The sequence below is a fragment of the Glossina fuscipes genome, unplaced genomic scaffold (genome assembly GCF_014805625.2).
Source record: "Glossina fuscipes isolate IAEA_lab_2018 unplaced genomic scaffold, Yale_Gfus_2 27, whole genome shotgun sequence".
Taxonomy (NCBI): domain Eukaryota; kingdom Metazoa; phylum Arthropoda; class Insecta; order Diptera; family Glossinidae; genus Glossina; species Glossina fuscipes.
In genome coordinates, this window is record NW_023998422.1 from 10,166,953 (window position 1) to 10,311,131 (window position 144,179).

Here is a 144,179-nt window from a genome sequence, read left to right on the forward strand (position 1 = left end):
TTTTTTGGTTAATTTCGTTTAATTTCTTGATTGAAATCAGTGCTTTCTCCGCTTGCCAAATTTGTTGTTTTGTGCGCACAGAAAGCCGTTAGATTGTTTTTTCCTTTGCGCTGTTCATAACAAAATTTCAATCTATGAAGAATGGAGAGAGCACAGAGTTGCGTTCAATAAATAAGAAAAATAGTGAAGAAAAAGGCTCAGCAATTTTTGCATGAATTTTGATTGGATTAGGTTCCACAGATGGATTAATTTCCAGATACGTTGCAAATTAAGTTCTACAACTGGATTAATTATCACACTTTGCATGAATTATTTTTGGGATAGTTTCTAGAGCTGGGTTAATTACCACACTTTGCATGAATTATGATTGGATGCAAAATTTCAATAAAAGCCGGCATTTTTAAATTGAAAATAAGAATATAAATTGATAATGAGCATGAAAATATCTTTTTGTATTATATTGATTAAAATATGCCTCTGAAATTAGGCAGATTATACATGTTTTTTGATTTTTTCTTGTTTTTTTTTTGTTTATAGTAAAGAAAATCAACATTTTATCGCATAATAATTTTTCATTTAAAACAATAATATAATAATATTTAATAAAATTTATATATAATAATTTATCATAATGATACCGACGAAGAAATCAATCAATGAAAATGAGATTGAAGATATTTTCACAAGTGATAAAAATAGAGTAGAAGATTCGGAAGTTAAAGAAATGGATATCATCGATTATAGCATATTCGCTGTAATTCACCCCGGTTAGCACCTTAACCATCTTGCGGTATAGTAGTGTAGGGCAGGGTTTTACTTGTGACAGGCGGACCAAAAATTATGTACGTAGCATCACAACGTGGCCCGTGACCAATATTACAAACGGCTTGGAATTTGTTCAGGATTGTGTTTTATACGTTTGTTATATAAATCCAAACTAAGCGTTTAAAGAAGACGATTAAAAGATTATGTGAATTCGAAGCGTAAACTATTTCTTATTTACTCCAAGTGGGCTAGATCGCTAGGAAAAAGGATTCTTTGAAATTTCCGCATGTTCGAATATAACAGGCTTAAAGCTTGACACTGATGTCGTATTGAAAATCGAAAAGGACGAACAGGAAGGATATGACAGTATAATTGGCTTTTGCTTTTGCTGTTTCATTAGCGGCTTTTATCGGTGTAATTTCGCCATCACGACGAAAACTAACACGATTCACGTTTACAGCCGTCTCGATTCCATAATAGGTTTTTGCCGGTCCTTTTAGTCGCCGTTTGCAGTTTCAGCAGCAGTATAAATAATTCAAATTTTTTATAAAATTAACTTACAATTACTTATTTTTTGTTTTCTATTTCAGAATAGGACATGTCCGTTAACAATGCCAACAGAGAGAGAATCGTATATTAAATCGTTAAGTGAAGGTAAATATATTACTTATATATTCATATTTATATATTACTTATTTATTCTTCTATTTTAGATAAAAAACAATGAAGTCCAACTCTCCACTGATGAAGATCCGCTATATGCCAAAGGTAAGCTCGTATTTAGCCTCTCTTATTACTATGTATAAATTATTCATTTCTTTTATTTCATTTTAGATTAAAAAAAAAAAAAAAACACACGCCTGCAATATCGCTTCCGTGGAATGCGACACTTCCATAGGTCAATGGTAAGTTTGTGATCATCTTTGTATATAAAATGTATTAATCATAATATCTTTCTTTTGCAGATATCAACACACCGGCCCACAGCAGCGTCCCCAATTTATTTAGGTTATAATTAATTATGTTTTTATGTATTATGTATGTACATTATGTATTAACGGGGCTTGGATTTATTTATTATTATTATTATAGATATTAAGTAGATATTATATAGTTTTAAATTAACTTTGTAGTGGTGTAGGCCTACAGGGGAGCAAGCCTTTTAAAACAATTAGCAAAGCGCCTATCACGCCACCTTATGGGTGCTGTGGAAAACCGCGATAAGAATTCTAATCTATCAATTTTCAGATGTAAGAATACTAAGAGTGGCAGATTTTGAAGTGTTGAAGACTGTTTATGAAGGTTTTTTTTTTTTTTTTAATTTTTGTAAATTTTGAAATGGTTTGGAAGGGTATTACAAGGCGAATCGTATCCCACTCTGCTTTGCTGTTATACCCAAGACTACGAGTGGTGTTAAGTTTGTACAGATGTATGCAACATCTAGAAGGACTTGCGATAGACTTTCTTTTTATTCTTAGGTCTTTCCACCTATACATCCTGTTCTCGTCAACATAAAGGTCGCAATTTTTGAGATATTTCTATTAAGTTTGTACTTCGATATGTTTTGGTTCAGGGACGAATGCTATTGAAAATAGTCCGTGGCGCATCACTTTGTATTACCTTATTTTGAAAAGTCGTTCTATGAGCAACTTTATTGAACTAAGTAACGGTGGGTAACTTAATGGTAGCTCAAGCCCCATGATAGGACCTTTTTTTGTTATTAGCTTATTTTTTTTTTTTTTTTTTATATTGGCCAACCAGCAAATCAAATTTCTTAAAAAAATTGGTCGTTTTCATTTTTGTCTACTAATTTAACTAATGGCAACCGCTAGCAAGCAATAGGTCTCGGTGAAGTAATAAAAATAAAAAAATGCATGAATAAAATTATTTTTGAACACTTTTTGAAATATAAATTAATTGAGAAAAAACATAATTCTCTCCTCTGAAATCGATTACAGTTAAGAAAACGGAGAGCTTAAAATTGTTGATTTTAGTTACGAAAACATTTAGACAAAACCTTTTTCAAATATTAAAGATGTTTAGAAAAATGATTTTATATCATTCGCTAATCAGTCCTAAAAGTATTGAGCTTGTCGCTTGCAGGCTAGCTAGCCTTAGTCTAACAAATGACAATCTATGTAAGTCGTGTCAAATCGAACTTCAATTGACAGTCAATGGTTGACAATCTAACAGCAAATTAAAAGGTTTTGGTTTTTTTTAAAAGCCGACATAAGAAACGGCTCTACGGAATTTTATGTCGAAAGAGGCAAAAGGCTAGATTAGCTCTGATAATATGTAATTAAAACCAGTCGATGAAGATGTGATAAACCGCTTCCGGTTTCGTTTTGAAATTAATATGTTTTCACTCAAAAAAATCAATCGAAGAAGTTCTCATCCACGCCACGTGACAAATGAGCCAAAAAATCAATCAATTAAATTCTCGCCAAGCAATCTGTTGCGGATTCCAATGTTCTGAAGTTTATTTCCCTTTCGTAAATATGATCTATCACCCGGTCATCAACAGAGCCGGAAGTCTCTCCAACAACCGTCGAATGCGCAATTCCTAAATGGGTTATCATGTTTTATTGTACCGATACTCTCTACACAGCACTAAATACTGCCTCCATATCTTCTTGATTGAAGTTTTTCAAAAATAACCCTTTCAAAAGTGGTTTTGTCAGGTATCTCGAAAATTTTACAAAGGAAATTACAGTCCTTTTGGAAATTGAGGGGGAACCGGCACATATTGGCACAAGTGGCATTCCATATAAGGCTTGGTTGATAGTATGACATTTTCCAAAGTTTAGTATTTTTAAAAAACTTTTATTTATAGTGTGTATGAGAGAACTAGCGGTACGAAAGAAGTAACTTACCATGTACTCTCACATTCCACCTGACTATGCCCATAAAAATTTTATAGATCTTACTTTTTCAAAATATTTTATTTTGCAAATTGAAAGGAGAAATTTTAATACTCTTCATCAACAATTGTTTCAATCTTCGAAAAGATTTACAAATAACTTTTTTTGTTTCGATATCCCTCGTTACCCACGAGGAAGATTGTTGATCGCATTTAGAAGCTCAGAACGATTAACCAGTTTATAAGTGTCTAGAAAATTATTCGAAGACAAAGGTTGAGCCTTATTTAATTCCCCTGGCATGGTATCCGCACGATGAGCTAAGGAAATTTAAACAACATGTGTATAACTATCATACTGTTACAGTGCAATATTACTCGCAGACGAAGTTTTATCCATATTTATATGCTCTGCTGTAGCATCGACAGCCTGATAGCAAAGGCACACAATAATCCAAAGAAATAGGACATTTTTCAATAATTTATTGAACATATTTCTCTTGAACAATACAAATAACTGATGATAAAGAAAGAAATGCTTTCACTGAAAAGACTCGAAGGAAACTGATAATTCCGAGGAGAAATTTCCATATTATATATAGGATTGTTTTGATAATTAATGGATATTAAAAGATTTCCATCTAATCTATTTGACAGATAACAAGTAAGAAAGTTGTATTCGGCCAAGGTCGAATCTGTTATACCCCACCACCGTTCATTTTATTATACCTGCGTTAGCTTTATCCGTATCCGTATCCGCTCTTACCTTAAGTTAGAATCAAATTGATTATATTATTATTAGGTCAGTAGTAAAGAGCTTTACAAAGGGTTTCCATGAATTCCTTTAAATACAATATACATTTGTTCACACTGGCCGTGGTGGTTTGGTTTTTTTTTGGGATAGGAAATTTGTGCAATAGTATTACGACTCTAGTGAATAGAAAAAGTATAGAGTCTCTGGGGAAGAACGTCTTGCGAAATACCTTGCAATGGAGGACATGATTTCGAATTGACGTAAAGAACGGATTCGTAACTCCTAAAGTTTTTCGGAGGTTTTATCGTACCTGCACTCTACACACTGCACTGCATACTATCCACTCTATCTCCCTCTACTTAGCTTGTCTGAAGCTCCAGAATAACTCTTCCAAAAGGTTTTCATGTAGTGCGGGCGAAACTTTCGTTAACAGCACGAAATATCTAAGAGCTTAATATATTGTCGGCATTTTTAATTAGCAATGGCATAGAGATTTGTCATCGCTAGCAACAATAGTTTAATTTATATAAAACAACAAAACATATATGTCATGTGTTTGAATTATGAACTTAGGGCCGATGCGTTGTGGCCCAAGGGCGGGCACTATTAAAAATTGGAATTATTCGAGTTGGATTATTTTTCGATCATTTCCTTAAGACCTTACTTTGAAAATTCGTTATATGCATAACTGTAGGGTGGTCTGGAGCATAGCCTTTTAACATGTTTTTGATTAAATGAATTATCTGAAAAGTTCATTTAACTGTACTCAGCATCATTTCATAAGAAAGGAAAGATAAAAGACCCAAATATGTTATATAAACATAGAACAATATACTTAAGTAAAACAATTAAGAAAATTAGTAGGGGATTCTAACAATAAACTTTTAATTCCCATTTATATGATATTTGGTCGCAATATAAGGGGAAGGTCATTCAACTTGAAATATCTCATACATAAATCGTATAACATTTTAAACTTAAACTTAAAAAGTGCTTTTGTGACACTATCCGTTCCACTAGCTGATTGAGATGCGAGATTAAGGTTCACTTTCTGGATCGATAGAAGCTTGTCTACTCGTCCATCGATCTGTGCATCCGCACATGTATATATATATATATATGCACATATATATATGTGCGTTGGAATATTTCTCGAAAGAATAAATTTCAATAGCGATTATTACGCAAATTATTATTAATTATAACCCTTACAAGTTCTGCAAAGGAACCCAGCCTTAATTATAGCAATTAATTGTTGTTTAACCCTCTCTGATGAACTTTAAAAACTCGTTCAACACTTCTAATCTTTTTACTCTTATATCTCTTCTTTTTTTTTTTTTCTCTTCCCTAATTTTTTGAACATAACAAAGAAAGTTTGAGGGAAAGTATTTTATATTTGTTATTATCTATGTAACAGTCATAACTAGACTTCAGAAAGATTTTAGCAGATATTCTTTCGTAATGCAAAGCGTTGGTTGATCTCACTTGCGTCGATCATTTTGTTTGGAGATAGGGAAAAAAAAAATAAAAAAATATTTCACTGGAAGTGTTGCCCAACATTCGTTATACATTTCGCCCACCAATATATGAATGTGACGCCAAAGAAAAGTTGATCATTTGAGGTAAACCAGTCATGGAGCCATTTTCATCCATTGTCGTAAGAAATGAACCGCTGCTCAGTAAGTGCTAATAAAAAAAATAATAATATTCAAAATGTAAGCATTTTACGTGGCAAGCTCGCTTCTCTGTTCCAACAAGTTCGCCTCTCTGTTCCAACAAGTTCGCCTTTCTGTTCCAACAAGAAAAAATTAAAGGTCGCAAACGCTCAACGCTTAATGCACCGCCCCATGTCAAGCAGCATACCGCCATATATTTATTTATTTATCTTATCTTATGTATGTCTATATTATAAGCATTTATATTACATATATATATATATATATATTTTATTAATAAGCGGGGCTATATTTATTATTGCAAATATTATTATAGTTTTAAATTATGTTCATAATGGTGTAGGCCTACAGGAGAGTCAGCCATTTAAAAAAAATTTTGCAACGCTGCTATCACAGTAGTACCTCCAGTAGTACCTCAAGGATGCTGTGGAAATCCGTGATAAGAATTCTAATCTATCAATTTCCCTTTTTAGATATAAGAATACTAAGAGTAGCACATTTTGAAGTGTTTAAGATTGTTTAGGAAGGTGTGTATATTTTTTTTTTTTTAACTCTCATCAATTTTGAAGTCTTTAAAAGTGTATTGCAAAGCGAATCATGTCCCACTGTAGCATTTTTCCTTGTTATACCCAATACTACGAGTGGTGCTAAGTTTGTGCGGACGTAAGTAATACCTAGGAGGGCTTAAGATGGACCGCCCAATTGTTCAGCTGACACGCCAAGCTCTCCAGTCCACATTGAACGAAATGAATAGGAGCCACACGAACATCTTATTTTTACTATCAAATATTTAGCCAATTTTCACTGATTGCATGAAAGTGTAATTCCCTTGTTATCTTTTGAAATCATTTAATCTGAAAATAAAAGAGATTATACGGAAGGGCTCATCTTTTCAATATCGGCTTGATAAATTAGCAAATTTAAATTTAAAACATTAATAATTTAAAATTAATGAATCATGAGAAACTGAAAGTAAGATTAAAGCAAATTTGAAATATGGTTTTCAAGTTTTTTCCCTTTTTCTAATGTTGATGTGGCATCGTTCAGACGATTACGTATCTTCTGCAAAAGGTCTTCGTGCTTTTTACTCCAATATTGTATCTCTGTGTGGAATTTATGAAAGCCTTCCTCCTCGCGGCGTAATTGTTTCAAGTCCTCGTCCCACTCCATGGCTAAACGATTATTTTGAGCACGAAGTTGCTTCAAGTTTTATCTCAGGTGAGTTGGAACTGGGCTGCAGGTTGGAGCGCACTGTTTTCCACTGTTTACTCACATTAAGCAAAATCTCTAGAAGTGAACAACGCGACAAAGTCTTAAAATTGTGCAGTTGGACATTTGAACATTTGGTGTGATGCCAATTGGAAGGGGTAACAGGGTATTTTACCATGGAACACGAATCCCATCACTTGCATAGCAAAATAAGATGCGGTCAATAAATTGCACGATAAATGTAATATATATTCTTTTTCATATAAACTCTGATTAAGAAAAACGTCATCTTTAGATTAGCAAGTGATTTATGCTAAAAAATACAAAAGTTGAAAATTCTTTAAATCGAATATTCATTATCGCCAACCAAGCAGGAGTGGTGCCCGGAATATATCAGAAAAAAACGATTATAACGTCGACAGCAATTAAAAGCAGAAAGTAACTTACGTCGTTGTTGCAAGCTATGAATGCAAACTTTATTGTCAACAGTTATTGATAGAACAGCAGTGTCGCTAGATACTGGCGGTACCTTCTTCGTTTGTAACAGGTAAAGACTGCAGTCCCGTCATAAACATAGAATGAGCATTGTCGACATGCAGTACGCGCTGTTAAACAAGAAATGGAAGAGAATTATGTTGTGCTTGTAGTTCGAATATTTTAACAAGCAATCTGCGGCAGCTTTTTTAAAAAGTTGATGTAAGAGAAGCACATCTCAGCATTTCCGGCACTACTCACAAGGCTTTTGTCTTACCCGAGATGTAAGTCTACGAATTTTGACTGCAAATAATTTTATCCTCAATAGCTTACCTATAAACTAAAATCGATATACATGGAAACACTGGCAGAAAACATTGTACCAATTGCAGCGAAGCGACCATTATCACGAAGGCTGCTTCCACACAACCGCAAAGTACAAGAATGTGCAGAGCCTGATTTTCACGGTTTTCCGCACCACCTTTGGCGTACCGTGATAGGCGCGTTGCCAATTGTTTTAAATGACTGGCTTCCCAATAGTCATACACCATTATATACACAATTAGAAATTACAATATTATTTACAATAATAATAATAATACATAATAATATATAGTAATACATAGTAATACGTAAAAATATGAAATAAATAAAAAGCCCCGCTAATACATACATACATAATGATACATAATATACATATAAAACAAATAAAAAAAAAAAATGTAAACGCGTAAGACCGCTGTGTGCTGACATCTGCGAAAGAAAAATATTGGGATTAATAAATTTTATATACAAAGATGATCACAAACTTACCATTGGCCTAAGGAAGTATCCCATTCTGCTGAAACGATGAGTGGAGGTGCATGGAAGGAAGCATGCTCTTTAATTTAAAATAAAATAAAAAGATATGAATAAATTATACATAATAATAAGTAAGGATAAATGCAAACTTACCTTTAGCATGCAGCGAATTTTCATCGATCTTTTCCCTCCGTACTGCTTCCGCGGATGTTGTTGGTCCATCGTCGTTTCTATTCCTTAAATTATACCTACGCTTATTGGGGCTTTTTTCAGATAATGATTGATCTCTCTGAATGTCCGTCTGTACGTCCATACGTTCTTTAGTCTGTTCGTTCTTAGTTTCAGAAAAACCCAACCCAATTGTATTTTAAAATATTCTCAATATCTGGCTCAATCAATCAATGATTGAGTCCTCTATTTCAACGCGGCTTTCCCCGTAAGCTAATATATCGTTTGAGATCCTATTGGCAGCATGCTGCAATCCTAATTTGATCGCGTACCAGAAATACGCGCCCAGTCTCGTACATCGCGTTCCCTTTCGATTTTTGTTAAGGCGATTGAGACTTCTTCTTCTTCTTGTTTGCCATTTTGAACAGACATCTCCTACAATTACGATCATGTTCGTTTTATCCGTCCGTTCGTCGGCTAACTCCTTCCCACATTTTTGCCAATTTATATATTTGTTGTCTAGACCCCACGACTCCGGATATTTTTTTAAAGCTTCGCTAAAGAGGACATTAGAGATTAACACCATTTTGATATAAATAATATTATGATATAATATAAATATATATAATATAATATTTTAATATAATACAAATAATTGATGTAATATGAAAGTTTATATATCCTGAAGAGAAGAAAAGAAAAAAAATGAAATAACATTGACTGGACTGTATCTTTAGCAGAGTTGAATGTGTTTGTAGCAATTTTATATGCGCCCAAATTTTTCCTCTGAGACAATGAGGAGAAATAAATTCACCGAAATTATTCGGGTAATTCGGTTCGATAAGAAAGATGCAAGAAGCCAAAGATTGCAAACAGATAAATTTGCATTAGTTTCAGAGGTGTTGAATAAATTCAGCAAGAGTCAAATGTGTTATAAACCAGGTGCTACCATTACAGTTGATGAGCAATTATTCCCGATCAAGGTCAGATGTAGTTTTACGCAGTACATGCCAAAAAAGCCAAATAAGTTTCGCATAAAATTCTGGTTGTCGTCGGATGTAAAAAGTAAATATGTTGTAAATGCATTTACCTACCTAGGAAAAGATCAAATGAGATTATCCGTATCTTTAGGTGAATTTGTTGTCCTAAAACTAATAGATCCATACATTAGTTGCGGGAGAACAGTTACAACAGATAATTTCTTTACAAGTTTGTTATTAGCAACAAAACTAATAAAGAAAAAAACTTCCTTAGTCGGCACAATTAAATAAAATAAGAGAGAGAACTACCTAAACATGCAAAATCAAAAATGGGAAGCATGTTTCGTTTCTCGACAGTACTTTATAAAACGGAAAAATTGTACTTTGACCATATACAAGAGTAAATCCAATAAAAACATAAATCAGTGGAAATTGAAGAGGATTGCAAACGTTTACCTGAAACGGTTACATTTCATAACAATACCAAATTTGGCGTAGATGTCACGGATCAAATGGCACGGAAATATGCTGTGAAAGCTGGATTCCGAAGGTGGCCATTACAAGTGCTTTACAATATCCTAGATCTTGCCGGTATAAATGCCTGGATATTATATAAGGAAACAACAGGAGAGAATATCTCACGGATATACATTTCATTCCAATTATCCGAAGAACTTGCAATGGACTACAAAGAAATAACCAGTCGATCTACAGTTCAAGCAGATGGAACATCATCATCGTCGAAATCGTCGCAGAACCAGACACATATTTCGTTGAAATGTAAATGGTGTCAAACAATATTTGTGGTATAGGCCATAAACGAGTCCCTGGTAAATGTTCTGCTAAAATAACTGTAACTTGCAAAAAATAAAATTGATTTTATAAATTCTTGTTGCTATTCTATTATTATTATTATTATTATTTAGACTATATTCAATTTTTGTCCATGAAAATAGAAAATATATAAAACCTAAAAATTGCTGTCTTTTCTTAAATGTCTTGGTAATTTAAGAAGCACGTCATTTTGACGGCTCTGGTAGAAGTAGGTATACCTTAATCGCCGGTAGTTCTAGGGTTAAAAGCCCTTTGAGTATGCTATCTTAACACAATTAATCAAATAAAGTCCTAATTTTGAACCACTTTTTTATGGCATTTGTCTATCTTTTAACTTTCCATTCACCTCGGATGAATTCCCCGTTACGTCTGGCGTACCTCAAGGAAGTCACTTAGGTCCCATTTTATTTAGTTTATACATTAACGATCTCCCATCGGTGGTTAATTCCAGCCAGATCTTAATGTATGCTGATGATGTGAAACTGTTTTCTTCCTTCTCTGTTGAATCGCAATCACATCAGCTTCAAGGTGATTTGGATAATTTTGTTGCATAGTGCTCTTTGAATCTGCTGAAACTAAATCTTCCTTCTCAAGAAGAAAGTCATTCATTACTCAGTATTTCATAGATTCGCATAAGTTGGAGGATGTCGATTCGATCACAGATTTAGGCGTTCTATTTGACCATAGGTTACGTTTTAACTTGCATATTGAGCTCTCGATTAGTAAAGCTAGGTCAGCGCTTGGTTTTATAAAAAGAGCTTGATGATCCTTACATTACGGAAAGGCTGTACATGTGTTTGGTTAGACCCATACTCGAGTATGCCTCAGTTGTGTCGTCCCCTTCATAGACGTGCTACGTAGATTCAATCGAATCTGTTCAAAAGCAATTCTTGCTGTTTGCCCTTAGAAATTTGGGTTGGGATCCGGTTGCCTCTCTTCCTCCATATGAAAATAGGTTGCTTCTGCTTTCCCTACCGTCTCTTGAGAAACCTAGATTTGTTCTTGGCGGTTCCTTTCTAATTAAAGTAATAAATGGTGCCATTGACTCGCCTTCATTACTTGATGAAATAAGCTTTAATGTCCCTAATCGCTTCTCTAGGCACTTTATCTTGGTTAAGCTTAGTCAGTGTAAATTTAATTATGAGCAGTTCAATCCGCTCAGAGTCGTTTGCAAGAACCTAAATGACGTCTACCACTTATTCTCGTTATCGGACTCTTTAAAGTCCATTAAAGCAACATTGCCTAATACGCGCGATTTACCTATGTCGTATTTAAATTAGCTTTTATCCTAAAAAATCGTTACGTTTCGAAAATGAATTATTGTCAATTTATTATCGGTTGCCAGGCTTATGCATGTTTGCGATGGTGTAGGGGTTCATTTGCAATTTGATCCTGTACCGGTTGTAAGTGTGTCCCTATGCTGATAGTATACATGCTTTTTTCTTTTTCTTTTTTTTTCTTCTTATTTGTTTTATTATACTTATACTAATTTTTTTTATTAATTAATATAAGTTTTGCATTAAGAGCCAATTGAACTCGACTGTTATTTGTTTAGTTGAGCTTCTAGTATAAGTAGAATATATGAATAAATAAATAAGAGGGAGAAACTCTTAAAATTCTTATTAATGACTTCTTTGATATGCTGAAAAATGAAAAAACGACCTTACTTTTTTAAATTCAATTTATTAAATTTATATTTTTTACATCTTTTCACAATAATTTCAAATTATAACCAATAATTTTAAATTATAACTAAATTAAATATAAATTTTAAATTAATATTAATTATAAACTAAATGATATTGGCTGCGTCTTTTGTTTTTTTTTGCTTTTTTTTTTTTATTTATTTTTTAAACACATTTAGACTTTAATTTTAAATCAAGATTTATTTTCTGTTTACTTTTTTCCAAACTATAACGTTAACGTTTTTAAGAACCACATGCTCATTGCTATTGTTTCGATATTTTCAATAATACTTGACAAAGTGGCATGTGCCCAAAATTCACGCAATGAGTAGTGGTAGAAGAAGTTGATAGAAAACACAAGTTCATAATTAACAAATAAGCAAACAACATTCGGTTGTGACCTAAAAAAGGCGGAAAAGAAAAAAAAAGTCTTGAATTTTCATACTCCATAAAATTGGAAAGAAAAGATGTTTCTAGTTCTTGCCGCAATAGGCGTGTTGAGCATTGTAGTTGTGTTCTTCTTGGGCTGTAAGCCATATCCACATCACTGTTCCTATTTAGGAGAAGACGAGGCTCGAAATGTATCAACCTCTCTTAGGGAATTTGTCGTAATGAAACTTCTTGAACTGTATACCATGACGGGGAGAACTGTAACAACTGATAATTTTTTTACAAGTGTTCCTTTTAGCGTTAAAATTAAGATCTAAAAATACTTCGGTGGTTGGAACAATACGCGCAAACAAGAGGGAGCTGCCGAAAATTTGCAAACTGAATAAAGATACAATGGCGCGTTTCTCCACGTTGTTGTACCAATCCAACGGATCCACACTTACAGTTTCTAAGAGCAAACCAAATAAAAAAGTATTTATACAAAGTATAAAACATAAACAAATCCGACCATAGATCCGCTGAATTGTGGTAAAAAGAGAAAAACCTGAGAAAGTGTGCAAAAGTGTCCCCATAAGATTACTTTGATATTTGAAATTCAATCTTTAATGCGAAACGATTTTAAAAGGCAAAACCAAAATCAAGAAGAACACGATACGTACACGACATAGTGCAGGAATCAACGATCGCTAGGTTGTGTGGCCATAAAAACTGAAGAATGAATCCGCAGTTTATTAACGCAAATGAAAAGGGGAAAACTTAAAAAAAAAAAAAAGGTGTAAATTGATTTAACTAAATCGTCGTATTAATGTTAAACAAGGAAACAATAAAGGAATTTTCCAATTTTTTATAAACAAATTTCTTCGTACACTATTAAGAACTGTATCATATAAAAAGGAGAGAAAATCTCAAAGCTAAAAAAAAAAAAATTAGCAAGTGATTGTAAAAGAAGAAGAAGTGAAAAACACGAAAAGATCAATAAAACGTTCACTTCACACCGTATTACTTAACTTGGCTTTGTGCGTGGTATGCCTAAGACGTCGAATCAATAATTGACATTTCTTTTGTGTTATTTTTCCTTAACATTAAATAATTTTTTTTTTATTTTAAAATCTATAATTTATTAAAAATTCTTTTAGCTGCGGCGATGCGCATCGACGTGGTTGCTAGTTTTGGTAAGTTTTTTTTTTTTTTATAAATTTGTTTAATAACCATTGTTAATTTTAAAAATTTGTTTTTGTTTTGTAATATTGAAATAATGCATTATAACACTTTCTATGGAAAAATAAAAAAAAAAAAGAAATAAATGTATTATTATTAAATGTTAAAATACTGGTAAGACTTCCTGGGAGTGACGGAGGGGCGAGGGAAAAGTAGTATGATTAGGGCATAGATTTATATTAGTCGAAAATTTCAAAATTTTTAATAAGCAAGTTTTCATTTAAAATAGTGAAATATTGTGGCGAAAGAAGAACCTATCATGCATCTGAATACATTTTATTTGGACCGATCCCATTCGACGTGCCAGGCCGGAAAACATGCGAATAAAAAAGAAGAGAAAAAAAAATAAATAATTCCATCCGTTACATATTTATTAGTTTTGGCGCCCAACGTGGGGCCCACAAATTAATTCCATCCGTAATATCTCATACCATCGAGATGTACATAGTGGGTTCCGAAATATTCTGGATAAAAATTTGTTCTATTTCATTGTATTAAATTACTTGTAAGCATTACTAAAATATAAATAACGAGTTTGTTGTTACACCATATTTTACATTAATAGAAATTTTGATAAGCAAATTCAGGAATGGAAATTACTCTTACAAGAGTTGCTATTAGAAACCACCTGAATTAACTTATCTTGTTATTTTTAATTTTAATTTTTATTTTTATTTTTTTTTTGTTGTTTTACTCAGAGTACTGCTCAAACTGAGAAATTCAGATTAACATATTTATTCTGCACTCATTGGGATAGTACTCTGAAATTTGATGTTTTCTATTGGAATCTTTTGGATTGATTTGCGATTCATGCCACAAAAATAAAAAAAAATAAAAAATTTAGATGTCTATCATGTATTGTTTTGATTCTGTTGGAAGTCGAACCAGTAACAATATTTTACGTAATATTTAATTTTTGTCGATTTTTGTTAATAATCAGTTGTGGTTTTCCCTTTTTGATTTACATCCTTAATGGTGAAATTTTAATTTAAAAAAAAAAAATGCCACTCAATTATATCGAACAATCCGGTATAATTCATACATCTTCTCCTAATTGCAATTTATGCAATAACAATGTGAATACAAAGTCTTGTCATATTAAGACCGGTTGTGAGCACTTCTTTCATAAGAATTGTTTTAATCAATATATTGAAAACAATTAAAATTGTCCTCAATGTGGTGTCGCATTGACATCACACATTCCACAAAGAATAATCCAAACAGTCAAAGACAAATGATTACTAGACAACGAACGCGTAATCAAAATTTAGAAACCGAAGCATTACAATCAGAACAAATAATAAATGTTGGGGTAACTGATGATGAAAAAAAGTAGAATTAATAAATTAGTTTCAGTTGCCGTGATTGCACAGCAAACACAGTTGTTTAGCGAGCTTAAGTAGCAAATCACTACTTTGGTTCAATCTACACAGAATGCCTAGCTTTGAAACAAGACACAATATTACTCAATTACCATCTGTACAAGGAAGTGAGCAAACTCTAAATCAATTATTAGGAATAAATAATTTAAATACTAATGAATGAAATTCACATCACGGATTTAGCAATCAATCAACGAATACCGTAACTCTTGCATCGGGCAAAATAGGCCATATAATCTACAATTGGAAAATACGATTTTCAGGTGAATTATCGGGCTTATCGGTCGAAGCATTTGGGCTTTAACTTATTGTGCAGACATGCCAGCATACTTTTTGATGGTAAGGCAGCGGATTGATATTGGCGTTACCGTCGTTCAGTATCGGAAATTAGAAAGGAATGAACTGAGCGTTGCATTGAAGGCTCAATATACGGGCACGCGAACTGGCATGGATTATCGTGAATTAATCTGGGATAGGAAGCAGAAAAACAGAGGGAGAGCTTTGACTCATTCTATGAATCCATTCTGCAGTTGGTAGATTGCTTAGACAGACCAACCAATTCCGGAAGTTACGTTAGTGGAAATCCTTCGAAGGAACCTTTTACCGGAAATACAGCTTCTGTCTATTCGGTTGCACATTTGCGGGAAATTTGTAGAAAACGCGAATTATTAGATAGTGCTCAAGATGTTGACAAGTGTTGTGGAAAACTAAACGAGCTTGGACTAGTTTGCTGGAATTGTCAAAAGACTGGACATCGTTATCATGATTGTTGTACAAAACGAAATATTTTCTGTTATGGTTGCGGTACACCCAATGTTTATAAACTTAATTGTCAAAAATGCAACTTATCAAAAACGAAGTCACTGTCAAAGATGCTTATCCTTTGCCTCATATAGACGGCATACTTAGCAGATTACCTAAAGCTTCTTTTATTACTGCACTTGATCTCAAAGACGCCTTTTGACAAATACCTCTACATACCTGTTCTAGAGACAAAACAGCGTTTACTGTTTCAGGAAGACCATTGTATCAATTCACTGTTATGCCATTGTTGGTATACAATGGGATCAATTTTTGCAAACATTTTTCCACAAATACACGTATGTTTCTTCGCGGCTTGTTTTTGGCGTCATGCGGTAAAGGAGAAAAGATCGTCATGCTGCCCAATTATAAATAATAGTTCACCAGTCATCCTTAGGGACGCGATAAGTCTCATTATCACTTCGTATGGTTTGAACAACATCTGCATAGTATGGTATAATATAATAAGAGTCATCTGCGAGTCGTAATTTGTAAATCAACCAAAATAATATCAACTAATTGGCCAATAACGAAACAGCCCAATATGCTGACTTTTAACAAACCTTTGCCAAATGTAATTTTGAAGATGAAAATCGAGTCAAATTGAACGCAAATGTGGTCTTGCACGCTGTTGATTTCATTGTTCGTTCAGTTAAATAGCTTTTCCCATTATTGCGAGAAAAGCAAACAGAAAAGACTTAAGCAAAAAACTGATCAGATAATGATTTTTATCAAATCTAAAAAAACATTAGTTTAAGAATTTTCTCGAAGCTAAGCGTTGGAAATATGCTGCCGTTAGCTGTTTTTTTTTTCTAAGTGTCAGACAGATATATATCACGAGTTTTCGTCAAGTAAGCGAAAGAAGTAAAGAACAAGAAGAAGAAGGAAAGTATTCTTCACACGGAAATCACACGTTGAGCACAATCAATGCCGATTTACAATCAAGCTGTTACAAAAAATTCACTAACACTTTCAATAAAGATCATCATGCTACTAAGGATTCCAGCATAGACACGCCCATATCTTGTATTATTACACTTGTATATACAATTGATATATATCGCCAATAACGATTGTATGCAAAAGCAATCAAAGGCAATGGCTAATATAACAACAACAAGTACATACAACTATATGTATATGGCGGCGTAGATATTTGTTATTATATGCCGCTAATTTTTTGTGACTTATGTTACGGATCATCTAGAAATGTCTACAATCCATTGCTCTAGAATTGAAAACTAGCGTTCAAAATCGAAATAATATGAAATAAACTAATAATTAGATGAAATGATCACCAGCTATAAAGATTTTTCTTTTTTTCTTTTGGTTTTATTGCAATCATGTTTATTACATAATGATCTGGGAAAATTACCGGAAGTATTACACCGTAAAGAAATTCACTAGGAATTCACTAGGCTTGCCACAGACGATATAAAGAGAGACCGACTGACCAAGGGCATGTTTTTTACATTTTTTTTTTTTTTTTTCATTTATTATTTATTTACAACTATGGACTAAGATAAATTGATAAATAATTATTATTATTTTCTTTTGCATTTTACCATTACAAAGACAGGTTTCATACTTTATGCAGGAACGTATTTTGGCAACACATTCCTGTTTTTTTGCCCATGTTATATACCATTAAAGAAATAGAACCAAATATGAAATGATTTATTACTTGTAAGCACATTATTTTTTTTTTATATAAGATGATATATGATTTTGAAAATTAAATAGAATAATAATCCAAAATATTCAAAATATATGTGACGGCTAAATGAAAGAAACTATAGCTCACATATCAAATGAAATTGATGAAAATAATGAGAAACGCACTCACCAGTCATTCATTTTTATTTTTGATAAATTTATTTGGCAAAAACACATTTAAAATAAAAAATTTAAGAAAATATGATTTCATAATGAATCTAAATAACTAATTTTTTTGCTTTTTTTTACTACTTTCATTTACAACTGTTGCGATATGTGGGTAATATAAGCACAGCAACAAGTGTTGCTGTTGTTCTTGTTGTATATACTTATACATATGTACAATGCTGGAAACGAGCGTCATTTTAAATAAAAATAACAATGACTGAAGAGTAAGTTTTACAATTTTTTTATTAATTTTGATTTAATAATAAAATGGTTTTTTTTTTTGTAGGCAAACGCGAAACCAGGGACGAGTGGCGCAATGACCGCCGCAATGTCGACGGAATTCGGAGTGTAATCCACCCAACCAAAGATGATGAGCTGTCGAAACGAGATGACGGCGCCGAAAATCGGGAACAATCGCCGCCTACGTGAACAATATTACTTGAAAATTTGATAGAAATATCTTTTCTTCTTGGAGTGAGATCTTATTGTTTATAGGAAAGCAACTCTGTGCTCTTTTCATATATGCTCTTCTGCAGAAATTTGTAAAAATGCCAACCAAGTGAGAATAAGCGTATATGTTTGTTTACACTTTTCAATAATTGAACATGTATTTGTATAATCATAGCATCAATTACCGTAATGATGTGTATGATCGGGCAAACGCTACCAATATCGGTTCCACATCCTCAAATACCACCACTGCAAGTAGCGGTGGCAATAATTACGATATACCCAGATCAATACGCTCAGCTCTGGGTTTCAGACGCAATTTTCAATTGGATTTACACGCAGGTAATCAAAAAAAAAATTATTAAAATTTCTAAACTGAAATCCTATTTGCTTGCAGCAAATCCTCGGTTTAATGCTTTACGTTGTAATGGTATATCCTGAATGGGAATACTGAACGCCTACGGTAGTTCTTGTCAACGTCAGCACACGAATCTCAAAATTATTGGAATTTAAACAACTATCCTGCACCGACTATGAGAGATACGAGAATATTTATGAGCAAATACGCGACGAGCCAGTTTATCGCAACACCAGCAGCACAGGCTCCTCTACGTTATCTAACGGCGGTTCTGCCTTGACTGCTTCCAACTCGAAAGACACCGGCAACGTAAGGAATAGTGCGTCGTCCTTTTAACAGTGGGGTGGGATCAGCACGGTATAGTGTATTACGAGCCGCTAAAATGAATGAAAGTTTTACTGCTGACATCTACCAATGTCAATTGAACAAATTGAACGAAATTTTGTTGCCAAATAAGAAGCAACAGTGGTTAACGGAGACAAAGTTGCACGATAGGTTCAGGTATCAGTCAAGTATTTAGGAAAAATTTGTCTCAGGATGATTTGGCGGAGGATGAAGGTTGCTTTTACTGCTTTACAGAAGGGATATTGCTTTCATCGTTTGTAGTTTATAGACTTTTTCTTTTAGGTTATATTTTTCTCACAATATATATATTTATTTATAAATCTCTTTATATTTTCTTTAGATACTTTAATTTACAAATTATTTGAATAACTATTAAAAAATATAATTTTTCTCGTGTGTACAAATAATTTCATGTATATACAAATACAAGTTCGTTAACGTGTATATGAGAGTGTATATGTAAATCGAATCATACAACTGTTTAAATTGTTTATAAACAAACAAACCACTAAACACCAACATTATTTCCAAGGTCCTTTCGTCAACAGCATTAACAACACAATATTTGGCCAAATTCTTTTCTTTTTTGTTTTTTAAATTATTTTGTCGTTTTCTTGATAATTTGGAATTTTTAAGGTTTACAATTAAAGGGCTTCTTCGATTTCTTATGTTTCTTTTTCTGGGTGCGTTGTAGTGCCGATGATTTGGCGTGATTTGGAACATTCAAATCGAACGATTCTCGCACCAATTTCAAGCTTTGTTCATGTTTGTCAGCAATTTGAGCTAATTGACTGCCTCGGCTACTTGTCGGATTGGAATTAAATTCAAAGGATGAGGCCCCCTCTGGTTCCATGTAGGCCTGTGACTGATAGTAATCAAAGTTAAGAACTGAAGCCAAGTCGCCAGCGTTCGGCATTACGCCCGGTACATCATTATCCTCTATAGGTTCATAAATGCTTTGATTAAGATACTGAGCAAATTGGCCAGCGGTCGTAACCGATGATAGATCAAGATTTTTATTGGAAAAATTCAGTAAATTGTTATTATTGTTGTTATTTTGAGTGGTTGTTGTGTTGATGCTATTGCTATTATTAAAGGCGTATGCAGCCAATGAACTTAAAGCTGTAGCATGATTAAGTTGGGTTGTGGCGGTGAGACGTTGCAGCACAAAAGTATCCACCAGAGCAGAAGCAGAACTTTGCCCTGGTCAGAATTTCAAATCCTTAATAGCTTGAGGTAAATCTGGCAGTTTAATATCTTTAATTTGCTGTGGAATGTTCATGCTTTTCACGGCACTCACGGCTCGAGCCGGTGCTGCCGATATGCCAGCTTCTTGTTTAACCAACTTATTTTGCTCCTCAATCCTTGCCATTATATCGCTCATATTTGTTTGCAAAACCATCCCACCCATTACCAATTCGGAAAGTATATGATGCACGGCATCAGCGTGAAAAATCAAATCCAATTCACAAACATTTTCAAAGCATTTATCCAAAGTCTCAACAAATACTTGAATCAAATCCAAAATACCTAATTCGCTCTCTGACGAGTCAACACAGAAGACAAAATATAAAGTTGCGTAGTGGCGATAAATAAGCTTGTAATCGGAACCTCCGATTAGGCTAAAAAACAAAGAGATTTATAAATCTTTTTATAAAACATGAGCATAAATAATAGCGATTTTTGTTTTTCTCACCTGCCCCCCTCTAAAAAGTTACAAACGTTATCGTCACGTTTCGATACCAATTGGAAAGTTTCTTTAATGATTTGCTGTTGCATGTCTTCGTTCTACGTAGCAAAGACAACAAACCCGATATTAATAAGATGTTTTTTGTTTAGAAAGACAGAAAATCAATACAAAATAATAAAATTTCAACACTTACAAAATATTGATAGAACTTGGAAAGGCGTGGTTTTCCATGGTTATTAAACACTAAAATCGCTTTAATCATTATGATATTAAAGGATCGAAAATAAAAGAAATTAATTTTAATACATTTGCAAGTAAATTTCTACTGTTGATGCGTTGAAATTACTTTTTGTTAAGAAAAAGTAATTCTTTATGTTTCTTGTTCTTATGAAGCAACACATATGTTGCCATATCGTAACAAAACAAGTGTAGTAAAAAACAGCTGATTCACGCAAATAAGTGTACACTTTGATTTCCTCATTAAGGTTTTATTCGTATCTTTTGTCGAATTACGCCTTGGCCATGTGTTTTCATCATGCTTTATCTCATTCATTTCCTTCATCTTTTTTCAATTTGCTGTTGTTTTTGTTGCTCTACGGTTTAAAGAAGTTTTGTCATCTGTTACTTGTTTTTTTATATTAAGACAAATTTTCCATATTTACCCGTTATCCAAACGAAAATTAAAACAGATTATTAAAGTCTTCACATCTTTTATTAAGCTGAGTATATAAGCTACACAAAGGAAAAAATCTCCGCATTTGCACCACTTCTTAGTTAAATTTTTAAATAAAAATTCGCAATAACATTTGATGGAGATCTTTGGAAAAAACGGAACATCTGGTCAACTAGTCCAACAGCCAATAGGTTACCGAGAAAAAATTAAAATAAATTTATTAGCTACCGAAAAATTTAAATGCAGGTAAGAAACAAAATAAAATTTTTACATGTACGCGCTAAAAGTTATTATCTCTCCCAGGGTTAGTACTGTTTTAAATAAGAACGTTAAGCAATACGGTAAACAATTCTTATACGATCATTTAGAAGATACATCTTGGAGTTCTAGTGAGGTACAAATCTATAATCAATCAATTAATAGACTAAGAAAATTTTGAAAATATTTAATAGGAAAATGTGTTCTACAGGGCTTACCACAATGGATAAACATCGAATTTGATGAACCGCAAACGGTTGGTGGATTCTCTTTTCAATTTCAAGGTGGCTTTGCAGCTAAGGAAGCTAAAGTTGAATTATATCCTTCAAAAGATTCGAGCCCCTACGAAGAGCCATTTTATGCTGAAGATATTAATGCAGTGCAAATGTTTAAACTAAAACATGCTCAATTTAACGTAGAACGTGTTAAATTTATTATTAATAGTAGTACGGACTTTTTCGGACGAATTATTGTTTACAAATTAGAATTATTTAAATAACACAAGGATTACCAAATTTATATTATTTTTTGTTTATTTTGGGTATTCTTGCGAACAGAGTTAACTTCACGTATTTATTAAATGAAAGTAATAGCGTATTTCGGTTTTCATTCGAAATACATGCAAGACCATTTACAACCTTCTATAATCTTCAACCCTACACATGGAGGTTATTAAATTGAAAATGAACTAAAATGCCAACAATTTTATTCGAATTTTAAGTTAATATATAAAGAAAGTGGATATTTTTAATAAAATATAATAATCTAACAGAACAGCTGCAGGAATTTTCAACTGGACGGTGCCTTCGACATGGCAATACCTTAATTCATTAAAGGCAAATGACAGCACTTTACAATCGTGAAACTCTCCAATGTCAATTAGGTTTGACGACCGGAAGTTACCGCACGAAATATAAAAATTTGCCTTTCCTTTCTCTCTTTCTTGCTAAAACGTGGAGAACAACTTATTGTTGTCAGAAATAATTAAAAGTAAAAAATTTTAAAGTTCTATGAAATGTGTTAATGTATTTTAAGAGGAATTTATTTTCTATTTTAGATGCCGCGTGAAATTAAAGAAGTAAAAGATTTCCTGAACAAAGCTCGCCGCCAAGATGCCCGTGCTGTAAAAATCAAAAAGAACCCCAATAACACAAAATTCAAGATTCGTTGCTCGCGCTTTTTGTACACATTGGTGGTCCATGATAAGGAGAAGGCAGAAAAAATTAAACAATCTCTACCGCCCGGTTTGCAAGTTAAAGAAGTTAAGTGAGGAGTGGAAGTAAATTACTCTTTCATTCAAGCAAAATATGTTAAAGTGAAATGGGTCGACGTTTTTTTTGAGGAGAATCGGCAATGAAATAAAAAAGGAAATACAAAGTGACATGGTTATGTGATTTTCTTTGTTTGTAGGCAATGAGGACATTTTAAAATCATCGCGGTACTTTATCTGACGTTGCTCATTGCGAAGTTATAAGATATAACCTATTTTGTGGAAGTGTATAGACTGCACAAGAAATCAAAAACCGAGGAATTTCTCTTGTTGTATTCTGAGTTTGAATGGGCTAGGGCAATGAAAAATGTGGTTATTATGTTTAGAAGCAAATAGTTGATTTTTCATTTCAAGTTGGTTGTGCAAAAGTTTTTTCTTCTTCATTAAAACATGACAAGACGATCTTCAATCAACTTTGTGCTCCTATCAGTTCCTATTTATTCACTTTCACTTAATTTTCGCTCCCAAAGCTTGCAAGATCAGCATTCCGGCGTACCTCGTTGTCCCCATTTGAATATTTTAAGGACGGTACAAATGAAATAAATGCCGCCTTGTATTAGTACCAACACGGCACAACTGTGCCTAATTTTGAACCGCTTTGATGATGAGAAGACCATAGGAATCTTATCACAATATGTTACTTAAGCGAAAAATATAAATACTTCATAAGTTTCTTCAGTAGATAAACGTCCGAAACTTGCTTGAAGCATTTAAGTGAATCCTTCGGCGTCTTGGTCTACTTTTGGACTTGGCAACTATTCAAGATCCGCTCCGAAACAAAATTAATTGTCTTACCTTTCATTAATTCTTACTGAAGCTTACGCATAATAGCAAATTATCATACGTATCTAATCGGATGAAGAACAACGTACGCATGTCTTCCTTCCTTAATCGCACCAATAAAAACATACGTTTATTAAAATTGACTTTAGTAAGCAGATATTAAATATTATGAATTCTTCATTTTTAAGGCAAGTTCGTCATCTTCCTCGCCCACGTCAAGCATGGCCTGCATGATTTTACGTTTCAACTTTTTGCGTGAGGTATCAGAGTATAAGTTTCGCAATTCAGTGGCAATAACATTGCCAAATGCGTCCCATTGGTCGTGCGTATTAGGGCGGCTCTCTAAAATCGCTGCTGACTGTTGAGACGATAGAGTGACAAACGATCCTGTCGTAGGATAGGAATCGCTGACACTAGGGCTTAATTGCTTGTTTGGAGCAGAAAGTGTTTTGCAATTACCGTTAACAATTTCTATAACTGTGTTTGTAATTACGGGTTTCTTTATCTTCGAGCTGTTAGTGGTCGTAGTGGGTGTCTGATATTTTTGATCATGATTTTCGGTTCTCTCAGAGTTTTCGAATTTGTTAATATCATCGTCAGGACGTTGAAAGTTCTCATCAGCATCCACCAAAGGATTCTCTTCTTCATCTATTTTTGCGTCGTCGCTAAAAAACTGATTTAATTCCTCCGGTATTGTAGAGGGATTACTATCATCGTTATCATTACCGGTGACGAATTCTTCTTGTGGAGTTCTATTGTACGTTTGTCTCAAACGCATCGTTTCTCTCTGCAAGATAATACGTTGATATTATGATAATCTTTTTTGCAAATAATTTTGATGAAAATACCTTCACTTTAGGTAATAGTAAGCTTGTCTGCATACTACCAGGTCTTGGTTCAATGACATCTTTTAAAAACATTAACGATTCAAAATGATTCCATTTACAACGCATAGATGAATTATTTACATCCGTATTAGCTCCGGCTTCTTCCATTCGTAAACTCAATTTTTTCATTTCCGAATTGAATTGATTGCGCAAATTATGTATTTTCTTGCCAAAATCGTATTTAGTAATTCGGAGTTTAGTGCATATTTCTTCAATGGCCCTATTACGCACTTCTTTAACTTTATAGGTGTCCAGATTATGATTCCATAAGCATTCATGTTTCTTATACATCTCAATTAACTGCGCTATTTTTTCTTTCGTCCAAGTGCAACTTTTTAGAGTTTCATATTTCATTTTGTGTATTTTTTTTTTTTTGTATATACCTTCGTAAAATTATTTCATATCAAAATCCGTGATACTTATTTTCTGCTTTTTAGCGCCCGTAAAATATTTTCAGTGGCTTGCTACAGAAAACACCTGTTTTCCTTGCATCAAGATATATTTTATTTCATACTTTTTCTTTTCTACATATAGTATAGCGTGAGAGAAGTTTTTTTATGGCGTTGGTAACTCTTCTTTTTTTCTTTCGCGAAAAATATGTAATTGCTTCGTAGAAAAGGATACGTTTGGTATCTAGATTGTAGGAATCTTTGCTGTTTCTGGATCTGTCTTCATAATTTCTCCTGAAGCATAACATTTTATTTTCAAATATTCATATATCAGAAGAGGGCTTTATGTGAAGTGTATTGTATTTGAATATTTTCATTTTCATGCTACAAAATGGTAACTCCGCATAAATTTTGTTGTTTTATGTCAAGCATATGTTTTTTGCTTAGGAAAAAATAAAATCTAATGAAAACAACAATTCAACATAAATTTCTATCGATATGTGTGATATATGCTGAACGGAGAAGAATATTTTTTAGAATGTTCTTTTTTTCCAAAAGTAAACTGGTTTTAGGATTGTTTTATTTAAATGTTTTTCTTTTTCAAACATGATGCTAAGCAAAAACTGATATAAGTGGTACATGTACACGCTATCTCTGCTTTTATTTTCTTTTATAATCAACAATCAGATATAAATTGATAATACTCAGAAAAAAACTCTCATGGCATTTTTTATCTCCGCTATTAGTAACAATACGTTTTAGGGTCGCTATGTATGTAATATTTTTTTTGCTTCTTTGTATTCTGGTCGTTACTTATTTGCAAGAATATGTGTGCAAGAATTTTCAATTTGAGAATAATGTCAAAAGCCATTTTTTTTAAAAAATGGCTGGGATACAGTACAAACTAAAACGCTGGTATTATATATTGTTTTTTTTTGGTAATTATACATGTTCTTTATTACAAAATTTTCAGATTGTAAAAAAGAAATGTATATCACTTGTCGTTTATTAGTAAAATTTAAACTTTAACAGGCGAGATTGGAAATAAAAGATCTGAGAGTGAATTTGTTTTCAAAGGCAACGTTTTCAATAGTTAGTTTTAATTGTAATACACAGATGGATAAGCAGACAAACGTGATTATCAAATCGAGCTTCGAAAACTTTGTTCCTTAAAATTTGTGCATCGATTCGCGCAGCTCTTAAGCGGTCTGGAAACATGATTTTTTTTTTCTTTATATTAGTATGCAAGTGGTGTGGGCAACTTGTACGAGAATATAATTTTCAATATCGTACACTAATGTAATGGAAATGGACTTTTCTTCAATTCTGAAATGATCTGCCGCCTATCACAACAACTACTCGTGCTATTTTTATGCAACTTTACATCATTTTATCGCTCCGCTCTTTTAATCAAATTACAAATTCATACTCTACATACACTCTTTGCCACGATTACGGAACAATGAATGAAAGTCTAGTTGCTTATAAGAAGAAATTTTGCATAAAATGAAACGATTGGTTTTCTGCTTTTAAAAGGAAACCATTGCTTCCTCCAAGTAACAACACATGGAAACTTGAGACGAATCGCCTATTTTTGGTTGAGTATCCGACGATCCATTTTCGTTTGAGCTATTATTTGTGGTTACTATTTTAGATTCTTTGAAAACTTGGTCAGTTTCCATTATAAAGTGGCTCTTGAAAAAGTTACTTCAGCTGTCGCGTCTACCAATGACTTCTAATTAAATGCAGTGTATAAATTTGTTATTATTATTATTATTATAATTTTAGACTAATGAAATAAATTCTTAGACAAAAAAAAAGACATTGAGCACTAGCAGCAAGGGCTATCGGCTCTATGTATAAATTTAAAATTTTTTAATTACTCTCTTCGAGCCGAAATTTGTTTACAATTACAAAAGCAACGAGTGCTAATTCTGGCTCGATCAATTGTAAACAAATTTCAGCTCGTATGAGAGTAACTGGCTCGTTCATTTAATTACTGTGAAATTTCGGCTCGTATGAGAGTAACTGGTTCGCTCATTTAATTACCGAAATTTGTGCTTTTCTGCGTCGAATGCTCTCTCTCTCTCTCTTTGATTCTGCAAGTGTTTTTTCTTTCAAATCTTAAAATTTGCAAAAGGAACAAATGCCGACCGAATTGCAAGGAGTTGCTTGCTTCAAAGTTACTACTCAAAACGATCAGAAAGATTTGTGGTATACCTTGCATCTGATTTATTATCTATTGTCTATTGTGCCGGTAGTAAATTTATTATTAAAATATAACCTTATAGCACATACACGGGCTATTTATTCACAAATCACAGTAAATAATTATATGAACCAATTATGTGCGTATATTATATACACCAAACTCTTTTTTTACTAGGTCTTTTTTTCATACGCTTTTGAAATAGCACGGTTCACCAATGAGAGCAAACATACATTTTTTTGTTCTAGCGCGAATTAAAAAAAAAAAAAGGTTTAGGCCCAAAAGTGTGTTAGTGACTTGCTGTACCGCTGCTTGGCCGTTACTAGCGAGAGCAATTCTTCACTTGACAGTTGCGTTAGATGATAGCATTTTTGATCCACTTCCTAATAAACGTGCACCACTGTTATCAAATAGTGATGGATGGTTGGAAAATTGATTTTTATTCCTAATTTCAATTTGAATTTTCATATGTGGTATGTACTTATGGACTGAAGTTTGACCGTACATTCATTTCAATTTGTTGTTTTTAATAATAGTGAATGATGTTTAATTTATAAATTCATAATTTAAGGATTACATTATACCTTTTTGCACGGTTTCTTTAAAAAAATACATCGAATTTTTCCATTTTATACGAATTTTTAAAAATTGTGTAACATATCACCATATTTGCCTTACGTCGCATGTATTTTCTTGCACAATTTTTTTTTTTGAGCGCTTTTCTAAGGAACCCATATACAGTGCAAAAAATGAATTGGGTATATGTTTCATAATGATGACTTCCCTTATTGCGATTTGATGGTGGATTCTAAAAAATTTTGAACACAAACTTTTCTTCTCTTTTCTCGAATATTCTTTGATAACAAAAGTTGTTATCATATGCATTTTCGCCTCTTGCGACATTTTGCCATGAAAGGGAAACTTTACTTGTCTCAAACATTGCATTGTGCTCCGAAAAGAGAGTACCACGTAAGTGCTTTTTGTTGTCCTGTTCTATGGCTTACATGCTGCTGCTATGCTATTATCACATTACTCCATTCCATGCGCTTCCCTCGTGCGTTCTCAAAAGCTGCGCAAATGAACTGCATCGGATTATTGCATTCATTTTCAATCGTTCCCTTGTAAGGGGCGCGTTTTCGATCAGTTTTTTCCAGCATGACTTCAATGTATGTGGCTTCGGTTCTTCCAATGATTCTTTTACGTTTACGATGCATTTTGCTATATCGAATTTCTTGCTGCATTCTATAACATTCATATCAGGATTACATTGCATACTATCCAATATGATTTTGAAGGCTCGTTTAATATAATAAAGCTTAAAGGCCTGGATTAATCTGCGAATAAAGAAATTTATAGCCGCGAATATAGGAATTGGATCGCATTTTTTTTAATCCGTGCATAGTGAAAACGCGAATGAAGGAAACGCGAATGAAGAGCTTTTACTGTATTGAAAATTTGACATTTTTGCCCTATGCAAAAAATTGCTCCATTCGATCCTACTTATCACGGCGGAACTAAGATCGAAATGCATTGATTTAGACGCGGAACTGCTGTTAACTGGGAGTCTTAACTTAATTGCAGTGAATTCAAATTTCCTCCCTCTCGGCGTCATCTAGCGTACAAGACCTACTTACATGACAAGAATGATTACAATTGGAAGACCTATTGTGAGCAAAGAAATAATGTCAAGCATGTAATTAGGAAATGAACAAATGCTCACTTGCTAAGTTTCAGAGATTCAAACAATATACAGATGGGGCGCAAATTACGCCAGTTTGGGTTCAAGGATGCTGAAGATTTAAGTGTAGATGCTGCTGAGGTGGATGCTATCAATCACCATTTTCTCAGCAATCCCTTAAACACCGCTAAAAATTGGTCAGCCTTAAATAACTACTACGGGCAATCCTCCTTTCGTGGGCTAAACAAATTTGAACTTTTTGCGGCATTGGATAAAATTAATTATAATACGCCAGGAGTGGATTGCTTATCTCTTAGGTTCTTGAAAATAATTTGACCTTGGATTGATGCTCGTGCATTTTTCATAGTATATTATTAATTTTATTTTTATTGAGTTTAAGATTCTCTAGCGTGGAAATGTGCGCGTATTATTCCTATCAGGAAAGGTGGCTAGTCGTTTGATTCATCGAATCTCAAGTCGATTTCAATCTTGTCTATTCTCTCCAAGGTCTTTGAACATATAATTAAAGAGCTAATTATGAGCCATTAACCACTAACGCTTACTCTCCACTAACTCCTTACTCTCCGTGTCTCAGCATGATTTTAGAAAAGATTTTAGCACCATCTCTTTGTTATTGATTTTTACGGATTGAATGGGAGCTATTGCAAGTGACAAGCATATCCTGGTGTTATTATCGTTGGATCTAACTAAAGCTTTTGAAAGAGTGTCGCATGTACTATTGATTTATAAACTCGTTGCGGTATTTTGACTTTTTGCAGTCAAACGTTGTTCTGTTCCTTTACAACTTCTGTCTGTGAGTGCTGGCAAATCTGAGTCGTTAAATGAATCGTCGCAGTGGTGTTCCTCAGGGCTTGGTCATTGGCCCTTTGCTCTTAACCCTATATATGAATGATTTCTTTAACAGGTTTCACCCAGCTTCGTGTAAGGCGTATGCGTTTACTGATAATTTATAGATTTTATTTGCGGAAAATGGTGATAATTTGGAAGGGTATCAAACTAACATTGACTACCGTTTGGACTGCATCTTTCGTTGGGTGCCTGCGAATGAACTTTAGGTGAAATGGGCTAAACGATAGGCTATGCGATAATGTCTCAGCTCCTGAATGTAGATCTAACGTCTTGCTCGAATGGTAGATGGTGACGACGATGGTGAAATTGTAACCAGCTTGAAATGCCTCGAGATGATTATCGAAAATAAGCTATGCTTTGATGCAGACATAAATGCTCCATGCTTTCCTACTTAGAAAATTTTATTTCATGAATGCCCATTCAAATTAAAATTAGATCGACCAGAGCTTTAATTAGGGCACTTATATTTTATGCTCTAGAAGTTTATAGTTCTACGAATATCGCAAACCTGAGTAAATTAAGACTGTATTCTCGTTGAGGCGGCATAACCATATCTCCGGTTATGTTCTTTGTTTTCTAGGTTTGTTCCTTTGTTAATTTTATTAGAGTCAATCTTCTCCTGAACCTTTACAATGTTATGCTACGGCAGGAGCTGAAGGGGCTTTTTAATCTTCTTTCTTGTAGTTGGTCAACTCGTAATAAGTATTTGTTGATTCCTCGAATGACGTGCTCTTTGGCCAAATCCTTTCAGATGAGAGTTATAAGGGCTTATAATTGTCTGTCTACGGAGTCGCTCTTATCTCACTTGCAAACGTAAACCTTTGATCTTCGCCGCTAACTAATTAACTAATTGCTTAATATCGAGGCGAAAGTATCGGCGTGATATGTGTCTTGCTACGTTAGTTGCCTTCATGTTCCCTTTTTATTTTTAGTTTTTATTATACCCACCAATGAAGGATGGGGGTGTAATCCTTTCTGAAGCATAATAATTCAGAGTTAATTTCGTCTTAGCGCTACTGCGTCGTTTAAATTCCCAAAGCTTGATATGTCGAAGATGCACTTTTTCTCTCCCCATTTCAGAGGTTAAGAGAAACAGTTGAATGTAAGATGCACCACATAAAATAGTTGACTGAACACTAACTGACTCCTCAGTTATATAGTGAAAACAAAAACTCGTTTGATTCGGTGACCTACAGTGGGTAAATGCGAACAATAGATTCTACCTAACTGCATCGGAAGTTACTTAAGACTCTACTTTATATATTATCTGTCTAAAAATGGGTTAATTCTAAATTGAATACGAAAGACAAGGTGATTATTTTTATCTTAATAATACCAGCGATATGGCTATCAAATAAATGCACTTGTAAAGCAGAATGCAAGAAGTTAAGTGTCTTCATTCTAAATTAATGATAGATGTTAGTGATAGATGTCACGATAAGGTGGATAAATGTTTTCTTAAGAATATTTTCGATCTAGGTATCGAATGCAAGGAGTTGGAGACTAGAATGCACGAAATGGTATTAGTTACAAATTAATTATGGTGGACGTTTAATATATAAAGGCTTGGAGCAAGCGTCTATGTGATGAGTATGTGAGATTCGGATTCCCGAATATAACTTTCTTACTTGCTTTTTTCTCGTTAACTTCAATTTTCTTTTTTTCTCCTTTGGATTGTTTAAGAAGATTTTGTATTATTGTAATTTATTATTGTACCTATGATAGACATTGTAATGGCCTTAATGGTTTCGAAGTTCCATAAATGAATGAATCAATGAAGCAAATAAAATATAAGGTGGAAAGAAGGTGGACGATGTACATACAACTTTGAGGTGTAGTCAAATTGTATAAAAATATGATTTGAAGACGCTCGCTTTAAGCTAGGCGACTTGCCTATAGCATACCATACTACGAACTGTAGTGATTGGATTTTTGAGGTATTTAAAAAATTTTTTTTTCTAAATGAATGCTGCCGATAAAGTTGGTGAAGGCACACACATCCATTAGGTTACAACCAAAAATTTATCTATCTGCTTTTCTTTCCGACCGTCATCGTGTTCGACGAATAAGGCACCATCCCTTGAGTGAGTTACTAATGCTGAATTTAAACTTGGAAAGAATTATTAAAAAAAAAAAACAATTCCCAGAGATATTTAATGTAATCTATTTATTTATTACTTATAGTGATGGGTCTTTTGGCCACTGCAAGTGGGCTGTGATAGAGTACTTCAAACCTAGTAGTAGACAAACTTTTTTATTAAATAATTCGTTCCAGTACATAAATCGGTTTTTCGCAAATCAATTCGAGAAAGAAACCCGCCGTTTAACTACAGAGTATCCCTGAGAGAACCATTCGTCTCCTAAATCTTGTTGTATGCGTTGTTTGGATATGCGGTGTTGCGCATTCGTCGGTAGTGTATTGGTATCTTCACCATGTCTCAAGTAATGTATCACAGTGAGCTACATATATGCGTTAAGAAAGAAAAAAATGATCGGAATTTCGACAGTAAATTTCTTGAAATTTTTGTTTTTCTTGTGCAGAAAAAGAGAAATTTTTTATTACTAAGATATTGTTATCTAAAAAAATATATTTGTATATAATTCATTTTTATTTAAGTAAATTCGTTACCTAAGGCTAAATTTAGAAAATAAAACATGTTCTTTACGTTACGTTTTTTTCTTTTTTCTTTTTTTTTGTTTTTTTTTTTTGTTTTAACTAATAATAATAAAAAATATTAATTTTTCCTTTCGTATATTTCTTTTTTAGTAAATTACAAGTGTGTTAGTAAGGACTATATTCTAAGTCTATATATATATATATCTACACATACATATATATATATATATATATATATTTACACATACATATATATATATATATATATATATTTACACATACATATATATATATATATATATAAACTGCATTTATATATACACATATATATATATATATATATATAAAACTGAGGTAGTATTTAATTGATTTGATCTTATTTAATGTATTCCCCTTAAGAAACAACAGTGCGTTTCATAACTTTTGTTTAAAATATAAGATTTTTTAAAAATAACATTAAAGGATATTTTATTTATCAGATATATATATATATGCATTTATATATATTTTATATATATATGAACAAAAGACGCAAGAATACTGTTATTGGCACTCGATATGTTTATGGTATGCTGTTGCGAAATTTTGGTTTTACTACAAAACCTCTTTTAAGGAATGTGTGCACAAGATTCGCGGGAAAAATTAAAAATTTATTAAAAAAAAAAAAAAAAAAAATTCCTTTAAATGAGCACAGCTCCGCTAAAACTTGTAAATATGAAAATAAACTTGACTTTATAACGAATAAACGAAAGATGAGAACAAATTAAATTAAGGTACTTTCGCCTGATAGGTCGAATTCTGTTTATATATATATAACGCAAAATTGTTTAAAAAGTTTATTTTACTCCAAATTTGTTTTAACTAAGTGATTTTCTATTTCTTTCTTTTTTTTTTTTTTTGGAAAAATAACTGAACATTTTTTCACTCATCACCATAAAAATTGTGTGTATTTTAATACACTTTAACTGTTCATGCGTTTACTGGCGTATTCTTGTAGTTTTTGTAGAGCGAGAGTTTTATTGATCTCAACTAGATCACGACTGTACTTGGCCGTCTGCAGTTGAACCTCGAGTATGCGCATGCGCATGATGTGTTCCTTGCTTTGCATTTCCATAAAAGCTCTAAGCTCCGGTGAGGTGTCGTCAGTGTTTGAGATTTTTGTATGATTGCTTAACGAACTCGCGAAATTCGTAAGACCGTGATTAACTTCGAGATTTTCGCTGTCTGCTGTTACGGTGGCCGCAGGTGTTGCGTTGCTGCAGCTAGAGGTACGTGGTCGTTTCATCGGCAATAATTGTTCGTCGCCTGAAGTTTGCGATTGTTGTTGCAGGTGAGTTTGTAATTGCTGTTGCTGTTGTTGTTGATGTTGTTGATGCTGATGTTGAGCGGCGGCTGCAAAATTGTTTTGTAAGGCTGCCGCAGCTGCTGCTGCTGAAGGAAATTGACCATTGCGTAGAGCATTTAAGGCTTCTAAAGTAGCGGATATACTATTCATGCTGAAACTTGGCTGAAAACCGCTTAAATCGTTAACACCCGCTCCCATAAAGCTACTGCTTGATGGCTGTTGATCACCGCACGCTGATAGATTCGCAGGACTTTGCACGCTCGCACGCTCTAAATCATTTTGCAGGCGATTTGTGGGCGTGCAGTTACTTAATCTATCGCCTCCGCCAGCACCATTAGTTAACGAGTCATGGCAGGTATCATTTAGGGTTTCATTTGTTTCATCTTTAATATCAACATCACCCAATTCCTGAGGTGGTGTACGGCTGCTACTTAATAATTTGAAGTAAAAAATGTTATGAAAATGTTAAGAATTTATAAGTTTTATATACCGCATTAATTGACTTACTCGTCGATGTCGTGCTCCTCTTCATTGTTATGCTCATCTTCACGGTACTCGAAATCCTCTTCCAAAGCCAACGGTATCTTTGAATAATCGATGCCGTCTAGAGCTTCTGATTTACAAGCTTTCTTAGCTTCTTGCATGAATTCCCAAACTTCAAATGTGAAAGGTGAGGGTTTTTTACGATCAGCAACCTCCGGACCGTAGCGTGCTAATCGGTTATTATAGTCTAAAATTTCGTTACGTGTACAAGCTAAATACAATTGAAAAAATTTTTTTAAGGTTAGGTTTAAGAATTAAGAAAATTATGGTTATATTTAAAGAGTTTACCTTTCATTCGACGCCATTGTTCTTTTAAACGATTACAGGTACGATCCGTACCGAATTGATTGGAAAATTTTTGATGTATAATTTTCCAAGCTTTATTTTTAACTGCCGTTAAGCCCGCATCAAGCCGCTTGTTCTCTATAATTCTCATATCTTTTCGACATAAATCCAATAAAAATTTTTTCTCTTGATGATTCCAATTTTGTGTGCGTTCACGTTTTTTGTACATATTCATGGCGGGACTGTTCAAATATTGTTGCATTTCTAAAGAAAAACAAAAAAGGAAGAGGAAGAAGAAAAGTCCAAATATAAGTGATTGCCTTTTACTTTACTTTGGAGACGTATGATTTTTAAAAAAAGAAAAGGCAATACATGGAATCCATTTTATGCCCACGAATGGAAGGATTGTTTTTTTTTTTTTTTTTTGGAAAAATACGAAGGGAATGAAGTGACCTTTCCTTGGATATCACATGATTATAAAGCGACCTAGCTTCGCGCATCTGTCCCTCCCCATCTGCCGGTAAATATTTTTTTAATCGTAGCAATGATTCCGATTCACATATACATTCCAATTTTCGCTTTTTAGTGGTGGCGGTAGAGCAAGCTATATATTAGTAAAGAATGCTAAAGACCTGGAGAAGTTTCGAAAAACATATAGCGACCTAAAAGTCTCTTTAGAAAGAGCTATGAAGAGCATGAAGAAAGGACTCGGAATCCACACACACATACACACGATTTAGTCAGGACTAATTTGCCTAATTAAACTTGTGGCAGTCAGTTGGTATTAAAACGTAACAAATTCAAATCATTTGCCTGTTGTCTGATAACGGAAAATCGACATTATTTGTCAATAGAAATTATGGGCGCAGAAAGTCGGGGACACAAAGCTGGCAACAGTTCGAGAAAGTTATGCAATGCATTTAGATTTTTGCTTATATTTGTGAAAAGATATCGTGCGCAATATTATGTAAGGTATTGTCTCCATTGGCAGCAAGGTACACTTCAATCTTTACCGCTCACACGTAGGGTGTCAATACGTATTGATTGGAAAGAAACATCGGATGTTGAAAATGTTGACGTTTACAGTCCCCTTTTCCAAATTTTGAAAGTGCCTAGCTGGGCGGTCGAAATCCAGCCCGATTACCACAAGTGCCGGGGTATGTCGAATTATTACTATTGGTGTGTACAGACCTTCACCACGGTTATTAAATGAGATTTATTCTTCGAAAACCCCAATAGACTTAAAGCAGCGGTGTAATCGAGAATGGTTTAATAATATATGGAATAATTTCGCCATTGACTTCAAAGGCTGAAGAATTTTGTTTTGGTAAAGATTTTTTATTGTACCCATTAACGGGGTACAGGGGCTCATTTTGTCAAAACGCAACGCCCAGAAGTATACCTCAGATCCCCCGCAAGGTACATATATTTTCTTGATCAGCATCAAATTTTGAATCGATCTAAGTATGTCCTTCTGTCCGTTTTTATAATGTCTGAAATGAAGCTATCGACTTCAAATTTGGCAGAAACATTGGAAATTCTTACACGTAGATTGGTATTGAAAATGGAATGAATTGGCCTACACTACCACGCAAACTGAAGACACCTCTGTTCGTCAAAAAGAATAAAAAGTTGGTTTTTTGCTCAATACTCATAAACTACGGCGTATAAGTCAAAAATTTGAACGTATATTGTATGGACGACGCTGTAGTATCTTAATCTGATAGTCTGTCATAATTTTTTTTTTTTTTTTCAAAACCTTTACAATGCGCAGAAGCAGGTTTCAAGTTGGAACACACCTAAACATGTGTGTCTGTTCGTCTGTCGATCTGTCCGTGTACATAATATCTATATACCGTTAGCGGAAATGAAGATATTGACTAGGCTGTTGCGAAGGTGCTTGAAAGTGACCCAAAGGAGATGTCTACAACACCTACACAGCTATACGGCAAAAACTTTTATTTTGAAGGTAGAAAAAGTCAGCCGCGCTCACTCTATGCTAAAGAGGATGAAAGCTTAATTTTATTACTTTTTTTATCATTTTTAGGATAATGATGGTAGGCGCATAAAAGATTCGGTCACACCCGTATATGATTTTCTTACTTGTTATTGTTATTATTATTATTAATGTCATCATAATTTAGTTGGAACAAAGAAATAAGCTAAACAAGGACCCAAATAGTATAAACAGTAGCAACTAAGGCTATCGGGTCAATTTTTTAAAAAGATGGATGAGATGGTTACTCTAGTCATTTCAACAATATTAAGTATGTTATTGGTACTAATTTCTCCAGGTACTTTCAAGATGTTGATCGAAGAAGACGCCTTGAAATTTTTAAAGAAATAGTTTGTAGTTAAAGTCTAGTAAGTCCGCTTCGAAACGGCTTCTTGAGCATAGGACTTTATAAGGAGATTTTCTATGCGATTTTTTGTTGGACGAAAACAAGTCACATATGTTTAGATAGCGGACAGTCAGGTAGACAGCATAGGCATGCTTATATTGTCAGAAAATAAAACTAAAATAATGGACACAGAACCAGTGGGTCTATCTCAAATTCTCTTTGGGCATTATATGCAAATTCAAACTATCATAAATAATATGAAGGAGCTTGTATGTGAAAAACATAATGGGAGTTATGAAAGCTTACCGCATTTTATATCCATGCCTTCCAAAATACTATGATTAGTATTTTGCCAATTGGCGGCTAATTTCATGAAGGTCTCCAAATCGGTGGCTGAATATTGTTTATTAACCTGAAATGAAATAAAATGTAAAAAAAAAGTAAATGTTTATTGCTTTTTAATAGAAATAATATCAACTGCATATATGATATCGACTATGATATCATTTATAAACAATTTTCCTCTACACTGGTCGTATTAGAAAATACATCTAAAGAGTAAATAAAGAAAAGGTAGACAAACGACATTTGAAATCTGAGTAGGCAAGCATGCACATCACTTGGTTGGTATTGTATCCGATTTATATGATTTTGTGTTTATACCTTGTGCCCAGTATACTAAGAAATGTCCCTTACAAAACACATTAAATTACAATTCTAGCATAACAATGTACAAATGTTCGTCGTTAAGTGACTGTCGATCGGTACGCGAACCGCTTTGACAGGAAGACCATATTCTGTATTTGGTCTGACCAGAAGAGTTTGGTGTGCTATGAGCTGCTAAGGCATCGTGGAACGGCCAATATCAAACGCTACCAACAATTTTATAATAGTTTTTTACAGGACATCCGTCTATCCGCGCCTATAGCAAAACCGTCGGCATCTGTAAATAGTCGGGTCGATGAAAAAATGATGCACTTAGCGATGGACAATAATAATTCGAGATTTACGAAAATTCCGATTTTGCATTGACGACATATCTGTTAATAAGAGGGAAGAATTAATTTTATATTGCATCTACGAACAGCTGAAGCAATAGAGCAAAAGAGCTACAGCAACTTTCACCTCACGTTTGTCGATTGGACTGCTTTTCAGCTGATAGTTGCAATGATCCCGCAATAAGTGTTGAAACGGTTTTAAGTGAATATGTTCTACGTTCTATGTTGTTCTATGTTGTACGCCTTGCGCCTTGAAAACACAAACATCTGGCATAATGGGGACAATTATTACCGGCAGGTTACTGCAAACATCGCCTTATAACAAACATTTCCCCATTGAAAATTTAGACGGACTTCGTATCGAATAGTTTTATCACCAACTGTATTATATTTGCTGTCGGTTATATGTTCAAATTTTATTGCTTATTGTGGATGCAGCTGTGGTAGAATAACACTTTTTAGCAAACTAGACCTTGAATTAGAAGTTACTAATATAATACATACGCTACCTTAAGTGTTCTATCTGAAGAATATATGTAGGCGAACAAAGGGAAGAAAGAACGTAAATAATGCGGGTGATGGGTATAAAGTAGAAGTTCTGAAGTTAGTAAATGAAAACTTTGCCTATTTCATTTTTTCTCCATTCGCTTCTTTTGCAATCCTTCCTCATCGCGACATGTATAAGTGAAAGTAACCGCAAGAGTGATTGTTCAAACACAAATATATGTCAAAATTTATTGGAAGCAAGCCACGGACGGCCAGTGTCTTATGTTGATAACTAACGTGTATGATTTATGGTAAAGAAGAGGTACAGACAACAAATCTGCTGGTAACTCTTTCTCGAATGATGTGTGCAAAAAAAAAAGTGTTGAATAAGGCTCTACAACTAGTAGGAAACGATTGACGCGGACTTCGTCTACTCCGTTTTCCCTTCATTAATCCCATCCTTTCTGCCTATGCATTTAAGAGTAAGAATAAGAGTAAGGCTGACTACTCGTACACAAAAATTGTGTAAAAATTTGTTCAAAGCAATGGACGGACATAACGCGATTTAGAATTCCCCGATAATTGCTTACTAAGCGGATTTTATAAGTCTGCCAATAACTCAAACGGATATTGAAATTTAGCACTTGGTGAATGATGGGTAAGGGGCAGGATTCGTTACAGTTCAAAAGGCATTACACGCACATGCCGTCGTACAATTATGTGTTGTGTCAAAAACATGCATATGCGTTATTGTTACTTTGCTTTACTTAAAGTCTTTAACAATGATTTTAATAACAGATGCCATTAGTTGATGGGTGATGGTTGGTGCTGTAGTGTTGTGTTGTGTTGTGTTGTGTTGTGTTGTGTTTTGTTGTATATTTGGAATATATCCAGAAACCAGCAATTATTAAGTACATTTATGTATATGCGCCATATAAAGTTATAACATGCGTGTATATGCATATAGGCAATCAAAATCAATAATCACTTTACTAAAAATAAATTAAATTCAATTCAATTCTTCTTTCCTTCCTTTCTTTCTTTCCTTCGTCGTCGTTATTTGCTTTAAGTGGTAGCTGCTTGGAGCCAAATTATGATTTACATACAAAAGCCAAATGTAACAACAACAAACGGTGAACATTGAAGTAAGAAGAGCGAAAGGGGGGAGAGTGAGAAAAAGAAGGAGAAGGAATAGGAGAAGGAGGAGGAGGTGGGGAAGAAACAGATTTCTTTTCATTCTTTATAGTACAAATTAACACATTGATGCTATTCTCTATTAAATAGACTTGTATACGGACGCAAACTATAGCGTTTTATTTACAATAATCCCAACGTTTGTTTTATAAAGAATTATGTGAAAAATGAAAAATAAATAAAAAAAAAAAAATAAAAAAAAAAACTATATTTGTATTCATTACTTTGATGTGTAAATGATGGAAGTAATAATAATAAAAATAATAAAAATAATAACAATAATAATAAAATTAATATGAAACATTTCAAATTAATTAAATTTTGTATTTATTTGTCATAATTTCAAAATGTTTCTTTTTTCATACTTATTTTGATTTCTTAGATTTTTATGTCTTAATATTTCATTACTTTCCATAGAAATATATTTTTCCTAAAGTTGTAATAAAACCGATTTGATAGTGTACGTGTGGATTTGCGATATATTCCATCGAAAAGCATTGGAAACTGTCAAATAAGAAAAAAAAAAAATTAATTTACTGATTAAAATTTACTTTTAATTACCTTTAATTCCACATGGATTAGCTTTAAGTCTTTAAGGTTATAGTTGAATTTTTTTATTTTTTTTTTTATGCCCTACGCACCATGTGGTACAAAGTGAAAAATGATTACAGAAAAATATGTTCTCATCAAAGTACTGATGTCTTCCCTTCTTTTACTGCCCTTATATCACATTTTATTCGCCACCCAGGGTTGCGTTTTTAGCACGAACAAAAAAAATGGGAAAACCTTGCTTAGCATTTAAGCTTCGATTTCGAGAAGGTACATTGACTTTCTTAATTCGTTTCAGTAAACACCACTCACAGTACTATGCACTTTTAATTTTTATCGATATATCACTACTGAGTAATTGCACTCGAAACTAGTTGGGGTCCAGGTACGTATTAAATTTGTGCGGATGTATACAACATCCTGAACAACATCCTGGGGCAGGTGCACCTTGTGAATCGATCTAAGCTTCTCTGTCCGTCTGTCTGTCCTGTATTTTTATTTTCAGCCTGCAACTTGTGAGTTATTTCGATCAAATTTGATCTACCGACGTGTTTTGGGCTCTTTTTCGAATACTTTCCATGCAATGCATTGTATTTCTCTTCGCCAATGCTTTCTCCTGACGATAATCGAACTACTTTTTTTCTCATCAGGTGTTTTTATGCTCATCACCGAAGGATGAGGGCTATATTCATTATGACAAATCCTTTGCAACGCCCAGAAGGAAGGTTCAGAAATCCCACAATTTAAGCATGTCCGTCTGGCCGTCTGTTGTGAAAATTCTCTTGATCACAAAACTGAAGCTAACGATTTCCAATTTAATCGAAACATTGGAAGGTCTTGCAGGCAAGTTGGTAGTGAAAATAAGCCAAATCGGTCAAAGGACATTACGTAAATTGGAAACACCTCTCATTTTATGCCAAATATTCATAAACTGCAGCATATAATAAATCTAGAAAAATTTGAGCGTAGATTCTATGAGCGATGCTGTAGTACCTGTACAAAAATGGAAGAAATTTACTACGCCTTTCAAATATAGGATACACTTAAACATGTCCGTCTGCTCCTTTGTTCATCTCTTTGTCTGCGCAACTGTGTAGTGTTTGTGGTAAACGTTTTGCCGCTAACGAAAATGAAGATATCGCTTACAAATTTGTGAAGGAATTTGGAAGTGAGTTAAACTTTTTCAAGTACACGCCTACAACGCCTGCAAGTCTGTGCGACAAAAACTTTTATTTTGAAATAAAAATTTACTTTTTTTTATCCTTTTTAGGGTGATAGTGATGGATAAGACCGAGCTTAATTTTCTTACTTGTTGCCTTTTTTGGGATAAGGGTGATGGGTAGAAAAGATTTGCTTACGACCGAATATAACTTTCTTACTTATTTACTTTAATTATATCCAAATCCTTTTCAAAATGCTTAAGCAATATTCTCCTATTATTATTTTAGCCGTTTAACCCTAATCGAACCATATCGGACCTTTAAGGCTCATTCGCACCGTGAACTTAAATTTCTTAATTTTTTTTTATTACGAACAAATACTTGTAAATTTACACTTGGCCATCGTGGAAGATGAGCTTCGCATTCTCACAGTCAGCAAAGAATTCCCTTTCTTGGACTGGAAGGACTCATCATTATGAACTGAACCCAAGTATATAATGTCTGTTGCAAACTTTCTCTTGGCCGCAAAAGCGAATCTGTCGCCTTCGAATTTGGAGGTTCTTGCCCGCAGGTTGGAGATGAAAGTGAGCCAAAGCGATAAAAGGGCGCGCCTACAGTGCAACATAAAATGAGAACATCTTTGCTTTCGGTGTTTCAGGTTATTACTTACAAGCTGCAATTGACAAACCATAAAAGCTTTCAATTTATACCCAATAAAATTGAGGTAGTCGTGATGGATTATCCATTCTGTGTTATAAGGCTAAACACAAGGTAGTAAGACGGACAGACGGGCAGGCAAGCTAAGTTGGATCCAGAAGGTAACTTTGATTCGATAGGTATAATAAAAAGCTGGGTTTGTCTCAAGTGCTTCTCCGTGTTGCATACATATGCATAAACCTTATGTAATCCTCTGCCGCAAGTGGTATAGGGTATAAGCTAAGGTTAACTGTTTTCGTACTGTTTTAGCAAAGATGACGGTTATTAAAAGAATCGCTTCAAAGCGATTGATTATACTTTTGAGTGTGTGGTGTGTATTGTGTTGCATTTGTTTAATTTATCGAAATATATTTTAAAAATATTTAAAATATTCTTATATTCCTTATAAATCTATAAACAAATAATACATTCATACATATTTTATATCGTTAATTGAGCATTCTTGGCGAGTAACATTTGTTTGTAATGTTTTTAATGGCTTTTCAAATGGATTTTTTTTTCTTTCTTAAGAAGGCAATTAACTCATAAAAATTTAAGTATTTTGCTATTATTGTTGTTGCTGTTGCTGTTGTTATTCTTGTTTACACAATAATGAAAAGTGTATACAAATATTTTATTGTATACGAAATCGGAAAACAAGTGAAAAAATAAATCTAAGAATCTACGTTATGTACGCATAAAAGGGGGAAGACGTGAGCTACTTTCGAACAATAATAACTGTTCGCAACCTGCGTGCCTACGTCCTATTGGCATCAAGGAACAATAGGTCGTACAATCACAATTGGAATTTTTTTCTCTCAATCAATTTCTCAACTACAACATAATCCTAAAAACAACGTTAGGTAAAATGGTTAAGGTCGAATAATACACACACTATGCGACTATTTTTATCATCAAACCATAAGTTAAATCTTCTTCTTCTTTTTTTATAATAGGTTTTATATGTGCGTGGGGAGGAGGGAGTTTTCGAACAATTTGACTTGATTTCACAATGATAAAGATTATATCTTAAGCCCATACAAAGTTTAATTGCAATTTTTCTTTGGTCAATCAGTTAGAGGACATGCTTTATACGTGTAACACGACGATGGTTAGAAAGAAATTGGAGGGAGGTAGTGAAACAGAGGGAGAAGCAGCCTTTCCTGAGCGAGCAGCATTCTCTTATTTCAGTTACAATCACACATCAATCGTACTTAAAGTATGTCCTTCCGCAGTAAGGATTGCAACGGGGTATGCTTACTTAATAGTCACGCACCTTAAGTGCTTGGCTTTATGTGGTAGCCTTAAAAATCCTTGTATGATAATGGGTCCGAAAATAATTTAATGAGGTTCATATGTAAGCAAGTAGATGTGTACGTCGAATCGGAGCGACTTACGTTATAAAACATCAAAAGACTTAGGCCTTTTTGCCGTTAAAAGAATTATTTCTTGCAGCATACCTTCAGATAAGGAAAGTTTGAAAAATTCAGGTAAGCAGAGAGAATCAAATCCTTCACCAAGATATCTCAGTCTGTCAAATCCTGAACATCGTAATTTAAAGACACGTTGATAAACAGATCGAAGACAAAGGTGAACAGACGGACCTTAAGCTTCAATCGATTCAAAAACTCATGCTAAATCGATTGGCAGAATAATAGGTTGATCTGTGTCAAGCCTTTCTAACTACTATACATATCCGCGCAAACTTAACCTTGCCATAAGTGGTGTAGGGTGTAAGTAGTGCGAATTAATCAATTAAGTAAGAATGCATAATTTTTGTTTTTTTATTGCATTCTATACCATATGCGGTACAAGGCGGATGTATGCAACACCCAATGAAGATTTGAGAAAGACTCACGCCTTATTATACCGATCCGTTCAGAGAAAGCTTGCGTATCCGTCCGTCCGTCCGCATGTACATCTTGTTTTCTTGTGTTCATCGACATGTTTTGACCCAAGGCTAAAATCTATTGAATTCTATTATATCACTTTTTCGACCACTTCCTATATAAAGCCTTATTTTAAAAAATCGTTATAAGAAAACCGCTAAGCGCTATAAGACATTTAATTGTAGACCAAGTCGCGCTAGAGAGTTTTTTTATAGGAAAACCTGTGTTAAGCGACTTGTTATAAGGTTTAATTGTGTTTAATTGTGGACCAAGTCGCGCTATAGCATTTTTACTTATTTTATAATATGACCAATCACTCATGATTTGTCTTAAGTACATGTAGCACGGTCGCCGCCCAAAACCAATGAGTAAATGGAAAGAGGTAGAAATTGAACGTTACTTTGCGGGTATGTAACTAACCGCGCTAAGTCTTACGCCATTATGGACGAATTAGCTAAAAATGTTCCCAACAGCTTTCATAATTTCCAACATATTCGATTTCTATAAACTTTAGTTTATTTCGTATCCTTTTTATCTACCTATTGAACCAACGAAAAATTTTCTTCTTCCCAATTGCGTAAATCAGATTTCACTTATTAAACTGAAATCGTTAATAAACGGCTATGTATATAATTAATGCGAATCAGAAGCTTAAGCCCGCTTGATGCTATCATCATCATAGAGAGTTAGTCCAATATTCCAATTGAGTAATAAAAGTAGAACATAAAAGACACACTTTTAGTAGCATTGAGACAAACCTAAAAACCTGAATTACTTGGAATGCGTGTAATAAACGCGATATTTCAATAAGTGAATATATTAATAATAAAGACTATTATTCTTAAGTCCAGTTGATTGCTATTTAATCGATAACATCAATACATAAGCGTTTATCAAATGACGCCTACAACAACTGCAAAAAATTGTTTAAGAAAGTTAAGAGAAACAGAAAAAAAAGAAATCGAGAAAAAAGAAACAATCGCCAGCGATTGACTATACTGAGCTCTAATGCATACATATATACATATCTGTAGGTCGTTGTACATATACTGCCTTTTGTAAATTAACACACAAAATATCTTTGAGATAAAATGTCTATTTTAATGGATCATAATATATAAATGATTTTAATACATGCATGTTTTGCGATTATTGCAAACATACGGGTAACCGCTCATGTACAAATAGATAGATGTACATGTAAATGTATTCATTCCTACGATATAATTACAAAAACATATATACATATATATACAAATGTGTTCTAATAAAAATATTTAACGAAAAAAAAAAAGAAAAAAATTGAAACGATAAAAATTCATATTAATCTGTTTAGGTCGAGCATTTTAAATACATTTATTTGTTATAAATCAAAACGATTTGAAAACAAGTTAAGGCTACGCTAAGTGGAAATGTAATAATGCACAGCTGCCGCGATTATTTGAAAACGAGTGCTGCCTGCTCGTGTCGAAAACATTTCGCACAATTCTTTCTGACTAAATAGAGACAAAGCGTTAGAAAGAGATGGACGAAGGTTAAACGGCCCAAAAGGTTATAATTGGAAATTCGTAAGTGAAGCATGTTTCATCGTTCTAAGAAAAAAGATATAAACCGATCAGAGAAGTATATTAAAATTTTACGATATATTGATATTATTTTTAAAGAGAGAGAGAGAGAGAGAGAGAGAGAGAGAGAGAGAGAGAGAGAGAAATATTATTTTTTAAGGTCAGGCAGTTATACCCTATCATCGCCTCGTATGATATGTGCATGTAAGAACTACCCAGAAATATTTAGAGGATTGCTTGGACTTTGAAAAATAAAAAAAGTTAAGTTTTTTCTAATTTTTCAAAAGAGTTTCGCATAAAAATTTCGAAAATTCAGCCTTTGGCGGATTGGGACTGATTTCGTCAGTTCACTTATATATTTTTTGCCATTACCACCATTGATTCCATCATTTAAATTTTGCCTTGGCCTACCTCAACTGACGTAATCAAGAGACTTAAGTCTTAGCCAAAAGTGGAGCAACAAAACTATTGAAAGTACGTCCGTTATTCTACGCCCGGTATTCATCTGTAACAAGTCTTATATCCATTTACTGTCCATCCCTTTTTTGCAGGTTGCATTGCATCTTTACATATGTACACGACAATCCTTTGTCTCCTTTATGAGGTCCCTTCAAAAATGTAGTCCAGCATGGAACACGGTATGGCCTTATTATTCGGCTGATGTGTATAGAACCGTTTCCAATACGATCCCTAAAGTAAGTTGCAAGCAACGAAAGACGAAAGGCTTCGTTTAAACAATCGTCAATGCAAGTTAACGGAAGTATGCAGCAAAACTTTAATAGAACGGTACGTTCGTTTTTGACAAATCGTGTCCCCTGGTTTCAAAGGTAGACTTTTGAAAAGCGTGGTAGTAGTACGCAAGGTAGTAGTGGGAATTTTGAAAAACACTCATTTTTATATCCTACACCAGTTGTGGTACAGACTACACTAAGTTTGTGCGGACGTACATAACACGGAACAGAGCTTAAGATAGACCCAGTTTTTTTATGCTAAGCCTGTTTGTCCGTCTGAAGTCTGCCCACGTAAATTAGTATTCAAACTACAGGTTGCAATTTTTTAGACATTTTGATGAAATTTGGTGCATTGTCGTGTTTTGACCCAAAGACGACCGCTATTGAAAATGGTTAAGACCAGTCCACTTTTTCGAGCACTCCACATAAAATTTCAATTGTTAAAATTTCTCCATAAATGTGGTTAAGTAATAGTACTTCGGCATTTTGAATTGGTCTGAAAACTTTAGACCGGCTGGAACAATTTTCATTTCATATAACGGAATTCATATAACGAAAACTTGAAAAATTAACCGTAACAAACTTGGACTATCTCGGCCTATTTTTTGGGTCCCGCCATAGTAACGATTTTCAGGAAAATTGATCGTTAGTAAGGCAGAAAATTCCAAGCTTTAATATATGATGATGAAAGTGGACCCATAATAATATAGTAATTTCATACAAAAATAAGAGGTGTGTTAGACAATGTGGTGTAAGGTATTTAAAGGTTGGCCTTGCCCGACTATAACATTCTTACTTGTTTTGCTTATATTTGGCATTGCATTGTTTTTATCCGTAAAGTATTATTATTATTATTATTATTATTATTATAAATGTAGTCAGAGAAAAAATTCTAATATTAAAGTCTTAAAGCACTAGCATCCAAAGCTTTCAGCTTTATTAGAAACTCTACCGCACTTGAGGTGGCTGGGGTGTAGCTCAGTGATAGAGCGTTCGCTTTGCATGTGAAAGGCTCCGGGTTTAATACTCGGCATCTTTAGCATCGGGTTTTCTTTTGGAGTTACTTCTATCCGTAAAGTAAAACATTCCGTCATTTACGGTGAAGCAATTTTACGTAGAATATAATCCCGATTCTTTATAGAATTGAATTTGTACTGCCAATTCTAGATAAAGTGCGACAAAACCATCACTAATTGTAGAAGACCCATTAAAAATGGGAAAATCACAGAAGTTCCTTACTTCACCCTCAGAATTTACGTGCATTGGATACACTAGATAAATAACTCAAATAACTCTTGTTGGTTGACATTTTCTTAACATGGCCAATCGGTCAAGGGGGATGCACCCTTTCCGTGTAACCGCGTGGCGACTTGAAAGAAGAAGAAAAAGAAACACGTCGAGAGGCGGCTGCAGTGTAGAGACGCAGGGCATAGCCTCCTCACTGACTGACCGCTGAATAATACCTAACCAGAGAGTAACATCTTCTCTCTCATTGCTATCTGAAACCGCGAATAGCGACTTAGCAGTCGCGATTCCCATCTATTCTCTACCAATTTTGAACGGATTCACAAGCAGTTCGCGATCATTCTTTTACCGCTATTTTAGACGGTCTTCGTGAACGTTAAAGTTTTCAGTTTGAGATCAGCATGCAAGTTATAGTTTTTTTGTTTATTGTGGACGGATCGCGGCCAATTTGCAACTAAATGATTCTATTTTCTTTCTCAACCTTCTGCGACCCAGTCAGTTATGTAGTGTCTCTCATTCGCTTACTTAAATCTTTCCTATTTTCGACTTTCATTTTTTTGTTTTTTTGCTTTCTTACTTTTCTTTTGCTTTGTGTACGTTTTCGTTAGCATATAAATGCTTTTGTTTGGTTGCTTGTCAATACCGTTTAGTAAGAAATTCTTTTATTGATATATGATAAAGTGTACATAGTGTTCTATGGAGTCTTTGCTCAAAGTACGCCTGGGTGTTAATCAAATATATCAAGTTTGCTCTAAATTTCCCTTTTATTGGGAGTTCGTTCGTTCGTTATATCTCAAGTCTTGCTTTTAAATTATTTGCATAATACTCAATCAATAGTATTTCCTTTTCCCGTCGAATATGAACAATATTATTATTGTAATGATGGAATGATGATGGACGGATATATTCTAACCGATCTGAAATGTTGTAGGCAATGAGTGATGACAAATACATTCTCTTTCATTTCGGGGAAGGATGAAATTAGTATACACCCACAGTGGTGGTGAGTGCAAGAAAAGAAATTACAGACCATTTATTACATCAACCATTCCATTGACAATAAGCATCAAAACAATATTCATGTATATGTGTGTACAAATATTAAGAAAACATGTACTTTGTTAACTAAGACACTGTGCGTGTATTTATAAATAAAAATAGCTTTACAACCACACACTTCAAATATTCATGCAAAAAAAAAAGAGAACTGCTACACACACCTTCTATGTAGACAGACAGCTGCCATCAATCTTAGATTGAACAATTAATGTGGCTGCTCTAAGTAAAAGCGTATATTGCGTTGTATACTACAATACATACTTGTACTACTACTGACTGACTGACTGACTGTCTGTCTGTCTGCCTGCTTGCCTGCCTGCCTGCCTGCCTGCCCCGATTCAATGGTTTTTGCGCTATCTTACGAAAATAAATAAAAATAAAAAGAAGTAAATAAAGAAAAAATGAAATGAAATGAAACCACGAACCCATAAGAGATCAAATGATAAAAGAATAAGGGATTTATTTGAAGTTTAAAGGCAAAGCATAGGTAAGTACAGTGAAGTGTATCTAAAAAAAAAAAAAAAACAAATATATATATATATATGTAGACATAATACTCTTAATCAATGGATATTCGAAGAAATTAAAGGAAGAATTAATGATGCTTTCAAGTGCTTGGCCTGTATATGCTTAGAAAAAAAGAAATGTAAATGAAAAAAAAAATGTTAAAATGATTAAAACCAGCCATTATGAGTTATAATGATTTTATGGCGGCCCCCATATAATTACGATCTATATCAAAGAATTTCTTTTGCTTTATTAATTACATATATATATATATATATATATATATATAGATCGTTTAAGCGATTAAGATCATTTTCCACCTTTTAACTATGTAGATAAGTCGGCAGATATCACATCAGATCGATATTTGCTGCAGATTGCAACTAATTTTTTTGGTATATTTTCGAGGTTTGACAATTATGGGACTCTTAATAAACACATCATCTTCATTTTGTAATCATGGATGATGCATGGATTTGAGGCCAAAGATGGTTATGTAAAGTTTGAGATTTTTATATCGCTTTTCGTGAACAGACGTACAAGACATATAAGAAAGTCACTTTAAGTATTAACGCTTATATCTTGTGGAACTTATCGAAACTCTCCAACGAATATTTTTACATTTTTTTTAACGAATTCAGGAATCTATTGAAACCATCAGCAATTTTGAAGCAACAAAGTACAAATTTTTGCTATTTCAAGCCTCAGCATATGCTTCGAATTAGTTGATTGTTTAGGAATGATGATGACGACGACGATGATGTTCAGTCGTTAAATGACAGTTGATAGACAAACTAGGGCGAAGAGCTTTTCGGAAATGGTTTGCCTAAGCAATGTGTGTTTGTCCTTTAAAATACGCATCCAAGAAATGTAAACTTTCTTCACATCCCTATATATAGCGGCTAAATCATCGAAATTATGGAACCAGATATAGTGATCCTCTAGATTATCTTTGCATATATTTTATTAAATTTCCCATCGATATTTGCACACACTGGTGCTTTATTCCTCTCTTTTTCGTTCGAGATTCTTTCTACCCGGTTTTCTCAACTTTGAGTGTTAATTGCCTTGATCTGTAAACGTAAATTAAGGATGCGCTTGCTATGCTTTACAGTTCTAGTTAAAGCGTAAAAAACGAATAAAAAAACCAACACATATGGTCGCTAGGGCAACTCGGAGTGGAACTACAATTCCCTCGAGCCTTCTGAAGATCGCGATTTAATGAGAATAACATTACAAAAGCAAAGTTCCTACCTACAATTCCTTGTAAATCAATAAACTAGTACACGCTTTTCTATTGCCACAACAAGTTTTGGAAATTTTTAATTAATTTTTACTTTGTACTCTGCACCACTTACTCTGGTATAAGATTATACAAAGTGTGTGCGTATGTTTGTAATGCGCAGAACGACTTGAGTTCGACTCACTCTTTATTAAACTTATCGATTTAGAGTCATTTGTCTGAATCGACTTAAACTTGTCTGTCCGTCCGTCCGTTTTGTTTTTTTATGCTCAACCCACATGTCTTCATTTGCATAAATTATCGTTTTAACTCTGTGCAGCAAATTTCATTGCGACCTTGTAGATTGAACATAAAAAAACAAGGCGGACAGACGGACAGACACGCTTAGATCGATTCAGAAAGTGATTCTGGGTTGACCACTGTATTAAAAGCTGCGTCTATCTTAAGTTTTTCTGTGTGCTGCATACATCAATACAAACTTAATATACCGTTGTACCACAAATGGTGTAGGGTATAAAACTTGCTTTAAGTGGGCTTTTAAAACGATTGGTACAATAGGAAACGGATCTGTGTCAAGTCTTGGCTTAAATTTAACATAGCGTCACATCGTGTATCGCCAGCGAGATATAAAAAATAAGTGACGCATTTCGCGCGTTCTACATCCATATATGTATTCAGTATTCAGTAAGCTTTTCTTCAAATCTAAGAGCTATTCAATAAATGTCTCTTTTTTTTAAAAAATAAGGTGCACGGCAAAGTCAATGCATGCATACATGTGCATGTGCCTCAGTTTTATCAAGTAATCGTCAATACTTGGGCAATGAAAGTTCAATGTTCTTTTAAACATTTTGTTTGTACATTAATTTGATCATCAACAACATGAACATCGATCATGACATTTTAAGTAAATAAAAGAAATTTATTTAAAATCAATTTTCTGATATTGTCAGAGACTGAGCTTTTTTTTTACTGTTTCCTGTCCATACTGTATATACTTAAGTTAAATATTCGACATAATATTTTCAAGAAATGGAGTAGCATGACATTTGATTTTAATAAATTTCAAGAGTATTTACAAGAAACCCGCAATGCATTTATATATGTAGGCACGTGTAAGAAGACCATTAAAATCTGATATGAGAAGTTCGGCTTAAAACGAAACTTTTTATAGCTACGGAGTGGATTTGCACAAATTTAAACAAATGAGAAAACCGACAGATAAAAACTTATAGAGGAACGGATCGCAGGCATAAACAATTCTCATCAGCGAGTTTAGTTTCTTATTAATAAATAAGTAAACGATTTTAAAAACTACAAAAACTTAACTAAAAAGTGGAAAATTAATTTTATCTCAGCGATCATATATAAAAATTTGTGGGCGTTTAAAAAAAACGACTGCACATAGTGAAATCTTAAAGGTAATTAAAGCATTATTGCTGAAGACACATCAACAAGTTGCTTATATAGCCGGCATTGACTAAGAAACAGGCAGTTAAATGTTCAAATGCATCGAGACAGCTAAGCCAACCCAGTTGATAACCGTATACTGCTGATTACGCATATAAACACTTTGCATGGAAGTCTAGTAGACTTTTTGATGCTGCAGATCTTGGAGAAATTTCTTAGAAAGAAACATTCTGATAAATATTTATTTAGAATCTCTTTACATATGTTCCACGTCCAACTGGTAAACCTAAGTTTAATTACAAAAAATTTAAATATTCCGGCTCAAGTAAGAATATCAACAAAAGGCGACGAACGAACGGACCAATCGATACTTGTATGATTAATATGCTTCAGAAAACTTATGCTGATTAAGAATATATTTAAGTTATGGATTTCTTTTTCTTGAATTGTAAAAGTTACGCCTGGCTTGGTATACCATATCCGTTGGCACAGAGTGTAAAAGAGAAAAAAAAGTGATGCTCTTCCTCTTGCGTGACTGTCAACATTTGTTCAAATTGCTGTTTAGCGCAGAATGTAAACAAGCAAGAAAGTGAAATTCGATCGGGATGGAATCTTTTATGCCCATCAACGTTATCCTAAAAAGGGTACCGGAAGTAAAAGAGGAAAATTTTCATGCTCTATAACGTGGAGTGGGCGCAGCTGATTTCTTCTATTTTCATAATAAAGGTTTCTGCCTTATAGGCATGTGGGCGTTGTAGGCGTGTCCTTTGCAAGTTGACGTAATTTTCGCTAAAGGGAGAATGTTTACCACAAATACTGCAAAATTACGCAAACAGACAGATGGACAGACAGGAACAGGTCTAGTGTCTTTCAAATTTGAAACTGGCCAAGAATTTGTACCCTTTATAGAGTGCTTGAAGCTTGTTCCTGCATGATATAAAGGTATCGAAAAAACAATTATAACTATGATATTGGGCAGGCGTGGTTAATTTTTCCCATTTTTGTGCACGAATGCTACAGCATCGCGCATAGAATATGTGTTAAAATTTTTGTACATTTATTTGCTATAGTTTATGAGTAATGAGCAAACAAACAATTTTTCATTCCCCTTTGAAAAATCGAGATGTTCCCAGTTTACGCGATGATGTGGGCGTGTCCTTCAACCGAAATGGCCCATTTTCAATACCAATCTGCGAGCAAGAATTTCCAATGCTTCTGGCAAATTTTAATGCGATGGCCTTATTTTTACCGCCAAAAGAGTTTTTACAACAGACATAACACGGACGGACAGACGGACAGACGGACATCAATTCGGAATACGATGTTAATTAAGAATATACATTTATACTTTGCATGGTCTCTGAAGCTTTCTTCTGGGCGTTGCAAACATTTCGACAAAATGAACGTACCCTTCATATTTAGGTCACTGACATAGAATTGAACACATTTAAACAGAATAGAACCGAAAAGAACAGGAGCCGAAAAAACTTCGTTCATCTTTTGTCTCAGAAGTTTTTGCATATATTTCTTTTAATTTTACTAAACTTTGCTTGATTAAATATGAAATCTCTGTTTAATTTTTGTATACGCATTTGTTTATATGTACATATATACATATATGTAGGAATGTGTATATATATGTCTCTGTACATAAATTGTTTTTATTATATCTTCATGTTTTGCCAGACATTTTGGGTTTGTTATGCATTATTGTACATATGTGTGTGTGTGTGTGTGTGTGTGTGTGTGTAGCACTTATTAACATCACATCAGTACATACACCACACAATAAGCCATACATAGTTGGTGGTTTAGTGACATTTTTCACTTTGTTGTGTTGTGACACTAAATGTTAAAATGTATGTCTGTGTCTGTCTCTAGGTACAATTTTGCAAGAAAGAAAATATTACCAATTTTTTTTTCATATAACGTTTAGGCAAAAAAAAAGAAAACAGATAAACATTTAAATACACACACAATATACATATATACTTGCATAGGCACTCACGCGCGCACACACACTTACATTCGCTTATGTTCGCATTCATAATGACAGAACTATACACATTTTATGCTAGTTTTCGTTGTTCTCGCAATTGCGTGCGTAGACAAATATGTTGTTACCTTTGAATTAATGCTGTTATTGTTATTATTGTTGTTGCTTTTATATTATTGCTATTCATCGTCTGGTATAATCTATGTTGCGTATTATGTTGATTGTGTGCAAAATATAAGAAAAAAAAAAAAGAAAAAGTAAAATCTGGGCGCGCATGCGTAGGTATAGAATTAGATTTTCGTTTGTTTTTTTTTTTGCTTTTTTGCTTTTTTTCTCTATCTCTCTCCCTGTGTTGTCTTTGGCATAAACATATACTAACAGTCATTTAGGTATAATAAATCTATATTATATTCTGGTTGCTGTTGTATGTAAGACACAATTTGCTTTGCTTTGTTGTTATAATATATTTGTTGGTGTATATGTTTGCTGCAGCATTACATAAAAAAAAAAAAAAAAAAAAAATTTTTTTTCGGAGGCCCAGCTGTCTCAATTTGTGTTGTAAAACTAGAATATATTGTAGAATGAATATATGATGTATATGTGAAGTTATATTTAATTCTTTTTTTTTTTTTTTTCTTTTTGATCTCTCTTAAGCGAATTCTTTATAAAATTCTAAATATTCAGGTTTTACTTAAACAATTCATACACAGAACACAGAGTGACTGCATGCAAATGTATCCTAAATTTGACATATAAAGAAAAAAAGCAAAAAAAAAAAAAAAAAAAAAAACCTAATTTGAAATCAGAATGCCGTGTGAGTGGAATGCAAATGTGAACAAAAACTTTTTTTTTTCTTTTTTTTCTTTTAATTGAAACTTTAATCTTAATTTCATCCAATGCATGCATATATACATATATATATATATCATTTGAAAGAATATAATATCTGTGTAAGTATATGTAAATATTATACAGTATAAGCTGTCAGAAGGAATTTTCAATACAATTAGTTACATATATATATACATATATATATATATGCTAATAAGCGAAGGAAGTTTAATGGCCAAAATCCATAGGTAATCTAAGTTAATGTTAAAAAGCTTCATCGATCTTGGTTTAATATGAACGCTACTGCCTGTGCGATTAGGGTAGAGGACGAATGATTTGCATAAGATAATATCAAATGCCTTTGATGTGAGGACCTCATCAACTGAAACTAATGTTGATACTTTATCGATCGATAAGTACAATTCTGACCCTCTAGATGGTCCTGTTGAATATCTATCTGCGTACAGTACTAGGTCAGTATTTTTTGTAAGCTGGAATGTTTTGATTCGTCTCGTAACAGAGTTTGTGCCTGCTAGCGGAGCGATCATGATCACGTCCACTTTTGCATGTTTTTAGTAAAAATCATACCAAGTTTCTGGTCAATATTAATATGTGAGTAAATTTTTCTCCTACTGTGAACACATTCCAAAGTTGAAGAGCTGCCACCTGTTAAGAATGTGTTATTAAGATTTTAACAATCTTACATCTTCATTTTGATGTTCCTATTCATAAAGGGATCTAAAAGGCTACGGATTTGCATGCCTACATTGATTCAAAATTTTATACTGGTCATATGTATGCGAAAGTACATTGTTCAGGTACGTTCCTACATATTCATATTATATGTGTATACTTATGCGTATTCGATAATATATGTAAATATCTCCATTTACATATACAAACATGTTAGTACATATATATTTGGGCGTATATATGTGTAACATTAATTTGATTTTTTACTTATTAATACTATTTATTATCTCAAATCGATTTCGTTGCCTCCCAAGTAATCCACAAACTCAAATAATATTCCTTGTTGCTACTTTGGCTAGCCGGAAGGAATTCGCTGTGCACAGCATGACGGTACTTGAAGAGCACTGTCAACATCACCTTGAGTGTTGAGCACATTTGGCGCAATTTTTTTTCAACCTTCGCTTACGTTTGGTTGATCGCTTGTTTCCGGATCGTATGCGTAGATCGAAATCTCACCTCATTTCATTTCGCAAACAAAATTTAATGCAACATCTTTGCTCAACACATTGCAAAGGTCGAAAATGTACATACATATATATGCGCATATGCACTAATATCTATATTTGATTTAAAGATGAGAAGAATGGTTTAAAAAAAAAAAAGCAAAGCGACTTATTATTCACCCAAACTTTACTCACCCCTTCCAAACAGCTCCTTTTGGGAAACTTTGCTTGAATTTTCCACCAATCTCTGAAGCGATTGTTAAAGTGCATACTCGCAATTGTTTTCAACATTTTTTTTTAGTTCTACTATATATTTCCAATCAAGTCAAAACAATTTGCAAAGACAATTGTTTGTGTATCGACAAGAGCTAGAAATTAGATGGGCGGACGGATGGACAGCTAACATAGGGGTTGGAGAACAGTATCCGTTGAATTTCTCTTGAAAAAATTTTGAAGAACCAATGAACGCACAACTCAAGAGTTGTCAGGGCATAATTTTAGTCAATAGCTTTCCAGAAACTACACTTAACTCATTCAAATACTATTCTTGAGTAACTGTTTGCTCTTTCCCTGGAAGGAATTCATAATGTGTCGCAAAAAACTAATGGAAGAAATTTGAGTTTCACTGTCTTTGTTCACATACGATATACGATTTTCGATGCTTCCACTTCATGATGGAACTAAATAAAGAAAATGCAAACTAATATAATTTTGTCCTCCACTGATAGATATGAATGGACCGTACTTTTTGCCAAGAGCTTCTCCTTGGTCTTCGTAAGAGCAATGTTAGAAACGCATAATATCTAAGCAAAAGATAGGTTTTACTTAACGTTTTGTGCAGTCCATCATCAAGTCTAACGTGGATGAATAAATGACCCATGCGTAGGATATTTGATTTTAACATTTTTTGAATTAACCCGAAATGTGTGAAATACGCTTCCCTGGATTCGCTTGAAATTTTATAAAAATTAGCGAATAACACGGCTCGGGTGTAACTTGCTTTTAAATTGGTGGTAAGTTGACATTAACAATATGGAACTAGAGTTCTACATATACATATGCTTAGTACAATAGCGGTAAAGACCAAAAGGCAATGACTGCAATAAATTAACACATGTTTTACCGTAAAGTCGTTAGTGAGTAGTGTTGCGCGTGCTAATCTTAAAACAAATAAGAAATTAATTAGAATGGAGAACTTGTTAAAGTTAACTTTTGAATAAATTTGTTTAGAAATTATAATTTTAAATAAATAAAACGTTAATTAAATGAAGATAACGAGAGATTAGAGAAAACAGAAGTTAAAGAAAATAAGATTATGAGAGAGAGAAAAGCATTTTTTTGCTACGCGTATGAATACACATATATATGACTGACTTACTAACTGCGATCTATGTGTTACGTTAATTATAATAGTGTGTGGGAGCGTTGTTTAAAATTAAACTAAAACGTCAGCTATTACTTTGGGATAGGTAAGCTAAGCTTTGGGGCGTAATTGAAGCGACAAAGCGAGGCAAAGACAGCTGTAGTATGAAAAGAAAATTATGAAAAAGTCAATTAAAACACTACCGGTATAGTCGTCTCGTATGTAAAATTCAGACATCTACAAAGCGTTGGTGAGGTAGTTAATTAAGACGTCTGTCACAAAACTCTCTCCGGTTTTAGAATAAAACAAAATCCTTATGTCCGAGTGTGGTCCGCTATGATTTGTTGAGCCGCATCAAACGAGCATCGTTGTCGATCAACGATAGTCGACCAGAGTGCAACTTATCAGAAAGGTCGAAGTCACTTATTTGAAATTTGTCGAACCATATCCTGCAAGTTCCATCACAAACTAGAATAGATTTCTACACGGTTCCGTAGCATTTCTTCCCACATTGGCTTAAATGAATTTTACATAAGTACACCATCGCATCTCACTTCATACTAACATGGATCATCTGCGTTTTAGTCCATTTGCTAGGTCAGTACGCACACATTCAGTGATAAGACAGTAATAAAAGAAAAACTTGTTTGCTGTAATCGGGACGGGCAGAACTTTCCAGCAGTCCTAATAGTTTAATCATGAAGTTTGAAAAAAAAAACACAAAGATTTCTAATCCGGCAAGTGTTGCCCATATTTGTTTCTCACAACAATTTAAATACATTTTCATCTTCAGCAAATGCGTTGACATCAGAAAAGAGGCGCGAAAAATACTTTCGTTTTCCGAGGAAGCATAGTAGCGCCACTGCCTCTCGTCTTTCACTTTCGGTCTTCATCTAAAATTCGGAAAATCAACAACAAACGATTCACTTTGATGTGAGAAGAAAGAGTTCACTAAGAACACGACAGTGACTTTGTCCGGCAATCTGTTACAATTTTCAATGTCGCTTGGACGGCCATGAAAAACTATCGTATAACACTTATACCCTTTGAGCCGTTATACCTATTCCAACTCTTACCTTAGTACGCTTATGCTGTTGCTAAAAGTCTCAACAGAATCGTCCCAAAAACAAGTAAACGCTCTATAGTAGGTCAACCATCATCATTAAATACCCTACATCACTTTGCTTAATACAGTAACTAATAAAACGACTTTTCAAAATAAGACATTATATGGAAAGTGGTCGAGAAAGCGATCCCATTCGGTTCGATCCGTACCATTTTCAATGACGTTCGTCCTTGAGTCAAAACATTTCAGTGTACCAAATTTCATAAGAATATTACGAAAGTTATGGCCTGTAGGTTGAACACAGCAAAACAGGGCGGACAGACGGACAGACAAGCTTAGATCGATGCAAAACGTGATTCTGAATCGAACGGTTCAATAAGAGGTAGGTCCAAATTAAATATTTCTGAGAGTTGCTTACATTCGGACAAACTTAACACAAGTAGCATAGGGTATAAGAAAAATTTTCAAATATCATAGCGCACATAGAAGAGATATCCGATCTAAAACTTGGAGGAAAATATTTTCCCACTATTTAGTGCAGATTACTGCAGCGATGCAAGGGCGTCTGACTGAATTCGAAATTATGAGAGAAGGGCGGAATAATGACTTGATGGGTAGGTAGGCGTTATTCATTTTACGTTAAAAATGCAATGTTTTCTTCTATATGTCGATCAATTTGAAAAGTGTTTTGTATACATTTTGATGCATATTTTTGTGGTTAATTATATTTTCATCTATACTCTCCTTGTATTTTAAAATAAAGTTGATTTATTTTTTATTGTAATCAAAATATATATGTGGCAGAGAGTAATTAATCAAAAACCTTCTATGACTAACGTACACAGTTGGAAGGGATTGAATAGAAAATTGCACCAAAATTCAAATTAAGTTGTAAACCTAATTATGTATGTGTGTTTGGTTAGATGTGGTTGAATATTGGTTTTATTGTTGTCAATAAATTTATTCGCATATTGTTTTGCTTTTCTTTTTTCTTTTTTTTTTTTTTAAATTTGTTTTTCTTATTTTTACTTCACTCATTCACTCATTCATTTACTCACCCATTCACTTACTTACTTACTTACTTACTTTGATACAAACACAGTCGTCGTATATCATGTATTAATAAGCTTGTTGAACTCCAGACCACCTACAACTCTTTATGCACAAAATTTGTTTATTTGCTTGTTTGTTACTCTATCCAGTGAACATTTGTTCCATATAGTTGTTGTAGCTCTTGTACGATAAATGCACAAATTTAACCTAAAATTGTTTGATTATCGATGTATGCTTGGCTTGCTTGTCTCTATAAATTCTATTTCTTGTTGTTGTTTTTGCTTGTTTTGTTTTTTCTTGATTTCCTTTTTTTTTTGGTTTTGCTTTTTTTTTTTTTTGCTTTTGTTGTAAAGCTCATTTAGTTGACAATCGGTACTTAAATGTATACATACATGCAAATGTACACGTATATACACGTGTATAGATATGTATGCAGATGCCTGTATGCATCATATCATAAACACACACATATATATATATATATATATACATATTTATGTACACATATATAGATAGATATATGAAAATATAAAACCCAACGGCTGATTTGTGAACACCTGGATTTATCTGCATATAGAATCAACCTTAGCATTCTTAGTTGTTCCCAATGCTATTTATTGCCCCCTTATGATAAATTTTGTCTTTTATGCAAGCTTGTATGTATGTATGCATGTATGTATTCATATATGTGTTTGTGTGTATGCGCAATTGCCTGAGAGTTTGTACTAATTGTTAAGAATTATTATTCAGGCGAATATACAAATACTTATGCGCACGCATACACATGCTTAAATAAATACATGCATGCATGTGAAATTTCATTGAAATTATTACAAATACAAGTAGCATTTCTAAGGTGCTAAACAGTGTGTCTCTTGAGGTATTTTTTTTTTTCATAGGTATCTTTACACATTTACATATATATATATATATATATATACGAGTATATGTATTACATATGTAGATATTGGCACATACCTCAACCCATATCTACATATATCTTAGTATGACGGCTGTAATAATTTTTATAACCGAAAAAAAAAAACAAAAAATAATAAAATAAATAAATAAACGAAAAATTGTATTTGTCAGCAAAAGTATTTGTTTAAAATTGATACCTAACAACTGTAAGTTTTAAATGATCTTTACGTTATATTCACAGTACTCGCTCACTCACTCTTACACGTATGCATATAATAATGAAATGAATGTTCAATTTTTCTCTTTATATGCGCTTTGTATTGAATTATAACCCAAGTGTTTTTTTTGACTGCCATGATTCATAAAACAAAATTCTGAAGAAAAAAAAAAAAACAAAAAAAAATAAAAAAAATAAAAAAAGGAAAACTGAATTTTAATAAATGTTAAACTATAAAACAAAAAAAAAAGAACAAACTTAACGGTGTGTAGAAGAAAAAATCAATACAATTATTCGAGTATTTATTTGACCTAATTCAGAAATTTAAGAACTATATGTATAGATGTGTGTGCACATAAATGTGTTAAAAATGATTTATACAAATATTTAAGGAACTATTCTCCAAGCGAGTTTGCATGCTTTCGTTCCATATACATGGCTGTGCTATTCCTTTTTATTTTTATAGATCCACCGAATTCATCATTTGAAGGTGCAAAGGCAGCTCTAGGTCCAGGGTAATTTTTTCAACCTACTTATAAATGTAAGGGAAGCTAAGATAAGGAGCGGCTGAAACGAATTTTCTATGTCGGCCATATTACTACCATTGTATTGTATCCGTGCTCATCTTTCTTCCAAACATCTCCGGGTTTAGATGTTATAACCGATCCCGCCTATAGTATGTTTAAAACGCAAAATCCAATAATCTCTCAATCGACCCAAGGCCTGCCTTCTCAGTTATCTTGCATAAGTTTCCAAGGACAGCAGTCTTTGCTTTTCAGTGTAAGCAGCTACCAACCCTCCGCTATGCTTAAAGCCAAATCAAGATGTTATAAACTGTCCTCTGATGGTATGCGCTGAAATAAATTTCGGGCGTAGAAGCCTCTATTTCGGCAAAAGTCCTTCTCTTCAAGTAAGAATCTGTTGATCCCAGCCGTTGATTTTCAGTGTAAAAGGCTCGCAACTCTTCGATAAGTTTAAAACCAGTTCAAGATGTACTCTCACTGTTGTCACGTTACAAATACCGGTAGATGTTTGTCTTAGGCAAACATGTCAAGAACACCTCATGCTGAAGTCAGGTTGCGCACAAAGTTCGGTCACAAAAACCAGCAACCTTCCATTTCATAAGCTTAACCTCTTGGTATCGCGGACTCTTATTGCTATTACAGAATTTTACAAGTCCAGCTGATTTGCACTCATTTTCCTATGAAATTCAAAAACTTCACTCCACGAACAGAATAACAGCATCGCAAATGTACGCTTGCTGGGAATGACCTTTATACGAATTTTAACTCTTAAATGCGTAGCGACGAAGATCCATATGTTGAAAACCTCATATATATTTATGTAGCAGCACTCGCATAGCTTTTTTTAAACCGTTAAATCCATATTGTTGCCAATGCTATTTCAAACATTTTATAAAATTAAATTTGAAATGAAACTGGAATATAGACAATTGGCAACAATATGCATTTAGTAGTTAAAATTAAAATCTATCATTGAAATATTGTAGTTCTTAGCTTTCTGATGTTGAAAAGTCGGGTGATAATTGAATATTTATTTGAAATTGATATAAACTGTTAAGTTGTTTTTGAAGAATTTGATAGATTATAGAATTTTTTTTTGCCGTGCTCGTAAAGGCAATGCCAAATGATTTATTTTGCCGAAGATTTGGTTTAAACATCTCGCGTTGTAACTATGTTTGGTGCAACTGACCTCATATATAGCTTATATAAATTAATAAAAGAAGAAAATTGTAAATTATGAAGAGTAAGAAAAATAAAATAAAATTTGTTTGGATCTCGTATTTTGTTAATGATCATTAAAGAGTATATGGCCCTTATATAATATTTTATGTTTATATATAGCTTTTCTGGATAAACAAACGCCTACAAACTCTAAACCGCATCCCGTCCAAAAGACAATATTTCTTTGTGATTATGAGCCTGGGAGGCTCATCGTGGTAAGATTTGTTACGAAAATGCACATATGTAAATTTAAAAAAAAAATTTTTTTTGTAATGTCATTTGTTCATTTAAAGAAAAATAAAGTTTTTTTGGAAGAAAAAAAATTAAGTTCAAAGTCCAAATGATTTCGGTTGTCCGCTTAGGGATAAAGGCATGAGTACCCTAGTAGTTAATGTTCGCAACAATCAAATCTCAAGCGCGGTAGACGTTCCTTTAGTCGTAGGTTAGGTGATAAGCATTATGCTTTTAACGATTGGACACATTAACTACGCTGCGGCTACATTCTACGCAATCTCTTTCCTGGCTTCGTTCTGACCATTGCGGCGTTACATACACAGGGAACATCCGCTGGACGATAGTCATTTAAAACGTAAAAGAAAACCGGCTAAAACAGTAACATGAGAATATTGCTTAAGTCTTTCGTAAATCGATTGGGTACAAATTTTTATAAAAAAAAATTTAAAAAAAAAAACATGTGATTAGCGAAAAAAGTCGTTTATCATCAGGAGAAAGTATGAAATGTTACATTATTAATTATTATGGCATCACCAATGAACATCACAATCGCTCGGCTTGGTTGCCAAATTTCAAGGAATTCCTCAAGCGCAAGCAAGCTTTTTGATAAAACGACAAAGTAAGGTTAAGATAATTTATATATATAGTAAGCTTAAGAAATCTTTATTCTGAAGAATAAATATATTTTAGCGAATTAATTGGCTTCGAACTTTCTGATCGATTTAATATTGTATCTATAAGATATAGTTTAAGATTTTCTTCGAAGAAAATCCAAATTTTAATAAATTTTTATTGCAAATTCATTTAAAAGTCATTAATAAATTATTATTAGAAAAGAAAAAGATTTAATCTGTAACCATATCGCCGCCACAACGGCAAATAACCTTGAGAATGTATTAAGAAAAACTAATACTACGAAACAAAAAAGCCTTTGATGATATGGAAGATTAATTTATAAAACTTAACTATTTAGAAATGATGGCAATATTTTCGTTTTTCGTTTCATCTCCTTTGTATATGTATATGTGTGTAGTATATATATATATATATGCATGCATGTATGTACATGCGGTATAAGAAATGCGTTTAAAGTTAAGTTTAACCCAAATCAACATAAAAAAAAACAAAAAAAAATTGAAATAAAGATCAAAAGACAAAAAGACTAAATTCCAAAAAATTAAAAGAATGAGAAAAAAAATTAAGAAGAAGAAAAAAAAAAATATTTAAAGGTGTGTTAAAAAGCGATGAACACAAAAATTGGATATTAAAGCCACTTAAATGCTCAGCGTATAAGCTTACATACAAGTCTACATCAATTCGTACATACAAAAAAAGGTAGATTGATTGTAATCAAAATGTATATACACATCCAAGGACATATATATTTAATCCTAAGATTGTTACTAAAAACTTAATACTAAAAGCTAATGATATAAGATTATAATCGAGAGCCAACCAATGAAGAGGTAGAAGAAAGGATCATTGTATGTATGTATCGATAATGATTTCATATGCAATACGTATATGTATACTACATACCTGAAAATATTTTTAAGTATTTATAAGCATTTTAAGAAATATTCATATTTATGTTTATGCAAAGAGATTAAAATTTTTTTAGGTATGTAGTATACATATACGTATTGCATATGAAATCATTATCGATACATACATACATACATATATATATGCTTATTGAAATAAGCGTAATTTGATTTATGATCTAAATGTTCAAATCAGTCACACAGAGTACATTTTATACAATTAAAATGAAAATCATGTTAAAGTTTCGTTAAAAAAAAAAAAACCGATTGACAGAGTAAAAGCAAAGAAGAAAAAAACAAAATAATAATAATAATAAACAAAACAAGTAAAAGCACTATAGTCGGCCACGGTTCATCAATTAATACCCTACAACACTTTGCTTAATGCAGTTATCTACAATGCCACTTTTCAAAGCAAGGTTTTTTATGGGGAGTGGTAGAAAAATCATCCGATTCGAATCATTTTCAATAGACTTGGACCAGAACATGTTGGTACATCAAATTTTATTGAAATGTATCAAAAATTGCGAGCTGTTCTTGAATAGAAATTAGATGGACGGACAGCCGGATAGACATCCGATTGGTATGTTAATAAAAGATGGGTCTATTTTCAGTCTTCTTGGGTATTGCAAACACGCGGACACTATTAGCCAGTGTGTGTATATGTTTGAATGTATTATCGCTACATTTATGTGCATTAAATGTCAAAATTTTGACGGCAGAAACCCAATATATTTTCATTCCGGAACAGTCAAATAATTGTCTTTAACAAATAGATTTTCATGGTCTAATTCTCGAAGGGTAAACTTGAAAACTTAGTCTTCGAAAGGCAAACGAAAAAGAGTTCACAAACATTTGGCAAAGAGCAAATAAGAGGAGAAGAAAGCAAGGATTTAAATCCACAACTCATTAAATCTATTTTTCATAATGTGCGTGAGTGTTTTCGAAATTTCTAATGTTCACCAAGTATAGGTCAGTCCATGGTGTAACTTGAACTAATTTTGAAGGCTATTTACCTGAAACCGAACAGAAATAACAACAATTCAATGGATGGACAGACAGACGAACGGAGTTTTTCGCTCAACTATGCTTAAATCAATTTTGTGCATTATTCGCACCCATCGCAAGTAGGATAACACGTAGCATTTGACAAATCCAAGGTATCGCTTTCTTTATTTTTGGTGTGAAGAAAAAAGCAAATAAATGAATGAATAAGAAAGAGGGTGAGAAAGGGTAGCACACAGTTAGCGTTGTGTCTTTGAAAATCAAACCACCCAGCAGCGTTAAAAATTTATGGCAAATAAGAGAAGGGGTCTTCAAAAGTCTTACATCTTTATTTGTATACAATTATGGAGATGTTTGCAAATACACCTGCAGTTTAAGTGGAAAGATTCAACTCAGCGTTCATTGACTGGTATGTGGATGAGAGATGTGCCAGCTTTTTAACCATTTTATTCATTGCTTCTTAATGTAAAATGAAAAATAAGTTGATTCTAATCACATTTATTTATTTTTTTTTTTGTTTACTTTGCGTTCTATTTTAAGAGAAATTTTTATTGACTTTTAAATTTATCGAAAATTTTGCATTTTTCCAAAGCCATTCAAACTCAACCGATGAATTAATTTCATTTTAGTTCTTTTAAATAAAATCAAATGACCTTAACCCTGTTTTTTTTTTGTTACTTTTACTTTTATTTAGCGGACTTTGCTCTTCAGTTGAAACGGAGAAGATGGCAATCAAGATATCTAACTTGGATTGAGGACTGGCGTGGACATAAAGATACATATGTCTCTCTATGCTTTACAATTAAGACGATATTATAGCGCTATAGTATATCTATGAGTGTTAATTAAAGAAGTGAACTGAAAAAAAGCATATTCGCGTTGAGACAAATTTTATGTAATCATCACACAAGACGTATGTACATTCAATCGTCACCCAGCCATCTTAAAAAAAGGGCCGGACAAGGGGGATGCGATTAGTATATCAACTTGGTTCGCTTAGATCTCTTAATACAAAAAAAGACCTGAGTTTGAGAGGAAAAGTGACGTTGCTTTGCTTTGCTTTTCGAGGCGAAAAAGATCTTTTCGCGCACGTATAACGGTAACAGCATAAGTCTATTCATCTTACTATCATATCTTATATTATCTTTAAAATCAAATGAAATATGAATTTTTCCACCGTATGTCACAATGTCAATAATCTATTGAGATATAGGTCGAAAAGTGTAGAGAACATGAGAGCTCGGATGTAATTTGAAGTTGATGTTTGGTGTATTCTGCTAAAAGCCTGTCTAAGATCTGGATAAGCAAGAACTAATAAAACTTATATGCGCAGTTTTGTTAGCTTTTGAACTCGACTTCCATAATACCTGGCAGATGATGAGGGATGGAAGAATGATCCGGATATCGCTTAGAATTTACAACTACATAATGATTGAAAATTTATATATATTATGCATTTTGAGATTTGAAAAATTATTAAAGAAAAGGTATAATTCATATATCCTTACCGCTAGGGAGGGATGTTGCCAAGTTTTCGATATTTTCTCTTTCTCTCTCTCTCTCTCTCTCTCTCTGTGTGTGTGTGTCTCTCTTTCTCTCTCTCTCTCTCTGTCTCTCTCTGCGTCTCTCTCTCTCTCTCTCTCTCTCTCTGTGTCTCACTATCTTAAAAAAAAATCTTTCACCAAGTTCATAAGACGACTATTGACGAATCTAAATGCGTTTAAGATACGCTTTCCGCGAACTCCAGATTTCCATTGTGGTTTACAAAAACAAAAGTGGCATCACGAAAATAAATGTAACTTGTAAACAAATGGTCAGAATGTTATGAAATTTTGTTACATGTCGCTTGACATCTAAATATTGCATGGTTTCATCAATATGTCATGCTTCACGTGATGTGTTGTAATGATCGCGAACTATTTTCCTAAATGTGCCAATATTACTAAATAGGCCGAATAGGAATATTTAACTATTGAACTTATTCGTTAAACTGCATTATTCTTGAATAATTTCGTAGATGTACAAAATGTTATCTCGATTTTGATTGAAATTTGTTTCTATTTCTTTATGATTTATCAGCATTAGGTGGATCGGGTAAATTTTCAAACTTGACTTGTGACTGTCTAACTAAGAATACGAATTAGAAGCGTTCTATTTTCATTTTGCTATTGAAGGGTGGACAGACAAGCATCGCTTGTTTCCGAAATTAACGCTAAACAATAAACTGTGTATACTATATGGGATATTTTGAACGTTCCTTGGGTGCACAAAAGGAAATTAACGCTAAAGATGTACATGTGTATACTCTGGGAACTTTTATATGTTTCCTGGACACGCGAATAAATGATCATCTGGGTTGAAATCTGACAATTGTTTAGATGGGTCCTATAGTAAAATGGACTCAAAATCTTACATCTTATCTTATATGCATATATATTGTATATTTCATCAGGGGTATCATAATTCCTATGCGCGTTCTACTGTGTATAGACAAGGATGGACAGCAAAAGGAACATGGGTCGGATAACTTGTGATTGCACGCTAAGCAAGAAATGATTTACATTGTTTCTAGCTGTAAGCATGGTTCGGTGTAACTGGATTCTTAATCTTATCAAAATTTTATATACTTAGGGAGCCCTGGGTGATTTTTCTTAAGTAGTTAGGCGGATATGTACAAACCGATTTAGAATCCTACTCTAATAAGAAAATAAATCATTTATGATTTCTAATGGCGCTAATATCTCAAGGATATATTAAGTTGGTGCAGATGTATGCAACACTCAGAGGGATTTTGGATAGACTCAACTTTTATTATACCGATCGACATAGAATTACTTTGCCGATCAAATTAAATGTGTTAGTCTGTCCATCCGTCGTGCTTTCTTGTGTTTAATTGCAACAGATCGCAATTATATGTTAAGTTTGTGTGGCTGTATATATGATAAAGTAAGTCTAGAAGGACTTAAGGTGGACCCACCTTATTACTAATCTTTCTGAGCATCTTTGCCTGCTTGTCGTCTTGTTGATCTGCCCGTCTTTTATTTTATTTTCACAATTGACGTATTGTGGGCCAAGGACGAACTCTACTGAAAATGATTCAGATCGGACCAATTCTCCGACCGCTCCACTTATAATGACTGCCTTAACAGCTGTATTGAGCAAAGTGGTTGGCAGTGTCCCACTGTAGTGTTTTTCCATTGTTACTTACGTAATGACATAACTAATATGCATCTTTTTCTAACGTTTAATATAAAAACACAATATTCAATAAAAGGTGAGAAAGATGTCTGAGAATTTTGTTTCGCATGTTAACAAAATCAATTCAACGAGTTTCTTAACACCACTCTATACACACACACAAGAAACCATACGTAACAAGCACACCCAAGAATGTTCAATATTTAATGCAAAATTTTGAACGGAGTTTAAACGCAAGAGAGGGAGACTGCAAAGTAAGACAAAAACAAAAAAAACAAAACAAAAAAAAAAAAAAAACAAAAAAAAAACAGAAAAACGCAGTTAAGATTTCTTTAGCCAGATTGTGTAAAATATAATAAGAAATTCGTGTCTACCATAGTTTTTTTATATGTATAAGTAAACACACACATTTACACACTCATAATCATTGATATACGTCTGCATGAAGGCGTTACTTTAACTGTTGTGTCAGTCTAACGTACAAAAATCTATCATTAGTTAAAAATAAAATTTATATGAATTTTAAACAAATGTTATAAATTTATTATTTAAGCAAAAACAAAGTAAATCAAGCTACAGACAATATATCAACCCTTTTAACTTTTCTCCTTTCGTTTACGCGCACAGGAAATATAAAACTAGTTATTGAATTACTTGAGTGTTAAGTCTATTTACAGCCGCTTGGTTGCTTATCCAAATTGTTTATTACAATTTTTTTCTTATATACACGTATAAATAAATATTGTTTTTTATTTTTATTTATTTATTTATTTTTTTTCTTTTCTCGAAAGGACATCTGTTTGAATTTAGTTCCAATTCGTTTTATAAAGCGACGACGTACGCAAACAAGTGTGTATGTGCGATGTGTGTGTGGGAAAGTTAATCTTCACTGTAATTCAAAACTAGTTTAAATTGTTTTATTTATTCTATATGGATTTAAAATCTAATTATTTTTCTTTTTTGTGTAGAAAATTAAGTCTTCTACCCCTTAACAAAATTGATGTAAAGTTCTACCCCTTTTGATAGGACATTGTAACGCTGGTAGCGTAAATATTACTAGCTTAAGACTTTTACTTCATTTCTTCTATGCTAGTAAATCTATACTTCCATCCATACCGTTTACACCCCCCTCCCTTATTGACATGATGCCACGCTATTATCGAAAGCTAAAGACCTAAGGTGATCAGCTTAATGCTTTTCTTCTGCTAATATTATGTAACGATACTTTTAAGCCTGAAGAGAACGAATGAAGGCTTAAACTTCTGCAATAAATATATGCTTATGATTTAAGTAAAGATTATCCACAGCTGAACGGATTCAATGGATCCGTACGTAATTGCTTTCATATCAGCCGGAAGAAAATTTTTATTTTATTTATTTTATTTTAATTCTGCCGACGACGTTATGGACAGAAATTTTTTTATTGAAAAAGATCAGCCTTGCTTTATTATATATATAGGAGTGTGGTCTTCAGTTTAAGTATATGACGCGGCTTATTAGTTAAATAGTAAAGAGAAAAGGGATCGGTTTTTTTTTTTTTTTTTTTGGTATAGAATGGCATAGAACGAAGACTACTCAGAGAGGAAAAAAATACTGGTTTGGGCATAGAGGGATTATTGTACGCAAGTTGGACTGTTTTGCCAACAACAAAGTTCTCTCTAATCACCTTTAGTGATGACTGAAAACTTCAGACTGCCTAACTTTAAGCATAAACTCTACCCACAAAAAAAATAGTGCAGAGAACATGTAGTTCAAAGCAGAAAATATGAGCTGTGTAAGCCTTAAGCGCTTTCCTCTTTATGGAAGTACAGTGTTGGTCAACTTTGCACGGAATATGCTGGACGGTGAGGGCATCTTACCAATAAAATGTTTTTCTTGGCTCAATAAACGCAAAGCAAATGACGATCTGGGCGCGCGAACTTTAACACTACGACGATTAGATATTTCTACGGTCCTTTAAATCGTCCGCAATGGCGTCTTTGAAATTAATTCAGCCAAGGGTTAGCTAAAGCTGTTGCTGATTGATTCTTATCTCTCAGGTCACATTTCTATATATATTCGATTTGTTAGAAAGAGTGCTTCAGTAATAATAAGTATTTAGTCACGCGTCCCTCCTTCCTTTTGGATTCACTAAGTAAGGACTTAGTAAATCTATTCCTCTTAATATCATATGTATATTTATAGTTACAATAGCTATAACGAGTGCTCAGTCGGTAAAGGAATAATGTCAGACTATTGGGGACGCACCCGGTAGGCAGCGACCGCAACTTCTCCCTTGTTCTTCTTTTCGCACTTCTTTCTGATCGTTACTGTGTTATACTTTTAGGGAACATTCCATGAGTGGCTGATCATTATTAGAAAAGAACCTACAAATAGGGTTTTTACACCGCTTGCGGTACAAAAGCATATTATATTGGTGCGGATCTATTCGACATCCAGAAGGACTTCAGATAGACTCACATTTGATTATACCCATCGATTCAGCATCGGTTTGTGAATCGATTTAAACTTTTCGGTCAGTCTGCTCGTTGTAGTTCCTTCTCTTCAACCAGCAGATCCCATCTGTATACACAGGCATATGTTAAGTTTGTGCGCATTTATACATAAGATGAGGTAATACAAGTTACGAAGTACTTACGGTAGGCCCTCCTTTTATTGTATTGAATCGATTATCCGTTCGTCCGTCCGTCCTGAATTATTGTGTTAAACATACGCCTCTCAATTCTTCAAATAGTTCGATGAAATTCCACGGTACACTGATGTGTTTTGCGACAAGGACGAATGCTTCTGGCAATGGTTCGGATCGTACCATCTTTCCAATCATTTGGCATATAACGACTTATTTTGAAAGGTAACTATATGAGTAACTACTTTGTGGTGTAAGGTATTTAATGACACGCCGTGGCCCACTATTGTGTTTTTACCTGTTTTTAAGTCTTTCTATGTATTGTCTTTGTCTTTGTCTTCCCATTATAATTCCTCCAGCTACCAAACTCGCAAATAAGTTCACTTCGCGAAATCTAATAATTTTTAGTCTCGCAAAGAAAATTGCATTTTGTTTCTACTCTTCCAGGGCTTTTTTGTAGACTTTGTTGACTTGTCTTCTACCATTAGAAGTCCCAGCTTTGTACTGATATTTTTTCATTAAACTCGAAAAAGGCCAATGACTGGTACCATTGGTTTACGGCAAATTTATCAAAAAAAATTCGACCGACAAATAAGAATAAGAAATTTGTAGGTAGGAAGGCGGGGTGGCAAGGGAGAGTTTCTTTATTATAACACTGTATTTTTGTATTATAAGAAAATCTTTCCTTTATTATTTATTTATTTATTTTTTTTTGTTGTTGAAGGTATAGGTATAGCAATTTTTTTTAAACAAATAATCTTCTAATAAATATTCAACTGTTTTATAATTATTATCATTCATTTTAAATATGAATTCCGATCACGTTGTTTTAATTTTCTTTCTCTTGATACTTATACATAAAAGATGCATTCAATCGATGACTACGTTTGATAAGCTGGTGAATAATATCGATTAATTTTCTTTTTATGCATAGTTTTACTGACTAATTTATTTATTATTATTATTATTATTATTATTGTTATTATTACTATTTTTACTTTATTGTCACTAGAATTTATTTAATTTGTTGCCTTCACATCGTCATATGGTTTAGATTTACGTAAATAAATAAATTCAATCTTTTTTTTTTTTTTTTAAATTTTTTTATTATATTTGTAGAAAATCATCAGTATTCACAAAACGAGAATGGCAACGAAAAACTATTATAATAACTAATATAGTAACAATATATATTTAATATTTAATATAATTAATTGTGCAAACTTATGCGCATTTGTTTATATACTTAGACCATAAAAGCTATAACAATAGGGCTAAGCAAAAAAAAAAAAAAAACAGGAAAATTATAGTGAGAATAGGACGATCAATAGATACCCTACACCAATTCGCTTAGTACAATCATGCGCTCGTTTTCCTAATAATACAACAAAAATGACGCATTATGTTCATGCAAAGGAATGCCTTCCGTAAAAGTCCGCATATTGAAGGACACCCAAAGTCTCACATGACATGATCCAGTTTTTTTTCTAAAAAATTTTCTTTTCTTAATTTTCAGTTTCCGTCGTAATACATTAGAAAAGAGACCTTCCTTTCATATAAAGGCTTGCTTTTCATGTTAACCCCTATACATGCTATATATGCTAGGCTCTAAAAAACAGACTCCACTACCCTACCGTTAATTTCTTTGCTAAATTGCTACTATAAACCAATTTTCATTATAAAATATTGAAAATTAAACCTTTTTCAGAAGGGCTCACTATTTACGAAAGATCTTATAGGGGGTCCAAGAAATAGACCTATGTGCTTCAAATTTCATTCGTTTAATTTTTATGTCAAATTACCATCATGGACAAATCATCATAAAAAGTTGACAGCACAAGATTTTGTGCTTTTGAAAATAAGTGCTCTCGTTACTTTAGGTTGGATCGCGGATGTGTCTTCTCATCCATTTGGCTCATTTTCAATACCAGCTTGTGTACGACAACATCCAATGTTAGATTGACATTGAAGTCGGTTTTTCAGTTCAATGGCCGAAATAACGTTTGTCGCTAATAGATACACATACAAAAGAACGGACGGACAGACATGCGAAGAATGAATATGTTTTATGTTATCTTTGAGGCGTTTTGACAAAGTGAATTTACTCCCACTCATCGCTGATGCGAAGGAAGAATGAATTTTCGGAACATTTCGACAATAATTGGACGACTTACGTGCTCAGGGTCAAGTTTGTTGTGAAAGGCTGACAGTAAATATGGTTTTCCTATTGGTCTATTAACACAAGCATCCCTACTAATTGTTTCTAGTTTAATCAAATTTTTGGTATCAAAATGATTGCGTAATTTTCTGAAACATCCGTTAATAGAAGCCTTGTAATCTCTCTAAAGATTATTTCTTAAAAAATATTTATTTTTCTTTATACATATATATATATATATATTTTTTTTTTTTTAAATTTAATTTTTAATAATTTGTCAAAACTGTCAGTCAATCTTCCACACAATCTTCTTTTGTCCAACCAGCGACCACCGTTAAATGCCTATTGATTGATTGTCAGTTACTTTTTTCAAATGCTTGTGTATATGTATGCGCAAGTTTTGCGCCGCAGGCACATGCATAGCATATATGGTCGGGATCATCCGGCAAGTCTGAGCAGGACAGATAATAAAATAATTTTTTTTTTCTTTTTTTTTTTTTTTTTTTTTTGGTAATAATTGTGTAAACTCGTAATTTTTTCGGGGCAAGTTATCATTTGAAAATCTTTGCGTTGCGTACGTGTGCATGGCTTGAATAGATTGAAGGATGATATCTGCTTGTATTATTACAGCTATTGTTGCATTTGTATAAATTTTCTTTTTTTTTCTTAGAAACCTTATATTGAATGATGGAACGAATTTTTATTAAAAATTTTTAATGAATTTTTTATATTTGTGATGCATGAGTGAAATTCTTTATAATAATAATAATAATAATAATAATAATAATGAAAGAAAGCCTTTACAAATGTAAGCGTGGGATGAACAATAGGTATTAACATTAGAGATACGTTTAGTCATCAACACTATACGGCCTAAAGTTGCAGAAGCAGAGAAGCTTATGCTTAAGCGAAACTATACTTAGATGTGAAATTTGAAAATCTATTGCTTTGTATAGTGATATCCAGATGTGTTTTTGTCATTGCTTCTATCATAGACGAATACATAAATGCCTTCGTTTACATGATACGTTTATTTGGCAAAAGATGTTCTAAACTTCAATCCTCTAAAACGTGATGTGATATTTATAACAAAGGGCAAAAATACAGTGGAAACTATGATATCAAATGATCATAGCCTTTAGCTATTCTACGTGTTAAGGGTATGTGTAATTCTTACGTACAACTCGTAGAAAGAAAAAAAAAAGTGTTCGATAAGAGATGAATTGTATGTAGTAAGCATTGAATACATTATTTAGACGGTATCTTGTGAAAACTGCCTAAGCTTTGTAATATGAAATACAAAGTTTCTGGATAATAGTAACTCATGCACTTCGTAATCGAGTAAAAAATGATGTAAGCTAAAGATAAACGATTAAGGAAAGAGTATAAGAGATGAATTGTACGCCGTAAGTATTGAATATAACCCTTAGACAATATCTAAGCTTTGTAAAATTAAATACAAAGTTTCTGGAAAACAGTAACCCATGCACTTCGCAATCATATAAAAAATGATGTAAGCTAAAGGAAAACAATTAAGGAAATTGTATTCAGTTGTGGTCGTATCTTTTATACCCATCACGTTTTCCTTAAAAAAGTAAACACAAATCAAGTTATATTTCGCATCCATCTATTGTTCAGTGAGGAATCCTGAAATACCGTAAGATTACCCAAGAGATAGATGTGAAAATTTACATCGCTACATGTGTTTTAAAATACGCATAGTGAGAAAAAACCTAATTTTTTTTCCCTTAAGTACATTGGGGGAGTATGTTAGACTGGCGTGTGGCCCTTGACTGATTTCGCTAATTTTCCATATTTAGTAACCATTGCTATCAGGTGAATGCTTGCGAATTAAATCCACAGGCGGAAGGACAGACATATTCAGTCGAACTGAGTCGCAATATTGGATACTAGTCGCGAACGTGTATACGGGTAAACTTTCCTTCTGACCTTTTGACAATAGAAATAAATTTCAATATTCTATAACAGTGGGCATGGCCGGTTTTTTCAATTTTCTACAGGTACTGTGGATTCATATGTGTGCGTTTTATCTGTATAAGCAACAAGGGAAACACCATAGTTTTTTTGTTTTTGGAAACAGAGATAATTTCACATTACATTATACAGTGGGTGTCTTTTCGATCAATTTGGCCAATTTTCAATACTATCTGAGTGCACGGACTTCCCATGTTCCTAAAGCACATAACATCATTTCTGCTTACACAGACACACCACAACCATGCAAACGAGTAGGTGGGCACGTTTAAATCGATTTAGAATTTACTTAGTTTATGTGGTCGCTAAAGATTAATTCTGGACTGAGCGTTGATACAATGATTATATCCCCTTTAATTCAATGGAAGGTATAAAAAATTATATCCGTCAAGTTCCAGAGAGACAATGACAACGAAGCTTTTATTACTTACATATAAAATAGACTGGGGGGGTTTGTATAAACAATCTTAAACATATAGTTTATCTTTTAAAAAATTTGGGCAAATTAAAGCCATATTTAGAGAATAGAAAGGCAAATAAAAAACATTTTTATTATGATCTTGTAAAATAACGTAAGAGTTTCATCAATTAAGTATCCTTTGGACTTTCTTGGATAGACCGCCGCACAGTCTAGTATCATAGATAAGAGCGCGAGTATCAAGTCGGTGTTCGCTGGTCCAATCTCATAGTGCAGATTGACCATACTTGCTCGTATCTATAGTGAGCGGTTGGTCGGTAAAAGCCTTAGTTTTACGGATTGCGTGCACATCCACTAGGCCACGGCCAATCCCTATCTCCTTTTCTTTCTCCATTTCTTTCTCATCGCTACCGTGTTACTGCCACGTAAAATGACCGAAAGAAAGAAGACTAAAAACGAAGAAAAACGAACTTCAAAATGTATGTAAGAAGAAATTGAGAATTTTGCTTAGCAATGCTCTCAAAGCCCAACGAGAGGAGTCAACAAGAGAAAGAAAGTTTTCCTTTTCGCTTTCTTTTAAATTCGTGTAAAAAAAAGCGAGTATAGCGGTGTACTTAAGTCTTTCAGTAGCTTGTTTAAAATCTATTTGGCAAAAAAAAAAAAACCGAAAACATTTATTTAATTGTTTAAAATTTATTTAAAAAATTATTTACAGTGTGTTTTTTCTCTTTTTTCATCAATGTTTATAACAGTGTGCATAGGTAGACATACGTATTCACGATCTCTCTATAAGCAATAGAATTGTTAACGCCCAGTACGACATTATCTTGCTTAATTCTAAGCAACGAAAAAAGAGCAAGTTGACAAATCAAAGTACACAAAATATAATGATCATGAAAGCAATACAGAAAAGCAACAACAAAAATGAAAACAAAATTAAATAAAAAAAAAAAAAAACCAGTCCGAGAAGGCAAAAACAGCTTTATATTTAATATAATTGTTTTTTTGTTTTTTTGTTTTTTTTTTTTAAATCAAATACGAAACGAAAATGTTGAAATGAAACAGATACACGGCGCACGCTTTCGTTGAAAAGTAACAGGTATTATGAGACAAGGTGTTTATAAAATATTTCAATAATGCACAAGTAAAAAAAAAAAAAAAAAACAATTTCTTAATCAATTCAAATTAATACAAATATGTAACGAGATCAGCATGATCGGTCTTATACAACAACCAGCAACATGCAGTTATATGCAATGAGACTAAGCAATGCTTTTGAGAGCGAAGCTTCTCGTACGCAGTTTAAGCAGCTTGTTTGCTTGCAAGTTTGCAAGCAATTGTTTCAACGACTTGATTGATTGATAGGTTAGGTGGGTTGGACTAGAAAAATTACTTATGATTTTCTTTCCCTTTTGAGTGTTTAAAAAAACGATTATTACGCTCTTCGTTAGCGAATACAAATAATTGTGCCGCACATCTCTGCTAAGGTTCTGTGACGAGGCGATTGACAGTTTCAACTTTGTATCGATTTTAAACAATAGGGAGCATCTGAAACGTCCAACATTGACGAAGATATATTGCATTGGTCGTTCCCTTTGGCATTCTCAAAAGTATTGATCTCAGAGCCGTCATAGAATATATATAAGTGTACCTCTGGAATTTGAAGATAATCGACTTCAAAAGCATTGCTTTCTAAATCATTAGAAAAGCAACCCGATTAAAAGGAAGATTTCATGTATAAAACGAAACTCATCCAATCTCGTCATCTTCTCTTTATATTGGGATCTCGTCTTTGACAAAAATGGGGCCCTTGATCAGTTCAAGTCATTGGCAACGTCATATATGTTTTTGTGTGCGTCCAGTTTGTGACCTGAAAACATTTTCTATTAGACCTTCCTGCCGGTACGTTATACTAAACCTTTCTGCCATATGTTGCCAATGGTAATGAAGTTGGAAAAATGTGTTATTTTCTCCTTTCAGCGTTTTTGAAGTAACTGAAATTGAATGATTCCCGTCTCCAGTATATTCGAAATTTGAAACTCATTTTTTATGAGCGTCATCCCTATATGGTGCGTGTAGAATGCCTGAAAAATAAAGATAGCCGCACTTCTTAGAGAATATGTTGGCGCATCCGTTAATAAGTTCTCAACAAAATCTTAGCTGTTTAGTGCGAGCAATAATTGCTTGAATAAGTCCCAAAAGTGTGTTTGGGAAAAAGGGAAAATAGTCGCCGTTGGGCTCTCATTGAGTAATTGTTCTTGAAAGACATTAAAGAAAAAAAGGAAATTAAGACATGTTGTACCCCGCAATGAAGCTTTGCGTAACGGAATTGAAAGGTTCAAATCAGCTCAGAAAGGCCAAGCATTGTAATCATTAACGAAAGCATCGATCAAGTTCACCAAATACCGCTAAATGACTGTCGAATCAAGATGTCGCATATTTAGCGAAATTGTAGGCCCTAAGGAGACTGCTCTTACAGTGGAACAAAAACAGGCAGGCACCAGGCCATGATTTGTACTCTCTATGCAATTATCTGTTGGCAAATTGCAAACTGATGTTCGAGGAGATAAGAGTTAAATCAAAGGATGAGTTCTTTGTGGAAACTCAAGCTTATTAGGTACCGAAATGTTAGAGAACCGTTCTATTGATTATGTAATTCTTACAGAAGATTATGTTGATGACTAAAGTGGAATTTTGTAAAACAAAACTTTTTTTTTCCCCCAGTTTATGTGGGGATGTACTGGGCTACAAATCTTTTCGGTTCGCAAATCTTTTTACTACAACTCCACTGAGGAGACGTTCTAAGCATTCTATAAAGAAAAAAATCAATGTATCATTCTTTTGTGGTTTCTAAGATTGAAGGGTAGAACATTTAAGCATAGAGTTGTAATGACAACCTGACAACATGATCTCCTGCTTTCCTCTTCATGTTTAAGAAAAGGAATGAGAGAAATGAAAATTTCATTATAAACGCATATAATATCAGAATATTTTTATAAAATATTTGTGACTTACTTTGCGATTGGCTCTTAATTGACTGGCATGATGCAAACCAATAAATTAATGACACATTTGTTCCCTCTTATTCTTCCCCCTATAAAAAATACGTTTACGTACATATGTACATAAAAATAAATTTCTCATAATGTACGCATACAGGCATTGCTTAAAATTGCTTATATCTGCTTGCTGCACGTACGGCGCGTATGTACGCGAATGCTGTAGGAATTTTCTTTAATGTTTTCGGATGTGTGTATGTGTGTGTGTGTGCCGTAGTTTTTATCGTTTTTTTTTTATTTTTTTATTTTTCAAAAAAGTCTGTGGCTTTTAGGTATATTCAACAGTAGCTTAATGGTTAACGCCTTTGTTCGGTTGTTGTAGTATGTGTTATGGGTTACTTTATAAGTTTTGTAAATCAACACCGCCACAACAAAATCGAGTTGATGTTAGACGCTTATATGTATACATCATATACATATATATATATATATATATATATGTCGTATGTATATAATGCGTGTAGAATGACCCGCATTTTGGATACGTTTTCGTTCTTTATTGTTTTCCTTACAAACTTTTGAGGCAATGAAAGTTAAACAAATTTTGTAACAAATTTTTTAACGGCACTTTTGTACAAGTACTTACATAAATGTTCAATTAGATGTATTTTATGTCTGTACATATATATAGAATTTTCAACTTTTAACTGATGCTGATAATATTGGTTAATTTATAGTTTAAATTAGGTTAAAATGTGCTTACATTCGGTTTACACCGAAGCCCTTGCGATACTTCGCTAGTACAGATATACTATGGGTATGTAGTTATGCCAATCTACGCAATATGTTTGTAATGCTTGCACATATGATTCCATAAAACATATAGATAGACTTTCTCTAAATATTTTCTTGAACAGTGTGGTTCCTTGGCAGCCTTCTCCCAAGTCTTTTTACCGAGATAGAAAGGCAAAGCTCAGTTTACTCCTGGAGCCGCCTAAAATAACTAAAGAACAGAATTTTATCCTCCATTATTAAGAACCTTTTTCAATTTCAATTTGCTAAAATGATACCATAAAAAATATACTCAGATTTTCAGTTTCTCAAGAATTCTTTACTATATGTACAAGGTTAGAGTTTTTTTCTTATTGCACAGGACCGATTGGAACCATTCTCCATTACATATATGTAGACTGCTTTTGCGATGAAAGTATATTGAAATTTTTGGCATTCTCTTAGTTCGAGCCAGCTCTTGTGAGCAGACAGCATTTGTTTTTAACCTTGCACTAAATAAACCTCCAGGAACCACTTTTTGATTTTTACAAGAAGGAGGGACAGGTAGACAGACAAACCGACGAAAGCTGGAAGATAGATAACAATGATAGATGGAAAATGAAGAGATAGTTAACAAAGATAGAGAAACAAAGCGATGAAACGATGAACGAAATAGGTAACGAAGGCAATATCAACTTAACATTCATTTACAGGAGCTTTTCTGTCTATTTCCAAGTATTACAAACAGCTTGACCTTAAAAATCTCTTCTTACTTACCGCTAGTTAAAAAGAAGTTCATAGAATAAAAGGTGAGGCAATGAGACAAGTCAATAAGATGTCACTTCCCAGTGACTTGCAGTATTAGGTATGTAAATATAAAACCGGAATTTGCTCAAACCTTTGCAGTTGTTTTTCTTTTTATCGCTTCGACACCTGGTAACAATAACTATACCGTATTACCAACGCATGTCGAATAACAAAGACGTCGAGTTTCGCGTCAAATAACACGCATTTTGAGAATCCTCGCAAAGATTCATGGGCAGGGACAGGTGTACCAACCAGAGCTATCGCAAAATTGAAGTGCTATAGGGAGACGACGATAGTCTACGTTTGTTGGAAACGGAAGACTTAGGTCTGATACTAACTGTTAAACTCTGTCGAAAGACAACGCTACTAACAACACTCAAGCTATTTCAACGGTTCGCTGCTGGAAAAAACGACTTCAATAGCAAAAGGAGCATCACAAGGTGGTTACCTTATGAAATGTTTCGAATGCATTTAATTAGGAAGCGCTAGACAATGCGGCTTATTTAACTAGCTTATCTCCGCCTGATTACTTGCATCGACGCACTTCCTGAGCAGCGGTTCATTTCTTACGACAATGTATAAAAATGGTTCCATGACTGGTTTGCCTCAAATGATCAACTTTTCTTTGGCGTCACATTCATATATTGTCAGACGAGTGGGCGAAATATATAACGAATGTTGGGTAACACTTACAGTGAAATAATTTTTTATCATATTCATAAAAGTTCCCTATCTCCAAACAAAATGATCGACGCAAGTGAGGCTTTGCATTACGAAAGAATATTTGCCAAAGTCTTTCTGAAGTCTAAATATGACTGTTACATACATAATAACAAATATAAAATACTTTCCTTTATACTTTCTTTGTTATGTTCAAAAAAAGAGGGAAAAGAGAAAAAAAACAAAAAAAGAGTAAAAAGATTAGAAGTGTTGAACGAGTTTTTAAAGTTCATCAGAGAGGGTTAAACAACAATTAATTGCTATAATTAAGGCTGGGTTCCTTTGTAGAACTTGTGAGGGTTATAATTAATAATAATTTGTGTAATAATCGCTATTGAAATTTATTCTTTTGAGAAATATTCCAACGCGCATATATATAGATATATATATATATATACATATATATAAATGTGCGGATGCACAGACCGATAAACGAGTAGTCAAGCTTAGATCGATCCAGAAAGTGAACCTTAATCTCGCATCTCAATCAGCTAGTGGAACGGATAGTGTCACAAAAGCACTTTTTAAGTTTAAGTTTAAAATGTTATACGATTTATGTATGAGATATTTCAAGTTGAATGACCTTCCCCTTATATTGCGACCAAATATCATATAAATGGGAATTAAAAGTTTATTGTTAGAATCCCCTACTAATTTTCTTAATTGCTTTACTTAAGTATATTGTTCTATGTTTATATAACATATTTGGGTCTTTTATCTTTCCTTTGTTATAAAATGATGCTGAGTACAGTTAAATGAACTTTTCGGACGATTCATTTAATCAAAAACATGTTAAAAGACTATGCTCCACACCACCCTACAGTTATGCATATAACGAATTTTCAAAGTAAGGTCCTAAGGAAATGATCGAAAAATAATCCAACTCGAATAATTCCAATTTTTAATAGTGCCCGCCCTTGGGTCACAACGCATCGGTTCTGAGTTCATAATTCAAAAACATGACATATTTGTTTTGTTGTTTTATATAAATTAAAGTATTGTTGCTAGCGATGATGACAAATCTCTATGCCATTGCTAATTAAAAATGCCGACAATATATTAAGCTCTTAGATATTTCGTGCTGTTAACGAAAGTTTTGCCCGCACTTCATAAAAACCTTTTGGAAGAGTTATTCTGAAGCTTCAGACAAGCTAAGTAGGGGGAGATAGATTGGATAGTATGCAGTGCAGTGTGTAGAGTGCAGGTACGATAAAACCTCCGAAAAACTTTAGGAGTTACGAATCCGTTCTTTACGTCAATTCGAAATCATGTCCTCCATTGCAAGGTATTTCGCAAGACGTTCTTCCCCAGAGACTCTATACTTTTTCTATTCACTAGAGTCGTAATACCATTGTACAAATTTCCTATCCCAAAAAAAAAACCAAACCACCACGGCCAGTGTGAACAAATGTATATTGTATGTAAAGGAATTCATGGAAACCCTTTGTAAAGCTCTTCACTACTGGCCTAGTAATAATATAATCAATTTGATTCTAACTTAAGGTAAGAGCGGATACGGATACGGATAAAGCTAGCGCAGGTATAATAAAATGAACGGTGGTGGGGTATAACAGATTCGACCTTGGCCGAATACAACTTTCTTACTTGCTATCTGTCAAATAGATTAGATGGAAATCTTTTAATATCCATTAATTATCAAAACAATCCTATATATAATATGGAAATTTCTCCTCGGAATTATCAGTTTCCTTCGAGTCTTTTCAGTGAAAGCATTTCTTTCTTTATCATCAGTTATTTGTATTGTTCAAGAGAAATATGTTCAATAAATTATTGAAAAATGTCCTATTTCTTTGGATTATTGTGTGCCTTTGCTATCAGGCTGTCGATGCTACAGCAGAGCATATAAATATGGATGAAACTTCGTCTGCGAGTAATATTGCACTGTAACAGTATGATAGTTATACACATGTTGTTTAAATTTCTTTAGCTCATCGTGCGGATACCATGCCAGGGGAATTAAATAAAGCTCAACCTTTGTCTTCGAATAATTTTCTAGACACTTATAAACTGGTTAATCGTTCTGAGCTTCTAAATGCGATCAACAATCTTCCTCGTGGGTAACGAGGGATATCGAAACAAAAAAAGTTATTTGTAAATCTTTTCGAAGATTGAAACAATTGTTGATGAAGAGTATTAAAATTTCTCCTTTCAATTTGCAAAATAAAATATTTTGAAAAAGTAAGATCTATAAAATTTTTATGGGCATAGTCAGGTGGAATGTGAGAGTACATGGTAAGTTACTTCTTTCGTATCGCTAGTTCTCTCATACACACTATAAATAAAAGTTTTTTAAAAATACTAAACTTTGGAAAATGTCATACTATCAACCAAGCCTTATATGGAATGCCACTTGTGCCAATATGTGCCGGCTCCCCCTCAATTTCCAAAAGGACTGTAATCTGCTTTGTAAAATTTTCGAGATACCTGACAAAACCACTTTTGAAAGGGTTATTTTTGAAAAACTTCAATCAAGAAGATATGGAGGCAGTATTTAGTGCTGTGTAGAGAGTATCGGTACAATAAAACATGATAACCCATTTAGGAATTGCGCATTCGACGGTTGTTGGAAAGACTTCCGGCTCTGTTGATGACCGGGTGATAGATCATATTTACGAAAGGGAACTAAACTTCAGAACATTGGAATCCGCAACAGATTGCTTGGTGAGAATTTAATTGATTGATTTTTTTCGGCCCATTTGGCACGTGGCGTGGATGGAGAAAACTTCTTCGATTGATTTTTTTGAGTGAAAACATATTAATTTCAAAACGAAACCGGAAGCGGTTTATCACATCTTCATCGACTGGTTTTAATTACATATTATCAGAGCTAATCTAGCCTTTTGCCTCTTTCGACATAAAATTCCCTGGAGCCGTTTCTTATGTCGGCTTTTAAAAAAAACCAAAACCTTTTAATTTTCTGTTAGACTATCAACCATTGACTGTCAATTGAAGTTCGATTTGACACGACTTACATAGATTGTCATTTATTAAGCTAAAGCTGACTAGCCTGTAAGCGACAAGCTTTTCCTTTTACAAGCAATACTTTTAGGACTGATTAGCGAATGATATAAAATCATTTTTCTAAACATCTTTAATATTTGAAAAAGGTTTTGTCTAAATGTTTTCGTAACTAAAATCAACAATTTTAAGCTCTCCGTTTTCTTAACTGTAATCGATTTCAGAGGAGAGAATTATGTTTTTTCTCAATTAATTTATATTTCAAAAAGTGTTCAAAAATAATTTTATTCATGCATTTTTTTTATTTTTATTACTTCACCGAGACCTATTGCTTGCTAGCGGTTGCCATTAATTAAATTAATAGACAAAAATGAAAACGACCAATTTTTTTAAGAAATTTGATATGCTGGTTGGCCAATATAAAAAAAAAAAAAAAAATAAGTAAGCAAGCTAATAACAAAAAAAGGTCCTACCGTGGGGCTTGAGCTACCATTAAGTACCCTCCGTTACTTAGTTCAATAAAGTTGCTCATAGAACGACAAAGTGATCCGCCACGACCTATTTTCAATAGCGTTCGTCGCTGAACCAAAACATGTCGGGGTAGAAATTTAATCGAAATATCTTTAAAATTGCGAGCTTTACGTTGACGAGAACAGGATGTACAGGTGGATAGGCAAATTTAGATCGATTTAGAAAGTGACTCTGACTCGATCGGTATAATAAAAAGAAGGTCTATCGCAAGTCCTTCTAGTTGTTGCATACATCTGTACAAACTTAACACCACTCGTAGTATTGGGTATAATAAGCAAAAGTACTAGAGTGGGACAAGTGTCGCCTTGTAAAACACTTCTAAACACTTCAAAATTGAACAGACTCCGCATGTGGTATATTGTCCAATGCACCATTTGTAAAATTTCGAAGGTAGCCACCAATTGTTTGCTATATATATATATATATATATACCTAGATTAGTAGTATGTTTACACTAATAGTAATTTCAGTGCTTTCGGGTATTTTCTATAATCTACAGCACAGGCAAAAAGAGAAGTGAAGTTAATCAAAAATATCAAGTACATTGAAATTATGATGCAATCCTGTTTACAAGAACAGACAAACAAAATTACCTCTCGATTTTCCGATTATTTAGATTGGCGGAAAAAGTCTGTCATATATTATATGAAACATTTGAATTTTGCAGATATTTGATACGTTCCGTAGCAATCGAATTATGGATGCCAACTACCTTAGCAATTGCAAAGTGGGAGGGAGGTCACAAAATATAATTATCACCCTGATCGACGATTTTCTTTGAGAGTGAAAGCTGTACGGACGAAACATGACAAACCATCTGCGGCAGCTGCACATATTTACAATTTCACATTAGTTTTTTGTGTGTAACCGGAGCTTTGCTACTTTTTTGGAGCTCATAGTAAATGCAATGTCTTAAATGCACTGCCGCATTATTCATTCCACCCTTCGCAATTAACTGATGAGGGGTATTGAAAGCAGTCCTCTTTAAGTTGAAATATGATTTTTAAGTGAAAAATATTTGATAGCAAACGATTCATTTCTGGGTATTTATTGTTTTGCTTTAAGACTTAATCAATTCTTATTATATAAATTGTTTTATTATTAGAGTTTCATTGTAATTCGATTCATTTTCGCTCCGCCATTTTATTATATTAGAATAATATCCAAGTTAAACTAATTCAATACTAGCAATAATTTAATTGATTACTTGACCATGTATTGGGTTAGCTGACAAGCAATAGCTAGCAATAGTACGATAAATATAATACTCACACACGTACAAGTAAAAATTTTACTGTTTATTATATGATATACAAATTATACGAAATTCAATATCGTTATAATTTATTAAAATTTTTGTTTATTCCATTTATACATAGATAGGCACTCATATAACGGTAAAGAATCAAAGAGTCAGAGTATCAATTGAATTCTAAATTCAATTACATTGCAATTGGTTTGTGTAGTTTGTAAGCAAGTGGGCATGTATCTGCATATATATATATATATATTTATATATATATATAGGCATGTAAATATATGCAAATACTATGGCATGCGAGACGAGAAAGAAAATGCTGCATCCATTGAGACGAATCTTGGATACCTATCGCGTTAATCGCAAATTTATATGCGGTGGTAGTGAATATTTCAGTGAACCCGATAAAATATGTAGTAAACTTCAGATCGATATTACGTCTTTAAGCGGTAAATTATAAATAAAAATTTCTGAAAATTCGTTCTTTTTTTTATTTTAAGAACATCTATGATATCGCTATGATCAAAAAAAAAAAAAAAAACTTGTGAAAGTTTTTTCATTTGAAACGCTCAGGCTTGGCTCAAGAAGTAGTATGTTTTTTCAAGCATTCGTAGCATTTGGATCAACTAAATTTCACGTCAATATCTTCACTAGTTAATAAGATCTTGTCTTTATTTCTTCAATCGAGTCAAAACATAGGTCGCAGAGCCGGGTTTTGCATTTTGCGAATAATAAGAAGTGTCGCACAAAACTAAATCAAGCTGAATGTGGTGGACGCTTAACAATACGCGATGAGTTTCTGATAAACAATCCTCGAGTAATCGGTTAGATCAGAAGAGACGCATTATCGTAATGCAGAGACCAAGAATTCGGTTTGCGAATGAAATACAGTAGCGCACATACACACACATAAGAGTTGGGTCTATTTTAAGTTGTTCAGAATCTTATGACAGTAGACCCTGTATCATAATTGGAAAGCATATAACGACAATGACTACACAGTGCGTGCTCAATCTTACCTTTACCGGCCTCGAAAGTTTTAAGGTTCCATACGTGCATATTAAATAAACGAAATGAAATTGAATAAAATGGTTCGCTAGGTCCATTCCATTCATAATGTTATAGGATTGGTTCCCATGACAAATTTTGCAAATTATTTTATGAATCTCTTCTATTTGCTACGGGTTTGTCATATAACGAAGTAGACAAGGGAAAGCGACCGCAAAGTCGATGTTCATGTGCAGCAATGAGTGTCTTCCGCTTTTACCGACTGCGCCGTCACTCATTGGGCCGGGACTATTCCTTATAGATTTTTCTACTTCTTTCTCGCCTTCACCGAATGGGCAGCCATTCATAAAAAAATTAATGCAATGCAGATTTAATTACCTTTCTTGCGTCGCGTATAGAAGGCAGTTATTGCAAATTTAGAAACCCTGCTATGAAGTAAATGATGTAAGGGAATATTTTGTCCAATCAGTTTGAAAGAGATTCGCTTTCAAGTTGCGAATATTGTGACTTTTATTAAAAGTACAGTTATTATTATGATACGTATACAATAAATATTTGAATCCATCCGAGTGGAAATAACATGAGAGTTTGCTTACATCATTTACTACTTTTCGAAATAGACATCGAATTCGTATTTGACAACAATTTGTTCTTATGGAAATTCACATCTATCTACTCTTCTTCTGCTATTCGTAGATAATGAATTCATTTTTCGTAAAGACTCCTAACACAAAGTAAAGCATAAGAGAGTTCCTTTCTTAGAATTTATAGATTTTATTTTATGCAATATGAAGCAAATCAAATTCAATTCATAAAAAAAGAAAATAAAAGAAAAAAAAAAAAAAATAAAAAACTTTTCTAACGAAATTTCCTTTGTAGCGTTTTGGTTTACGATTAATATTAAAATTATTACATTAGCATGATGATGATGATGATAATGACGAAAAGAAGACTAAGAAGATAGATGAAAATGCTATTCAAAGTGGTGTGTTGTGATTGCTGCTGTGTGTTGCAGCTCTTGCCGATGATGATACAGCAAAGCAGAACGACCAGCACACAGTCATTAATGAATATGAGGGATACAAATATTATATTATGCTTTTGTGTCCGTGTGTGTGGGTCTGTTTTTATAGGCATACATACGTTCATGTTATATATATATATATATATATATATATATATATATATATATGTATGTGTGTTTTTTGTGAGCATGTATATGAATCTTTATGAATTGGTACAATTCGAATACTTGATAAATAATTTTATTAAATATATCTTTGCATCTGTTTAATTGTATCTTAAGCATATGAGATCGCTTTTAAAACAAGCGAAAGAAGCAAAAAAAAAAAAAAAGAAATCAAAGCAAAAATTTAACGAAAGCCCAAAGCGAAATGAATTACATCGTAAAATCTTAAGCAAATGGGATTTTCGTAATCACAACAAAAAAAAAAAAAAATAAATAAATAAAAAAAAGGAGAAAAACACAAGCACTCAGAGACACTTTATAGATACATTCATTGCTTACTCTACGTGCATCTCTTGCTTTATACGGTTTTCCTTTTAATAAATCGTCTAATACCGTTCATTATTCTAAATGATTATTGTTTTTGTTGTTGTTATTATTTTTGGCATAAATGCATTTTCAATTAAAAATAGCGCATTAAATCATAATTAATTATCGAACACATATAGAAACGAAAAAAAAAAACGAAATAAAAACAATCTCAAAAAAAAAAAATAAATAAAAAATAAATAAATCGAAACGCAAAGATTGTTCTAAAAAATAAATCATTTACAATATGTATGAAAATTTACTATAAGTTCCTACCTCGCTGCATGCAGACTTACTCGGCACTTGGAGAGGAGAAATTGAACATTTTTTTATTTCTTCTTTATAATCATGTACGTATGTATAACCAAGAATATTTAGGTTTATATGCGCATAATGTATATCGAGCGGAAAGGTTTTGGATTTTTTATGAGTTTTTATGAATAATCAGCCACTTTTTGGGTCACTCAGTCAGCCAATAGGTTGGTAATAAGTATAAAAAAATCAAGTGAAAATACTATAATGGAACGTGGCCCACCATTAAATACCCTATCTGACTTTCTTTAATATACTACTAATTCATGTATCGACCTTACAAAATAAGCCTTTGCATGGGAAGGCGAAAACCGCTCCGAGCTTAACCATTTCCAATAGTGTCCGTGCTTGGATGAAAATATGTCGGTATACCAAACCTCATCAAAGTATTTCGTAAATTGCAACCTATAGGTTGCATACATGACGGACGGACAGATAGACAAACAAGCCGTGTCTATCTCAAATTCTTCCAGGCACGCATCCGCGCAAACTTAATATATCCTTGTACCATAAGCGGCGTAAGAAAAATACTAAGAAGCCAAGGAGAAAGCAACTTGAAACAGTTCTCCGATGATTTAGGTCCTCTATGTTTGGACTTGATTTTCTCAGCATAGTGTTCAGCTTTTTGTTTCAAAGCTTTTTCCAGTACACTCTTGCTCGCTCTCGTTGTACGATTTTCAGTTGTACAATTATTTTTTAAGTGTAAAATAAAGGCAAAATGGTGTAAGGTAGCATTATGAACCCTAATATTTATTTTATATACTGTAGTACGGCATTTTTACTTCAAACAAATTGGATTTTTTTAAAAACTCGCTTGTTGAATACAACTTTCTATGTGACATAAGCACTTTCTGCACGAGTAACACAATTAATATTGATTTTAAGGTTAACGAAATTTGGTTTGTGGTCCATTGAAATAAACCAATGACTTAACGTGATCCCAGAGACAAAAAGTTTGGGCATCTCTGGAGCAAATGTTTTTTCTCTCATACTCTCAATACGACAAATCACTGAGAGGATGTCTTCTGCACGTGTAACATGGCTAGAAAAGAGTGATGGAAGAGAAAGATGTATAGAATGGGTGCAGCTTAGTGATAAGTATTGTGCGTTTATCAACTGACCATTCACTATAGGTACGACTAAGTAGACTCTAACGCACTGAAATTTCAACTGGCGTACATTGACTTAACAATCGCGATTCTTATCTACTGGAAGTAGAAAAAAAAAACCTCGTCGGTACGACGTTTAGAAAATTTGGAGTTGATAGCCCTTATAAAAAAAAAAAAACAAAAAATTGTAAGATAGAAAAGAATTCGATTAGGGACGAAGTAACGAAAAATGAGGCCTTAGCTATAGTAGGTAACGAATTGATTAACAGCCAAATAGTCGTAGTGTTTGCAATGACATCCACAAAGATCGCCAGTCGAATGACAACTCGTCCAACGCGACAAGTACGATTATCTGTTACAACTACGCGTATCAATCATCACTTTTCTTTTTATTTCTTTTCATCGGTTTTTTTTTTAAGAAGATTACACGATATGATTAGTTTAACAACCCGATTGGCACAAGGCTCATATCTTCCAGAAAAATAGCGAAACCGTCGAGTTGTCGAATATACAGAATAACAAATCTTTAACATGATAATAAAATCTTTAACATAAAAATAAAAAAAGGGTTCGATCTTTAAGGTTTCTATGATCTTTATGCAAATGGCATTGGCGTGAACGGGTTACAAAGCCATTGAAATGCTTACCATAGTCTTAAGACTGGGCATTGTTTTCGACTACATGTGCTTCTCAGCTAAACTTTCTATTTCTATTAGAAGCTGCGATAGACGAGAGATTTTTTTTGCAGAACATTCGATCTCTTCGCGAGATTCGTTGATCTCACACATGTTTCAAGCATCCGTAGAAACTAGGATTTGTATTACACAAAACAATAGAAATACGTATACGTTTCCTGGTACTTTCTGTTTGTATTCCATTGCAATAACTCTCGGTATATCCTATCAATAATACTACAAAAACCCTATGTAGTCAATCGATGTAATGGTAAATATTAATCAAACCAATTCATATATAAGGTCAGGTATATAGAACAGAACTTAAGTTTATAAAGTGGCATATATGGAAAACACGATGACATGACTAAAAAGAATGTCTTACGCAGTTAACTCTTTTGGGTCTTTGGCGAAGCAGGTCAGACGGAAAGTACTCTATGGGAGTGAAATGAAAACTTTGCATATATACACGGGTGTAATCATTAAAATGTCCATGGACCTTAAAAATTTCAGTGAGCTGCAAAAATAGAGCAAGCAATTTAAAAGCAAAAAGAAGTTAGTTGTGATATATGATATCTGATTAAACATACATTGCAAGGGTAGTCAGAACACAACACCATATATACCATGAATGTCGTAGCATTCTCTAAAACATAGATTTAATTGATCATTTAATCATTATGATGATATTGAGGTTATATGAAATGAAATGAGTAGCGTTTGGCTTTAAAATTTTAACACTACAGCGTTCACGTTCTACGAGTCATGTTCACGAACTTGTTCAAATTCGTAATTAAATGAATGTTCTTTCCTAGCTTCTCACAGTTTCCGATTTCAATGGCATAGAATTGAACTCTCCCTTCCATTAAGAGAGTAAGGCTTATTGACTAGATTGAACTTGAAATAAAGTCTGCCCTTTCATTAAGAGGCAAAGGAAGGCTTATTAGATAGATTGAACTAGACGGTATTAAAAATGTATCCGTATTAATTAAAGATGCTCTTAAAACTTCAAACAGTCATTTTCGATTAACTTGTAGATGATGAACTTATTTTCAAGGGTTGAAAAATATTTTTATTTATTTATTTTTTTTTCGAAAGCTTTAAAGCACGTGCACATGGACTTTCTTTTACCCCCATTGTAGCTGTATTCTGATTAATAAAGTTTTGTCAAAAATATGATTAATATGATTACACATAAGCATATGATAACTCAGCACATGTGGATAATGATTACACAGTTGCAATGCACAAATCCCCAGCGAATACATCTACTTGCAATACTAAGTGTATATATATATATATATATATATGTATCTATATATAATTATATATATGTGATAGGATTTAATATGCATGCACATGTTCTCTTGATAGGTTTTTCGTAAAGCATAATTTTTTTGTTTTTTTTTTTTTTTGAATATACATAAATAAATCATTTAATGAAATTGTGTTATTTATTTATAATTTTTCATATTATTCTTTTTAAGTCAAATTGCACACAAATCACATTTCATACCAAATATAATTATTTTAAGATTTGTTTTTTTTTTTTTTTGTTTTCTTTGCTTAGCTTTTTTTTGTAACTTTAGGGAATTTCAAGGTGGAAACTGACTAATATGAATATTATTCATATTTGTTTTTATTAGATTTTATTAGCATTGCTTTTTAGTACTTTTCTATTTAAAGCAATTTATCGACTAACATCCCTCTCTCTCTCTCTCTCTCTCGTTCTTTCTGTAACTTTTTCTGTTCTGCTTACGTACTTTTTCGATTTTAATAATAATAAACAAATTTAGTTTAATTTAAATCAATGACTAATAAATGAAAAGCAAAAATAAAAACGTCAATTAAACGGTTCCGTATATTCTCCTTATACATATTCCACTTATTAGTTGGGGTGTGTAGCAATAGTTGCTGTTGTTTATTAGATCGATAGTATTAATTATTGCAATGAAATCAAATGAAATAAAAATTTATTTATTAGTCATTGATTATAAAATATTAAGAAAATTTCTCTAAGAAAATTCCAATTATATCTTTGTTTAATTTCACGAATTTATTGTAAACACGAAAATATTTTTCTACCCACCTCCTCTACCTATTTATGCACATCATCTAGCTATAATAATTTGATAATTTTTCTTGTAGAATCAAATGGAAACCTTGCAAACTACATAACTATTGCTTTGCTTCAGATTTTAAAATATATTAACTATGTCCGTCTTTCCATCCGCTTGGTATAGGTTGAAAGTTGAAATTGCTTACATATATTTTTGATTTCGCCATGCATGCCAAATCCAAAAGTAGCTCGGTTGCCTTTACCGATCTACTACCAGTGTATAAAAGCTAAGGCAAAAAAAAAAAAAACCCAAAAGGAGATCGAAATTTTCATTATATTAAGCGTGAAGGTCTTAGGATGTGAAGATTTGTGTCCCCAGCTAAACCTTCTCATGTTCTTACCCCTTCTCCTCTTGGATAATTTGCGTAGTCTCATTAATTCCTGCACTACTTAGTTCTTCTTACTTGAAATCTTTCGCGAAAGCTGATCTAAAGAACTTACTAAAAATATTTTTCAAATTTCTCTGTAAATTTTTATTAAAAATAATTGCGATTTATTTTCAAAAAAGTCTTTTAAAGTTAAAGGATATCCAAAATTCGCTTTAAGACATTTGCAGTTAGCTTTCTAACTTATTACTTAGCGTCTTAGTTAACGTTTAAAGGTATTTCATGAAATTGTAATTTATAGCATAATTGTTGCATTTTTAGCATATAAGTGGGTTTAGAATAAATGTTTATTTTTCTTGTCTCAAGAACATGCATATAAACTCAACAATAGTGACAGATATGCATTTCAACGGATACAGTCTAACAACAGTGAGGTTAATCCAGTTATTCATTTGATTTATTTAAAAAATAATTAAATAATAGTTAACAAAACAAAGTCAAGTTCAATTTTATACATTCCGGAAGCTTGTTATATAAATTGTCTTTTTCATTCTGTCTTTAAGTGCGACTGTGTTATTAGCTTTTGAGTATGAAAAAGTTTTCTTCATCAAATTTGAGGAGCGGAATGGCAACACGGAGACATCACACTAGTTATCCTAATTAGCCATTTTTTTTTTTATATTATTTACTTTCAAGTCTATGAAAAAATTGTTTGGCTTGTGAACTCTCGAATTAAGCGGAGTGAAAAGTGAATTTTTTCATTTTTCGGTTCATAAACCCAAAGTAAAGTGATTTTTTTCGAGTAACTGCATGAGCGATCATTGCAATTGAAAATCGTCCAAGGACACCTATTACACTGGAAATTGACAAATTTTAAGGTTATGTTGTGACTTTTTTCCAAATCTTTTGGACGTGTTCACTCGTCTACCATTTGTGGTTTCTATGACATCTTCTCTTGCTCAGAAGTAATGTATAGCTTAACAGCATTTGCACCAAGAACTTTAGTTAGATCGTGGTTTGCGATCATATGGTTGTGACCGTAAATGAGCGAAGCAAAGGTCTTATGAAAGAGTTCCGATCAACGTATGCTGTTTCTAAAAAAAATCTCGTAACAATAACACCAAAGCACAAGGAATGAAGGGTGTGCTGAACCAATGTCAATTATGTTAGCATTGATTACAATTTATTGACATAGCATTTTACTTACAACACATTGACTCGCTAACATTGCCAGGCATATAACAAACCAAAAAATTGAAATGGTTGCAATCAAATTTGAGGAAAAGGTTCTATTGTGAAAACTCTCTTTGTTACTTTAATTTACATTTTTTTTTTTTTTTTTTTTGACTAAAATCAATATCTTGACTGTTTTAATGATTTGCAACGAACTGATAAGAATAGATAGATAACTAAGGTAATTAACCTTTAGGGAGCGCTGTTCTTTTGAGACTTGCGCTCATTGCTTATGTTTTATTTTAAAGTAATGCAGGAAGCGAAATTCTTGATTAAAAATGCTTCTGCCTGCTGGTAGGATGTGATTGCATTTAGGACGAGAAACTACTTTAATGTTCTACGCTATCCTTGCTTATCAAAAAAATTCAAGTGGTTTTCGCGTTATGCTTGAAAGCCCAATAAAAACAAGTAATGATTTTCGATTTAGGTGAGGAAGCAATTAATGAATATTTTTCCATCTAAGCTAGAACGTCTTTTCAGTAGCAAGTCAATGTTAGAAAGGAATTTTTCTTCCTATAATCGCCCCAACAAGGTAAAGGTAAAAAACAATTCAACCTTTAACACTATAGTGTTTAGATTTAGGTAACCTACACTACTTCATTTAATACTGTTACTCATGTAATGACTTTTCAAAATAAGGTTTTTTGTGAGAAGTGATCGGGAAAATTATGTAATAGAAACAATTGTCAATAGTGTTCATGTTCGGGTCAAAACACGTGAGTGGACCAAATTTTATCAAAATATGTCAAAAATAGTGGCCTTTACATTGAACACAAAAAAACAAGACGGGCCGACGGACGGGTAAGCTAAGCAAGTGATTCAGAATAAAAGGTGGGTTTATCCCAAGTCCTTCTTTGTGTTGCGCAAATTCGCACTAACTTGCCATACTCGTGTCTAACAACCGGCGTAGGCTACAAAAAGCAAAGTTAAAATTCGAATGAAGTGTTTTTGTTTAGAAATTGTTTAAACAATATCATATAGTTTTTAAAAAGAATTTTCGTTACAACAATTACTATGTTATATAATGAAATTATTCAAAAAAGGCGATTTTAAGACTTAATACGTCTGCAAGACTTCTTTTTTATCATTCTTTTGCTAATTTTTTGTTTTTTAAGCTTTCATCCCCCACCACGTTTGGTACAAGGGTATATTAAGTTTGTGCGGATGTATGTAACGCACAGAAGGTCTTGAGATGGGGCCACATTCTATTATACCGGTCGATTCAGAATCACTTTCTAAGTAACTTTTTAACTTTTGGTCTAAGCTTTTCTGTCCATCTGTCCGTCTTGTCTGTTTATATCTAACCTTTTTAATGAATTTTGACAAAATTTGGTACACCAACGTATTTTGAATTAAGAAGGAACGCTATCGAGAATGCTGCCGGTCCGACCTTCTTCTCATATCTCACCTTTTTGAAAAGTAGTTGTATGAAGAGCAATAGGGTTGGGGTAGAGGGCTTAATAGCTGTAACGCATTACAATGTTTTTACTTGTTGAAAATAACTGCTTGTATATCATAACCAGATTAGATTCGTTTGATTTAAAAACTTGGAATAGTTAACAGGCTGTTTAAGAAGAATTTTTCGTTATAACGACGGCAATTTTCGTATTTGTTTTTAAATTTATTTAATAAACGTATATATTTTACTTACCATTTTGTCGTTGCAGTTGGGTGTTAATGTTGAGCAAAAATAATCCTTGTAAATAGATGAAAAGATGTAGTAATCCAAAAAAGATGGTAAGTAATCCTTATAAAGTTTTTTTTTGTTTTGTCAATAATATTATTTTCAAATAATAATTTCACCAAATTTAACAAAAATGTTCAATTTAACGATTGATGTCACTTGTCACTTATTAGCATTTTATAATTGTGCTTTATTGTTTACTTTTTCTTTAAAAAAAAAAAAACAAAAAAAAAAAAAACAAAAACAAAAAGTCAACACAAAATAAGAAGAATACATATAAGCAATGCTTAAAATGTTTTAATTAAACGAAATCATTTTTATAAACTAAGGATATAAATATTCAATGCCTTAACGAATCCATGTGTATATAACACCATTACACCATAAAATGTTTCAGTTGGTTTCTCTTTGTGTCATAGATTTACTTGATTTAAATTGAAATCAATTAAAAATTAATTTTTCTTTCTTTTTTTTTTGTTTTTTATAATTTTTTTCTTTTATATGACACTTTATTTGCTATATTTTACATTAACACCGCACACGCTTGTTTGCTGTTGCACGTTTAGTCAATGACTAAGGGCGCGCAATTCGAAAAAATTTTAAATTCAACACGAAAACCGAAAAAAAAAAACAAATAAATAAAATAAAAACTAATGAAATCAATTTCTCAACTAACACACTCAACCCGGCACAACAACAGCACACACAGCGCACAGCATACAACAAATTCATGAGTTTAACAGCATTTAGAAAACATTTTAGACTCATACAGCATACTCTACTCAGTCGAATATATTCTTACAAGCATTTTAACGTAACGACGAAGAATTAAATAAATAAATAAACGAACGAAACGAAGTTAAACGAACCGATATGTATGTTATGCTAAAACGAAGAATTTTTTTTCGCTTTTTGTTTTTTTTTTTTTCTTCTAAAAGCAAGAGGGTAAACACACACACACACACACACACACGCACTGTTTATGAAGAAAAAAAAAAAAACAAAAAAAAAAGAAAACCAAATAAAAAAAAAAGTTTAGTTTAATAACAAATATGTAATGCAAACATTAAGTTTGTGTATCGTGCGTGTGTGATGCCTATGTGTGTGCAGCTATAAAAGCCTATAAGATGTGATGATTATAATTAAAAAAATTAAAATAATCATCAACCACTTATACTAACACTGTGTTGTTACATTTTATTCTCTGCTTTTAACAGCACATTTTAAAATCTCTCTAGCTCTCACTCTCTCTCTCTCTCTCTCTCTAAAAATAGAGAATTACATTATTTTTCCACTCTCTTACTTTAATTTAAGTAATACGTGTAGTGAATAATATGAGGCTCTCTTGTAATCATTGTGGAAGTTCTTATTATTATTGTTATTGTTATTAACACTTCACCGTAGTAATGCTCTAAACTCTCTCACTAGCTTAACAGAATATAAAGTAAGGGCAACAACACTGTATTAAGGCCATTTTCATTGTATTAGTGTTATGGCTTTACGCTGCTGAGCTAAATATGTAAATACTGTAATAACATCTTTTAATGATTCTTCTTCTTGTTTTTCATTTCTTTTTTTGTTTCTTTTACATATCCTTTCGATCTCTCCTTCTCTTTCTTTTGATTTTTATTTTATAATTAATAAAAAAATAGGAAATACTTGTTAGTAAAATCAACCCCTTTTCGCTTCATTTTATTTTTTTTTTTTTTTTTTTTTTTTTTTTTTTTATCACAGTAACAGTTTCCATTTCTATTTGTATTAATAGGTTTACTTGTTTTCCGTTTCTGTGCAATGTTTTTTCTATTCCACTCGATAAAATCATGTGCAAAAAAGAAACTAAAGAGGAAATGCATCATTTACCTACCAGCTTATACATAAGTAAATGAGTTAAGCAAAACGGAATAATCTACAAAAAGAGAAGAAACAAAAAAAAAAAAAAAGAAGTAAACGAAATGTAGTAATAATATTTATAACGAAAACGTAGAATCATAATAACAATAATCATAATTATAGTGCCATAGTAACATCGTCATCATCATCATTATGTTATTTAATGCTATACACGTAGGATTTTTTAGCAGTTAGAAGCTATATAAAATAAATGATTGAGGGTACGTACGTGAATGTGTGTGAATTGTGTTGATTTGTCATTTGAAACTTTTCAACGCAGTTCCATTGTGAGCGATATATGCACGTATGTATGCGTATAATCATTATTCTTTATAACGTATGTGCAAACTGTTCTGTTTTATGACGACAAACGTTAATAGAAATTTCTTTCGCTTTAAAATTTTTTACAAAAATTTTGTTTTGAAAAAATTTCAAAAAGAATTTTTTTTTTTTTTTTAATTATCTCATCGCATAAAAGGAAATCTATCAGATTCATCAAATATTTGACACGCATTTAAAGTTTAAATATTAAGTCTTTGCAGCCGTGGACACATAATTAGCACTATGATAATAAACCAACAAGATAACTAAAACTTATTAATAGATTTAGAGGAAAAAAATAAAAAAAAAACAAAAACACTAAGCAAAAAATTTGCATTTATTTCAAAATGTAAAGTAAAAAAAGTAAAAAAAATCTTCCAATGATATATATTATTATTGATCAGGTTGAAAAGTGACAAAACCGTTACAGTGCTCTATCACCGAACGTTGTTCTGCAAATGCGAAAGATTTTTCAAAGTTGCCAGAAGAAAATGAAAGTGTATGTGCACATCAATGAAATTAGGTTAGGGACACATCAGACATTCTCAACATGACCAAGCAACGCATTTGGCAGATATTAAAGCAAGATTTGGGGCAGGGAAAACCTGATCTTACTTCGCATTACAAGAAACTAAATATCGACTAAAGTACCGATTGAAACAGCGACAAGAACACAAGTCTGTGACTACGATGGCAAAATTGCATAGATGGGAATTCGGTTTACCGCAACAGTAGATAATAAGTGCAGGGTGGAATGTAAAGCGTATTTTAAGGGTTCCGTCAAACCGTTGTATGAGAAAGTTAGCGAGTTATTAGAGAGTCGTTGGACAGATTATATCATTCTACAAAGAGAGTAAGATGATAAATACCGAATGAAATGAATTTTCTAAAAATGAAAAACGCTTTTGCTTACGTAAATGGGAAAATTTTCATTAAACCTTCGTATGAGCGAATCCTATTTTGCATTTTGCTTACATAATGTGTGTATAAAGTAGCCGAAATTAAAGCAGTTATATGTCCTGATTGAGACGCGTTCTGCAAGTACTTCAAGGAAACATGCTCTACGTATTTGATTGATATTATATGCCTTTCTAAATGGAATAATTTTAGTATCCAAAGAATTCAGAATAAGGAGTATCAAGTTCTTTTTAGATTACGTAAGTCACGTATCTGCTTAAGAGTTAAGAGAGAGAGTGATAAAGTATTTGATGTGTAAAATTTAAGTCTCTTTGAAGTAATCGGTCTCATAGCTACATGCTTACTATCCTAGGAGCGGACTTAAGAGAATTGTTTCTCCTTTCGGACGTTTCCATAAGATTTGATTTTCGAAAGCAATTTTGAATTTTTCGATATATCTATCTTTCATAATTGCTGAAAGTAGGCGAGAATGAGTGCCATATTACGGGCCGATCTGAAGTCCATGTTCGTCTTTTAAGTCAACTCTTCAAGACTTGCGCTATGGTGGGCGAAAACCAATGTCTTCATTTTAAAGATGTACTTCATATTCGCAACATTTTAAAACCTGTCGCTTCGGAAACTTCTTTGAACATTTTCGAATTTGGTAGGCCAGCATCTGGTTAGATACGATTCATCTTGGAGTTTCCGCAATATATTCAGCACATCAGAAGAACATGCTACAAACAGCGTTTCGACTTTGCTTCGTGACTTTCGTAGCCTTGCAAGGTCAAGGGAGACAAATGTGCTATAGTTTTGCGAGCTCCTTTTAAAAAACCTCCTGTTTTAAAAAACATTCAAGCTTGTCCCTTGCTTAGATGCCTAATGGATTCTACAAAACATTCTCAGTGATTGATCACATGAACGCATTAGTACCCAAACAATATTAGTGCCTCGATTTTATCAACGCTCTTGGTGTCGAAGCTACCACAAGTCGACCAAAAAGATGATATAAGCCAATTATCGTTTTTCCGAAATTTTTGGAATTTTTCAAACATTTGCGACTCGTTATTTTTGGCACAAATGATTCACTTGGCGAGTTCTACAATACATTGAGCGATTCGTCATGTAAATGTTTCTTTAAAACAAAAAGCATAAGACCGATCCTTGCTTTAGCAATTTTTTTCCATTTACAAAGTTGCAGAACACTTACACGTATGATGAACGAAGACGTTAGCTTTAGTCGCAAAAATGAAGTTAAGAAGCTGAACGCCCACAATGTAAAACGAACTCAAACAGCCTAGAAAAAATACCGACAATTTTTCTATATTTTCATCCCTGACCCTGATGGTACTTCACAGAACCATGTTGGCCAAAAAGTTGCCAAAAGCACCTACTTGATCACAGCTGTATTTAGAGCTATCAACTTCCAGGCAAAAAGCAAACTGTGACGGCATCCTTTACGCGTCTTTTTTAAGTAATAAGTTTCTTATGTCATACGTAATTAGTGTGTGAATTGAGAGTTTTTCCTTCAGTAACATCGTTCTTAAGACTTGCTTTTATTTTCCATTCCTTGGTAGTATTCAAAGATCTTTTATTCTCGAGGTCAATCTTTGTAGGTAAACCCCCTAAGGTTTTGTCCGTTTAAAGCGCTTCAAATCAGTTTTCTCTCATATCGTTCTATTAATTGTTGTTAGATAAGAATTCAATTATAGAACTAATTGATTAGAACAAACAAAATCCATCATCATCGTCATCATCATCATCGTCATCAAACCTATTGTGATAATAGGTGATGGATTTCTTCAAAATAGTCAGTTAATTATCTTGCACTTAACGACCCGGCATAAGTTCTATAGTAAGTATAGACCTGAAAATGTCTAAATATTCATTGAAATCATTGAATTCAAACTTGAATATATATACAGGTATGCATGAATATGTTGCGCGCCTGACATTAATAGAAATTTAGATTGAAAATCTTATCAGTTGAGTTTTTGTTTTATGAATTTGTTTACCAACGAACATGTACCGAACAATTATTTTAGAATAGAAAAAAAAAAAAAGAAAAGAAAATTATATTTATTTAAGAGGTAACCAGTCAACTATGCATCCTATCCTAAGTAACAAATGCCATGAATATCTATTTAAAGAAAATTTAGTAAAAACAGGTAAAATGCATCGAAAACGAGTACAATTTTTCTTATATTTTAATATTTAAAGTCTTTTTTTTTTATATGGGGAAATTTCAGAATTTTAATGACTATGTTAAAAGTATTTATTATAGTTCGGTTGATAGAATTTAAAAGCGTTCGCCTTGAAATGTGTATCAGTGAAATTAGATCAGCATATGAAACAGACAAAAGTAACGAAAACTAACATGAAAAAAATTTAAAATTTATACCTTTCCCTTTTTCTCATACTAACGTACAGCACAGAATGCATTTAGTTTAGTAATGACGCACCTCATCAAATACGACAACGCACAGCATAATAAATCTACTCAAATATCATTTTTAAAGTCTTTAAACTGAAAATAAAAAAGAAAGACATGTTTTTGGAAGTTGAAGCGCTTGTCTAGTAATACATCAAATATATTTAAGAATTTTCGTTCATTCCCCTTCTTTTTTAAAAGATTAACTCACACATAGAAATGTTTTTTTTTTTTTAATTTTTTTTTTTTTTTTTATTATTATTGAAAAAAAAAAAAATCACTCCAAAGATATGCAAGGCAAGTATAAAATAGTAATAAAGCATATAAGTGCAACTCAAACGACATTTAAACGGCTTTTACACAGCGAATGGTTACAGTGTCAAGCAATTGAAATGAACCATTTAGACAAAAAATCGGATAGCAAACTCACTTTTCAAGCTATGAAGTATGAATTGAATTTTATTGAAGAACTATTACAATAGAAGCAAATAAGAAACTTCTATGCTAGAGCGCGTTGCTTTACATGGAAACCATATTAGTAACCACAAAATGTTCCGCTTGGGCATTCGGCGTAATGGCGTAGCACTGTCAGATGGCTCCATTAAATGCAGTAAGTAAATCCCCCACACAAAAAATTATGGACCGAAAGAGACCGTAGGTAGGGCAGTCTCTGTCTCATAAGTATTTCTGCACGTGTTCTGCACGGAGTGTGGATTGAAGGGGAAACCCTCCCCATTGCTGCCGAAATAGCTAGCTTTAGAATGGCACGTGCAATATCCGGCCTTTTGACCTTTTTGACATTACTATAATATTTCGTTACACAAAAGTGGCGGTACTTGTTTACATACAACTTGGTATACTAAAAATGTCGCCCACTTAACATGGGACCCATTTAGGTTACAAAGACTGCTTTGAAATTTCGTTGCAAAGACTAAATATTGAAGACAATCAACTTTTTACCTATAGCTATAGCTACTTTACTTTGTTATTGTTGTTCAGTCGATCTCTTCTATAATTTGTATGTTATCGCCAAAAAGAATTGGAAATTTTCAACTTTTTAGGAATAGGAATACGATAAAAAAAGTCGATTCAAATAGTCATGAAAGTCATAGGGAACATTCTGACCAGTTAGTTTACTCTCTCCCCCTTTACGCCCGCTGTATGCTCAAAAAAAAGGAAGCCCATAACAACGTCCTACATATAGGGGAAGGGTACGACATGACTAAAATGATGTGATATTTATTCTAAGTAATTCGTCTTCCGACGATCCTGCTGCAGCTGGAATAGCGTTATTATTAAATCTAACTTTGGAGGTTTCAGCGGGTAGCGAATGACGATTTACCTCTGCTGTAGCCAATGACGGACATATATTATTTAGATCCTATATCTACAAATGAGGCAGTTGGATGGACATACAATAAGCATCGAATATAACCATATTCATGCTTGGCGTAAGCGTATGAGTTCACTTGGCATGTCCATCTTTCCATTCGTTCTTTTGTGTGTCAGTATGCCTCTTGATGGTTAGAGATCAGAAGCAGGCACATTTCGGCCACAGGACGATATCGAAAAAAAACTGCAATTTTAAGCTTTCCTCGATGCTTGTCTACATGCTGGGCTGCCACTTAGCAGGGTAGATAAGAATCACGATTGTCAAGGCAGATTCAAATGCCAAGTACAATAGAGCTTACTTTTTCGTAGCTCCGTGAACGGTTAGTCGGTAAAGGAGTAACAAGTACTGATTTGGGCACTCGCCCACGGCCGGCCGACCGCTGCTTATTCTTTTCTCATTCTTCTGGAAGAGAAGGATGGAAGAATAGCGCTTCCGGAAGGAATGCAAGCCGAGAAGCACACTAAGAAAATAAAGTTGAATAAATTATTATTACGTAATATTAAGTTTCATTCTTTTCTTCCTCATCTACCAACTATTCTCTATTAACCATAATCGAGAATGCGTATACTCAGCGCAATAATCCTCTGGTCCTCTTTGCAAAGAACAAAAAATATTTTTCAAAGTAGAAACATCTGCATAGATATTTTGGATGGCTCTGTACAAACATTAGTTTAAGCATAGTATTCATCAGCTAGCACAGACGCTTACGCAAGGCTTTATATTTTTTCAATTTTGGTTTCAAATGGTATCTTAAGCTGTTCTTAAGACCAAAATTTGAATATAATTTTTTTGGGTTCTCCTCACCTCTTATATTATCCTTGATTATTTGATTTTCAATCGGCCCCACGATGTTCGACAATGTTCCGAATTTCACAATGTTCGAAGCTATATGGGCGTGGACAAGCGAGAACAAGAAGTTTGTATAGTGATATCCTCCAGAGCTAAATTTGGAGACTCGCAATAAATTGAAATTAGTTAACTAGCATATCGAACCTAATCTTTTACTTATCCAAATCTAAGTCTAAAATTTTTTGTAAATTGATTTTCATTATTTTAAGACATTGTCCGAATCTAAGTAGTACGACCTGTACTCATACCACGAAATCCTAAGAAAGGTATGCAATCTTGTCTATTGTTTACCTAACGCAATTGTTGTTGCTGTGCTTATAGGTTCGAAGATAATGATGTTGATGATTTTCTTTCATTTCTTTTTCCTCTTTTCCTAATGTCTATGACTGACTTTTTTTTGTTAATTTCTTATTTTTTATTTTCGTCAAAATGATTGATTTGTAGGTGATGAATTACAACAACACTAGACAATAACCAAATTTAGTGAGTGGCATAACAAAACGTAGCAACAATAGCAGAAGAAGTGAGCAGAAAAATACAGTCAGAATTTTAATGCCTAAGCGAATGAAATGAAAAGAATAGGATTTTTTTTTTTCAAATTCTCTGGTTACTAAAGTAACGTTCATCAAACACTATACTGAATAGAAGATTAAAGAAAAAACTGCACACAGAGTAGTTAAACTAGTTTAAGGAGAATTCTTTTCTCTTTTTTTTTTTTTTTTTTTGGAAATGAATAAAAAAATTACCCTTCAAAAATCGTTACAGGCTTTTGTTAAATTTTAGTCAAAAAGGAAAAAAAATTTTCAAAATTTCCATTTAAGTTGAGTATTAAAAGTTGAGTATTAAAGAAAAGAACAAAAAAACAAACGAAGTAAAAACTCTATTACGTACCCTACACCAATTCGCTTAATGCAGTTATTTGTATAATGACATTTCAACCAAAAGTGTTATATGGGAAGTGGCCAGAACACTCATCCGATCTGAATCAGTTAATACCGTTCGCCGGAAGCAGTCGGTATACCAATTGCGTCTTGTGGGCTGCACGAAAGAAAACATGAGCACATTAAACGGACGGACGGACAGACAAGCTTTCATCAATTTAAAAAAATGATTCTGATAAGTCGACCGTTGTAACAAATGATGGGCGTATCTCAACTCTTTGTGCCTGATGCATACATCCGCACAAACTTAATACACCCTTGTACCACATGTGATGGTAAGATATAAAAATAATAAATAAATAAATAAATAAGTAAACAAAATAAAATTCCATTCTCCCAGGCTTTATTATATTTAATCACACATCAAGAAGGAAGAGAGGAAAATTTAAATACAGGTTTTACTTCAAAAAGATTTATTATACATAAATTTACATGTTTGTATTATATTTTCTGAATCTCATGTGCGTTACCCATAGTCGCATTCTCTCTCTTCCTCCCTCCGTGTAGCCACCCCTTTTTGTCATTGGCTTACTGCGGCATATAATCAGAGATTTTAAATTAAATCAAAAAAAGAAAAAAATAAAAAAGGTCTGCATTCAAATATAATAACAATCATTATTTTTATTAAAAAAAAAAAAAAATATTTTTTTTTTTTTTTTTTTTTTTTATACTTAATGCATATACCCTACCCTTGAGAATTAAATCTTCCTATATGCGTATATTACAATGCCCGGTATTTTACAATTAAACGTAAAAAAAAAAAGAAGAGAAATACACGAACAGTGACAGTGTAACAGAATCGTTTCGTTTTAGTTATTTTACCTTTCATCCTATTTCTAATGCATTTGTATAGATTTGTAATTTCATTTGACAGATGTTATCATTTTATTTAAAATCAAGTTTTTTTTCCCTCTCGCAGATAAATATAGGAGAGTAAGTAAATGTGTTTTAAGTTCGCTTTCTTTTTTTTTTTTTTTTTTTTTTGGATGCAATACTTGCTTATTAAAAACTGATTATCTTTAACACTATCTAACGGCGATGCCTAAGGTTAAGTACACAGGCGAACACTTTCCGATAATCATCAAAGTGTTTTTGTAATAGATTTGACAGATGTTCATAAACTATAAGCGTATGTGGATGAAAGGATGAATCGGCCATCAGTAGCATTTATTTTGCTACAAACGTTTGTTTGTAAGACTTCTGTCTATCTTTACTGTCTCAGTTACGAACTGAAAGCTTTGACTAAGACATAATTAAGTTTCAATTTTTTTTTATTTTTACGTAAGTTTAACTAGATTTTTGAAAATTAGCTAAAACATCCAAGAGATTAGTTCATAATTAGGAAGGACAGGAAGATCTAATTTACACTGTTGTTTATATATAAAAATATATATACTATTAAGCGCCTTTGTTACGATTACTTCGTCTATCTTATCTGATGGTATCATTATGGTTTTCATAAGTTATCTTTTGTGTGCGTGTACCCGATCTCGCATGTTAGCAAACACACATTTTGTTTTCTTATTTCAAAGTTTGAAAATGGTTTACATCATACAGATTTAAACATTCACAATCATGTATATTAATATGTATGTGTAAGTATATTAAGTTGTTCTAACAATTTCAGAAAACACGCCTCTAGCAAAGATCCAACCTTGCTTGCGTCCGTCTGTTGCGAAGCCAAGGTGCTTGTTTTCTGTTTGTGTCACGACTTGCCTAGATTTCTCCTTGTAGTGTGAGCCGCAGCAAATAGTATTTCTGGTTTCGCATAATATGACCCAAATACGATGTTTTCCCGTGCTTTGTACTTGTTAGTAGTTCACGATCAATTTTTTTACGTGCTTTCGCACTTTTAGTAATCTACGATATACGCAGATTTCGAAAGCTTCTAGTGTACCCATGTCAGGTCAACTTCAATGTCAACATTTCGATTGCGTAGATCAAAACAGATCAGACGTAACACTTTACAAGGCGAAATTTAAGATTATTACTGGGGCCACGGATTGTGAGAATTTTCTTATATCTATATTTTACATCTAAGATGCAGATGTCGTGCTAGGTTCCCAAAGCAACCAACGCCAGAACGAATTTTCTACTTTTGTCCATCAGTCTGTTAGTCAAAACTATAGTTACAGGCTCAAGGCAAGGATGTTCGCTAAGGAAAAAAGCTTCAACCTTAAAGTCTTCTTCGCTCTTACAAGAACTTACGCTGTGTCTGTCTAATATCGGTCCAGGTATTTCCTTTAAGACATCTTCAGGATATTTAACTTGCTTTCACTTCAAGATGATCTACAGCTACGTGTCATCACACTTGGACTGCTGTCATTTTCAATCTTTCTTTCTTTCTTTGAAAAAACAATTTTGATGCAAAAGGAAGCTTCACGGCCCCTATATAGTATTTATTCTTGATCAGCGTGAAATTCTAAATTGATTAAGCCATTTCTCTCTGTCTGTATGTTTTTCGCACTCCTTGACTTTAAATTTGGTAATAACATTGGAAGATTCTACACGCAAGTTGGTATTGAAGATGGGCCAAATTGGGCCAAAACACACCACTGCAGTGAAACGTAAACTGAACGTATTTTCGTTTTTTCTAACAAAAATTTGTGGGTTGTTGCTTGTTACTTAGAAATTATAAACGTTAGAAGGCTGAAATTTTCCTCATTTAGTTTACGATACACTCTGCCATAGCCACACAAAGTTACAAGTGATTAAATTTAATTTTTTTTACTCTTTTGGGATTTTATGCTGAAGGCAAACAAGACAGAATGTTTCAAACTACTTCATGCATTGCTCAAATGAATATTGGCGATATATTATCCCCCAAAAAGGGCTAATTCTAAAATGAATATGGTAGATATCGCCATTGATTTTTTTCTTAATAATACCTGCGATATGGGTATGAAAGAAAATATTTTGAAGAATAGAATGTGAAAAGCATAATGGCAGGTATGCAAGATTCGGCCGTACCAAATATAACTTTCTTGCTTGTTTCAACTCTGCTTCTTATAAATATTCTTACAAAAACGAACCTTTATGTGGCAATATAGTTTCTAGTAGTTTATTAAGAACATGGGTAAGTCTTCACCCATGTTTTACTTTTCATTAAGGATATAAATAAGTCTCCACTAATTTTGTTATGGAATTAAAAAGAGGCGTTATAAAAAAGTGTTAGGAGTTCCTTTTTTTTGTTTTTTTCAATATGGTCCGTCTCTGACGGGATGTTCTCTATTCGTGCAGCATGGTGACGCCACGAAAGAAGGGAGGAAAGAGAGAGTGAGGAAATCTTCGGCGCAGTCTGATCGGTACGTTTACAATTGGTAAGAGTTATGTCTTCACTGAGTGAGTATTCACTATAGCTACGACTAAAATAAATTCTATCGCTATTGAGATTTGGTGGTATTCACGTGAATTTTAGATTTCTTCCATGTATTGCCCAACAATATCCATGAGCATGACTTAGGTGCGGAAGGAAAGGCTGGCCATTCAACACTATCTACAAAAGTAACCATATCTAAGTGCCGTCAGAGGAATGCAAACACCATTCGAACAAACATCATCATCTATTGAAAGTCGTGTTAATATTTGCGTATAATACAATTAGGACGATAGAGGATTCCTGATTAGAATTGCAAACAGCGAGTTTTGCTATACGCAGTCGAGTCTCTTCATATTGAAAATTCACGATATGATAGTTACGCCTGTTTTTCGTCCCAATTGCATCAGTTGTTGTTCGCAATGTTTCACAATCAAATAATAAATGTTTTCTTATTGCGAAAAATTAAACTAATTTACCATACAAAGGCTTTACCCGTCGTAGAAGTGCCTGTATAAGCCATAGTTTAGGTTGGTAAGCCGCAATACCATTGCTTAGTGATTTTTATCGAGAAATCTTGAAAACTACAATTTTTTTCCACATAACAAAGATTTAAAGAAAAATGGCAGATTGTAGTGAACAGAGGGCAACTAGGAAATTATCAGTTTTAAAGCTATGTTGCAGATCTGAATTTTAACACTCGTGCAGCGCAAAGGGAAGATTTTGGGATTTAAAGATTGAAAGACTTTGGATTTAGTCTGATGTTTGTTTTCTTCTCGCTTTGCATTATTTGAATGCCTCTTATATATAGTGAAAATAATTTGAACACTAATCCTTACACTAGTGTTAAGTTGATAATAAAATAAAAACAATGTAATTCAAATTAGACCAGTAATAAATGCTTACGCTAGTATTTTTAAAAGTAAGTTAAAAGATAAAAATGCGTAAATAATAAAGTAGGTCGGAACGATGATACTACAAGATTTCAGAGAGACAGGCAAACCATTTGTTTTTGGATCGATTTTGGAAGTGATTCTGCATGGGATGCTATATAAGGACTTTTACAAGAAAAAGGACAGATATCAAGTAGAAAGGTAGACAAACTTTGATCGATGCAGCACAGGGCTCAGAGTAAACGTTGTAATCACTTTGCGTTAAGGAGTAAGCCACAGTGTTGATATTTCTTTCAACTCAGACAATCCTCTAAGCTTAATGGAGAATAGCTGAAGATCAAAAAGGGAAAAGACACTATCACTTGGCTTCTTTTAAGCCTTCTGACACATTTGTTATATATAAGCTGTTGTCTAAGCTAGGTAAAGGTGCTTTAAGGCACAAAAAGAAGAACATTTAAAATACAAAACACTTTTTTTTTTCGCTGTAAGAGACGCGACGTAAACGTATATTCTTCGGAACTCATTTTAATCTTAAACGTATTCAATTTGTAAAATTTTATTTGCAAAAAATAAAAAGGAAAACAGCTGAAAAAAAAAAGTGATCTCCAATTAGGTTTTAGGTTAATTGGAAATTCTTCATATTCATTCGTACACGAACATATGTATACATACACATGCACATAAACATTTAAGCTGTGTTTTATAATTTTGTATTAAAACAAAACAAAATTGCATTACGAATAACATTTCCTGCTTAGTCGGCATGTTTAGTTTGGTTGATTGTTTTAGTTTTTGTCCAACGTTTTGTGTTTTTATTTTTTTATTTTTTTTCTCTTGCTATTGCTGTTGCTTTTTCATTTCTTGCAGCTGTTGCCATTTGTTTGTGAAATTATAATATACTTTTTTTGTTTTTCTCATTGTATACTAAAGAACCCATCGTAGTAGAAGAAAACGGAACAAAAAAAAAAAAGAAAAAAAGAAACTCAAACTATATTTTGTTTTCATAAATTGTATTTCATTGTCAGGTTTGCTTATTTAGTTTCACGATAAGTAGCAACAATGTTTAATGCATACCACCTATAGATATAGATATGCAAGAGCAACAATTTTATTGTTAGCAAAAGCATCGAAGCAGCATAGAGCATATACATGCGACATTGGATGGCAGAAAGGGGAGGATATATAAGTCTTGCTTCTTAGTTAGCTTAGTTTTTACTCATTATTATGTTAAAATTTAAAAGAAGAAGAAGAAGAACAAGAATAAGATAATAAAGAAGAAGAGAATTTTAATTATAATTTTTATTGTGTACAGTTCAGTTTGCACATTAATGCAGTTTTTTTTTTTTTTTTTGCATTAAGTTTTGCTTCCTTTTACGGTGATATTAAAATATAGATGGGTTGTGGTGCGAGTCTAGCATCTCACGTCTAAGGATAAAGTTTTTTACGATTTCTTTCCCCTATAGCATACAATTTTATACGATTTGTTATTTGTCTATAAATGTATGCACATGTATGAGTTGCTTATGCATTCCTATTGCTCTGTTCAAATTTTACAACCAGGTACGAGAGAAATAGTTTTTCCTTTTGTTAACTAAGGCTAATGTTTAGTTTTTCATAAAAACTTGTTGGTTTTCGCAGAGTACTTTTTCATAGAAGACATTGAATCTCTTGCTACTTTTCTGCGTAATTTAATTTTTGAGTTTTCGTGAGACAAAAAGAAATTATACTCAGAAAAAAAAAATAAAAACCAAAATCCATTAAAATCAAGATCACATCACATCACTGTCGAATCATTGTCGTTATCGTCAGCCAGCTATTTTTCCCATTAGTTATAAATATACGAGTAAATCATTTTTAACGCATTTCGATACGTAACAAACGATTAATTGTCTTTACTTTTTATGCTTGATGATGTTTGTCATTCTTATGTCAGGGAGATGTCATTTATTACAATTTTTTTATTTTTTATTTTTTTTTTTTTTGGTGAAATAGTTTTCCATTATGATGCAAAGAAATTTATCGGATTTTATTTAGTTATTTTTTTTATTTTTGGTTCCTTTAAAAATGTTAGTTAAAAAATAAAGAAAAGAAAAGCAATCATTAAAGGTGTGGTTGTTTTGATATAAAATCTAAAAAACACGTTACTATAAGATTAATGAAATGCCTTTAAGCGCGATTTTCTTGAGAATTGTATTGCTTTTCTTTAATATATATATTCCCCGACAGATTGAAGCCTCTGCGCTAAGAAGCAAATATATTGTCAAACTCTTTATCTGTATCCATCATTTTAAGAAGACATTTATCATTTCTTTTAGTTTGCTGTTAAACTTGCACTTACCTTTAATCAATTAAATGCAGACGCGAAGACGATAGACAAGCAAGCAAAGGGCAATTAAGAGAATTTTCTTTACCTTCAGGCGAATCTTGCATAGTTAATATCGCTCATCCATAATAAAAATTGCAGATGGCACTGGTAAATATTTCAAATATCATCCTGCACCGATTGAAATTTTTGGAGATATTTCGACAGCACTTGGGTGATTAAAATGGTTTACCCCAAAGATGAGCGCTATTCAAGCCTCGGAGACAAACCATTTCTAAAATACGTTTGTGTACTTAATTTCACTAAAATTTCTCAGAAAATGATTTTTCAAAGTTTGTCCGTCCGTCTTGCTTTCCTATCGTCAACCTACAAAAAGCATTTTCTGAATTGATCGGCATAACAAAAGGCGGATATATCCCAAACCTTTTTGGGCGTTACATACACACTCACCACAACTAGCATAGGATATAAAAAATTTTTTAATAAGAAAATTAACTTAAATAAATTTCAACTATTTTGCATCACATTTTGGGTCTTCTCTCTTCTGAAGCCCCTCATGAAAAGTAAGATTTCTTTGCCAATAATATATACGGTACTGCAAAAACCAGGCAAGACGTGAATTTCTCATACAAAACGTGGCCGGAATACTGATTTAACTTCATCAACTCTGAAGGGATTACAAAATTGGGTGAGAGTAGATAAGTTAGTCACATTAAATATTCTGCATGTCGAGCAGTATAAAGTCAATGTGAATGTGTTGCTGAGAGTATAGGGGTGACATCTTGGCACTGTGGTCAAGAACTGGACATTTCAAAAGTCTTTCCACAGTGTATTCTCACGGAAAATTAGGGCCTACAACTGATATAAGAAGAAAGGCCGACTGACTAGGCACAGCGATTAGAGTTTGCTGAATGGAACAACAACAAGTGGATGTCAATTTTTCCCATAATATTTTCCCGGTACGCCATTGCATAGGCAACACTAGGGTGGAAACTTTCTGAAACAACAAAGGATTTTGGATTTTCAGTCATATCTCTTTTTTTTTTATCAAAATTATTTCTTGACTACTTTTCGGGACACGTTAGATAAATTTTAGTACATTGTGCCAAAAGTAGATGCAGAATGCTATCGAGACAAGCTGATAAGTCAAACCAAGGCCAGCTTTATCTCAAAGCGTCCGATTGTATCAGATGTTAACTCGATAAGAGATAACCGCTGCCGCCAGAATGAGAACGAAACGGGTTTTAAGTAATCTTGTACTGCAAGGGAATATCTAAGATTAATTTATTGCCCTAGGTATATGGCAGAGGGTATGGATAGGAAAGGCTACGTAAAGCCTTGGATCCTGAGCATGACAATAAAATTGGATTTGTCTTCTCCTCGCGTCCTTTAAGATCCAACCAAAGACAGGACTTAATACATCTCTACAAAATTTTATATAAATTATACTGGATATGCGGAGTGGTATATACGTGGACTCTTAGTATGATTATGGGCAGATAATATCGCATTGAAATTGTTTTTCTGTGACAACTTTTAACTTCTTTTAAGAATCTATTAAAAATTTAGAGTAGTCCTGTGCTTCTGAAAGATATTACGATTCGAATTATTCGTAGCACTCTTTCTGTGATTGTACTGTAATGCAGCGACTGATAGTTACTAGCGGTAATGTAATTTTAATTGTTTGTGGTGGTGAGTTCGAACGCTAGTCGACATGGTTCGTATCGGCTCACTTGCCATAAAACGGCTTGTTTTGAAAAATCGTTACACGAATAGGGTAAGGTATTCAAAGATAGCTTGCGCCCCGTTATTGACCTTTCACTTCTTTGGAAATTGAACCTTCTTGCCAAATAAAATAGATTAATTTCTCACAACAAAGGGTTCGGGAAATAGAGCAATCTTATCTAAGCTTAGTAAAAAGTAAACAACTCCAAAGTTCATAAGTAATTCCTAGAAAGCTTGGTAAGGATGCGAAGCGCTTTTCCTTTCGAATGAATTATACTTCCATAAATTCACACGCAAAGTGTGCCGGAGAAAGTTCCGTAAGAGTAAAAACCAATTTCTCCCTCTAATTAGAAAGCTTTCAAAAGTGACTGACAAAAGTGATTGGAAAAATCAAGACATTTACGCAATCAAATCAAATTTATATGCGTACTAAACTAAAAGGTGACTGACAGAAATCGCAACGAATGTCTTTCATTTAAATCTTCGCGACGTAATGCAGCGAGTGGGAGTACACAAGCATATTTTATGACGTCTCTAACGAATTGCGACATTTATTAATTGAGCAATGACTAGACTTGCTCTCGATTTCACTTTCATAAGAGTCATTATTTAGGGAACGTACTTTACAATAAACAAAATTCCTATTGAAAGTCATAGCGCATTAAAACTTTAATGCAAAAGCGAAAAGAAAAGAAAAAAAAAAAAGAAGAAAAAAATTGTAACATTTTGTACAGCTAGCGAATGAATTGAAGAAAACAACCCTTGAGCAAGCAAGCACTTTTCAAAATAAATTTCGCTTAAATATGCATCAGAAGAAAAAAATAGAAAAAAAAAAAGAAGTAAAACTTTTTTAAGAGAGAATTGATGACTTTAACTTTAGGCTTAACCCTCTGACAAGTGAGTAAGTAAGTGAGCGGCATGAATGAGGTATGAAATGTAAAACTTTTTTAACGAACTGTATATTTTTTTCTTCCTTGAAAGCATTTAAACAAAGAAAAAAAAAGAGGCTAAAGTCAGAATAGCGACACTAAAAAAAAAAGGCAGCAATAGTTACCCGTCATACCTCTCCTCAAATACTTGGAAAATGTAAGGTTTTAAGGCACTTATACACCAGCTACGCTTACAGCTTTCAAATGTATGCATATGTACTTATAAGCGCGCGCGCGCGTGTGTGTGTATATATATGCGCATGTATATGTAAACACTTATTCTATTGTAATGTTGAAAATATTACAAATCTCAAAAAAACGAGAAAAATTATAATTTCAAATTTTAAGTACTGAAGCGCTTACACACGCTACACACACTTAAATACTCATCCCTTATATCTCGGGTTAAATATCAAACAAAAAATGTACGTTTTTTTGCTGATTAGTAACAATAGCAAAAATGACTTGTATGCATGTATGTATACATATACTAGGTGGTTTAAAAAATATTAAACCCTTACGTGTTAAAAAAACTGTTATATTAATTTTTATCACTCATATTAATAGTTATATTTATTTTTATATTTATTATTATTATTAATCTGAGACTTCAACACACAACGATCGAGACGCTTTGCTTACTCGGCCACTCAGCCCGCTTTACATTTATGTTTATATTTATACTTATTTTTATATTTATACATATATTTCTATTTACATTTTTATCTTTATTTATTTTTATATTTATATTTTATTTTTATTTTCATATCTACTATTATTATCGTATTTATATTTATTTTTTTATTTTTTTTATTTATATTTTTTATTTATATTTATTTAATTATTACCATATTTATTATTTATTTGTCTATATCTATTATCATAATATTACTATTAGTATAATTTATATAAGTTAAAGAAGTAAAAGCGCTAGATTCGGTCACGGCCCGCCATTGAATGCTACAGTAATGCAAATGACGATTTTTCAAAATAAGGCTTTATATGAGAAAGCGGCTGAAAAAATGTTCCGAAGTGAAACATTTCACTACTCCCCTTTCTTGGCTCAAACCGCATCAGTGGACCTAATTTGATCAAAATATTTCAAAAATTGCGGCCTGTAGATTATATCCAACAACAGGACGGACAGAGAGACAAACTTAGGTTGACTCAGAAAATGATTCTGAATCTCTATCTTAAGTCTTTTTGCATACACAAGCACAAAGTTAATATACCCTCACAGAGCAAATCGTGAAACATAATGATTGCGAATAGATCGACACAAGAAAAGCTGGGTCAAATCCTTCTTAACATACTCTGAGCCACAACTAGTATCGGGCAGAAACAGTGAGCACTATGTACACAGGCTAACGGCTCTAATTGAGAATAGAAAACTGCGTACATACATATAAGCCCAATAGTGCTAAAAGTAATATATTAAATTGATATTACGTCCTGTAGCTAATTTCAGGATGTCAATGGGATTATTTGCTGCGAACGGTATTCCTCTTATTGAGGAAAAGTTTACGCAGTCACAAAGTGTAAGAATTTGCCCACAATTGTAGATTGGAGAAGAAGAAGGAGATATCTTTAGGACCCATTGATGCAATTGTACAGCTAAAGCGGATTCTCGCAAATGTTTTACTCTTCATTTTATCCATACTAGTTGAATATAATGTAAAATTTAGATGAGGTTTAATAGAAGAATAGGGCCGATGATAACCTTATAGCTTTGTTTCCATAATTTTCTCTTTCATTTTCCTTCCATTGGATCTTTCCAGGCCCCACTTTTCTAGGATGTCATCCATAACTAAAGGTACAAAACAGGAAACTTCACCGCTCGATAAGCTGGCTTGCTTCCCAATAAATCAATGTGATTAAGCATCCAAACCATTCTCAGGTTGCCTCCTCCTGCTAGGTCAATACGTCAGTAGGGCTGCATCTGGAAGTTGATTGTTCGACTCGGATAGCTTTTAACGCAGGCACGCTGTCCGTGACAATAACAATTTTCATTTTAATTCGTACAAGCAACATTTATGAAATATACGACTAAGCAAACCTTGCACTAAGTCATCTACCTCGGAAGAAGCGGGCGACAGACTGTCAGTTTTAGAGCCGTTTGTGCCAAGAAGATGTCAATCGCCATTTTCCTGTGACTCCAAGTAGATTCCTGCAGACATGATGCGCGGTGTCATCTTTTAGCGCGAATTCTTTCAAAAGTAGGCTTTCAAAACCCACGGCAGTAGTCAAATGCGGATGGTGTGGCCTCGTGATTTTCTTGGCAATGATGGACATTTTCACATCTTTTCGTCGAGAATAGGTTTGTTCGTTTACTGTTTTCTGTGAGCGACCCCTTTCACCTACGTTATTGTTGATGGGTGCGGTGTGACAAACTTAGATATTGGTTCTAAGCGTTTGTGGATGATAGATAGGTTTACGGATATTGATATTAGATATGTGTGTAGCCATTGCCATAACTTATCAGAGCATAGTCCATCCTGGTTAAAGCAATCATATTACTAAGGTAAGATATTAATATTTGTATGGTCTGTCCAAACAATGTATTGCATGAAGTTCACTCTAGACAAAATGGAATTCATTATAATTCATTATGTTCATATTATACTATGCTTATATTTAATATATATATATATATATATGTAATTACTTTTATGGCCAATTGAAGGCTCAATACTTTTTCGACAATATAAAATTTATCAATCGATATTTTAAGTAAATGCCATTTGGAACATTCCTTTATATATGTATGTATATACAGTGTGCGTGTGTACATAATATCTAACGACTATTATTGTAAGAATGATTTTTCATAAAATTTTAGGGTTCACTAAAAGGTCAAAAAAAGTATTTAAAATTAATACAGCAATTATATGAAATATACGTTTATGTCCATAAACTTACATAACTAAGTACAACGATTCCCAGTCTGACTGTTTGGGTGTGCGAGCGTATATATGTATGTAAGTGTGTGTGCGTGTGCATAATGTTTAAGCATAAAACACTTAAAATTTGAAAAAGTTTCTTGAATTACAAATTTTATATAGAAATGAGACGCTTTCTTGCTGCTGCTGTTACTGCTGCTGCTGTTACAAAGGAATTCTTCTATTGCAGTTGTATGAGTGAACGTCACTAAGGTGACCAATATATTGAGAATGGACAAGCTATAACCTAACCAATATATGATGAATTTGTAAGCGTAGAACCTACGTCTGCGTAGGTTAACGTCTTTTTTTTTTTTTTAACCAACAGTCAAGTGATCATTAAACTGTTGGTATGAGTATAAGAAATTTTAAAATTTATCACAAAGTAAATGATTTTCTTAAACCACACGCCCGCAGTCATCTTATTTAGAAGTTCTCTGTTGGGCGTGGGTATAAAGCGAGTGCATTGGTTGTCTAAAGTTGTGGATTCTACAGGGTCTGAGTACAGGGATATTGACTCTAGACAACGGGCGATTTTTCTCATCTCTCGTGGAAGAGATCTAACTCATGGCTTTGAAGAAAGGCAAAAAAAAATCCACTCCTCTTACCGCAAAACGTACATAACGTCAACGACATTTGTTGAAATTATTTGGCGTTCACGGTATTTGTATAATGTGCCGGCAGTGAAATATCGCAAAATTTTCAAAAAGTAAATTTTTAATCAAGGTGGTATAAAAATATTTGTAATTGCTTTTACAGGTTTTCATGCGCGACTTTTTTATGACAAGAAAAAATTGACCTTTTTTATATGCGATTTATTCATTTTGTATCAAAAAACCTTAAAAAATTCGCAAATAAAAAAAACATAACATCCATATTTGCGGCTGCTGAGAGCGAAATGGTTTTATATAATACCTTCCGGGTATACCGGAAACTCCGAAAGGGACATTTTAATGTTTCGTTAATTGAAATCAGTCTATGAATTAACAATGAATACATTTTAAAACTGAAAAGCAATCTGAGTTAAAATTGGTAGACTTTCTGTAGAGTGAGGACAGTGTCCTATCAATCTCTCAGATAAATCCACCACCATCTTGAGAGGATCTAAGCCAAATTTTGAAGACCCCACTTATTTTGTGGGTGGAATTTATTACACTGTAGACTTTTATGTTTGCCTTTAAAAAGCATAATCTTTTCATCACTTTGTTGAGATTCTGTCGATATCAACGCATTTGTAAAGGTTTCCCATACACATATGCAATATCTATAGTTAATCGCCGGCTGCATAAAACATGACCACGAACGCATATATGTATGTTGTAAATGACATATCACATGAAAATTAATTGCGATTCTTTTCTTAAAATTCCTAAAAATCGTTACAATTAAATACTATATTTAACATATCTATTTTCATTTTTATCAAATATTACCAATTTGTTTAAATAACCCAACAACACCAACTACCGAGAATATAGTTCACCTTTTTTTTTTTTATTTCGCCGATTATGCACAGGGAATACTCTGATTGACGTAGCCCCAAACCATAAAATTGTTACTTCTCTTATTGAGAAGTTCTTCGCAAAAGCTAATGAATGGAAAGTTAATATTCCAAACGGACTTTATACCCTTTTCTTCATTTACAAAGGGAACAAAGTGAAAGAGGCGGTTATCGAATTAGCCTAAGGCAGTTTTTATGACTAAATTGCAATTAAATATATATATATATATAATATATACACTATGCACATATATATAGGGTGTCGCAAGATTTGAATTTGCCGCCATTTGTACGGTAACGTGTTGGTAAGCCGGTAAGAAAAAAAGAAGTTTCACAGCTGATACATTAGGGTTAGTAGAAATAGAGCATTACATGAGAGAATAACGCGTTTTCAGTGTTGATCAGTATTTCAAGTGATGAAGAGAGTAATTGACACCACTGAATTTTTTTTTTTCATGGGCTTATTCAAAGTCAACAAGTCTATGTCAACAAGCCCACCCATTAAACTTATGCTAAATGTTCATGGAAAATTTCGATAAGAGAATGGGCATATGCGAGCAAAGACGTGGTGGCCATTTTGTCCGATCTGCAATTCCGCACATAATCCCAAGTACATGTTGATTCAATAAAAATATTACAATAACAAAAAAAATAATTCTTTTTTCTATTTAAATCAAATCTTGCTTAAAATTTGGGACACGCTCTATATATATGCATAATACATTTTCCAAAAAAAATCTGGTGCGAGAACTGTGAAGAAGTCCACTTTTTTAAAAACGCATTTCACTCGATCGTAATCAATTTTACCTATCCCTGTGCTTTACGCTAAGCCTATGGGGTTAGCAAAACAAAACACTTTAGTAGGGTAATTGCATTGTAATGCCTTTAAAGTTTCCCGAATATTGTAGAGCTTAGTGTATATTCTGAACTATTAAAGATTCTTAATCCCTATTATTAACTGAATTCATTCCACGTAGGGGTGAAATAGTTTCATGTCCAGGAAATCGCTTAAATTAATGATCATTCACTGCTACACCCTTTCCTTTGATAATTATTATGCATACTCCTATGATTAGATCACACACATACACACACACACACACACACACACTAAATAGTGTTTTACAGTATTCGCATCCGTACTGAACAGTCGAATGACTGGTCACTTTATTGGCAAAGTTTCACAAGTTTTAGCGTCATTTGTGTTCGTAACACTAAATCTGTATGAGAAATTTCTAAAAAAAAAAAATAAAAAAAAAAAATCCATACTTAAAACTTAGTCGAAAAGCATTAATTATATTTGTTAGATCCCAAGTTCGACTGAAAGACAGGCAGCGCTAACGTATAAAACAAATAAATGAACGAACGAATGAATGAAAGGAAAAATATGGGAAAAAAAAATGAAAAAAAAAAACAAAAATAAAAATAAAAATGAAATTAAAAATAAAAACGATTGAATTGGTTGAAGTTGCTGATGATGATAAAAATTTTTGCTGCTCTTGCCGGATGAGTTAGATGATGTGGGGTAGTAGTATTAAAAGAAAAGTTTCGTATTTTCTATGTAATTTTATAGAGAGATTGAAATTTATAGATATGAAATATGGTATTATTACGTTTTCTCGTTGAGGAGGAAAAAGGCGAGAAAAAAAGAAAAAGAAAAGATTTATATTATATTCAAAAACTCATGCACATATATATATTTATTATGTACTATGTATGTATGTATGTATATACATAATATAAAAACACCCATTTAATCGTTCATTTATATATCGATTTTCTTTCTCTTTCCCACCCCCCCTGTCTCTCGCTATCTTTATCATTACTTTTTAACTGCATAAACAGACAAAAGTTTCTTCTTAGTCTTAGCTGACTATTTATTCTATAGGATTCATTATCATTTCGTTTCGCATAAGGAAAAGAAGGGGGAAGTTTTCAAAAATTAACACGAAAATTATATAAATCACTATGTAAACGTATTTAACGAATATGAAAAATATCACAGAGTAAGTAAACTATTCACAGGCTTGGCAGATTTGTCTGTCTCTCTGTGCCTTTTTGGTCTCTTTCTTTGGTTTGGTTTCGTTTTTACTTATCACAGTGGTGTTTTTAAATTCCATTTAACTTGATTTGCACATATATATATATATAATATATATATGCATATGTACATATATATATATATATGTATACATATATACATATATATATATATGTATACATATATATATTCATCAAACTATTGCTGGTTATTAAACAAATGGCATAAAATTTTTGTTTACCCTAGAGGTCGAAATTATAAATTCAATCATTATAATAAAAGCAAAAGGAAAAAAAAACTACAAATTTTCTATACATCTTACGCAATATCACACTTACAGGCTGCTCGTTATACACATTGTTAGCAGAAGTCGTACAGTGATTGGTGTTGTAATTATGTTCTTCTATACAATAGCTCTGTCACAAAGGCGGTTGGTTAGCATAACAAAACTTTACGTTACATTTTCCTCTCTCAATTCTCAACAGCTACAATATAATAATAAAAAATTTGGGTTTAGATTTAAATGATAGCTGCTGTTTTTTTTTTTGCATTTTATTTTATTTAAAACTTTTGTTTTATTTTAGGGGTTACTAAGGGCGAGAACGAGAGAGAGAGAGAGAGAGAGCAAGGATTTAAATCACACTTTTTTATATCGACCACGAAAATTATCTTTTGATTTTTTTAATGAAAGAAGAACAAACATGCATTATAACGGGTAAACAATTTTGCCCGTAGTCCATTAGTCCATATCGAAAGAATGGTTAAATTCCATTTATATTCACGAATTCTTGTCCCAAATATCGTGTTTAGTCTTAAATTCTTTCCTTTCATTGTGAAGAGGTTAAAATCGAATATCGAGCTCATAGTGGCAATATTCAAAAACATGTAAAACTTTAACCAGCCGCTCAATAAATGTCTCTTGTACAGACGTGAGCACAGATGGCCTGGCAGAGAGGCTATGACAGAAAGAAATTAAATGATCTTTAATGATACTGTCATTGTCGTACGTCGAAGTTTATAGTTCTTCTTATTCAAAGCTTTAATGCTTTTCTAAACTTGTAATGGAAAAACTAGATTAGAAGGGAAGCCATTGCATTACTAAAAGGAAGAAAAACTCTTTTGCAAAAACTCTCTTTCTCTCGATTTAGATATCAAAAAAAATAGACGCGACCACGTATACTATGCTTTTATGCCAATAAGTTCTTGTCACCTTATTATACTTCATATGTCACCTTTTCAGATTTGAAAACAATTTCCTGCTTCCCATTCACTTCCTTCTCTTTGCCGCTCCTAATAGAGCGAGCTTTTCAAAAGGTTTAGCGAATTTTAGTTGAAAATCCATTTCAGTCAACTCTTGTATCCACCACGCGAAAAAAGTAAACGCAGCAGATTTGATTTTTGTATCGAAATATCCCCCAAAGTACCTTTCTTCCCACCTACCTTCAAGCAGAGATCCTGAAAGATGCTGAAGTGATTTAGGTACATTCTTCTGTAAACCCTTCAGTCTGTCTAAATATTCGCCTTTTGTCTGTCTGTCTACGTGTCCGTCTGCATTTGTTTTTGGACTGATTTCGATAATGAAATTGGGATAGAAAACCGGTCCTTTACATGTGATCCTTGATGGGTAGACAACAGATTGGTAAAGAGAGTGACTCACTGTTTCTAAAGCTTCAGCAAAATAAAGAGACAATTATGAAGAAGCAAAAGTCAACGTAAAATTATAACATAAGCCAAACATAATTCAGGCGTATAAATAAGTCATTTCCGATTTCTCAACGAAATGGTCTCAGTTGGTTTATTTTTCAGATAAACTGAAGCTAAACTTACCATAGTTCAGGTGTATAAATAAATCATTTCCGGAAATGGTTCCATTTGGTCTACTAATCTGTTTAACTTAACAAGTGTATAAATAAGTAATTTCCGATTTCTCTGGTCTGGCCAAAGTTTCTAAGTCCTATTTTTCCTACTTAATACGAAGGAATGCGTTGCTTAATGATGGACGATGGAAAATAGACACGAAACTATATTCAAATTCTAAGCTGAATATCCTTAACAACGCCATTTACGCGGATTAGCTGAGTGTATTGTGAGCTTTTCCAACTTAACAAATTCATCGCCGAGGAACGTTACCAACAGCAATTAACGTAATTGCCTTAATCACTGAAGGAAAAAAACGGTTGCGGAGTGCGAAATACAACATAGATGAATGGCTAGCATGGCAGCGCTTCTTATTGTAGGCAAATGCCCTACAGCAAAAATTAGCAGCAATCAGCTAGAGTGTACGACCACTCCTTCTGTATTCATTAAATATTTCTGTTTCTTACCAGCTTCTGTTTCAACCCACATCGTCATGTCTATGCTTAACAGTGCTTGCATTTTTATCATCATCACGTTGGACGTTACTGTCAATAACATTTTTCTTATCACTCTCCTCTTCTTCTCACTGAATTCAATTCAATCAATTCAAAGGCCGACAGGAACTTGCAATTATATTTGCAAGAGCTTCGTGTGTAAAGTTTTCGTAAAGCGTATCCAGCAGCTTTAGCCATTAAATATTGATTTTGGTATTGAAATTTGATTTCATTTGATTGCTCTTTGCAAAAAGAATGAAAGCAAACTTATTTTTTTCAATTATTTGAAGAGTTTTTCCAGATTGCAAAGGGATTGGCTGTCGACAACGCCTATTCTGCCAGTCAATCACGCGACTATCTTTTGACGACAATTTACATTTCTCAAGATATTTTGATCAAATTTATTTTTACACCCGCCAACGAAAGATGAGGTTTTTGTCCAACCGTTTGGTCCAGAAAACAACTTTACATATCCCATAAAGTGTACATGCTCTTAGTCAGCTTCAAATTCTTAGAATTTAAGCGTGCCCGCCTTTGCACGCCTGCCTTCCTGCCTGTCTGCCTGAGCGTGTAATGTCTGTTGTGCAAAGTCTTCTGACTGCAAAACTGAACCTAGGGACTTCAAATTTGTGCAGACATATTGGACCTTCATGTAGGCAGATTAGTATTGACAATAGGCCAAAGAAGAACATCACAAAGGCTTTTGCCCAGTACTCGTGTACATAAAAGTTTGAACGCATATGTATGCGTGTGTGTGTGTCCTTTATAACGCACGGCCACAAGTTTCAGAAACCCCATAGTGGATATAATTTCTTGGCCTGTTACAAATTTGGAAAGCATCTGAACATGTCCATCTGTTCGGCTGTCCATCTGTCTGTCCGCGCATTCGTGGAATATTTGTGGTAAACATTCATCCGTTAGCCAGAATGGAGATGTCGCTTACAAATTTGTAAAGAATTTGGAACTGTATTTAACTTTTCCAAAAGCATGCTTACCACGCCCACAAGCCTGTGCGACAAAAAATAGAAAAAATCACCCCCACCCACTTCATATTATAGAGCATCAAAATTTGGTTCTTATACTTTTTTTTTGTCTTTTCTAGGATAACGGTGTTGGGTATAAGAAAGTCGGCCACAACCGAATATAATTTTGTTGCTTGTTTTGCATAATACAGATTTACCAGCATATTTTGATCAAATTTGCCATCAATTTAGTTTAGAAAGCACAGTTTTTTTTTTTCTTCAAAATGTTTCTCTTTACTTTACTCCCTTCCGGACGCTTTTTGTTGCAAATCGTAATCTTTTTTAATTAAATTTGCAACAGAAATGAATGAATTATGATTTTTCCTGGCCTCGCAAGTATCAACCGAATTAGTAGTAATTAGCCAACAGTTTACTTAACAGTCCCTTGAATACGCATAGAGCTGAAATATTTACAATACGTTACAGTCATTCATCATAACAATCTATCTTACACCGAATATAAAGTTTTAATGAATTCAGTATTGTTAGTAGGCGGAGCTTAAAACTAAATAATTATTGTTATTCTCTTTAACTTTTTGCTTATTTGCTGCGGGAATTACTTGTGTTTTACTCATTCCTTCAATAATTGAAATCTTGCTTTAATTTTATGTTCACTTAAAAATCTTTGTTACTTAAGTACAACTTGTATACAGATTTACGAGATAAACTACTACTACTCCTTATAAAGATATTCTATAGAAAGCTTTCGCAACACCATGCCTAACTGCTGAATAAATGTTTTCTTTAAAATTTCGAGATAACTAAGTTCTTGTGTAATTTATTTTTATTCATTCATCCCTTAATTTGCTCAGTCGGCAAGTTTTTCTTTGAAAAACTATACATATTTTTAGCATCGTGCAAAACAAGATATTCTAAATTCAATTTTAAATTAAATAAACTAAGCAAAGATATATAAAAAGCTCGAAGATGTCTCATCATATTCGAGTGAAACCATAGAAACGCTTAGAAACATAAAAAGTTCGACGTCGACGAATTTTTACATAGAAGAATAGAAGTTTCAAAGGCCAAGAAGAGAAGATTAGCCAACTGTTCTTCTTGACAAATACAATGTGGAAAATAGCACTAAGATACCAAAGTTGATGATGCTCGCCTGAGCATTTTCACTTCAATTCAGTTATCTGTTCATTAGCAAGTCAGACCCGATAATATGACTCAGGCGCAGCATTATTTGCCGAGAGCGAGAGCAACTTAAGGTACATCCGTCTTATAATTCAACAATTTTTTCACTTTCCGCCCGAAGTGACCATTTTTTCATTTTTTCGAAACATTTTCAAAAGTTCCTTTAACGTGATAAGCCGGTCTAGTAGGCATTATCTCCTAATTTTGACACAGATTTTATCTAGCGGAGACAGAAATTGTACTTTGACCAGACAAACTCACATTGAGGGGCAACAATTCAAAGAGTGCATAAACAAATCGCAGGCCTTTCCGACGATTTAATGAACTGATAAACATCCAGATCGAGATACGTGCGAACCAAGCCATCGATGGATTACATTAAAAAAAAGCAAACTAAGATAATTTTATTCGGTTGTGTCTGAAACTTTTACACCTATCACAGTGATCCTAAAAAGAAGAAAAGAATTAAATTTCCTTAGTCCGTAATACTGAGTGGGCGTGACGGTTTTTTTTCTATTTTCAGAATAAAAGTAAACATTTATATGGTGTGTATGTGGTACTTTATAACAAAAAAACAACGTTAACAGTTTTTGTTAGATAGGCGTGTGGGCGTTGTAGGAGTGTTCCTTGAAAATTTTAGATTATTTTCAAATTTTGTTGCAAGTTTCCGGGCGATATCTTCATTTTTGCGAGCAAGAGCACGTTTACTACAAATATTATACGTTTGCTCAAACGGGTAGATGGACAGACGAGCATTCTTAGGTGCATTCCAAATTTGAAACTGCTCGAGAATTTATATGCTTTAATGAATTATTGAAACTTGTTTCTGCGCGTTGTAAAGGTGAAAAAAATATATAGACACACACATTATAAAATTAAGTAAGCGGTTTCTTCCGTTTTTGTACAAGTGCTAGAAAATCGTCACAAAACATACGTTCAAATTTTTGTACTCTACTATGAGTAATGGGCAAGAAATCAATTTACTTATTCCTTTTGAAAAACGGAGGCATTCTCAGTTTAGATGGGACAGTAGGCGTGTTCTTTGGCAAACTACTACTACAGGATGTAATCGATTTGAATCGTTCGCTATTCAAAAAACATCTCCAGTATCAAAGAAGAGCAGTGCACGGGGCACTTCTTCTAAGCCATTCGTTTCATCCATCAATAATGCAAAACCAGTTCGTGGGAGCACGTGATAGCAGAGCAAAGCTCGAGTCCTTCCGATTATTATTTGCTTACATCGATGGGTGACGCACTTATTGAGTAACACTTTCTTTCGTATGAAGATATTATCATCGATTGGTGGCACATTTTCGATTTTTTAAGGCCTGAGCATCCGCATGTGGTCTGACAGTTTGGCAAAATGGCTGTAGCCATCGACGGGCAATACTTCGTATAAAATCTTTTTTATTATTTTCATAAAATAAGCGTGCAAAAAATCCCGATTGCATATTGACACATACCTGTTAAGTGTAATGGGTATCAATAATTCGCCCCAAGACGAATATAATTTTCTTACTTGATTAATAATGTTTTTGTAACTTTTCAATTTTATAACAATATCTGCATTTAAATGATTTCATTTTATGGCAATAAAAACTTTTGAAATTTCATTATAGCTTCACAAACAACACTTACTCGCACCAGATATACGTCATTTATATTTTACACAATAAAAGCATGAATTATGAGAGACAATGAATTCAATTGATTAGCCAGTAAATAATAAATCTTAATAATGTCAATTGATCAATCAGACAATGTTACTGTGATTACAAAAAAAAAAGTAAAGAAATTGGAAACAAGTCACCATAACATAACGACAAACATAAACGTCTGACGAACGTTCCAGCTAAACGCTACGATATGAGAAAACTAATAAGAATTTTTATCCATTTATTGGAAAGGAGAAATGAAATATATAATTGTATGTGTTAATATAGAAAAACAAAACAAAAGTATTCGGTGTGAAAAAGGGAAAAGCTTAGATGTATATAACATAGAAAATTTTTTTCAACTTGTACGGTTGAAGATGGTACAAAAGTGATTTATCTCCTAAATAAGAGAAGCTTCCAGAAGAGTCTATAGATTTGAAGAGTTAAGCGAGTTTGAAGAGTTCAGAAAGTACAGTTATAGAAAGTAATGAACGAGTTGTTCTGCACTTGATATACGAAAATCTGTCGGTTTGATGCGTGAATTTTGTGAAGAGTCACCGATGGAGACAACTTTTGCATGTAGATGCACTTTTTCTGAAATATATTTATGGGATCAAAAGTTGTCCACGAAAATATAAAAAAAAATTGTTCTTCTGCATTATGAGTGCGCCTGTAACACATTTTGTCACGACCAAGGAATGCTTGTGACAAATTTCACATCCCTTTTATCATTTTTGCGACTGTCACGGCCCACAAAATTTATCCGTTCATTTGAACGGTTCTTGATTTTAAAAATTCAGTACAACAAAATCGATATCTTTAGATGTTATACATAATGATATAATGCACTAAATATATATGCCTACCCCTTTTTTTTCTCGAAGACAAGCACACTTTTGTAATTTTAATGCAAATGAGATGCCGCTGAAAATTTTATGAATCGTCACAATTGTGAAAACGAAGACAGTAAACTGAAATTTGACAAAAGCATTTCTTAATCGATTAAGAAAAACGGTGTTGGTGAAAAAATGGGCGTTATCTAACACGCCCATAGACATGCCCACAATGCGAAAGAAACAAACAACGACAATTTTTTTCTTATATCAATCTATGACTTTCGATCGTCTTCTTAAGGGAGAATTTTTCATTAAGTTCATCACTAGTTGAATAGAACGGCTTTTGTTTGAATTACTGGGATCTACGACGGCGCTATTCAATTCTGAGAACAGCAGCAATTTCTCGCTTCATTCTTTTCACTCTTACACTTTAAGGCTTTTGAAGAAGAGAAACTTTAAGCTGAGGAATAAAGCAAGAGGGTTTTTAAATATTTTTTCCCTAAGGCGGAAAAGTTTTTTGGACAAGATATTGAAATTAAAGCGAAACTTGAGCAAAACGTATAGTTGGCGAAAAATGTTAAGAATGACTGCGATTCACAGATCAAAATTTGGTCCATTTAACTTTACACTATTATGCCTAGGTAGTCAAGGTAGTTTTTTTATGCTGTCCTACGCATTTATCGAATTTTCAGAGCGAAAGCAAGCAACAAATAGGCTTGATCCTGATTTTAATAAACATTTTCACTTTAAACCACGATTCGTGGTATTGTAAAATATGTCATTGTCCTAAGTATAATATTTTCGTCCATTTTCAAAACGCAACTACTTTCGATTGAATGAACAAATTCATGTTTTTAATTATCTATGAATTGTCGCATCTCCGGCAACTAATACCATGAGTTTCGTAGGGTTGATGCTATAAAAAGCGTTTTGAAAACGCCACGAACTTTACACTTTACGCTAGTATAATAATATCTAAAGGCGTATATGTAAACATCAATTGACGCAAACTGTAGTGCGCGACTATAGCAACAAACAAAGTAAGTTTGCATGACATAATTCCATAGTATCCTAAGGCACATAGCGACTAGTACATTAAATTTCATGGCACTTCATAAAATAAGATGATAATCAAAGGAGTAATCATGTTTTACTCTCATGCTTGCTCTTATATTAATCTAAGATTGTTTGAAACTGCATTAGTTCTGTTTATCAATAATGGAGTTGTTTTGTTCATATGACAACCATTGTCATGCACCCCATACGTGTACTTAAAATATGTCAGCTGTTGGCAATTAATATACTAATCGCGGTTACAAATCCGATGACTGATAATGTCATTGTGATGTCTTGCAGGGTAATCACGCTAACAATAATTCCAATTCCGTAATTGTAGTTTGTTTTTTTTTTACATCTGCCATTAAATTTTGTTCTAACATAATATAAAATAAGCGCGAATTTAAAAAATTTATTAGAAGCAACTGTAATTAAATAGCTAATGGCAGCAGCATGAAACGCTTTTTCAGCCGCCGATATCAAATTTCATTTCTCGCAAAATATTGAAAGCATCATTGGATCATTTCTACGGCGAAATTCAGAAAAAAGAAATAGCTGGTGACAAACAAAGAATGCCGCAAGTATTAAATGTCATAAATTTTTATTCAATTTTTCAATCTGAAGAATTTGCCATTTACAATAACAATAAGAAGAACATCAACAGAAGGAAATCGTATTCATCTTGCACTGCATGTTGGTATGAACCTAGCAATAGTTTGTCTCTAAAAGGACCTCAGTAAATAAAATGTAATTTGCGAAGTAGTGTAGGGTATCTAAAGGTCGGTCTTTTTTGTCTACAATGTTTTCACTTACTTGGACTATATGATGAGATGAAAGTGAAGACACTAAGGTAATAATATTTGAGAAAGTTACTCACTGTATATTTAAAAAAGATGGCAACTCTAGGTCTATTCTCCCCAAAAAGCAAAAGCGCTTTAAGGAAAACTGTGAAACTTCTGCAAACTTTAGTTAATAAAAAAAAAATAAGTAGCATATCGTAATCTTTATGTAATAAACGAGTGAAAGGACGCCATATAGTACAAGTACAAGTATATCCAACACCAAGCACGACTTGAGAAAGATCTGCCTTTTATCATACCGATCGATTCAGAAGCACTTTCTGAAAAGATTTCAGTTTTTATGTCAGTCCGCCCATCTTGTTGTTTTGTTTTCTTGTGTTCAACCTACAGATAATATTTTGGGCTAAGAACGTACGCTATTGGAACCGGTTTGGCTCGAGTATGGTCGTATTTCCATGTAACAACTTATTTTGAAAACTCGTTATGAGAACGGCTGTATTAAGCGAAGTAGTATAGGGTATGAAACGGTGCATCATTTATTTATTAACACACGGAACTTATCGAATAGGTCGCACGTAGTTCTTTTTGGAATATTATTTAAAGATATTGCAAAAAAAAAAACGAATAAAAAATATGAGAATTATTGAAGCAATGCCTGCTGATCGCTTTGGCAACCCGTGTTTCGGGAGAAAGCTTTGCAAATTGTTGTTTTTTTTATTTTGAAAAAATTCTTTATTATATTTGTCTTATTCTGCAGTTCTGCAGGACTATGAAACTGACCCCGCATGTTAAAATTTCTTCCTCACCCTTTTTCTTCCAAGATTTAATGCAGCTGCGTCTGCCTTAAACACAATCGCCCGTTTTACACTTCACCGTCGCTTCGATGAAAAGTTAGATAGAACTCGATAATGGCGTAACGCTTATTGATTGCATACACTCACTAGTATGCGGTCACTTCCCAACTTTTTTTGCTTTCCCCACTTCTTTTTAAGTGTCACGTTATTACTGGAGTAAAGAACATCCCTTGAGTGAATGGTCGTGTTATAAAAAAAAAGAAGAAGGCAAGTAGTCTGTAAACTACTCAGCTACCCATCTTTAAACTCCTAGCCTGTGGCCTTCCTTTCTATTTATTGAAATGGTTAAGCTCTTCTCTGCACAATGGATTATTCAGGATTTTGTTTAATTTCATTACCTTGGATGAATTCCCCGCGAAGTCTGGCGTACCTCAAGGCAGCCAATTAGTTCCCATATTATTTAATTTATAGATGAATGATTTGTCCTCGGTGATTAACTCCAGCGAGATCTTAATGTATGCTGACGATATGAAACTGTTTTCTTCCTTTTCCGTAGAATCGCAATCACATCAGCTTCAACGTGACTTGGATAATTTGGTTGCATGGCGCTCTTTGAATTTTCTGAAACTAAATCTAAAAAAATGTAAGAAGCTTTCTTTCTCAAGAAGAGAGTCATTCATTACTCAGTATTTCATTGATTCGCACAAGTAGGAGGACGTCGATACGTTCACAAATTAAGGCCTTCTATTTGACCATAGGTTACATTTTAACTTGCATATTGAGTTCTCGTTAAGCAAAGCTAGGTCCGCGCTTAGTTTTATAAAGAGGTGGTTCAAAGAGCTCAATGATCCGTATATTACAAAAAGGCTGTACATGTGTTTGGTTTGACCTATACTTGAATATGCCTTCGTTGTGTGGTCTCTTTCTTGAAGATGCTATGTAGATTCAATTGAATCTGTTCAAAAGCAATTCTTGCTGCTTGCCTTTAGGAATTTGGGTTGGGACCCGATTGCCTCTCTTCCCCCCTATAAAAATAGGTTGCTTCTATTATCCTTACCGTCACTTGAGAAACGTGGATTTGTCCTTGGGCTTCCTTCTTAATCAAAGTAATACTTGGTACTATTAACTCGCCCGCATTACTTGGTGAGATAAGCTTTAATGTCCCGAACCGCTTCTCTAGGCACTTTCTCTTGATTAAGCTTAGTCAATGTAAATACAATTATGAGCTGTTTAACTCGCTCCGAGTTGTTTGCAGAAACCTAATTGATGTCTATCACTTATTCTCATTATCGCATTCTTTAAAGTCCATTAAAGCAACTTTGCTTAATATGTGCGGTTTACCTATGTCGTACTTAAACTAACATTTCATTCTTAATATTTCATTTTTTATTTAAAATAATATTGTGTTATTGACAAGTTGCTTACCAAGCTTATGCATGTTTGCAATGGTTTACAGGCGCTTTTGCAACCTCGATCTGTTCTTGTTACGGGTGTGCTTCTGTGCTAGCTGTGTACATACTTTTTTTTTCTCTCTCTCTCTCTTTTTATTTATTTATACAAAAATTATTATTTTTAACTTTTTAATTTATTTATAAACTTACTTTGTTATTATTATTCTTCTTTTTTGCTTCCTTTTTATTGTATACTAATTTTAAAACAATTAGTATAAGATTTTCTATTAAGATGCACTGAATTCGAGTGAATTTTCTTTAGCTCAATTTCGTGAATAAATGGGTAAAATAAAATAAAATAAAAAAAATAAAAATATCCCAGCAGGAATTTCTTTCACCTGGACAGTCCTTTCAGCAGAAAATTTCTTTCAGATAATGAACATCTTGACGTATATATGATAGAACATACAGAACATCTACTACTTAGTCTACTAAATATATATTTTTTTCAGGTGAAAAGTACCAAAAAATTTACACTTAAGTTAGAGAAGGCGAAAAAATTGTCCGTTTTTGGCTAATGATTAGAGGCCTCATAGTTTTCTTAACTCAATTTTACGCTTAACATGAAAAAACTGGCTGGCATCACAAAATTAACGTTTAGTCTTTGATATAAACGAATACTTTCAAGTCATGATCCTATTCATGATTTTAAGCAATAGCGGAGAAATTGTCAGGTTTGATTACTAATCCTAATTAACTTTGATTAAGAAAAAGTTTTCCTTATGGTATGTATCTCGCCTATGCAATTAATTACAAACATGTGTCTCACCTCATACACAGAGTTATTCCTTTTGTGCTTCCCAAAAAAAAGACCTAAATAAAGCACATGTCCGACTAAGATTTGGATCGATGCTCTTTTTGTTTGTTTGAATCTTGCCATTGTTTATGGAACATAACAATACATACACAGTTGTTCAGCATAAAGAAACTGTTAAAACTTATTACGAAAGCAATGAAACCGCAGTGTAAAGATTATTGCCGCTTTTGTGTAAAGAAAACACATCTGATGTTTGTAAAGGATCTTTACGTGCACAAAAATAACTTTTGCATGTGCTTTGTGGCTTGCAAGTGTCATTCTTGAACATGAAAATGGCATTGCATTTAGACTCAATAGAGATAGTTACTGGAACATGATTGCTGATTTTTCCTGCCACAAATTAAATGATCTCGATTTGAACGATATGTGGTTTTTTTTTAATAAAGTGATGTGAACATGCCGTACATGTGGTGACACCATCAATTTCTTACGAGACAATCATGTAATCTTCCAAAATGGCAATGTGAGCTGGCCACAAAGTTGATGCGATATAAACTCAATTAGACCTTTTACTATACTTACGGCATTATGTTGTGGTATTGGCTTACTCCAACCGCGGACCCTGGATTCTAATTATTCGTTTTATTCATGAAATATGAGCAGATTTATGTGGAAAAGTGGCAAATATTGGCATTCCAGAATTGAGTTTCTACAAAAGTCCATTTACATGAAATCTTTTTTAAATAAAAACATGTATGAACATTACAATCGGGCAAGGACGCCTACTAGATACCTTACACCACCAAGTCTCTCCCACGCTAATAATACACCAAAAGTTACACCTCAGTTTCATATAAAGTCATACTCTGCATGAAAGGCCGCACGAGGAAGGAATCCTTATATACAGTGGTATCCGAAATATTGACCCACGTGGCCCAAATTCAGTAAGGTTGATTTCTAAGTCAATTTACTATATTTAGCATATAGAAGTTCAGTTTTCGTAGGAACGATTTTACGAGAAAGGATTCAAGAAATTACCTCAGTCGAAATACATTTCTCACACCAACTTAGAATTGTATTACAAAGCAAGTTTTGTCAAAGAATTTCGAAAAGTGGAATTTTTCCCATATAATAATTCTGCAAAGTAGGGCGCTATATGGGTAGTGGTCGAGAAAGTGGGCCGATCCAAACCATTTTCAATAGCGTTCGCCGTTCGGTCAATGCACTTTCATCACAATACCTCGACCTACAGCTTGAACACTCATTTACATGAACAGATGCGAGATTGAAAGCCAGACAGAGCGACAGACGAACCAGCAGGATCCCTTTAATAGAAGGTGGGTTTATCTTAAGCCCTTCTGGATGTTCTACACATGGATGTCCACACAAACTTAGTATATCGCAAACCACAAGTGGCGTAGGGTATAAATCTTATGAGTCAATATCTAAAATAAAAGAAAAGTCTCGTTGATATCTGTTACTGTTGAGTTTTTATTACAAATTGAAAACAAAAAATAAACACTTATTTAATAAGCCCACAGTTTCCTTTGTAAAAATATTTATGCAGTATCGGATATAAAATGTTTAAACAATACGTCAAAGCTTTAGAGATGTAAAAGCATATTTTGTAGGTATTTTTTTTTTGCTGAAGGCTTGTTTTGAAACTTTCTGTCATAATAAATTACATCAAAAGCAATATGTTTGGACTTAAACTTAATTTGATGTAAAACTCTGTAACCGGCAAATAAATTTATGCATATGTCCTAACCACCACTTTTCCATATATATATTTAATATAAGAAAAACGAAAAAAAATAAAAATTTTGAATTCAATAGAAGAGAAGGGAGAGAGAGAGAGAGAGAGAGAGAAAGAGAAAGAGAGAGAGACAGAGGATTAGTTGAGTCCAAATTTCAGCCCGTAATGAATATGTGAGTGTTAATCTCCTAACGACTTAATATTTTTTTTATAGGCTTTCTAACAATAAACACTCAGAGCATGAGAGAAATTTTTAAAAAATGCAACAATAGCACAGCAAATGGAATCATTTTTGCACTAATGACTATTTGGATCATAGGTTGTCCAACAATATCTCTTTGGTTGATCAAAAGTTATAGATAAAAATAAGGAAAAATTGCCAATGTTTTCCGAAGTGGTTTTAGTTTCTTCGGCATTGTGGATGTGTCTGTGAACATATCACGCCCCCTTTTTTAGCCTGCTGTTCTTAATCGATCAAAGAATGTTTATGCCGAATTTCAGCTTCATAGCTTAATTTTTGCGACTATGATGATTCGCTTCCCGAGTATGAGTTACGTAGAGAAGAAAGTTAATTGTTGTTTGTCTGAAGTTCTATGACCGCTTAGACTTTATGTTCATTTAAGATTATTGTAGGCGAGGATTAACTGCAGAACAAGAGCACGTTTATGTTTTATTTTCTTTTTTTTTTGTCATAACCAAAAAAAAAAAAAAAAGCAATCATTATAAAATGCAGTTCAATGAACTTTAAAGTAAAGTACTTAACTTTTACATACTTATCCAGCGCTGTCCGTATATCGGTTAATGTGTAAGTTTAAAACATATATATATATATAGTTTAAATATTTTTTGGTTGAACGTCGTTTATGTTCTCACATATGATATTTTGTGTTTACTTAAGGTAATTCAACATGTTTTAAGCATGATTTGTTTAATTTTATTAGTTTCGTTTTTCTTTTTTAACTAGTTTGTGAGTAAACGTAAACGTGCCTTGTTTAAAAAAAAGCGATATAATAATAATTTAGAAAAAAAAAAAGAAAAACAAAAAAAAAAAAAAAAAAAACAATCAAAATATATATATATATGTATATATATATGTATGTATATAATTTTGAAAAATTTTAGAAACAATAGAAATAAAGTCCATACAATTTAACAGGAAAGCAACGAACAGAATATAATCAAAGCAAGTACGTTAGACTTGAATTGATTTGAAAGAATTATAAAAAAAGAAATCTGAATATAGCTTATGCTTGTATGTGTGTGTGTGTGTGTCTGCGTATATACAAATGCACAGTTATGTATATATGTATATGTAGAAAAATGTGTGTGTGTGTTTATGTTTGTGTTTATATTTTTTTGTGTTTTGTGTAGGATATTCCTTTTATTCTTGTGAAATATTTTAATTCATCGTCTCAGCGTATTTAGTTGATTCTATAAATCACGTACTTACGAGCATTTTGAAGAAACTGTCGGGACAGCCGCTCGAAACAAACTCTCAACTGTTTTTTTTTTTTTAAATTATTATGTATTAAGTTTTATTTTTCAGTATCTCAAGCCTCCTAAGTAATGTTCGCTTATACGACGACTATTTATTTGTTTATGTGCTGCCTCGAAGTACGTGATTATGAAGAAATTAATGAAATTACGAGTATTTCTTATTCACCCTAACAAAGCAAAAAAAAAAAAAAAAAAATGCTTATATTGTTTATAAAATGTATATATAAAATGAAATATAAGTTTAAATTGGGTGACACCAACACACACAAACACATGCATAAATATTATATACAATTACTTATGTATATATGCACGTATGCACAACTATGTATAAATATATATATATTTTGTAACTTTTCAAGAAACTCTATATTAAATGAGATCATTTGATGACTTTTTATTGAAGGTTTTTAATACAACATTTTGAAAAAGGTTTCTGCATAAAATTTTGCAGAAAATTGATGAAAATTTAGAATAAGCAAAGAATCATTAATTATTCCGATATCTCTTACAAAGATCTTCCATAACTTTCTTTGGGATATTGGCTATGATCCTATTTTTTGTACACCCATCACCCAAGGATGGGGGTTATATTCACTCAGAGAGCTCACAAAGTATATATAAGAAAATTTTATTCGGTCGGAAAAGAACTACATTTTCATCATCTGTAATATTAGGTCGGTGCGGATGACCTTTTCTATTTTCAGAAACAAAGCGAAAATTTAGATGATGTATGTGTTGCACTTTGTGAGTGGCAAACAAAAAATTGGAAAAGCAAAGGTGTTCAGAGTTTTTGTTGCGTAGGTCTGCGAGCGTTATACACGCGTCCTTTGACCAAAAAAAAAGAATAAAATTTGGATACACTACAATATTGTGCAGCCGTGGCCAATTATTCTCATTTTTGTACATGTACATGCATCACCCATAGAGTATACGTTCCAATTGCTGTAGATTTATCTGCTGTACTTTACAAGTAGTACGCAACAACCAACTTTTTGTTGCTTTTGAAAAACAGAGATCTTCTCAGTTTACGTGGTACTGTAGGCATGTCCCATTTTCAATGTCAACGTGCGTGGAAGATCTTCCTATGTTTCTGCTAAAGTTTATGTCGATAGCTTTATTTTTGCGGTCAGGAGAATGTTTACAACAGGCTACTGACAGACGGACATGCTTAAATCGATTCGGATTTGATGCTGATTAAGATATATATACTTGCTGAGGTCTCTGAAACTTCCTTCTGGGTCTTAACAAAATGACTTTACCTCTTATGCATCGATGACGAGTATAAAGAGAACCACTCTTTTTGAAAAGGACTCAAAAATTTGTTAAAAATTTCAAAAAAAATGTTGCACGCGGAGTACAATATTTCCTCGCCTTCTTAAGTGAACAGAGAAAAAATGAATTAAATGTTTCTTGATAGGCTTCCTTATTCACCTGACTGTATTTCTGTTGAACATCATTCAGCGCTTAGGAAGCAAACTAGAGTGATGTCCGCAAAAGGTACAAAGTACTGGTCCTACTCCTACAGGACTAACGTCTACAGCCATAATCAATGCAACCTTGACCACAACGTCTGAATGCATCAACTTTTTAATTGAAAAACGAAATTTCCTTTCGATTAGTTACCAAGCTTTTACAAATAATAAAAAAGGAAAACAAAATTCTTAATAAAAAAATTGTTAATTCAATTGTAGAAATAACATTTCAAGGTGTATAAGCATTTGGATAATCGATATGCTGAAGTATTCCATTCACTCCTGCAAAATGTTGAGGAAAAAATGTTAAATTTATTTTGACAACTATACAGCCAAGCAATAAAGTAGCATAGACTTATTACTCTAAAGGCATTTTATTCACCCGCAAGTTCACCTCTATGTTCTCTCAAGAATTTTTCAATAAATATTTGTCATCTCCAAAAATCCTCTCATCTAGTGCTGCTACTGCAACTTCTTCTTTTCAGAGGAAAAGCTAGGCACCTGGCATTGTTTTTAATATTAATAAAAAAATTAAAATCTCAATAGTAAAGAGTTTTGGTGTTCCAATGAAGAATGACTGAAGAGTTCCTAAATTTGTGATTACAGTATGCAGCTGGGTCTTTGAAATGAGGCGCCGAGTTCAGTCTTCTTGCCTCAGCTCATCAAGTGTTACTTCTTGTTGACAATTTATGTAAATAAGGCTCGGTGATCACTTTTAGAAAATGTTATCGAATCAATGATATGCATGTAAGTCCCCAGTTTTGAATTTTTTTTTACTGTAATCGGATGTGGGGCGCTATTTTATCCGACTTTCGAAGTCAATCCAATAACATTAATATGTAAAAAGATTATGTTCGGCAGTGGTGGGTTTTCAAAACAAGAAAAATACATGAAAACACATAAGCTTTCGATGCTCTATAATATTGAGTAGGTGTGGACGATCTTTTCCATTTTTGTGCAAGTACAGCGAGACCGTAAAAAATGCAGGTACATTTTTTTATAATTTTATCTGCTCTGGTCTGTGAAAAAAGGGTAAAAGACCATTTCTTTTTCGCTTTTGAAATCCGAAGTTTTCTCAATACACATGATACTGAGGGCGATTACGTTAACCGATTCGGCCCGTTTTTAATAGCAATCTGCGTGCATGAACATGAAATCTTTCTGCTAAATTCCAAATAGAGTAGACGCGGCTACAAACAGCGTTACGCAGATGGGCGGACGACCATGTTTAAATCCATCCAGAATTTGATGCTTCAAATTTAGCAAAAATTTTGATACTGGAAATGGGCCAAATCGATTAAAGAACACGCTCACGATAAAATGTAATTTTTCGAAATGTAAGAAAAAAAAGATTTTTTGGTCGTTGCCTATTAACTAAAACATATACGACAAAAAAATGTACGCATATAATCCGTAGTTGCTTCTACGGTGCTGGCACAAAATAAGAGTTACGTAATTAAATTTTTATACGCATGACCAAAAGATGAGTAGACGGGGGCAGGAACCTTTAGAAACCCCATAAGGTCTATATATTCTTGATCGATATGAAATTGAATTAATTTAAGTATATCCGTAATTTTTAATTTACGCAAAAATTTCAGAGCATTCAGGTAATGAGCTGATAGGAGATTGCGAAGGCTGCTTTAATTACTGATATGTTTATTTTAATTGTCTAGTAATTAACTAAAATATAGTTTTATAATAACCAGTTTTTTTGGCAAGGTGCACAAAAATGTTCCATACAGGTCCATACTAGCGATTTTGATTATCCGTTAAGAAAACCAGACGAAGCGTTCAAACACGGAGAGACGTACGGACGGAGAGGCGTAGATCGATTTAGAAAATGCTTCTGAATCGATCGCTATAATAAAAGGTAGGTCTATCTTAAATCCTTCGGGGTGCTACATACGTCCTCACTAACTTAATATAATCTGTACCATAAGTGGAGTAAGGTGTAATTAAACCTTTTTGCACATAAAGACTTACTTTCCGTAAGAACGGAACGGAAGTTTAGCACAGTTAATTTTTATATCAGATTACTATTGTGGATCAATTTTCCTCAGACTTTTCTGCCTTATAGACGGTCAATTTTGGAGAAAATCCATATATAGGGTAGAATCCAAAAAATAGCCGAAATGGTCCAAATTTGGTACAGTTAATTTCTTTATTGTATTGTATTGTATTGTGATCTGATTTTCATCATGACGTATTGAATATTGGAACCATTTGTAATAGGAACTTCAGTTTTCGTTATATGAGAGGGAGTTCAAAAAATTGACCCAGCTGCTCAAATTTAGATTGCCGAAATACCATTACTTAGCCACTTTTCCCGAAAAATTTTGAAAATTGATCTTTTTTCCATATAAAGATTTTCCACAATACTGCGCTATATGGGGACTGGTCGAAAAAGTGGATCGTTTCAAAAAATTTCCAATAGCGTTCGCTCTTGGGTCAAAACACGTCACTGTACCAAATTTCGTCAAAATTTAACAAAACTTCCGGTCTGTAGCTTGAACACAAATCCATATGGACAGACGGGAGACGGACGGACGGGCAGATAGGCTTAGAGTAGAATCATTTTCTGAAGTGATCGGTATAATAAAAGGTGATTCTACGCTTTTCTGCGTGTTACACACGACCGCATAAACTTAATATACCGTATACCATAAGTGGTATAGACTATGAACATTAGACGCAATTTTAAGCGATTTCAACGACTTCAAGTAAGAAGAAATGCTTTAATTTAAACATAAAACTTCAAAAATGAGAAACAAAAATCTCAAGTACATATGCACATGTATTTATTGGTTCAGAATTTTGTGTTATTGTGATATATTAAACAATTTCTTTTTATCGAACTGATCTCATATTTTAGTGTTCAATAAATTATTCAAAAAGAACTAATTGAGAATATATTATATATATATATAGTTGTTGCTCGACGTAAACCTACGTAGAGTAATTGTGTAAGAGTATGTCTACGCATGTGTGTAAGTGCCTATCAGAATTTTAAATGAATTTATTTTTTAGTTCTCTAGTCATTTGTTTCGTTCAAAGGGTTCCCTTTTTTCTTCGGCTCTTGACAGAGACATCAATAATAATGCAAGTAATGGTTGAATGTTTGTGTAATTTGTTCACTTTAGTGCCTTTAATTTACTATATACATTTACCATAGCTTAATTTATTAAAATATTTTTTGGTTCATTGATTGGATATTTGTTTGGAGTTCTTATTAAATCTTTTCAAATAAGATACATACATAAAAAGTTCTTTCAGGCAATTAATGTAATGCTGGTCTTAATTATATTCTATGAAATTATTTCAACGTCTACATGAAAAGGGTTCATTCTCAAGCCATAAGAATCAAATTTTTCCCTAAGAAATCACTTCAATTGAATTTCTTTGTACAAATTATTACTAATTTATGAAAGTAAATTCCAAATCTTTTAATTTTCCTGTATATATTGTATAATAATTATATTCTACACCACTTGTGCTTTAACGATATATTAAGTTTGTGCGTATGCATCCGGAATATCCGGAATGGCTTCACTTTCCAATCGATCTAAACTTGTCTGTCCATCTGTCCATCTTGTGCTCGATTTACAGATCACAAACAATTTTCACAAACAAATTTCGTAAATCGACTTGTTTCGCCCCAAAGGCAAACGCTATTAACACTGGTTCGAATCGAATCCTTTTTTTCCATTATTTCCCTTATAACTTTAGGTTGAAAAGTCGTTATACGAATAACTGATTAAGCGAAGTGGTGTAGGGTATTTAACTGTGGGTCGTATTCCACGATAATGTTTTTACATCTTGTTGAGGTTAATTTGTTGAAATAAAAAATAGATCTGCGGAAAATTTTTGACTGATAAGGAAGCAAACCGACAGCGATTGCCTTTTATTACAAGTTGCAAATGTTTTTCCTAGTAACGCGTCCTATAGAAAATGAACACTTGAGTTTCCTGGAAGACCAATTAAATCTAAAGTTAATTTTACTCATAACCCCCAAGGAAGGGATAATACCACTGTATCAGTAAAAAAAAGAGACTTTTTCACAACTTTGTTCGCATAGAGGAAATGTAACAGAAGAATAACATCCTACGAGGTTATTAAGTACGTATTCATGTTTAAAAAAAGAAAAAATGTATTTTAGGAAATATTTCAAAATGAGAAGCGGGCGGAGTCATTCCTCTGAGACCGCGACTCCGCGGACTACGCCTATTTTAGTGCAAATTTGTATTAAGAAAAAAAAAGAAGAACGTAATCTATCTACCTATAACGAGAGAAGCACGTAGAATATTAAGTTGTTATGTCCTATACCGCTTGTGGTACGAAGGTAGATGAAGTTCGCAACATTCAGAAGGACTTGAGGTAGCGCACCGTTTCTTACAACGATCTAAGTTCACCTGTGCGTGAGACGGATAGTTTGATGACAGTATTTGTTGTCTACCTCTCCGCCTCTCATCTGTCCATCCGTCCATCCAGCTTCCCTATGTTCAACCTACAAGGCACAATTTTTTGAGATATTTTGATGAAATTTAGTATACCGGCCTGTTTTGGGGCCAAGAACGAATCCTTCAGATCGGACCGCTTTTTCAAACACTTCTAATATAAGTTTTTATATTGAATAGCTATTGTATGAATAACTGTAGGGTGGTGTATAGTATTTAATGGCGATACGTGGCCATCTGTAGTGTTTTTACCTATATGTTATAGTACCAGTTACCAACAATCCATAACCGTCGTTTGAAAAGAAAAGACTTTAGAGCTATTTTCCGTATCAAATATGCTAATCTATCGTTATTGATAATAATGATTTAAGCGATAACCGATAAAATGAAAAAAAAATTATAAAAGCAAAAAAAGAAAAATATGTTACAAATTGTAAATCCTGATGACACATACGGTATCCATATATATTAGCCGCTTGTAACAGCGTAGATTATTTATGTGCACTATATAAGTACATGTATACATATATATATATACATGGTTTTAACACCTGTTGAGCGTCATATATATTATCGCACTTGCGCACGATCTAAGCCATGCATGTCTGTCTACACCCATACTTTTATACACTTGTTAGCGTTAACACTGACAAGCCTGTTTAGGATAACGTAGAAAAATGCTCATTGGAGGGATCCTTAAAAAGACGATTTCACTATAAACGACAGGAAGAAAAGTCTTCAACTAAAAATTTTTTGACGTAGTTTAAATTGCGTTGTAAGAAATACTTAAGGGTTTCACTTTTTTTTTTATAAAAAGTTCTCCTTACGTCCTCCGCTTCCTAAAAATTTCATTAAAATCTGGATTGCTTATCCACCTTTTTAAGATAATAAAATTTCAAACTATGCATTTCACATATGCACGACTTCTAGAGATTTACGAGAAACCCGTTTGTTTTTCTCTTTTTGAATGGGAGGAAAGGGAGCAAGAAAATAATATTCGCTGAGTTTATTAAACGTATCCATAAGCATTAAAAAAAAATCATTTTTGTAAAATATTGAATAATGGCAACAATGAAGCCATTTTCGCGAGACATGGTTAACTGAAAGAAGTCTACGGTACAAATTTGAATTAGAAAAGAAAAAGAGTCGTTTAACCTACGTCTCTTTACATGTGAGTGAAGCCCATAAGAAATTTTATAAATACAGATTCTTCTGCGATTGGCGAGTAGTTGAAAAAAATTCAGTTTTCGATCCAAAAAAGGTATCGTTTTGCTAATAAAAGCGTTTCAAGCTATTTTAGCGAAAAATTTCTATGTATTTCACTAGAAAACGTCTGAATGAAGAAGAAGACAACTGTTGGACTTAAGGCATTTGGTGTTTTGAAAAACTGTGTTTCGAGATAAACGCTTTACAGTTTTAGAATATGGTATAAAGGCGTTTCTTCATTACAATTAATTTCTTATTTCTATTTTTTTTTTTTTTAAATATTCTTTCTCATTCCCTTTCCTCGACCAATTTAAAATCGAAAGCGACTGTTTTGCTTCATTTGTGAAAGACAAGGTAGAGGAAACGCCAAGAAAATGTACAATTCAGTAGCTAAATTCCTAACCAAACATAATCCTCAGCTTGCAAAATCGAAGGAAAAACATTAAATGCTTTCGAATCATTCTCAACTCTTTTCGCCCAAGTGAAGGCGCGCTTACATATTTTTATACGAAAACAGATTTAAATGAACATAAATATATTCTAAAGATATCTACTTTTAGGGTATTAAAAATGTTAGAAATCAGCAACTAGACTGTAGCTTCACACAGGTGTTTCAAGTATGCAGGTGGTTTCTTCTAGAAAAAGCACAAAATGCCGGGGAAAAAAGTTTTTGCGAATGCCACAAATTTTTCCGCCCATTCAAAGCATCCATTAAGCAAAAAAGATAAATAAAAATTTCTATTTGAAATATTTACAGTGGTATTACCCTTTAAGGACATTTGGCGTATTTTCTAGGTATCGCGTGAAATCTGCCATCTTGGGATATCTTGAAACTTTTATCTAATTGGTCATCGTTATAAAATTTACTCTATGGTTGTAATTACATTTTTAATTCTTTTAAGAGCTTCTTAAAAAATCGATTTGTCCGTTAATTTGGTTTACATTTCGATAAAAAAGATTTTTAAGATACACTAGAGAAGGCAATACCCAAATATCACGAACTCTTCTTGCTTTTAGTAAAAGAAAAAAAAAAAAAGAAGGAAAATGTCCTTAGTATTTAAAAAGGCTCTGTAAAAGTAAGTAACGAACAGAAAAGAATTTTTAGCGGCAATGCGTTGCCTATCAAACCAAATGCTATGTGATTATGTAAACAGGAATTTTATATTTTCGGATATTTTTGAAAATATTTAAACCGCTAATGATACTTTTTAACGGATGCAATAATTTGTTCAGTCACTTGGTCCGAACCTCACCGCGAATACCTATATATTCGAATATCCAATCATGATTATAGAAAAAAGGAAAAAATATTTTTGAAAAAAAGTCTTCTTAAGAACTTGCCTAACACATTTAATGTGACAAAAGCTTATAGAGAAGAGCGACTCTTTCCGTTCCACGTGTGTTGTTTTTTTTTCCTTTTTCGTTGTATTACACAACATGTGTCCTTTTAAGTTACCATATGGCTGTAGAAATTATGCCATTGTTTTCAAAATTTGATTATCTCTGTTTCTCTAAACGCAACCATAAAATGAAATGTTTTTAGACAAGAAAGGAATTGTAAGTATAGCAGTTTAACGTAGACCGCAAAATATGATAGTAATCGTTAAGAGAAACGTGAATGGTATGGTAAGAAGAAATAAAGGTCGAAAGAAAGAAATTAAGTGCGTAAACATGACAAAATATTTTGTAATATGTAAGAAATCAATGACAGCTGGTGGCTTAGAGCGAATTTAGGTGTTAAAATGTTTTTAAGGCTTACGAAAGTCCCTTGGAGGTTTCACAAGCTGTCAATATCCTTGATGCTGAAGGGAAAATTAAAGCGATTTAGATATGATGGATAGTTGCGCTAGGTTTCAAGTTCTACGATTTTTAACCCTCGTCATGTTAAGCTCAAAAATCGGATAAAGCATTCTGTGCCTAAACAAGGACATAAGTGATGCCATTTTTAACTTTCTTCCACGATTTTTAACTCTCGTCATGTTAAGCTCAAAAATCGGATAAAGCATTCTGTGCCTATACAAAGACACAAGTGATGCCATTTTTAACTTTCTTCTACGATTTTTAACTCTCGTCATGTTAGGATCAAAAATCAGATAAAGCATTCTGTATCTGTGTAGCCGTGTGTAACTCTCGCTTGATTTCTATAATGATTTCTAGAAACTGCTTTAAACAAACTTCAAGGCTTCGTTTATGGTTCTCACTACCGCGCCACTTTACGTAACGAAACACAAACACGGTACGATCGTTTCAAGCAAAATTCATACGCGGTCGAGTATCATAAGGCGAA

The 144,179-nt window shown here is 33.1% G+C and overlaps 6 protein-coding genes across 7 annotated transcripts; 3 read left to right on the plus strand and 3 right to left on the minus strand.

Annotated features, from left to right (window-relative positions):
• Window positions 1-18,170: 18,170 nt before the first annotated feature.
• LOC119636057 (ring canal kelch protein-like) lies at window positions 18,171-19,253 on the plus strand. The gene is made up of 3 exons (XM_038031144.1): window positions 18,171-18,437; window positions 18,504-18,670; window positions 18,726-19,253. Exons 1-3 carry the CDS (start codon window positions 18,427-18,429, stop codon window positions 18,767-18,769), a joined length of 222 nt encoding a protein of 73 aa, XP_037887072.1. The 5' UTR covers window positions 18,171-18,426; the 3' UTR covers window positions 18,770-19,253.
• Window positions 19,254-19,682: 429 nt separating this feature from the next.
• LOC119635746 (AP-3 complex subunit sigma-2) lies at window positions 19,683-21,127 on the minus strand. Its single transcript, XM_038030740.1, has 3 exons — window positions 20,915-21,127; window positions 20,728-20,819; window positions 19,683-20,653 (listed from the first exon to the last, which is right to left on the minus strand). Exons 1-3 carry the CDS (start codon window positions 20,981-20,983, stop codon window positions 20,239-20,241), a joined length of 576 nt encoding a protein of 191 aa, XP_037886668.1. The 5' UTR covers window positions 20,984-21,127; the 3' UTR covers window positions 19,683-20,238.
• A 152-nt stretch (window positions 21,128-21,279) lies between these two features.
• Window positions 21,280-22,278, plus strand: LOC119636024 (nuclear receptor 2C2-associated protein). Its single transcript, XM_038031095.1, has 3 exons — window positions 21,280-21,640; window positions 21,698-21,788; window positions 21,864-22,278. The coding sequence occupies exons 1-3, from the start codon at window positions 21,531-21,533 to the stop codon at window positions 22,149-22,151; spliced, it is 489 nt and encodes a 162-aa protein (XP_037887023.1). The 5' UTR covers window positions 21,280-21,530; the 3' UTR covers window positions 22,152-22,278.
• Window positions 22,279-22,521: 243 nt separating this feature from the next.
• LOC119635998 (60S ribosomal protein L38) lies at window positions 22,522-23,033 on the plus strand. The gene is made up of 2 exons (XM_038031065.1): window positions 22,522-22,642; window positions 22,710-23,033. Exon 2 carries the CDS (start codon window positions 22,710-22,712, stop codon window positions 22,920-22,922), a length of 213 nt encoding a protein of 70 aa, XP_037886993.1. The 5' UTR covers window positions 22,522-22,642; the 3' UTR covers window positions 22,923-23,033.
• A 766-nt stretch (window positions 23,034-23,799) lies between these two features.
• Window positions 23,800-25,073, minus strand: LOC119635951. The gene is made up of 2 exons (XM_038030997.1): window positions 24,554-25,073; window positions 23,800-24,492 (listed from the first exon to the last, which is right to left on the minus strand). Exons 1-2 carry the CDS (start codon window positions 24,944-24,946, stop codon window positions 23,872-23,874), a joined length of 1,014 nt encoding a protein of 337 aa, XP_037886925.1. The 5' UTR covers window positions 24,947-25,073; the 3' UTR covers window positions 23,800-23,871.
• A 7,638-nt stretch (window positions 25,074-32,711) lies between these two features.
• On the minus strand, window positions 32,712-95,459 carry LOC119635662. 2 transcript variants are annotated; one of them, XM_038030584.1, is made up of 5 exons: window positions 95,218-95,459; window positions 37,177-37,282; window positions 34,532-34,792; window positions 34,208-34,454; window positions 32,712-34,127 (listed from the first exon to the last, which is right to left on the minus strand). In XM_038030584.1, exons 1-5 carry the CDS (start codon window positions 95,218-95,220, stop codon window positions 33,317-33,319), a joined length of 1,428 nt encoding a protein of 475 aa, XP_037886512.1. In that variant the 5' UTR covers window positions 95,221-95,459; the 3' UTR covers window positions 32,712-33,316. The 2 variants fall into 2 exon arrangements, with proteins under 2 accessions (XP_037886512.1, XP_037886511.1); XM_038030583.1 differs by having other exon boundaries at window positions 32,712-34,130.
• Window positions 95,460-144,179: the final 48,720 nt, after the last annotated feature.

Coding starts and splice junctions, on each gene's coding strand:
- LOC119635998 (XM_038031065.1), top strand. CDS start 22,710: ATGCCGCGTGAAATTAAAGAAGTAAAAGATTTCCTGAACAAAGCTCGC.
- LOC119635662 (XM_038030583.1), bottom strand. Junction 34,793..37,176: donor AGGCATGGATATAAAATGCG/GTAAGCTTTCAT, acceptor GTTTTTCTTTAG/AAATGCAACAATATTTGAAC. Junction 34,131..34,207: donor GAGGAGCACGACATCGACGA/GTAAGTCAATTA, acceptor CAAATTATTAAG/TAGCAGCCGTACACCACCTC.
- LOC119635951 (XM_038030997.1), bottom strand. CDS start 24,946: ATGAAATATGAAACTCTAAAAAGTTGCACTTGGACGAAAGAAAAAATA. Junction 24,493..24,553: donor TACTATTACCTAAAGTGAAG/GTATTTTCATCA, acceptor ATTATCTTGCAG/AGAGAAACGATGCGTTTGAG.
- LOC119636024 (XM_038031095.1), top strand. CDS start 21,531: ATGGAGATCTTTGGAAAAAACGGAACATCTGGTCAACTAGTCCAACAG. Junction 21,641..21,697: donor ACCGAAAAATTTAAATGCAG/GTAAGAAACAAA, acceptor TATCTCTCCCAG/GGTTAGTACTGTTTTAAATA. Junction 21,789..21,863: donor CATCTTGGAGTTCTAGTGAG/GTACAAATCTAT, acceptor TGTGTTCTACAG/GGCTTACCACAATGGATAAA.
- LOC119636057 (XM_038031144.1), top strand. Junction 18,671..18,725: donor TCAATTGGATTTACACGCAG/GTAATCAAAAAA, acceptor ATTTGCTTGCAG/CAAATCCTCGGTTTAATGCT.
- LOC119635746 (XM_038030740.1), bottom strand. CDS start 20,983: ATGATTAAAGCGATTTTAGTGTTTAATAACCATGGAAAACCACGCCTT. Junction 20,820..20,914: donor CCAAGTTCTATCAATATTTT/GTAAGTGTTGAA, acceptor TTTGCTACGTAG/AACGAAGACATGCAACAGCA. Junction 20,654..20,727: donor AACTTTTTAGAGGGGGGCAG/GTGAGAAAAACA, acceptor TTTGTTTTTTAG/CCTAATCGGAGGTTCCGATT.